Source organism: Myotis yumanensis, unplaced genomic scaffold (genome assembly GCF_028538775.1).
Source record: "Myotis yumanensis isolate MYYU_CA2020_CCGP unplaced genomic scaffold, mMyoYum1.0.hap1 SCAF_5, whole genome shotgun sequence".
Lineage (NCBI taxonomy): Eukaryota > Metazoa > Chordata > Mammalia > Chiroptera > Vespertilionidae > Myotis > Myotis yumanensis.
In genome coordinates this window covers 32,858,244-33,002,422 of record NW_027223756.1, presented here as the reverse complement: position 1 = coordinate 33,002,422, position 144,179 = coordinate 32,858,244, and the positions used below count along the sequence as shown (strand labels likewise).

General features: G+C 46.6%; 1 protein-coding gene across 8 annotated transcripts; it reads right to left on the bottom strand.

The window, feature by feature from the left end:
• Window positions 1-44,845: 44,845 nt before the first annotated feature.
• MACROH2A1 (macroH2A.1 histone) lies at window positions 44,846-120,169 on the bottom strand. 8 transcript variants are annotated; one of them, XM_070414957.1, is made up of 9 exons: window positions 120,054-120,165; window positions 108,225-108,429; window positions 87,933-88,039; window positions 87,327-87,524; window positions 69,195-69,305; window positions 63,171-63,270; window positions 56,748-56,837; window positions 52,915-53,089; window positions 44,846-45,608 (listed from the first exon to the last, which is right to left on the bottom strand). In XM_070414957.1, the coding sequence occupies exons 2-9, from the start codon at window positions 108,394-108,396 to the stop codon at window positions 45,443-45,445; spliced, it is 1,119 nt and encodes a 372-aa protein (XP_070271058.1). In that variant the 5' UTR covers window positions 108,397-108,429; window positions 120,054-120,165; the 3' UTR covers window positions 44,846-45,442. The 8 variants fall into 8 exon arrangements, with proteins under 8 accessions (XP_070271058.1, XP_070271060.1, XP_070271059.1 ...); XM_070414959.1 differs by lacking the exon at window positions 63,171-63,270 and adding an exon at window positions 61,391-61,481; XM_070414958.1 differs by having other exon boundaries at window positions 69,195-69,302; window positions 120,054-120,164.
• Window positions 120,170-144,179: the final 24,010 nt, after the last annotated feature.

Below are 144,179 nucleotides of genomic sequence, written 5' to 3'. Positions count from 1 at the left end.
CTTGATGCCGAGTGGATGCTCACTGGCCAGGTGTTGAGCGGGATAGCATTCATAAGGGGTTGGGCTGGACGAGCCCTCAGTTGTGTGTCCGGGAGACAATGTCTGTCCTTTCCCCACCCCCTGAGGACAGTGGACCAGTATAGGTGGAGCAGGACCAAGTGGGCAGCTCCAGGTGCAGACCAGGAATGGGTGAGGGACATGGTTCTGCGAGGTCACGGGCTACACCACGCGGCTCTGTGTCTCCCTGGATGGGAATGAGGATCTGAGGGTGAGAGAAGGGACTGGCAGGAAGGGATGTGTCTCTCCGAGCCTGCTGTGCTATTCCTGAGCAGTCTAGAAGTGCAAACCTTAGACTTAAAGTGCCACCCCCCCACCCCACCCACCCCTTTTTTTTTTTTTTTTACTAAGGATGTGCTGTGGTTCAATTACCCTTATTTCTTACTCCTCCTTTAGAAATCACATGAAATAGACCAACTATTTATGCCTACAATGGAAATAATGAAAAGAATTTGCAAACTGTGCCCTCCCTTATTCAAATACTCTTAAGAACGGTGGTGTGGTCCCTATTTTCTATTGGCCTCTGGTAACCCTCAGATCCAGCTCTTACCTCCCAGGCCTTGGCAGTGTTGGGGCTCTGCCAGACACCAAGGTGGCCAGTCCTGTGAGCCAGCGTTACGTGGACATTTACGCGCTGAGCACCGCGCGGGCCACGTCCTGTCAAAGAAGCAGGAGCAGACGGATCTGGTCCCTGCCCTGGATCAGCTTAGAGACCAGCTGGGAAGAGAGCGTCTGGCTGCATGCTTCCGCGTGGACCTGGGGTGGGCTGCCGCAGGGTGGGGGTGGCTACAGAACGGACCTGGGCTGGGCCCAACGTGAAAGCTGCTCTGTGCTCTGTGACCCCAGAGGTGAGCCTGCCTTGCAGGCCTGTGCTTCCCGGTGGAGCTCCTGGACATTTGAGAGCCCACTGTGGGCTCCGCCCTCGGGGCAGAGAGCAATCCACCCGTGAGTCATTCCCCAGAGAACCAGACCCTGGATGGGACACTGAAACTGGTCCTTGGCGGAGGCCGTGCGCCGCCTTCTGAGGAGCAGGAGACGCCCCGGCGGAGCTCAGGAAGTGTGGCTGAGCCTCTGCAGTGTGCCAGCCCCTTTCCCAGACCCCGGCCTCTCATTACCAGGCTCAGGCGCAACCAGGAACCTTTGGTCCATGCTGTTCTACCTCTTGTACTTCCCCAAAACTCCATTCATCCAAGTCCTTCCATTCGCAAAGCCTTGGAGGCCTCCACCATGAAGCCCTCCCTGAACACCCCGATTCTGTCCGCCTCTGAACGCCTGTGGAGTTTTCCGTTGTTTTCTGAGGGCTCAAGGTATGTTGTCTCCCCGACTTGGCCGTGACGCTGTGAGTGCAGGGGCACTGCCACTTCCCTGGCCACTCTGTAGCATTAATTAGGAACGCCATACTGTTTACCAAGCATGTCTTGAGGTTCAGCTACCATTTTCTTTTGTCAGTGAACTTTTTCTGGAGTGATAAAAACTTTTCTACTTAGAAATATTACAAAACTAATGTGCGTTGGCTGTAAAAACCCTCACCCAAACAACACAGAGGCGTATGAAGAAAAAGTTAATAGTTTGTGGTCCCCCTTTCAGTCCCATTCCCCTGAGATTATCAGTGTCAGTGGTATAGAGTAATTTCATCTACATCTTTCTCCATGCACAAACTTAAAAATGTATATACATATGTTGGGATTTTACCTTTTCCTCTTATTTAAAAAATGAAAATAAAAATTGGCACATACTGAACCCAGTACTCCACATCTTAACATTGCTTTTCAATTAACACCACATCATGGTATTGCATTCTGCAGTGGATTTGCTGAAAAGGGCCCCTCCCCCTGTCAGCAAGGGGCAAAGGCAAATCCAAACCTTCTAATGTGCGTGGATAACTTTTAAAATGTTAAGCAGCATTAAGGAGAAATAAAGGAAAAGCGACTCATTAATAAAACCATAGATGTTAAAGGAGAACGCATTATGATTTATGAGTAATTAAAAATGAAGAAAAGGGCCTTGTCTGGGTAGCTCAATTGGTTAAAACATCATCCTGATATGCTGGTCAGGGTGCATATAAGAATCACCCAATGAATGCATAAATAAGTGGAATAAATTGATGTTTCTCTCTCTCTCCCTCTCCCCCCCCCCTCTCTCCCTTCTTCTTTCTCTTTAAAAAAAAAATCAAGAAAAATAATTTAAAATGAAAAAAAAAATCTTGTCCTTTTTTCCGTGTTAGTAAATGTAAGTTGTTATTTAGCTGCATAATTTATATTTAATTGTATAGACATAACACAATTGACTCAATGCTTTAACTGGTAGACATTCATTTTGATTTTAATTTTTTGCCCTGACAAACATGGATATAATAAACGTTCTGTAGGTGTGGCCTATAGGACATATTTCTAGAAGTGAGACTGCAGGTATTTTAATTTTAATAGATGCTGCCACACGTCTTTTCTAGAGATCGCCGCAGTTCGTCACGCCCCAGCAATGAATGAGCGCTCCTGTTTCCCCGCACGCTCGCCGGCACTGGGGTCACTGTTTTCATTTTGTCAATCTGGGGTCAGGTTTGTCGTTTCAGTTTGTATTTCCCTGACTACCAGCAAAGTTGCATCATTGTTTGCTGGCAACTTACATTTCTTCCTCTTTAAATTGCCCTTTCATATCCTTAGTGTCTCTCTCTCTCTCTCTCTCTCTGCTGTTTTTTTTTCTTGTTATTAATTTGCAGGAGTCCTTTATTAAGACAGCCTATAAACCCTTTGCCATATGTGTTGCAAATTCTTTCTCCCATCTATTCTTTTAATTTTGTCTATGACAAAATCTGGCTACCTAAAAATTTTAAACTTTGTGTTGCCACATAGTAAAACCTCTCTTTCTTTATAGCTTCTGGTTTTTAGACTTACTTAAGAAGACCTCCCCACGCTGAATTTACATCCCCGTTGTCTTAAATTTTCTTCTAACATTTTTTATAGTTTTTTTTTGTTCATTTAAATCTTTAATCCGCCAGGAAGCCACTATGTACATGATGTGCAGAGGGGTCTAGCTTTTTTAAATAGACGATGTCGGACACGCTCTTTACAGATGAGAAAAACAACAAAACATCCTTCCCCGCTGGCTATTCCTGTGTCATATATGGAGTTACTCTGCCCTGTGATAATATTTGCTCCCCAGGCTTTGCTTTCAAAGCGTTACCTTTGGGATGAAAGACAGCTCCCGTTGTCCACAGCGAACAAGGAGCCAACGTGAGCACTGGTTCGCTGCCCAGATAAATCTCTGCACTTGACATTGAGCTGTCAGCGGGGAAAGGAGAGGGTTTGGATTACACACTCTCAAGCTGAGGCCTATGCAACCTCTCAAAGCAGCAAATATCCTTTCTTTTGGCTTGGAGGAAAAAAAAAAGAACCGAATTTTGAATTATGACAACCCCAGTGGTGTCTTAAATCACCAGGCTTCTTACATGCTGGTGACAACAGGGCCCGGTGTAAGAGGTCCTGGTCAGAGGCACCCTTGTCCTTGGGAGGCTGGGGGGGCGGGGTCCGTCTGGCTTTCTTGTCAGTATCTACTCCCGTGCTGAGATTTTCTTTAGGCCAAGTTTCAGCCTGGAGCAAATTTTTTATGGCTGTGAGCTAATCCCCTAGCAAACCCTGGTTTATATAGAAACGCTGACACAGTGCTAGCTCTGGTGATTCAACTGGGGCGGCTGGGCTATTTACGACTCCCTGATGCCAATCGGGGATAATTCTCATTTAATAGTTTGAGTTTCTGTTGGGATAGGGATCCCACCTTTTCTCCCCAGTGGGGTGGTGGAACTTTCTGCCCCAAGACCTGAGCGATGGGGCGGCTGCCTGTGGGGAGGGCCTCCCTTCGAAGCAGCTCGAGCTGCAGTAAGTTACAACCAAGGGGGGCTTTTCATCCTGGGATTGCAAGAGCCTTCGAAACAAATAAATATTTTCATCTCCTATTTTGTCTCTGGGCAGTGGGCCCAAAAAGCGTCTTGGTTCTTCTCAGTGAAACTTGGGAGAAAAACTGAGGATGACTTAATTCCTTTTTCCTCTTCCCCTTTCTGCACTCATTTCTAACTATGGAGGGTCTGGAGCAAAGGTCCTGAGCAGCCACCGTTCGTGGTGTGAGCCAAGCAGAGTTGGACTCTAGGGCCTCCGGGGGTGAGGCGGTGGGCGTGGCAGGCCCTCCTGGAACCTCTCTGGCCTGTGCCCAGTGTGGGCAGCTCCAGATAGGGGGCTGCTGGGGCCGCGGGATGGATTGGGGGCTGCTGGGAGGTGGCCAGCTCTTGGTGTGGATTTCATGTCCACTATCAACAGGTAAGAATCTTGGGTTTTAGTTTGAGCCCTTGGAAGAGCTAGGAAGCATTTTGTTATTCCTCTCGACTGTTTTCTCTACTTGAGAGTCAGACCAAAAAAATTGTGGTAAACTATTGATAACATGAAATTGATCATTTTAAGCATTTTGAGGTGTACGGTTTGGTGGACATTAAGTAAATTTACGTTGTTGTGCAACCATCCCATTCCAGAACTCTTTTCATCTTCCCAGACTGAAACTCTGGACCATTAAACACTAACCCCCTTTCCCTCTGGCCAGATTCCTGCCACCACAGGATGAGGGCGTTTGGAGCCCGAGTCTTGATGGGTCTGAGGTCGGGGAGTTGGGAATGGAGCCTCCAGAAGCCAGGGAATCTGGTTCCTTTCTTCACTCCTCTGTCCCAGTGCCACTCAAGGCCCCATCAGGAGGGCTCTCAGGGCCCCACGAAGCCACCACCTATGCATAGAAGGGCACGCTCCTCACCATGTCAGGCCGGTCCCAGTGACATGTGGAGGATTAGGCAGGCGCATTTCATTATCCCCACTTGTCAGAAACGACTCTGAGAACATGTTACCAAGTGGTCGAGCTGGGACTTGAACTAGGGCCACTTGGCTCCAGAGCCTGTGCCCTGTCCCAATTCTGCATGTGTATTGATAAGCTCTGGGGCTGCTGGCATGATCCCCACACCAACAGGGTCATCCCAGGAGCACCAAACATTGCTCTTAGCTCAGCAAGGCATTCAGATCAGCCCCACCTAATTCGTGTCTTTGAAGACAGTGATGTCAGAAGTGGGGCAGCCTTGTCTTTTACCAGCTTTTACAGGGCCGTCCTGGATGGAAGCACTTAGAGATGAGGCAGATAAAGGATGGGCTGGGCTGGCCCTGATAAGGTGGCCTGGGATGGGGAGACACTGAAGCCGCCAGAGCTGTGGTTTCTGCATACGAGTAAGTGCGATTTCTGGCAGAGCGGGGAAGCTGTGAAGACAGGCTGGCGGCCATGGGATTTAGTGATTTAGCTTTGTTGAAATCCTCAACTTCAAGGACTTCCCCTGGTGACTGAATTTTGTCAGGCTAATTAAGAGCGAGCTCGGCCTGGTGCTGCAGCCAGCCAAGGAAGAGAGGAAAGAGAGAAAAAAGGGGGTGAAGGCTGCCCAGACGTCTGGGGAGGAAGGGCCTGGTGTCACCCTTAATGGAAGGGCCCACCCGTGGCCAACAAGATAGATGGTGGGGGGAAAGCCTGTTGTGTTTTCACACTTCCTCTTCCGGGGTTCCCCTTCTCACAGGCCCTGCCAGGCCAGGGAGCCCACTTGGGGCTGGGAGGACTCTGGGACTCAAGTCTGGGGGGCTTGGGCATCCTTGGATGGGATTCAGGGTTCATCCATCACCTCACCTCCACAGATGAGCCTGGCTGGAGACTAGAACTTGGGACATGTCTTATGGGGGATTGTGGGCCTGGACTGAGGGGAGGTGCTCCTCAGGCTCTCTGAGGGCCATCTCCGTAACGCAAGCACCTGCCCCGGGGCTGCCTGCAGCACAGGTTTAGGAAATAGGATGTTTATTAACTAGTTTAATTGCCCCAACCCCCTGTGGTAAGAGATGGGTACTATTATTATCCCCAGTTTACAGGTGAAGAAACCTAGGCTCGGAGAGATTGAATAACTTATCCAACGTTACTCAGAATGCATTTGAACCATGTCTGACTCCAGAGCCTAAGCTCTTAAGCACAGATTACAGATTGGGCAGAAATGCCTGCCTGGCCCTCTGTCCTCAGACAGATGGAAAGAGGCCTGAGACCCGGCTCACCTGTGGCCTGATTTCCATTCCTTCAGCATAGGAGGCTATCTGGCCACAAGCTGAGTCCCTCAGCCTGACACATGGCAGGAAAGGTGGCAGGACTTAGAGATGCTCACTGGGCCGTCTGGGGGACAGCTCTCCTCTAGTCTGGAGGGACCTCAAGTAACCAATTTTCACCTTGCCCACCCATGGTGCAGGGTGCTGGGAACAGAACAGAGGAAGCCATTCTCAGAAGCAGGAACCATGTGGGGAATCTGCTCAGACCCTACTTCCTGCCGTGCCAACACCAGGAGCAAAGGCAGGGCCCACTGAGGGGCCAAGGAAGGGAGGGAGAGCTGGGAGCCTTGGCCTGGGGAAGAGGGCAGAAAGCTGGGTCTGGGAAGTTGAGCGCGACTTGGAGGGCAACCTAATTAAAGAACCTTGCTGTTGGACAGAAGAGCCCAGTAGTCTGGTGGGGGTGGGGGTGGGGAGTAAAAATCCTGGCTCTGCTGTTGATGACCTTGAACAACTTAACCTCTCTGTGCCTTTCCTCATCTATGGGCGATGATAATAGTACCTGTGGCATGTGGTTGTTCTGAAGACCAGATGAGTTCATGCAGGTAGAAAGCCAGGACTACACTCAGTAAACTAGGAGGTGACTGCATGGGGCCTGGGCTGCTATTATTCTCCCAGCTGAGAAATATTAGCAGCCACAACCATGGGGCAGAGGTGGAGGAAGAGGGCCAGCTGCTCGGCCTGGGAGTGGGCAGGCCACCCTGGTCTTCCTGGCCTGGCTCCCTCGCCTCCTGCTCTTTCACATGGGTCTTCCTAGTGTGACGTGTCAAGCGCTGTCAAATAGAACATTTCCCAGAATTGCTGGTGTGGCTCCAACTTGACTAATAGTTGAAGCTTGTGGGGAACGTCATCCCAAACAGTGGAGAGTTCATTCAACACATGTTCTTTGATTGGTCTTTGTCCTCCCCGTGGAAGGCACTGAGGTAGGCTCTGGGAGAACAAGCCATGGTCCTTGCCCCCAGGAGCTCACGGTCCAGTGAGGAGATATTCATTCGTGCATTTACTCAGCCACCACTTAGAGTACCTACTTGTGCCAGGGACCTTTAGAGACACCGAGAACCTAGCAGAGAACAGGACAGTCAGCTCCTGTGAGGGTGGTGGCTTGCATTTCCAAGGTGGCATCAAGATGCATTCAGTCTGGAGTGACCAGCTTGATCCTCAGTCAAGGCCCTGGGAATCACATGGTAGATGGTATGGCAGAGCCGGTAATGGCTGGGTCTTTGGGGTCACACAGCCTGGGTCTGTATCTTAGCTCTGCTCTTTACTGGCCGTGAGACCCTAGGCAAGTGACTTTACCTCTCTAAACCTGTTCTTTGTGTGGGGATACTAATGTACCTTCCTCACAGCTGATGGTCGGGACAAAATGAGGTGATGTATGAGCAGCACTCAGAGTCTGGCACACCAGCAGGACTTAGGAAATGTCAACCTGATAGGACCACTGTCGTTACTGCTCTCTCTCTGCTTTTAGGTGCTCACACAAGACCCTGCGGGGGGGGGGGGGGGGCGGGGAGGGGGAGACTCCGACTTGATTTTAGGATTGGCTACTCCAGTACCATTAGAAAAATCAGGTGCCTAATTCTTGTTCAAAGTTAACTAATGTCCTTACTTTATAAGTACCCTTTAAAAATAAATTAGAAAAAGGAAGACAACCCAATGGAAAGATGGGTCAAGACTTGAGCAAGCAGCTCACAGAAAAAAATATGAATAGCTTATGAGCAAATGAAAAGGAGCTCAACCTTACGTGTACAGGCAAACCTCAGAGATACTGTGGGTTTGGTTCCAGTGCATATAAAAGCTGTGTTTGCACTATACTGTAGTCTATTAAGTGTGCAATAGCATTATTTGTAAAAAAAAAAACAAAACAATGTACATACCTTAATCAAAAATACTTTATTGCTAAAATATGCTAACCATCATCTGAGCCTTCAGCAAGTCATAATTCTTTTGCTGGTAGAGAGTCTTGCCTTGATGTTGATGAAAATGCAGTATCATTGAAGAGCAGTAAAACAAAGTATAATAAAACGAGGTTGCCTGTGTTTTAGAAAATGCCTATTAACACAGTAAGATACAATTTTCACCTTGCAGGCTAGTTGAAGGTTTAAAAAAAAATTGCTAATGCCTTTTGTTGGAAAGGGTGTGGGGAAACGGGCACAGTCACACATATGGGGGAGGAGAGTGAATTGGTATATGACTTTTGGAGGAAAATTGGGCAGTTTCTATTACAAATGCACCACCCTTTCAACCTAGCTTTCCACATTAGGGATCTATCATGTGGGTATATTCATAAATGAATGTTCTGATTTGCATTAAGTTCATGTATTACATGCCTGTTTATTTTAGAGAAAAATTGGAAAGAAGCAAATGTCCACAGATAGAGGATAGATTACACAAAAATAACTTGTACAAGTGGCATCCACACAGTCGTTATAAAGAACACAATGGGTTTGTAACATATCTTAGAGGTTGTAGTAGATCACCAAGACATATTAAGTAAGTACAGAAAGAGGAAAGTGCAGATTAATGTGCACAGAGTACTCTCATTTTGATTAAAATAAATAAAAGCTATATGCTGGCATAGATTTTGTATGAATAGAATATACCCCAAGGAATGCATAAGAAATTCTCACAGCGATTTCCTTAGAGGTCCTGGGAACCTGAGTAAGGAAGGAGACTTACTGTTTATTATCCTGCCTTTTTGTATTGCCAGGATTTTTTATTATCTGCATAATAACTGCAAAGAAAAATCAATCCAATTGAAGCTTCTCATATGTAGTTAAAACGTTTATATTTAAAAGAGGAATTCCTTTGAAGGGTCCCAGGTTCGATTCCGGTCAAGGGCATGTACCTTGGTTGCGGGCACATCCCCAGTGGGAGGTGTGCAAGAGGCGGCTGGTCGATGTTTCTCTCTCATCAATGTTTCTAACTCTCTATCCCTCTCCCTTCCTCTCTGTAAAAAATCAATAAAATATATTTTTAAAAGAGGAATTCCCAGTCCAACTTGTGTGTGTGTGTGTGTGTGTGTGTGTGTGTGTGTGTGTATGCGTGTTTGGACTGGTAGTGTTTTTCTTCTGAAATCCTACTAACTATCCAAGAAATGGCCTCCAGACATGGTCACTTGATTATAGTTCAAGTACAAACCAGGGTCTTGTCACCCTTCGATCCAGGCAGAGTGGAAGCCCAGGACTCGGGTCTGAGCTGGTCAAAGGGCCAGGAGCCCTGTCCTCCCTGAGCACTTGAAGAATAGGTGTTCTGGTCCCGTGTTCCTATCACCCCTGTGGAGTCAGGAGACGAAGGCCCACAGGGCGAGGCCTGAGGTTGGCAGTGCACCCTCAGAAGCAACCGCACCCCTGTGCTGGTTCGCAGGTGCTCTCCAGGACAGAGGCCACACAGTCGGGTGGTCCTGGGAGAGGTGTGAGCAAACGAGTCCTCCAAATGGGTGAGTACATCTGCGTATTTCCTAATGGTGAGGGCTGTTAGGACAGCTTTCATGTGTTTGGAATGTGGGGCACTGTCTATCCTTTGTCTGACCCTGAATCCTTGATAGCTTTGGGGGCTCTGTCTAGAAAGAGTTGTTGGTGGGGCGGGCGGGGGGGGGGGGGTTGCTTTGGAACAAGCAGCATGTGCAGCTGACCTGTGGTCGCTCATAATTGGGCCTCAGAAATCAAGGCGGCCATATTTTTTCTCTCTCATTCCCTCTCACCCCTTTCTCTTCTTTTTCTTCTCCTTCTCTTCTTCCTTTTGTTCCCATTTAGAGTTTTTATTGCTTTTTTTGTTTTAAGTTTAATTTTAAAATAAAAGTTATATTTGCACATAGTTTAAAGAGTCAAATAGTTCTAGGAGGCTTGTTGCAAAATCTCTCTCTCTCTCTCTCTCTCTCTCTCTTTCTCTCTCAGACTTTTCCTGTCCTGCCTCATTTTCTGCTTCCCACAGGCAACTACTTTTAGTAATTTAGCTGATTCTTTTTTTATTAACCTGTGTATCTCAAAATAAGCAGCTTATATCTATGCTACTTAAAATTTTCAGTTTTGGAATTGTCTATTGACTTCTTGCTATGGTAGATGAGGATTTAAAAGAGTTAAATCCTCATCTTCCCATCTTTTCAAAATAGTTATACCATAATTTTATTAGATTAATATTCAATGATTACATTGTTTTGATCCTGAAAACACTAGTCATATTGAGTTGTGATGAGTTGTACTTTCCAGCCAATGTTTTCTCTCTTTTGAGTTAAATTTTTTTTGCCCTCTTCCCAGTTTCTTTTTAATATGACACCAATTCAACACCAAGCTCTCCCCCAGTTGAATAAAACTCATCTCAAAGTTGTTTTCACAGTCCTTATTCTATCAATTTGATCTTCTTGAGGCAGTCTCTCCTGGAATCTTCTAAACTGGGTTAGTGTGATTTCTGCAGCTTTTGGGTGATTTCTGCAGCTTTTGTTTGCTGTTTCTTCACTAGCATCTTTGATTCCCTTGGTTTTCTTTTCTGATGCATCTTCTGTCTCCTAGATCCTATATTCGCCTGTTGGGTTTCTTTCTCATTATGGTGGAGCACATCCCCCCACCCCATTAATTTACAAAGAAGTATGCTGGGGGTTTTTTGTGTGCCCTTGAATATCTGAAAATGTATTTATTTTATCCTCATGCTTAATTGATGACTTAGCTGGGTATAGAATTCTAGATTGGAAATGCTTTCCCCCCCCAGAACTTTGGTGATTTAGTGCCGTGGTCTGCAAACTGCGGCTCGAGAGCCACATGCGGCTCTTTGGCCCCTTGAGTGTGGCTCTTCCTAAGCCTCAGGCGTACCCTAATTAAGTTAATAACAATATACCTACCTATATTGTTTACGTTTAAAAAAATTGGCTCTCAAGAGAAATTTCAATCGTTGTACTGTTGATATTTGGCTCTGTTGACTAATGAGTTTGCCGACCACTGACCTAGTATCACTATCGTCAAGCTTCCGGTATTGCTAAGACAGCCATTACATGAAATCCACTTTTCTTTCTCCCTCTCTACAATAGGAGCTTTTCCTTGTCCTTGTTTTAAAAATTCATAATGCAGTTCCTGGGGTGATATATTTTTACTCTCTATGCAAGGCATTCAGTGGATCTTTTACATCTTGAAATGAATGCCCTTTCATTCTGGTTATTACTTGTGAAACTTGTTTCCTTGTTTATTTTCAATCCTTCTCACCCCTCCCTCGGCTTTATGTTCTCCCTCTCTACCTCACGGGAACTCATGTTATTCAGATGTTGGAACTAGTGAACTGTTTCCCCAATATTCATATTTTTCTCTTATTTTTCATCTTTTTGTCTTCTATTTTCTAAGCCATTTCTTTATCTTTGAAGTTTTTTTATACATTGCCACCATTTTTTAAATTTCCAAGAGCTCTTTTTTTTTTTGGTCTTCTAAACATTCCTTTTTAAAATAGCATCTTATTTTTATTTTATAGATGTAATGTCTTTTCTGAGAACATTCTAGTTTGATTAAAGTTTTCTCCCCATCCCCTATTTGTTTTGGTCTCTGTATTTCATATTAGATAATTTCCTCGAGTTCCTGGTGGTTCTTGATTGTCTATTCACATTTAAGAGTACAGGTAACTAAAAACTGACTTGAAAGCTTTACATACTGGGGTGGGGCTGTCTGTTTAAACTATGACCTTCATGAAGCACAATCTAGCTAGACTGTTTTCATGGGGAATCCTCAATGTGGCTATCTTTTGAACTTTTCTTTTGAACTCATCAGATTGCTCAGAGAAATTTGTCTCCAGTCTTCTGCTTGGAGATGAGTTGTCTGGCTACCAGCATCCTGGGAGCTTAAGAGGGTAAAAAAGCTAGCCATCTTCTTATTTAGTAGTATGTGTATTATTCAGTATGTGCTTACTCAAGCTGTCATAACAAAATACCACAGGCTTGGTGGCTTAAACAACAGAAATTAATATTCTCATTGTTGTGGTAGCTAGACATCTAAGATCAAGATACCAGCAGGGCTGGTTCCTGGTGAGGCCTCTCTTTCTGGTTTTCAGAAGGCCACCTTCCTCTGATGACCTCACATGGTCTTTGCTCTGTGTGCACACAAAGGGAGAACACTCTGCTGTCCCCTTGTCTTTTAATGACATCAGTCCTAGTGCATCAGGTCCCCAACTTATGACCTCACTTAACCTTAATTGCCTCCTTAAAGGCTGTGTTTCCAAATATAGTCACAGAGAGAGCTAGGGCTTCACTGTGTGAATTTGAGGGGGGACAATTCAGTTCATAATGGTATGTGAAATATCACTTAATATTTCTGTTTTCATTCTGATACTTTCAACTGTGCTTGGTGATCTTGGGGCTGTTTCCTTCTCTCCAGGAAATAATCTTCGAGTCTTTAGCTCGAGTGGTGAAGAGGCTGTCACCTGACCACCCAGAATGAGGATGGGTATCTGAAAGCTCAGCAGTTTATTAAACAGATTATAAATCAGTCTTCCTCTTTTTAAATGCACATTCGCCCCCAATTCCAGAAGTAATGTTGCTGCCAATTCCTGAGCAGTTGATTTTTGGTTTTTATTACTGTGCACTTAGGACTAGGTTTTCCAGATCTGCTACGCTGGTTACCACTTGTCCAGCTTCCTAAATGTCCTATCTTCTGTTCTCTTTGTCCATGAGGAATATAATATAAAAACATCTTTTTGTTGTTAGTTAAGTGGGGGTGTGGAGGGAGTAGAGGTAAATGTATGTTTGTTTATTTCTCCATCTTTAACTGGATGCTATATGTCTTCTTCCGGTGAAAGCCAATGGAAACCCATCTGCTGAGTTAGCTTTGATTCCACATTTACTTCTCCCCCAAATTTGGTGTTTTCACAAAATGTCTCTATTGCATCCAAATATGTTTGATTTTGATGCATTGATTGATTTTTGAGGGCTAATAGTATGACATCACTTGACCAAAGGACGGGGAGTACATTCTGAGCTTATCACAAGTATGCAAAGCTTTTAAATAAACACAGAAATTGATTTGTGTTTTAAGTTGAACAAAGCCTCCACATTTTCCTGAACAGTTTCCTTACATTTTAAAACGTGATATATTTCCAGGAGAACCTAATCCATATGTTTCTTATTTTTTTGCTTTTAATGCATCATAATATTGCTTCAAAAAGCACTATTTAAGTCAGTATTCTTTATTAGCTTTTTTCTTAAGTAAGCCTTTTTTCCTTAGCTTTTTATTTGGAACCATATTTTTTCAAAACTCCTCAACCACAAAGTTGAATTGAACTCCCAAAGATCTCAGTTTCATTTGAAATTTTGACTTTTGTTGAGTTCTAATTATTGCAAGCTCAGGTTTTCTGTAACCTTGTGGATTCTATGTTTCCCAGTGGAGCATATCTGCATCCAGAACCCACTTCACAAAGCATCTCACTCCATGGTACTTTGGGCCAGAAAGAAGGCACACACCTGCAGCATCCCTCTCGGTGTGGTCTGTGCCATTGGGTAGACAAGAGTAGGATGTATGCCCCTGACCTGGGAGTTCACAGTCTAGTTAGGGAGACTGGGAAGGAAGGAAAGGGTCTATGGTTTCTTCACTACCGACTATGTGCCAGGTGATGAACTAGTCACTTTGCCATTATTGTCCTGTTCACCTAAGGATGAGCATGTATTTTACCTAAATTTAATCCTCATAAAAAGCCTTCAGAATAAATATAATGATATCTTCATTTACACAGTAGGGTATGAGACTTGAAAGGTTACTTAGTTTACCCAAGGTTGCACAACTAGGAAGTGTTTGAGAGGCTGGCTTTGGATGCAGGCAGGGTTCCAAAATATGAAAAGCAGGAAAATGAGTAGGTACCCGGCATGGAGTGAGTATGCAGCGATGACTGGAATTAATGTAACGGGGCCAGCGGTGCGCACTGTGAGGTTGGGAGGAGACGTATGGGAGCTGCCGCCATCAGGAAGATGTCGAGAGGAGGCTGTTCCCCCAAATCTGTCTCAGCCTTCACTGCTGTCACATCAGACCGAATTACTGTCGTCTCTTCCCTGAATACCTGCTAGATCTTGCCAGCCGTGCTCGCCACTTTCCTTCTAGCCCCATCACTGCCCATTCCTCACACAGCAGCTAGCGTACTTTTTTAAAATTCAGGTGGCCCTGGCCAGGTTTGCTCGCTGGCTAGAGCGTTGGCCTGAAGGGTCGCAGGTTCGATTTCAGTCAAGGGCACGTACCTCAGTTGCAGTCTCGATCCCAGTCAGGGCACGTGCAGGAGGCAACTAATCTTTGTGTCTCTCTCACATCGATGTCTCTCTCTCTCTGTCTCTCCCCCTCATTCCACTCTCTCTAAAATTCAATACAAAACCATCCTTGGGTCTTAGGGGCTAGGCTGGCTCTTTGGAACTAGTGTCAGTCCTTTGGGACTAGATTCAGCTCTTAGGCCTTGGTTGGACTGTGGGCTAGGTCCATTAAAATCAAATTGACCCGGTCCTTGGGGAAGCCCCGGTCTCCACAAGATTGGCTTACAGGAAAGGACTCTTAAGTGAGCGTAGTTGGCCTCAGAGCCAGAAGTTAAAAGAGCTGCTGACTCTCAATGGAGAGGTGCCTGTGCAATCCTTCTGACACACTGAGGCGGGCTCCCTTGGGCCTGCGGGAAGAACGGGTATCGCTGAGGGGCTAGGCTGGGCTCTTCAGGGCCAGGCTCCACCCTTCAGGACTAGCTTTGGTTATTGGAGTCTAGGTTGGAGTCTCAGGGGCTAGTCTGGGCTCTTTGGAACTAGTGTCAGCCCTTTGGGACTAGATTCGGCTCTTAGTTCTTGGCTGGTTTATTGGTGCTAGGCTCCACCCTTCAGGACTGGCTTTGGCTGTTCAGGACTAGGTTGGGGTTCAGGGATTAGGCTCGCTCTTCAGAACTAGTGTCAGCCCTTTAGGACTAGATTTGGCTCTTAGTTCTTGGTGGGGCTCTTTGGGGCTAAGTTCCACCCTTCGGGGCTTACTTCAGCTGTTCAGGTCTGGGGGGAAAATCCTTGGGTGAGGATTAAATTTAAAAAATAATAAAATAAATAAATTTCAGAGTAAAATTTACCTTCAGTGAAATGCACAGAACTTGAGTATATAATCTGATGAATTTTACAAATGTATATACTAGTACCTGTATAACCATCACCACAATCAATACATAGAACATTTTCATCACCTCAAAGAGTTCCCTTAAGTCTTCTTATGGTCAGCCCCCACCTCTGATAGGCAATTACTCTTATTATTATAACCATAGATTAATTTTGTATGTTCTTGAGTTTTGTATAAATGAAATCACACAGCGTACGCTCATTTGTGTCTGGTTTCTTTCATTCAGCATGTTTCATGATTGATCCATGCTGTTGTGTGCATTAGTAGTTCACTTTTGAGATTGCTGAATATTATTTCCATTGTATAAAAATACCACAGTTTATTGATTTTCTTGTTGAAAGAGATTGGGTTATTACAGTTTGGGGTTATTTGGAATGAAGCTGATACAAACATTCTTGAGCAAGAGATTTTGTGGACATGTATTTTTATTCTTTTGGGTAAGTAACCAAGAGCGGAGTTGCTGGTCATAAATAGATCTATGTTTAATATTTCAAAAAATGCCAAAATTTTTCCAAAGTTGTTTTTACCATTTTACATGCCCACCATCAATATATGGAGGTTCTTGTTTGTTCCTCTTCCACTAGGTAGTCTAACAGGTAAAAATGAAGAAGTCTGAGAATACCCAGTGTTGCAGGGGCAGAGTAGGTGGAATAATTAGATATGGGAAAAGTAAAGTATAACACTAGTATTCATTTCAAATTAATATGTGCATATGGTGTGAGGTAGGGGTCAATGTTTTTTTTACCCATATCAATATCCAGTTGCTCTAGCATTATTATAACTTTTTGTTATCTAGCACTATGGTTTTTTAAAAATATTTTTCAATTACAGTTGCATCCAACACTATCCTGTATTAGTTTCATATGTACAGTAAAGTGGCCAGAAAATCAGGTCCTTTACACAGTGCCCCCCCCCCCCCACCCCATGCTTCAAATACCTACTTGACCTCATACATAGTTATCACAATATTAATTTACCATATTCCCTATACTGTAATCTACATCTCTGTGACTATTCTGTAACTATCAATTTATACTGTTTAATCTTTTCACCTTTTCCACCCAGCCCCTCTACCCACCTTTCTCCTCTGACACAGCACTGTTTCTTTAAAAAAAAAAAAAAGATGTTTCTTTTCTGGTTGAACTGCCTCGGCTCTTTTGTCAAAAATCACATATGTCAGAGTCTATTTCTAGGTCATTCATTCTATTCCATAGACATATTTGGTGATCTTTATGCCAACACTACCTTAACACTATACTGTCTTAATTATTCTAGCTTTATAACAAGTCTTAAAATCAGATATTGGAGTCTTCCAAATTTGTTCTTTGTAATGATTACTTTGTTTATTCTAGGTTCTTTGAATTTTTAGAATCAGCTTGCCAATATCTATAAAAGAGCTTGGGGGAATTTGTATTGGGATGGTGTTAATTTATAAGATAGTTTGAGGAAAATTCATAGCTTTACTCCATTGAGTCTTCCAATCCATTAACATGCTACTAGTATAGCTTTTCATTTATTTAAGATCTATACCATTTTATTTCTTTAACTTCTCTCCTTTCTGATGTTTTCACTGTAAAGGTCATGCACATCTTTTATTAATTTATTCCTAAGTGGGTTTTTTTTGTTTGTTTTCTGACTCTATTGCAAGTGGTATTGTGTTTTAAGTGCCATTTAAAAAATCTTTATTGTTGAAAGTATTACATATGTCTCCTTTTTTCCCCCATTGACCTCCTCTAGCCGTTCCTGCCCCCTGCCCCAGGCCTTCAACACCCTATTGTCTGTGTCCAATATGCAAACAATTGCTTGGTACCAGGTTATAGCAATGTAATTGGTTTTTGCATTTTTTATTTTACCCTATGGCTTTGCAAAATTTTTGAATGCATTCTAGTAGTATGAGGTTTTCTGGGGGGACATATTCCTTACAGTTTACCATATAAACAATTATATCATCTTCATCTTACTATTGAACCTATTCAGTGATTTTGAAATGTTCATATGTTGTATTTATCAGTTTTAAATTTTCCACTTGGTTCTATTTGTTTGCTGAGCATGTCTATTTTTCCAGTCATTTCAAGAATATTTATTTTTACCTCATCGGGAATGATGACCTAGCTGCTTTAAAGACTGATCATTCTAACATCTGATCCATCTTAGGGCTGACATCTGTTGATTGTCTTGCCCTTGAGATTGGTCAGATTGTCCTGGTTCTTGGTATGTTAAATAATTTTGTATTGTGCCCAGGGCATTCTGAACATTAAATTGTGCGGCTCTGGGTCCTGTTAAAATGTTCTAGAGGACATCGATTTTATTTAGCAGGCCATTACCTGGCTACATTCAAATGACAAGTTCTGTCTCGCCTCCTGTGGGCAGCGTTTCTGTGCTCTGAGTATGTTCTGCACGTGTGCAGCTCGAGGAAGTGCACTTGGGGTTTGTGTTGGTTTATACATGGAATTCCTGATCTCTCTTCCATGGGATTTACCCCACATTTTCCAGCTCTAGGGCTCCCTTTCCTGATCCTCTGGCTAGAAAGCTGGGTTCTGTCAGTGCTTTAGCCACTGGCACTGTTGCAGTTTGGGATGATTTGGCTCAGAGAACAGCGGTCACCAACCTTTCGGACCTCACCGACCACCAGTGGCCCGAGGACCACCAGCTGGCGACCACTGTCATAGAAAATGGCGAAATGGGTTTAGAAAAGAGGAAAAATACTGCTCTTCATACAATAGGACACCCCTTCCCAAAGGGACAGGTTTCTTTCAGGGGTTTAGGTGCCTGTGTTGCCACCACGGGCGTGTGCTGCACTTTTCAGACTGAAGCTGGCCTTGGGGCGGGGCTGGGAGAGAAAAAGGCTGTCAGGGGCCACGTTGGCTCAAAGGAGGACATTTCTTGCAGTGTTTGCTCCTGTAACTACTCTGAAGTTCCCCAATTTGACTCGCCCTTGAGTTAAATCCAGGGCATAAAGTCGAAGTTTTGACTTCCCCAGCAAGTCACCTGCTGTGACTTACTTTTGAGGACCCCAGGCAGCTGCTTCTCTGCATTCTGTCCAGCACTGTTAGGCGTGATCAGTGGGATAGGCTGCCGCAGGCTTCCTCCTTCTGGGGAGGAAATTTGGGGACTTACCTTATGGTTTCTGCACTTCACCGCTCACACGTGGGCCCTCCCACCTGCATGGTTCCTGCAGACCCAGAAAACAGGCTGATGGGAAGGAAGATTCCACTTCTGTACAATAAGCAATGTATTCTTGCCTCCAGATCCCCACAAGCGTGGTCCTCTGTCTCGTAAGCTGCCGGTTGCTTTGGTTCCTGTTTGTGTTAGGGCACTAGAAATTGATCAGCATGGGTCTCGTTGTTTTCTGGGGCAGATAGAGCCAGAAAGAGTAAGTACAAGCTAGTCTCTGGCACTCACTGGCTGTTTGGCATTCAAAGAGCTGCTTGACTTCTCTGAGCCTGAATTTCACATTTATAAAATGTTATATAAAAATGCCTGACTTGAAGGCTGTTAATTCATTTAAGAATTATTTATGTAGTATCTGTCACATGCCAGGCATTATTTTAAGCACCAGCCCTATGGTAATGGAAAAAAAAAAAAAGCAGGCAAAATCTCCTGTCTTCGTGCATCTCATATTCCGATGATGGATGGTGAACGATAAAAAATAGGAGTGTGGGGAATAGGTGTGATTTATTAAAAGCAGGACTGGTCAGTGCTCAGTGTATGTACCTCAGCGGGATGTGAAGCAGTGACGGGCACCCTCCTCAGGTGCCAGTCAGCCTTCCTTGGGGTCAGTCGTAAGAGCTACAATGAGCCCATTTAGATTTGACTTAAAACAAATCCTGGGTTCACTTCTCTGACCATCTAGTATGTGTGTACCTCCTGTTTATGTCCAAAAGGAAGAGATGAGGCTTTGCCTAGAAAGAGGGGCTTGGAATGAAATCAGAGATCACTTGAGTTAAAGCCAGGGCATAAAGTTAAAGTTTTGACTTCCCCAGCAAGTCACCTGCTGTGACTTACTTTTGAGGACCCCTGGCAGCTGCCAGGGGGATAATAGGGTTGTTTTGTTTGTTTGTTTGTTTGTTTGTTTGTTTGTTTGTTTTTATCTCAAGGCTGAAAGGTTCACTCTTGTGGCTACTGTGGTGAAGAATAGGTAACCTGTGTTCACTGACGGCTCAGGGTGGCAAAGTCACAGTAAGCTAATCATTTGCTATGTGTACAGCAGTTTTAAAGCACTTTCCTGTTCATGATCTTGTTTGATGCTCACAATATCCCTGGAAGAAGAAGGAGAGAGGGGAGGAGAGAGAGGAGAAGGAGGGAGAAGATGATGATGATGTGGTGAGACTAACAGCTGGCGTGTACGGGGCACTTGCTATGAACTAAGCACTGTATGTGCACGGCCTCATTTCACAGATGAGCAGGACCAAGATCATTATCTTCATTTTATTGCAAAGGAGACCGAGGCCCGGGCAGTCAGCAGCTGGGATAGGCCTAGATCTCAGACCCAGTCCAGTGCTCTCTCCACTATTCCCTGAGTTTGCCCAGAGGACAGGCAGAGTCAGGGTCCTGTTAGTCCTATGACTTCAACCACCTCCCAGAGCATCCCTAGCCTCCCTCCCACTCTCCCCACCCCCGGGGTAGCCCCCTCGCCCCCATTGCAGGAGCATGGCTGTGGATGGATCAGTGTGTCCGGCATACTGGCTGGTTAGCACCCTGGGAAGTGTTAGGCTGGCATTTTGACATGGCTAATTCAATGGTGCCATTCAGAAGCGTGACATGTTGACTTGGCTGTTTAGATACTGGGACATTTTGACAGTCTAAAGAAAAAACATTTAAAATATGTTAACATTTCAGCTTACAGTGTTTGTTTTATTACCTAACTAGAGGCCCTATGCATGAAATTCATGCAAGAGTAGGTCTTCCCAGCCCTGGCTTCATCCAGAAGGTCATCCAGATGGTCGTTCCACTGTTTGGCTGTTCGGTCGATTTGCATATTATGCTTTTATTATTATAGATGATGCAAACAGTTGATGTCCTTGACTCCACTCCCATTCCCTGAATGTGAGGTTCTAAAATGGGGAGACTCTGGGTTGGGATTAGGGTGGGAGTGAGGAGGAAGTGATTAAAGCAGTATATAGGTGATGTATTATAGAACTGTACACTTGAAACTTATATATTCCTATTAACCACTGTCACCCCAATAAATTTAATAAAATTTTAAAAAGTTATTTCTTGGTGATAGGCAGGTGTTAAGGCTTGGCTGTTGTCTTTTTGGATGTCGCAGCAAAAAGCCTCACATGCTTAGGAGAGGCCATTTTCACTGGGCATCCAAAGGGCAGGCCTGGGGTCCAGGCACCAGAGGGAAGCAAGGCCAGAGTGGTCCCTGATGGCCAGAAAGGAGGGCTCCAGACAGCCACTTGCTTTGTCCTTCTTGCCCCAACCTGTCCTTGTTCCCATCACCCTTGTTCCATGATCTCTGCCACCTCTTCCTCCCAGGGCTTTCCCATAGAGCACTTGGATGTGGTGTGTGGACACAGACACTGCGTTTTGTTGCAACTGCTTCTGTGGTGTCTCAAGGTTTTGCTTGCTCTCTTTGGCTTTCTTGGTGCATGAGCTCCATTAGTGAAAGCAGGAGCTCAAGTTGAAAGGCGTATCAAATCCCACCTTTATTAATGGAAGATGCTGTCTACTGAGAACATGAGCTCTCAAGTCAGGTGAACTAGGGTTTAGCCAGGCCTCTACCCCTTACTTAACTGATCAGGTTAACTTCTCTGAACCTCTGTGCTATGAACTGCATGATGTCCTCCCCCTCCCCCCTCTCCCAATTCATATGGTGAAGCCCTCACCTCCAATTTGATGATATTTGGAGGTGGTGTCTTTGGGCGATAATTAGGTTTAGATGAGATCATGAGGGTGGGGCCCTCATGATGGGATTAGTGCCCTTATAAGAAGAGACACCTGAGAGCTTTCTCTTTTTCTCTTCCCTCCCCACCCACCTCTCTCCCACTCCCATGTGAGCACACAGTGATAAGGCGGCCATCTGAGAGTCAGGAAGGGAGTTCTCACCAGAACCCAACTACAGTATGCTGGCACCCTGATTTTGGACTTTCCTGCCTCTAGAACTATGAGGAAATTAATTTCTATTGTTTAAGCCACCCAGCTTATGATATTTTGTTATGGCAGCTGGAGCAGACTAAGACACTTGGTTTCTTCATCTGTAAAGTGGAGGTTATACTATCTACTTTGTAGACTTTAAAGAATTTAAACTAATTGTGTATGTCATCATTATGATCATTATAAGCAACAATAATTTTAAGGACTGGGATGTTCCACTGAAATAATTATCAAGATAATGCAAGTTTACTTTCTTAGGCAAGAAACTCTAAAAACAGACAAAATAATGAATATCACATCTTTCCTGCTTTTGTATCATGAAGATAATATCTCATAGTGCCTAACAATAGTAGGAGCATGGTTTTATGAAAGCTTTGTTTCATGTATGTATACATAAAACACATGAGTACAGTGAAATGTATGGGAAATGAGGACTTCTCATGACTACTATTTTGACATGAATTTTGTGCCACTCTGGGGACTCTCTTTAATGTGGTTGGTTCCCTGTTCTGAGCGGTGCTTCTGGAACAGGGAATTGCATGTTTAGTTTTAAGTACTCATCTTGTTTCTGCAAAGGCAAGGTTGTCCTTCCGACTCCTGGAAATATGACCAGGGGCTTGCTTTTCATCCAGGGCCACTAAGTCCCTTGTTTATCAGTCCATGTCTATTGCACACACAAGAAACTTGAGGCCATTTAGATAATTTCCATGGGGAAAAATTCCTTGTTTTAATGATCTAGTGAGTGCAGTTTAAAAAAAATTTGTTTTGCTTCATCCAGGTACTTGATCCTCTGGCCCACTTTGGGGGTGAGGGGTGTAGATGTGCTATATTCCGAGGTGGACACTGTTGTTGGGGGGGGGCAGATATTTATGGAGTGCCCATAATGTGCCAGGCACGGGGCTCAGTGCTTCATGGGCATCTTATTTAATTTTACCTTCTCAATGGTCATGTCAGGCAGCTCCCATAATCCCCATCTTTCACCTGTGGCTGAGAGTCAGCTCGGGTAAGCAATGTGGCTTTTATTTACTTTTTATTTTTTTAAATATATTTTTATTGATTTCAGAGAGGAAAGGAGAGGGAGAGAGAGATAGAAATATCAATGATGAGAGAGAATCATTGCAACCGGGGCATGTGCCCTGACTGGGAACCGAACCATGGTCTCCTGGTTCATAGGTCGACGCTCAAACCACTGCACCATGCCAGCCAGGCAGCAATGTGGCTTTTAAATTGTGAAATTGGATTCAAACCTGGGGGCTTTCTGACCCCCAGACACCTGATCTTTCTGCTACATGTCACTATAAAAAATAATTATGCTCCAAAGATGGCCAAGGACACAGTCCCCCTTTGATGAGATCTGAAATGCACTCTTGCCTGCATTTGCCTGCAGCGAACTGGCTGCATTTCCCATGGCACGTGAGTGGCTGAGGACCACAGCTGGAGACAGGCCACTGCCACATCACGATTCTCCAACAGCCAGCAGGACTTGTCTCTGGAGTCCCTAAGAGTCTGGCCTGATCTGGTTCCCCCTAATTTTTCGGAATGTGTGCCTCCCAACCTCTCAGCCCACCGGGAAGATGCTACAAGTTTCTTGTGAAAAGGCCAACCAAAAGTTCCCAGAGCTTGTGTTGCCCCTCCTCTATCAGGCACATTTTACACTGGATAGAATTCCTGCTGTTTAGGCGGAAATTCAGCCCTGTGCACCAGAATAGCACCAGAGGCATGAATATTAAGAGCAAAGTTGTCTTTCATTTTTCCCCCCTGCTGCCCCAGTGACAGTAACAGGCGGCAAAACCAGGCAGGTGTGTAATTCTGCACGGATCACCGTGGGCTCCCCGTGGGCAGGGTGTGCCGGCCTGGGTGGTGCTTGTTGCCGAGCAGAAGAAATGCTTTTGTGTGCGCTTGAGGCTGGGGGAAAGTTCATGGCCAGGTCACCGCTGCAGCATTCTTTTCTGGGCCACGGGCAGAGGCAGCGGGGCCCCAGTGGGAGAAGCCCAGGCGGGCAGGTCTTGGGAGGCAGAGCTGCAGCTGCTGTGTTTGGTTTCCCTTTGGTCCCAGGGATTTAGATAAAAGGGCTGCTTTTATTGATTGGGGAGACTGGAGGAGGAAGGGAGCTCTAGAAGTCAGCCTTTTGCCTTTTTTTTTTCTGAGCAAACATTTATTGAGCAATTACTTTGTTCCAGGCATCGTGCTAAATGCTTTTCATGCATTATTCGGTCCACATGACAGCTATTGACTGAGGAGGAGACTAAGGCTCAGAAAGGTTAAGAAATCTGCCCGAGGCCATACAGCTTATAAATGGTAAAGCGTGTGGGCCTGGAGCCCTCTCTCACTGGACTATGGCAGTAGCCCCCTCCTGCTCCCCTTTCTGTCCTGCACCCTCTAATTCATCAGCTACTCTGCAACCAGAGTGGTCTTTTTAGAACCCAGCCCCACTCTGCCGGTGTCAGTGGCTTCCCTTTTCCCACAGGGCAAAGTTCAAGTTGATCTGAGCTCCACTTATCCTTCCTGCTAGAGTCCCATTGAGCTGGGCCATTTCCACCCTGGGCCCCCCTCCCTCACACCCTCCCTTCCCCCAGGATACCTGAGCCCAGGCCTCCTGCTCATCTCTCAGAGTAGCTCCTCCTGCCAATCACAGGTCCTCTGCCAGCTGCTTCTGGCCCCTGGCATGATCGGATGGGGTTCAGAGGGCAGGGGATGTACCTTGTGTGTCTTCCCACCTTCTGCCTGCACAGGAACTGGCACATAGTGGGTGTTCTGCTAATGCTTGTTATATTGGCTTGTGTGGAAAAACCTACTTTTTGCCTCTTTATCCTTAGTACTCAAGGTGCTTCGTGGTGTCAGGACTCTCCTAGTGGGCATGGGCCTCATCCTGAGAGGGGGCCGGGCTGAGGGCCTTTTCCTCCCTAGAAGTAAAGTCACAGGAAGAAATTGGCGGGTGATTTGTGATGAAGGCACTGCCTCTGGGCCAGTGGTCGGCAAACTGTGGCTCGGCAAACTGCGGCTTGCGAGCCACATGCGGCTCTTTGGCCCCTTGAGTGTGGCTCTTCCACAAAATACCGATTTCTGCGCATGGGCCACGAAGTTTCAATCGCACTGTATGTGCGCGCCCGCACGTGGTATTTTGTGGTATTTTGTGGAAGAACCACACTCAAGGGGCCAAAGAGCCGCATGTGGCTTTTGAGCCGCAGTTTGCCGACCACGGCTCTGGGCCAATGGGCTGGCAGCCTGAAGCAAAAAAAGGAAGACGAACCAAGGGGCCAACTTCCAGTAGGTCCTGGGCTGAGGGTCAGGCTGGCTCTGGACAGACCTGCGAGATGCTGGGGTAACATATGGGGATGGCTAGGCCTGGACACCAGACCCGCACAGGGGCTCAGTGAGAGGACAGGTGAGGGGACCTCTGGGAGCACAGGTGTTACCTGGCCAACAGGAAACCGGAGGGGCAGGGATTATGCAATGCGAGATCACAGAGACAGAAATGCATTGGATGTCATTTGCTAAAATGAATTAGGGCCCAGCTGGGTATTCAGGTTGCAAAAGACCTCAAAGAGGCATTACTGGGGATCAGTGTTACCCACTCTAGTTAATGAGTTGATAATGCTTCCATGGGAACCTTTCACCGGGTCCTAAGAGGAAATCTCTCTGGGCCTCAGTTTCCTCGCCTGTGGCGTGAGGCCCTGGCATCATAGCTTTGCTGCCACACAGGTGGTGGTGCCCAGGGGAGAGAGACTGTTCCTCCCTGTGGGCAGTGATGAAGGGGCTGCCTGAATGTGTATCATTCTTGGATCTGTGGCATCAGCAGTCACTCTCTGGACAGGCTAGAGCGAGACTATGAGATGGTTAATTTTATTACAGGTTATATCAACTCTGAGTGTTAGAGTTTCTGGGGCGGGGGGCGGGGCAAGTTTCTTGCCATGCCTAACCTACATGCGGGGCACAGATGGCTCAGAGCAGGGCAGGGGTGGAGGTTGGCAGTGTCATCTGTAAAATGGAGTCGACGTGGCTCAGACAGGGCAGGTGACTGTCCCAAGGTCACACCAGTGAGTGGCAGAGGGAGGGTGGAAGTCAGGCGTGGCTCACTTAGGCACTCCTGCCCTGGCTGCTGCGCCAGCAGGCCCTGCTCTGACCTCGTGGGACAGAATCAGGAGCCTTATAGGTGTGCATCGTGGGACAATGGGCTGTGGCTCGCCCTTCTGTCCTCTCTCCCAGCCCCTGCCTGATGGCCCCAGGTGTGACCAGGGTGACCGATGGCCTTGGCACGTCACTCTTACTCTGGACGGCCCTTGGTGGAGGCAGCTCAGGGCAGCATTGCTGTATCTACAGTTAGCTCCCCAGCTTGATGGTTCAGTAAAAACAAAAGGGAATGACCCCTTTGGTGAAGACACTGGCTCCTGGGTGTAGGTTGCTGCTTACAGAGGCTACCCACACCCACGGTTACACTGAAGAGCCCATCGGCCTGGCTTCTTCACTGAAGGACAGTGGGAGGTCATCTGGAACAATGACTGGGGCCTGTGGCTTGCTGGCCATGGCTGTGTGAGTGCCACGAGGGGGGACTGGAGTGTGGGCAAGAGCTGAGAGTCCAGCTCTATCGCCTGTGTGAGCCTGAGGAGGGCGTAGGCTCAGTGCCTTCACCTGTGAAACGGAAGATGCTGCTGTGATTGACCCTCAGCGTGGGGCATGTGGCCCTGGCAGGGACTAGGGCATGGAGAGCAGCCCCGAAGGGCTGGGAGTGGTTGTGGGCTACTATTCTGGCCCTGGCAGAAGTGGGTCCTCCCAGCCCCCTCCTCCCGCAGGCTGGGAGGAGGCCCACTGGCCCGCTGACCCCACAGGACAGGTTCCTCCACGAGCCCCTCTGCACGGCAGACACACGGAGATTGTGTTAAGGCCAGGCGTCCATTGTTCAATCAATCAGGCTAATCTGCTTGCACCTCGATAAGGCCAGGGATCGGGTTTCAGGGAGATTTTCCCGGGATTACTTCCAGTAGCCGCTCAGTCTAGACAGACCTCTCAGTTACAGGGGTGCAGACAAAGGCGAGGACCAGGAGCCCAGAGCCCTGCTGACAGCCCCTCCTTTCCCTCCAGCCCCTGCTCTCTTCCTGGGGGCCCAGCGAGGGTCCTGAGCCTCTGCCGTTTGCGCCAGGCAGGGCACTGAGGCACCATCACAAAATGAGTGGTTGACGTCTGTAGAGCATTCACAGGTGTCATGAAGAGCACAGCTCATTTATATCAAGAGGTCGCCACTCTTGTGCCCATTTTAAAGACGAGGACAGTTAGGCACAGGAAGGTGAGGCTGAAAATGGAGCTGGGGCATGAGTCCAGGCCTGTCGTCAGGCTTATTCTGGGAACGTGGGGAGGGACTGGCTGTTGAGAGAAGGGCCATCCCAGTGCCGAGGGGATGGACAGGGAAGTCCACCTACATGCCTCCCTTCTGATTTTCCCAGCCTGGTTTTGCTACTTCTTGCTCTGAGACCTGGGCAGGTCGCTTTTGGACATCAGTTTTCGCATCTGTAATATGGGCATGATATCTACTCTGCCAAATAGGGTGTTCGTGTGAGTCACCCCGGAGAATGTCTGTGAAATGGTTTTGGAAACTGCGAAGTGCTGTGCTAATGCTAGTCACCGGCTCCTAGCATGCTGTCTGCCAGAGGTGGCCATGAATAAACGGATGGATGGATGGATGAATCTGAATAACCCTTTTTCTAAGATAGAATTGGTGAGTCTTGTTTGCTTACCTTCTCCATCTCCTTAATGCCCTCTGCCCCTGGGAAATGTGGGGAGCAGCCCAAGGCCACCAGGGCAGTATTGTGGTTATCCATCCTGTGTGCCGTGTCCCTCAGCTCCGAGTGTGTAATGACCAAGGGAGCACAGTGAGGTGGGAATAGGGGGCTCTCTGGCCAGGGATATGGGGGAGACGTGAGCAGCTCATGGAGTTTTGACTCGGGGACCTGAGTTTGAGCCTGGTCCCACCACCTGCCAGCTGTGTGACTTAGACAAGTCAGTTAACTTCTCTGAGCCTCTGCTCTCTCATCTGTGAAATGCAGGAACGATAGGACTTATGTCATGAGGCCATTGTGCAGGCTTGTCTGAGACGGCGGGCATGAAGGCTGGGTGGGAGGAGAACAGGCTTTCAGAAGGTTCGCCCTTGGGAGGATGGCACGGGGTGTTGTTGGCAGGGCTCTGGCAAGGCCTTCACTGTGGGCTCTGGGGGAGTTCGATGCACCCTGTGAGGTCAGCCTTGGGTACCTCGACTCATTTCCATTTTCACAAATGCATTAATGATGCCACTGGGCTCAGAACAAATGCCAATTTAACTCTGTAATGGAGTTTTGAATCTCCACCAAGCCATGCATGGTGGCTCCCAGCAAGATGAGCAGGATTGTAATGAAATCAGCATGTGTTCATGGATGTTGACTGTGTTACTAGCATCTCTGGATGTGAGAAGCTCTAATCTCTTTCATGGTCCATAAGTGAGCGATATCAGTGAAAGGGAGGTGGGCACATGCCCGCGGCTGGAAACCAGGGACAGGCAGCACAGCAAAGGAAGTGGCAGCAGCTTGCAACCATCTCTCTCAGAGCATCGAGTGAATCCCTTGACAGCTCTGTGCCTCAGTTTCCTTAGTCTGTCACATGTGAGATTCCTAGTCTGTCTATTCACTGGGCTGTTTTGAATACCACATGAAAATATGTACTGAAAAGATGTTCAAATATATAGAATCTTGTATAAATATAGAGTCATTATTGATGGGAGAACTCGGTGGTGTATGGGTAATCACTGGCAACAGGTGACTGGTACATTTTTGTAGCTAAATTTTAGGTTTCTGAGCTCTATCAGTGGCCTGGAAAGTATGCCAAGCAAGTGAGTGTTTACATTACTAGGAACCCACACTCTGTGTTTTTGCAGTTAATTCCACATCCTTCTATCTTCTAAATGGAGCAGAGCAGACAACATTTACTTCTTGTTGGCTTGGCCATTATAAACATTGCCAACAAGGATAGCTCTTAGAGGCCAAGCACCGAACGTGTGCTTTACCTGTGTTATTTTCTTTAACCCTCATTGCAAACCTAGGATGTGCTGTTTTATAGTAAGGGAACTACAGCTCAGAAGAGTGAGCCCACGTGCCCCAAATCATACAGCTGACAAGAAGTGCAGTAGAGTTTCGAGCCCCTAAAATCCATTGTCCTCTATATTACCAATAAGTTGATTAAAATTATTTGACTTTCCTCTCATCTGCCCACTTTCCCTCCTTCCCTTCCCCTTCCCCTTCCCCTCCCCTTTCCCTCCCTCCCTCCCTCCCTCCCTCCCTCCCTCCCTTCCTTCCTTCCTCCCTCCCTCCCTCCCTCCCTCCCTCCCTCCCTTCCTTCCTTCCTTCCTCAGTAACTCAGTCAAAAAGCCACTGGGTGTTGTGTGGTAGAGTGAGAAGCCTGGCAAATCCTCTCCCCAAATAAAACCGGGCAGACTTGTCTAAAACAACCATTTCAGGTCCCTAGAGACTGACCAAAATCATACATTGCTGATAAGAATGTGAAATGGTACAGTCAGTTTGGAGAACAGTTTCTAAAAAGTTAAATATAAACATATTAGCCAACCCAATAGGCACTTGTAGGATCTGCTGTATGTTTCTATCGTCACAGTAACAAACCACCACACACTTAGTGGCTGAGACAGCACCAATGTGCTGTCTTACAGTTTGGGAGGTTAGGGGGCTAACAGGGTCTCTGGGTGCGTTCCTTTTGGAGGAGAATCTCCCCAGCTTCTAGAGGCCGCCCACTACTCCTGGTTCCTGTGTCTTTTCCTCCATCTGCAAAGCCAGCACCAGAGGGTTGAGTTCTCCTCACATCACATCACTTTGACCTCCTCGTCTGCCTCTTCCACTTTTAAGGACCCTCGTGCGTACGCTAGGCCTACTCAGATAATCCAGGATAATCTCGAATTCTTAACATCAGCTGGTTAGCAACTTAATTCCATCTGCAACCTTAATTCCCCTTTGCCACATAGCATAACATATTCATAGGTTCTGGGGAGTAGGCTATGGACATAATGTAGGGGATCCAGGATAATAGTGCTTTCTTAAAGGCGGCTGATTAGCAAGTTGGACATGTTTGGGAGCCATTATTCTGCCTACCACACTATCCAGAATAAATTAAGATGTGTGTCCACAAGGACTTGTACATGAATGTTCATATCAGCATTAAACACAATAGCCCCAAAACCTGCAACAATCCAAATGTGCATCAATTGGTTAACGAAGTATGTTATATCCTTACATGGAATACTATGCAGCAATAAAAAGGAAGGAACTACTGACACATGTTACAAGATGGATGAACTTCTAAAACATCATGCTAAGTGATATAAGTGAGGTACAAAAGATAGGTTATAGAATTCCTTTATATGAAATTTCCAAAAGAGGCAAATCTACAGAGACAGGAGAATGGGGATTGGCTACAGATGGACACTGGAAGTTTGCTGGCCCGATGAAAGTGTTTTAAAACTGAATTGTGGTAATGGTTACACAATTCTATAAATTTACTAAAAAAATCATTGCATTGTACATTTAAAGAGTGGTAATTTTATGTAAGTAATTTACAACTCACTAAAGCTATCTGAAGAAAAAGCATTTATACAATTCCAACATACAATGTTGCCTGAAAGAGGTCGAAGGCCACGTAAGAAAGGTGGTTAAGTATGGTGGCAGCCACATGGGTTTAAGAATTTGGTTATACATGAGGGATTGAGCAGATAAGTACACATATTGAGGATAATGGAGGCCGGTTTTCTCATTATTAGAGGAGGAATTACAGATAAAGAAAGTGTTGTTGGACTGGAATTGGAGATATTGGTGTAAATGCATAGTTTTCCATATAGATGAGTATGGGATTTAGCATATATGTAAATGTGATACACACAAATATTGCTGAGCTCTTTCCATTAGGAAGGCCAAGCAACAGTAACACCTGTATAGCAAATAGCACACCTCGTTGCTCAGGTAACAGTTTCTATTACCATTTTCTGCTAAATGGGACCAAGAGAACATGGAGGGCAGCTTCAAGGGGCTCCCACTGGCTCAATCTGGGACATTTGAGCAGCAAAATATATATTGATAGTAATGGGTTAAAACCCACTAAATAGAGACCCATGAGTCCACACTGATTTGAATAAATAATTGTGGAAGAGGAGAAAGCCTTCATTACAGCAGCATGTCAACTGATCAGGAATGGTAGGGTAGGAGAAATCTCCATTTAGCAGTCATTATGATAATTAATTCACAAGCTAACTCCTTAAAATTGATTCAAATTTAAAAGTTAAAAAAAACACCACTGTAATTGAAAAAATAATTTAAGTTTAAGAAACTATATTTTCATGAGATGATGTGCCAGGCCTTGCTTGTTCTGTGCTACAAATCAGACCCCTCAGATCTATGGCTCTGTTTGTCCCGCCCCTGGTCGCAGGCTACTTTTTAAAAAGTTTTTTTCTTTTTTTATTGGTTTTTGTGGATCTGCATTCTTTCTTGCTGTGTGTCTTGGTTGCTTCTTCAAAAAACAGATGGGCCATAGCTGGTTTGGCTCAGTGTATAGAGCGTCAGTCTGTGGACTGAAGGGTCCCAGGTTCGATTCCGGTCAAGGGCACATACCTGGGTTGTGGGCTCGATCCCCAGTAGGGGGTGTGCAGGAGGCAGCCAATCAATGATTCTCATGATTGATGTTTCTCTCTCTCCCTCTCCATTAACTCGGTAATGAAATCAATAAGAATATATTTTAAAAATACACAAAACAAAACAGATGGGCCTGACTGGTAGCCAGGCCGCGTGTACCCCTGCACAGCTGTGTCTGAGGTTGTGTGTGCCAGCTGATTGTAGGCATCGACGAGTGGAGGCTTCCCTTTTCATGATGGTTGTAGAACAGTGATGGCGAACCTATCATGACATGCGAACTCATTTTTTTGGTTGATTTTTCTTTGTTAAATGGCATTTAAATATATAAAGTAAATATCAAAAATATAAATCTTTGTTTTACTATGGTTGCAAATATCAAAAAATTTCTATATGTGACACGGCACCAGCGTTAAGTTAGCGTTAAGACAGGTTTTCAAAATGCTGACACGCCGAGCTCAAAAGGTTCGCCATCACTGTTGTAGAACATCAAATGGAATAGACAAGTAACTATTAAATGGGGGGCTGTGCACGGTCCCGGAGCTGTGGTGTGGTTGGGGCTGGAAGAGCTGCCATGGCTCCATCTTCTTTAAAGTTGGCATCCAGGGTCTCTGGAAGCTCAAGTGTGGACACTTGGGGTTGAGAAACAGGTGTGTGCGTGGATGGGGACTTGGCCGTGAGACCACGTGCCCGTGTCAGTGGAGACTAGCTGCCGTGACGTTGAGTGGTTCCCAGATGCTCACCAGCCAGGATTCACCTGGCCCAGGGTCCTCAGATATGTTTTTTTTAATTGGCATTCATTCCCAAGGGTCACACGGGTCTGGACTTCATTATTCCCACCCAGTAGTAGTTGTAGTAGAAGTAGTAGTAGTAGTAGTAGTAGAAGAAGTAGTAGTAGAAGTAGTTATTGTTGTTGATGATGCTGATGCTGATGCTGAAGGGACCCCAGAGTCCGTGGTGCTGGTTGCGTTGGCTCTACTCTTGAATGGTGTGTGGTGAGTAGAAAGAGCCCAGTGACCCAGGGTGTCGTGTAGAAACCGAGATGCAGAGATAGGTGAGGTGACATCCCTCCAGCTCTGGGAGAAAGGCGCCTGAAAGGCAGAGGGGAGTAAGCAGGTGGGTGAGGGGGGCGGGTGCTCCCCACAGCTTCCTCAAGCAGCCTGACTTGTATAGAAGCCAAACTGTGATGGGATCCGTGGGCTTTCTTCAGAAATACCTTTGGCTTTGTACTCAGAGAGCAAGCGCTAAGCTAACATCTTCACTGCGTCTACAGGAAGAGAGCGTGTGATTGGCTTTGTTGAGAGGAGCTGTCAGGCTGTGGTGATGGATGAGGGCGGGACGGTGGGGCAGTCAGCTCTGGTGTTTTGCTTGTTTTAAGGCCTGAGGCATCTTCCTTGAACAGGCCAGCCTTCGCTTGTGGTGGGCCTCCTCCCAGAGCCTGCCTGATCTACATTTCCCTGGACCTTTTAACAACTTAGAAAAACAAATCAGCTCTTTATCCAGAGAGGAATCCAGCACAGACAATTGCCATGGGGTTTGGGCATTTCAAGGCTGTTATAAAGGAGGGTGAGGCAAAGGCAGAAAGGCAGACAGACAGAGACAATGACACTTACCTTCCCAGCAGTGACACGAGACCCGTACCTGGCTCTGGAGCAGGCCTTGGTTTCCCTCTCTGCTATCCAGATGTTCTCCACGGGGCATCCACGTCTGACCTGTACCACTGGTTGATTCCAGGCTTGAACCTCACCCAAGGCCTGGTCTTTACATGACTTCACACTAAAGACTTCGTGGTCCATTCAAAACAAGGAGAAACTATTACATGAATGAGTCAAAAAAATTCTCCTAGAGAGTAAGGACTCCACAACGGTGGTTAGCAGACAGGTGTTCTGAATTTGCAAAGAGATATTAATTTTCCAGATAATTCCAGACCAGGATGTGGCTGAAAAATGCCAGTTCCTTGAGGGGGATGCCAGGTGGCCCTTATTCCTGCCTGTAATTCCTCCCTGCCCTGCCCCTCTTTTGTGTGCACAGCCAGAGGACTTCCATTGGCCTGGCCCTCTGTGGACTATGATGCCACCGGACCCAGCACTCAGGAGCCATGATTAGTTACCTGCAGATAATAAATTGGCCACGTGCACTAGCTGACTCCCCAAAGCACTGAAAACATTATAATAGCACCCCCTCTCTGCTATCACCAACTCAAACTAAGAAACAACACAAGAGAGATTCCAAAGTGGTGGTGGAGTAAATGGATGCTACACTGACATGCTCCCAGGACCAAACTGGAATTACAACTAAAATACAGAAAAACCATCCTTAATAATCAACTGAAGACTAGCTGGACAGAACCCTGATAACCAAGGACGAAAAGTGGAGACTGGTAGGAAGTGTGGAGGCATGAAAAAGCTGGCCAGGCTTGCATAGACAGTGGCTGAAGTTCCGGAGGGATATCTCAGCTGTGGGGGGTTCCCACTGAGAACTTGAGGATGTGGAGAAAAGGAAACCCTCGTGCACTGCTGATGGGAATGCAGACTGGTGCAGCCACTGTGGAAGGCAGTATGGAGTTTCCTCAAAAAATTAAATATGGACCTGCCATTTGACCCAGTGATCCCACTTCTAGGACTATATCTTAAGAAACCAGAAACGCCAATCAGAAAGAATATATGCACCCCTATGTTCATAGCAGCACAATTGACAACAGCTAAGACCTGGATATAGCCAAGTGCCCATCAGTAGATGAGTGGATGAAAAAGCTGTGGTACATTTACACCATGGAATACTATGCAGCAGTAAAAAAGAAGGATCTCTTGCCCTTTGAGACAGCATAGAGGAACCTGGAGAGTATTATGCTAAGAGAAATAAGCCAGTCAGAGAAAGATAAGTATCACTCATATGCGGAATCTAATGAACAAAATAAACTATTGAACAAAATAGATGCAGAGCCATAGAAGCATGGAACTGACTGTGGAATCTCAGAGGGAAGGCAGGGGTGGGTGGGTGAGTGGGAAGAGATCAACCAAAGAAGTTGTATTTATATATGCAGAACCCGTGGACACAGACACTACCAGTTAGGGTAGTGGAGGCCTAGGGCATGGGGTGAGGGCAAGCTAGAAGGGGTCAATGGGAGAAAAAAGGAGACATGTAATACGTTCAACAATAAAGATTTTTTTAAAAAGGAACAACACAAAACCATGATGCTGAAATTAAAATAATTCCTTTGGAGATTGGCTGATTGCAAAATTTTAGGTAAGTTCCTTGACATTGAGCTTTTCTCACTGATTTCGGGGCCTGCTTTGCGCCCAAGGTTGGGGTATTTTGCGCAATAGCAGTTATGGCTGTGGGCTTTGGAGTCTGAAAGGACAGGGATTTATACCCAGTTCTCCCTTTCTCTTCCCTGTGACTTTGGATAAGTCGTTTAATCTTCTCCGTTCCCTTGTTTTTAAAAAGGGGAGTTTGGTATCTTTCTCACAGAGGTGCTAGGACTCTAGGCTACCATTTACTCGCTATGTGCCGGGCACATGCGCTGCGTGACTTAACCTTCACAGCAACCTCAAGCTGTGTGAGTGTCGGGGTGGCGAGTATCATTCTTCCTATTTCATGGGAAAGCTACAGCCTCAGAGAGATGAAGTGGCCCAGCTAGTAAGTGCACAGCTGGGACTGGACCCAGATACTGACTCACTCGTCTGCTTTCTTAGCCACAGAGATAGCAGGGCCCAGTCAGCAGGGACTGGTGAGAGCATCCCCGGTCGGTGCTCTGCACATGGCAAGCGCTCAGTGCAGAAGACGGAGCAGAGAGACCTGTGCACACTGTCTACACACTTGGCCCCAAGGAGCAGGTAGCCTCTCAGGCATGGAAGCTGGCTCCCATGACCTTGGCATGAGGGCGGCCGGCACATGGTGCCCTTGGGGCTTGTCCAAGGCGAGGCTGGACAGGAGAGCCCCTCCGGGGCGCCTGAGCAGCCTCCTCCTCTTCTTCCTGGTGGGCGGGCATCTCTGCAATTTGAGCCCAGATCTGGATCCAGGAGGCGGACACAGGGTTGCTTAGATTTAAGGGGCGAGTTCAGAGCAGAAAGGAAGCTCTCTTAAAAATGCAGGGCCGCATGCGTGTTGGGGCCACAGGAGGATGGTTGGGAATTCCTAGTAAAACTTTACAGCTTCCGCCTTTCCCCTCCTCTAAATCTTCCCGTGAAAATCGTGTGGCCGGGGGGTCGTCTCGGCTGAGTGAGGACAGGAGCCACCCATTAGTTCAGCCAGGAGAGAACTCTCCGGCTGCATGCGTGCCTGCCCATTGCCTGGTGGACAGTGACCTGCTAACTGAGGGGCCTGCTCCAGGTCCATAGTGATGGGAAGCGGCCACAGGGGCCCATGGAGCTGGGATGGCACCAATGCTGCCCCTCCCGCCTGCTGGACCACATCTGGGCAGAGGAAGCTCAGCTGTTGTCCCTTTTATGCATATTGACTTAGTGGAGTGTAAACATGTTAAAAGTTCCCTTTCTCCTTTATAAGAGTCTATAAAAAGGCTCTTAAACTGGAGTCCTAGGGCTTCAGCGAGACAAACGTAGCATTGGGTCTGGGGGAGGGCGCAGTCGGTCCCTCTGCCTTCAGCCCGGAGGTGTGAGCCCATTTAAGATGTGGCTTCAGTTTGGAGCCTGGCACCTGGCTTGGCCGGCATGACCGCAGTGGACTCATGCCAGCAGGTGGAGGGCTCCGGATGCAGAGCTGCCCGAGGCCGGCAGGCTGCTTCGGTGAGTCCCTGGTGAAGGCTGGTGGCCTGCATGGCCCTCGGGGCTGTGAGATAAGAGAGTTCCCTTGCCCAGGAACATTCCTTGGGGCCTGTGGAGGCGAATGAGATCCCAGGATCTCTGAACAAGCAGGTACCAGTGAGAGGACGTGTTCTGGGTCCCCAGTATGTGGCTAAGTGAGCTCAGCAATCCTCCCTGGTGGTGTGGGTTCTGGGGTGGCCTGTGGGGGAGAGGAAGACACTTCCAGGCCCTTGATGGAGAGGAGGGCACTCTGGTGTTCTTGTCTGGCCTTTTGAGCCACAGAGGCCACAGTGTGCCTTGTCCGTGTAAAATGCTCCTTTTAAAGAGTGAGTTGGTGAGCAGGTGCTGAGCCCTGTGGGCAAGCCCCTGGAGGCATGACTAGCTTTGGGAAACGGCATTTGCTTTACAAGCCTCAGTTTCCCCATCTGTTAAGCAGGGGGGCTGTCCCTGCCCTGCCTGCCAGTCTCTTGAGGTTGTCACAAAGGGTTAAGAGCACCAGATGGGGAAGGGCTGCCGACCACGCCAGTGCCCTTAGCCACTACAACAGAGGCTGTGTTGGAATGACTCACAGTACCGACAACCTCTTGGCCGGGTCTCCTTGAACTTGGCCTGCGTGGAGATGAGCTGGCTACTCTCAAACTCTGACCATAGCCCTATTTTAATTATGGCAGGTCCATGGCTTCTAACCTTCATGGGAATCAGAGCAATGGAAAGGAATGGCTCACATTTATTAAGCATCTGTCCCCGATGCTGTGCTCCCAACTCTATTTTGCAGACGAGGAGATACCTTCAAGAGGTGGGGTGACTTGCCTAGCTCTTCATTTCCTACCAATCCCTCAGACCCCCCAATAAAGGACCAGCTGGATTCCATACTGATGGAATGCCAGAGGACAGAGGCTCAAGGGCACAGGCTGCAGAGCATGGCTTTTTCAGCCCGAGCCCCTCTCTCTGTCTGGCCACCTCCACAGTGCTTCCCCGATTATGAGACACCCGCCTCTGTCCTATCATTTGTTTCTGACAATGAGTGGCCAGGGCAGGGGTTGCAGCTGTGGGAATGAAGGCTCCGAGGGGTCAGGGGACCTTGGTCAGTCCTCCACCCATGTCCTCCCTGGGGCTTCCTGGGGCCACTCTCTGCGAGGACAGGCCACGCTCGTAGGGCACACCCACGTGGGCTGGAGGCTGGGCAGGGCCCGAGTGGGGTGGTCCTGCCTCAGCAGGGCGGGGTGCATTGGGGGGGCTGACAGCTGACAGCCTTAATAGGCACATTGTCCCCTCGCTGCCGAGAGTGCCGCCCGGCCACTTCCTCACACGCCGCGTGCTGGATGAGCTCATGTCTGAGGCACGGGGCGGCCGGGCCTGCTGTGGGGAGGCGGCCGGCCGCCGAGGCCCAGGCGGGCTGGGCCTGGCGGAGTCGTGAAGCGGAACGTTGTAATGAGCGACGCCGGCTGGATTTATGGGGCTGCGCACGTGGGCCTGGCCTTCCTGCGAGGGCCTCCACATGGGAACACAAACAAGTCCTGGCCCAAGAATGGCGCGACTGGGTCTTAACAAGAGCCCACTAATTGCTGGAAGGCCCGGGCCAGGTCCCCAGCCTGTGTCTGTTTTGGCTTCTCTGGATTCCTGTCTCCTCCGGGGAAGCCCAGGAGGAAGCCCTGTGTGCCTTCCCAGCTCTGTGGCCTTGCATATGGGCCAGGCCTCTCCCCACGGTTCCTCATCTGTAAAATGGGAGGATGCACCTTTGGCGGCTGGCCTTTGGGACGCAGAATACCAGAATGCACGGGCTGACTTAGTTACCCATTCCTGGCATTGAAGCCTGGTTCTGCCAGGTTCTTGCTGTGTGGCCCGGGCAAGTGGCTTCACCTCTCTGATCCACGCTCCCTCACAAAGAGAGCAGGGATACTAACGTTCACTTTGCGGGTCGTTAAGCGGATTTGCTGAGAGAATGTGAGCAGACTCAGTCTGCCGAGTGCTCACACCACTGTCGTTGTCAGTGCTCGGTCACGGATCTGTCACGGTTACTGTCATTTTCCACCCGAGCACGGAGGTGGCAGATGGCGTCTCAAAGGCCCTGCACCACTGTGACTCCGCTCCTGTGCTCTGGGGGTTGGACATATCCCATCAGGGGCATGTTGGAGATTCACAAGGGCCACCTGCTTGTCCTTGTACCCACAGGCCTCTTTCTGCTGGTGTAGGAGCCTGACGGAACCGGACCAGGCCTTGAACTGCGCTGGCAGCAAAACCTGGTCCTCTGAGCTGGGCTGGGGCTGCAAGGAGAAGTTTTCTGACTCAAGCTTGTTGCATCACCCCCAAGGACACCTACCCTGTGGCCAGTGCCTTGCCTGTAAAATTTGTGCACCAAGCTTAAGGGCTCGCCAGCTGCCCTAACCCACAGGTCTCTCTTGCAAACATTTCCCACTGTTTTCCTTGTTTATTGATACTATGGATTTAGCTCCTAGCCATGTCCCATGTCCACACCCTTTTCCAATCATGAGCCAGGGAGAGCCAAAACACCAGATGCCATGAGAGCCAGGCTGTGGTTAGCAGTGTGGCAAGAGGGTGCCGAGGAGGGACCTTGGGCCAACAGCAGACTCACGCTGAAGCCTCCATGTGCCCACATGAAGCAAGTGATCCAGCGGATATCACCCCTGGCTGACTTCTCCAGGGCTGGTGTTAGGAATGACCATGTTCTCCCTAATTTTCCTGTCGCCTTCTCTGAGTCAGGCACTCTGCCTGGTGGCTGGTCTCTAAGGACCTGGCAGGCTCGACTTGACTAGGGATTCATGCAGCCACTGAGAGCGCGCTCCTCTCCTGCCCAGGGCCCTCTGGATGGGGCGCCGAGGGTGCCACAGAGTGCAAGAGCTGTGGCTCCTGGCCTAGGGGAGGGCAGGGTCTCCTTTGCTTGCCCACGGCTATATGCCCAGAGCCTAGGACAAGGCCTAGCCCAGAGGGCTCAGGGAATATGTACGAATGAATGACATTCACTGTCTGGATGGGTGGACAGCCATGTCAGCACACAGCAGTGTCCAGGAGGCACAGTACTATGACAGTACTATGCAGGGTGCACCAATAGAGGGCACATAGTCTGGACAGCAGGCTCATCAAGGAAGGCTTCCTGGAGGAGGAGACCTGAGGAGATGAGCAAGATTGCAAATAAGTGGTGGCAGCATCATGTTCCAGGCTGAAGAAGAGGTATATGTAAAGGCCTGAAAGCAAGGCAAGAGAGGCCCCAAACAGAGGTTGGAAAGATGGGCAGAGGGGACGATGAGGCTGGAGAAAATGACCAGCCTTCCTCGAATCCCAGGCCTAAGAAGACCTCAGAAGACAGCTCTGAACTTCCATGGGCCCTGTTTTTTATCCATTTTATAAATGGAGACACAAAGTGTCGTGCCAGGGCATTGTGAGGATTGAACTGGCAGCATGCATGTGTGTATCTTACACACTGTACAGGGCTGAGTGGGATGTGGTGATGGTTTTGGGGTGCTGCCCCTGAGAAGCCCTGGGGTGACTGGAGACCTGTGAGGCACAAAGATTCAGGCAAGGGCTCCCTGGAAAGTAAGGTCCCTTGGGTATCATCTTAAAGGAAGTCATTGATATCCTTCTAATTGTTTGGATTTGCCCATAATGAAGCCCTGGAGGGGCTGTCAGTGGCTATTGACAAATATATCATAAGCACCTTGGTTAAGTGGAAGTTCCTCAAAGCTGGCCCAGCCTGGCCCAAGGTGGCACTTCCCTTCATAGGATGCGCCACCAGGCCCAGTGCATTCTCCGCTGGGGCTCGGAGGCCCCTCAGGTGGGAATCTGTAGCCAGAACTATGTGGGCCTAATGAGGAGCTGCCAGGGCTCAATTATGCGCCCAGCCTGGGCTCTGTGCCGTTTGACTGACAGCTCATTACCCCGCTGCCATTTGGGGGCAGTGGAATTTAATCTCTCAGATGGGAAGCAAATCAATTTGCCCATCTGCCACAGCTGTGCCTACGTGGACTCCGCTCTAATTTATTCTCTTAAGCTTAGGAAGCCGCGTCATTTTTAGGTACAGAAATATCAGGTTTCCCAACCAGCCTGGCCAGGGCCTGCTCAGGTAGACATATCGATAAGGTCGAGTTATGATGGTCAGCAGGGAGGTGCCATCGGCCTGGCTCAGAGGAAGCTGGGTTCTTGCCCAGGAGGCTGGGCTCATTGATGGGAAGGTCGTATGTGGGAGTAGGGGGACCTCTGCCAGCCAGGCACATATGGCCTGCCTACATGCATCCAGGGCTGCGTTATTCTGTGCTATGGTCATGGCTCTGGTTTCTGGGCTTGCTCATCTCCTCAGGTCTCCTCTTCCAGGAAGCCTTCCTTGATGAGCCCGTGGTCCAGACCATGTGCCCTCTATTGGTGCACCCTGCATAGTTTCTGGACACAAGTGGACCTAGAGGATGCTGTTCTGAGACTCAGTTTTCTGCCCTCTGTGAAGTGTGGTCATCACCCACAGCCAAGACAGTGACCTTGAACTTGTGACATTGGGATAGTTTGCAGGGGCAATCTGAGGCCTCTTTCTTAGTGGTCACATTAACTGTGGCATGTGTTCTAGGGAACATCAGCGGTGCTCCCATCCCCACTGTGGGGGTGAGACCCCTGCAGACTCCAGAAGGTGGTCTGGGCTTCCCCTCTAAGCATTTCAAGGGGGCTGTTAGCAGATCCACATTCACAGGGTGAAACAGGCTAACGAGGGCATTTCCCAGGAGAAAGGTCAGTTGTTTGGTAGATGAGCTCAGGCTGACTCTGCTCAAGTTGGAAGGATGTTTCTTTGCATGCCCCTCAATTCTGCACTCAGACACAGTGGGCTTTGAGTCTCTTTAGGTGTACATGAATGTGTGTGTATGTGTGGGTGTGTGTGCACATGAGTATGAGTGAGCATGAGTGTGTGAGAATATGGGTATGCATAGGTTTGCAAAGGTGTGGGAGGGTGTGTATGTGTGAATGGATATGTGTGTGCATGGGGTGTGCATGGGTGTGTGTGCATGGGGTGTGCATGGATGTGTGTGCATGGGGTGTGCATGGGTGTGTGTGCATGGGGTATGCATGGGTGTGTGTGCATGGGGTGTGCATGGATGTGTGTGCATGGGGTGTGCATGGATGTGCTGGTGCATGGGTGTAGGAGGGGATACGTGTGCATGAGCATGGGTGTGTATGTGCATGGGGGTGGGAGGGTGTGTGCATGAGCATGTGTGTGTGTGCATGGGCGTGTGTGGGGGGTGTGGGAGTCACTTTGTGGGGAGGAGTGAGGAGGAAAGTGCCTTCTGTGGAGGGTTGCTGAGACTCTCCTCAGAGTTGACAAAGCAGCCCCGGCTGCGTTAGTTTTTAGGGGTCAGGGAAAGGCCAATCTATTTACACACCTTTGCTGAGGAGCATGGAGGGGTGGTGATGGGGGCTGGGATTAATGAGTAGTTTTATTGCCTCGCTTGTCAGGAGGGTCATGTGATATTATTTTGATATGGGGGCCTCAAAAGCAAACACAACAGGCCAGGTTATACATAGAAGAAAAGGGGGCCTCACCCCAGCCATTAGGCATTTCCCTTTCTTCTCAGTCCAGGTGGGGGGGGGGGGGGCGGTGTGAGGGGCAGGACCCTCCTCCCACTGCCAGTGCCTGCAGGCCGATCATGCCAAGCGGCACCAAGGCCAGCTCCCAAGATAACATTTGCCTGTGGCGCCTGGCAGTGAAAATTTAACATCGCAGTTGCTAATGAATAAATTGGCCAGGCCACCTCCCATCCACTGCTGCCTCTGAGGAGGGGGAGAGCGGGACAGCTCAGGGTGACTGTGCAGCCCCAGTGACAAACCGGGGAACAGAGGAGTGCCTGTGCCAGCACTGACTGGCTGAGTGGGGCTTCCACCCTCCTCTCAACCCTTCTCTCCACCCTCCTCTCCACCCTCCTCCAAAGGCCTGTGCGAGCACAGAGCAGTCCTGGGACCGGGCGGGGGCGGATGAGAGAGGGAAATTACTGCCCATCTCTGGTTTCTTTTCTTTTTTTGCCTTCTTTTCCCTGTTGGGGCTAACTGTAGCTGTGACCAGCCACCTGACCCTGAACAGGAGGGAAGAATTCTGCCAGATAAACAAATCCACGTACGGACAGCTCCACACACTTGCCAGAGACAGGGCTGGGGAGCAGAGGGCAGGGCAGTGGGCTGGCCTGGCTGCAAGTGGTGAGACCTGGGTTCCAGGGGAAGCTCCCCAAGCTGGGGCTGAGATGCCTGGTGCCATCTTGCCACTTATCTCCTGTCACCTTGCTCTCTTAGCCTAGAACATTCCAACTTTTCCTGCAAATTCCAGCGCTTGCTCTGCTCCAAGAAGCCCTCCCTGAGCACTCGAACTGGTGAGCACACTCCCTCCTCTGAATGCATATTCAGCAGGCACTACTCAGGGTCCCCACTCTGCTAGGCAGGGGCTGTATCTCACCTGCCTATGTAAGAGGCCCTGATCTGAGGCTGCATTCATAGGAAGACCCAATAAATCCTTGTTGGCCACCAGGTTGCTTTAAATACACTTTCTGTTCGCCTCTCGTCCAATAGGTTCTGTTTATGCTGCCAGGGCTGACCACACAGGACACCTATCAGTGAATAGACAAGAGGCCCTGCCTAACTGGAGCAAAGTTTAGGGCTGCATACCAAAGGAGAATCCAGCCCTTGGGTGGGGGAGTGGGAGAGCGGTTTGTAGTCAGACAGCTAGGTTCAAATCTCAGCTCCACTGCCGATAGCTGTGTGACCTTGAAGAATATGCTTTACCTCTGTGTTGAAGTTTTCAATCTGTAAAATAGGGATCATGTAATCGATCTCATATTGCTGCCAGGAGAAGCCGATGAGATGATGGGTGTAGAGAACTGGTGTGTGCGCCTGCATACACACAGTTATTACTGTCAGTTTACTCTAGTTCGAGCCTTGGTGCAGTGTCAGATCTCAGATGTCATTTAGAGTCTCCTGGAGGAGCAGTGCAGAGATTGTCTGTATTATTCAGGGCGGAGCTCTGCTGCCCAGGGCAGGGTTGCTTTTCAGAAACAAGTGTGGGGTGCGGGTGGGGGGACGCTGTCTGCCTTGTGCTACAGTGAGATCACGGGATGCCTCACCCACGGTCGGGTTCGGGGACAGCACACTGGCAGTGGGACTCACTGACACAACTTACAGCAGAGGGAAGGGTGGGGACAACCAGCATGCAGGCCTCCCACTCAAAGAATCATTTCGTTGTTGGTAAATGTATATTTTGAAGAGAGAGGCATGTGGCCTTTTGAGCGGTTCCTTGCAGCTACCCCAGTTTTCAAAGTAATGAGCTGTTTTCTTTTTCCCGTAAACATGAGGCTGACATCAGAGAACAATTTTTGATCCCAGTTTTAAAACGAACTGGGTGGTTTGGAGTTGATGGGAATCCCAGGCAGCCGGTTGGCTCTCTTTCCCTCAGTTTCATTGAAAAGAATATCTTCAAGGAGCCCACAGCTCAGGGGCACGATGCACTCTGGATTATTGAAAGTTTAGAAACATTTAGGTGATTATGGTAAATAATTCACGCAGACCCTGACCAATGCAATTTATTCTTTTGTGCCAGCACAGGGGGAAAGCAGAAACCAGCCGTTCCTCTTTTACTTCCCAGTCCTATTAGCGCCATCTAGTGGAGATATGCACTAGGCACAGGATTTGCTTCTCTGGTGTCCCTTCTCCAAACTAGGGAAATGCCACTCGCCTAGAAGCCTTTTAAACCCCAGTGCCATCTGTGTTTCTGCCTCTGAGTTAGAAATACCACCAAGGGCAAGTGACTCTCTGGTTGCTGATTAGTGTGCCCAGGGGCCCTGCGTGACGGTGGTCAGCGTCTCCGAGTTTGAACCTGGTGTTCACTGATTAGCAATGTTACTTCTGACACAGGCAAGTAACTTCAGTTCTCCTGGCCTCTGTGTTCCCAGCTGTGAAATGGCTCTAATAACAGAACCTGTCCTATGGGGCAACCACAAGGACAAAATGAAGTGATGCCCATAGGGGACTCAACACAGTGCCTGGCACTCAGTAAAATACCAGATTTCTAGTCAAGAAGTAAAAATAAGTAACCTAAACCCAGTAAAGATCTTAGGGAAACAATTTTACGTCTTAATAACACCTTACATTTAGGAGGAACTTGGGAAGATTCTCTTTCAGGTTTGAGTTAGAAGTAGTTAACTTTTCAATGAAGAGGCTAGTTGTGCGATGGCTTAGGACTTCTCCTTTCGATTTCCATAGTCACAGTTTGGAAATCAGAAAGGATCCTTTACATTCACCCATGATACGCAGTGCGCTGCATGTCTCCTGGCTAAAATGTGCTTTAGAAGCAGGCACTTCTTTCTAAACAGACAGAAGCAGTCTGCATTTTAGGCAAATTTAGATGACAGCAAAAGTACATTTGAAGCAAACAGTGTCTGTGTTTTGCTGAGTTTAGGTAATAAGAGTTTAGCTACTCTGGTCCAGCTGGGATCTTTCTAAATAATCCACATCCCTAAACACCCACAGCTCGGGGGAGGCATGTAAACACTGGCAGCACATCTTGGGGACCTTGGTGGTGGCACGTTGCCCTCAGAAAGCTCCTGGTACCAGGGACCCCATCCTGTAGGAACAATAGGCCCAGCATAGCCTTGGCAGAGGTCTCAAGGCTTCTGCAGCTCCATCTGGTAAGTGGCCAGGGGCACGGGGTCCAGCCATGAGCCCGAGAGACCAAGAGTGGATAAGTAGCAAGAGAGAACTGAGCTCAGAGTCCCAACACCTGGGCTCTGGTACCAGCCTGCCACTTGCCACCTGCTTTCAGTATAGTATCTGCTTCCGTATCTATGAACTGGGATAACACCCTTGCCCAAGTGTCACCAGGATGAAAGAAGAGACTTTCTATAAACTCCACCAGCCATTAGGGCCTGAAAATGCCCCCACCTGCCTATCCCGTTGCAGCGACCACTGTGATGTTTCCTGGGGGTGGGCTGCCGCACCCAAGACCCCCATCCTGTGACGAGAGAAGCTGACTTTGGACTCAGGGCACAATAACTTCAAACACACTAAGCAACAGTTTAACATTTTACTAAATCAATTCACACAAATTCCAAATTGCAAATATAATTAAGGGCAACAGATTCTGTTCTGCCTTTTAAATCTTCCATTTTCAAATCCATCATTAAGACAAAAAAGTAAACAAAAATTAAGTCTGCGGTATATTCATGATTTTTCTTCTTGAGGAAAAAAGGAACATTATAGTAAAAAGAACGCCACTGGGTGTACAATAAAGCACCACGACACACGGTTACAAAGCGGGCTTCCTGGGTTCTGCCACCCGTGGTGGACGCTGCTCTCCCGGCTGCTCTGCGGCAAGCAGGGCTTCATTAAAATAAAACAATAAAATCTCCTAGGTCACACTCAAGTCAGACACAGTCTGGAACACAGTGCTTAACAACAGTAATGCCAACTATCAGTGCTAACGTGAAAACATTTTAGGTCGAAACAATTAAACTGGAAACCAAAACCTTATTTTCCCTAGATGAGCAAAATTGAAAACAAAAGGGTTCCCACCTCCCAATAGGAGTGAAGGGGTTTTTTTTGTTTTTGTTTTTTTCTTTCTTTCAAATTGGAGGCAGGGGGCACGGTGCGGTTCGTAGTTCCTCAGCCTAGTTGGCGTCCAGCTTGGCCATTTCCTGCACGTAGATGCCTATACTCTCGCTGTCAAAAAGCACGAAATACACTGTTTTGATGGAAGAGGACATTGTTGACACGAAGTAATTGGAGATGGCCTTCAGAATCAGCTGAGCTGCTGTCTGCTTTGGAAAACCGTTCCTGCAAGACAGAGGACAGGGCTCAGCAACTAGGGAGGCAAGGGCACTGGCACCGCCCTGCCCCCACCCCCCAGGAGGCTCTCAAGGCCACGTGTGTCAGTTTCCACGAGCGGTGTTGGGTCCTGTGGCTGCTGATAGACAGGCATGAGGAAGCCCAGTGCCCACCAGACAAGGGAAGGACGAGTGGGCAGAGGACTGACCGCAAGAGACTGTCCTGTGTGCAGAGGAGGAAGCATGCCAGAAGTCTCTGAAAGACAATGGGCAAGCAGACAGATGTGTTCTGTGGCACGTGGTGTGCATTAAAGTTCCCCCAGACAGCGCGAGCTCCCATGTTTGTTTTTCCAGCATCACTGTCACCAGCAAGGGGCCTGGGACAGAGTCCAGGCTCTCAAAGGCTCCCTGTGGATCTCGGTCCCAGAGGACAGCTGGAGGCTGGTGCTTCTCCAAGAAGCTCTCGTCTCCATCCACACAAGACGGGAGGTCACGCCCTTCACATGGGTCCTTAGGTTCATGGGTGCTGGGCTGCTGGCCAGGAACCCACTCCAAGCATTCAGCAGCCTGTAGCACCCCAGGGCCAGGGCATCAGGGAGCTGTGGGTGCTGAGGAACAGTGCTGGGCCAAGTGGCTCTTCATCTCAAGGGACAGTATCCAAGTCTCCAAGCCAGACTGGTGTGAATTCACATGCATTTCCATTTAGAGTAAATGTCACATGGCAACTTGGGGGGTGGGGCCTCAGAACTTAAGCAAGAATCTGAAATCAGGACTCCATGCAAGTCCCAGGCTATCATTATCATGGTCAATGCTGCACATGCAGGACCCCGGTGACCCTGGGGGCCAGTAACATAGCAACTTGCCGAGTCTAGTGGAAAACACTGTGGGCTTCGGAGCCATTGGTCTTACCTAGATTCAAACCCCTACCCCGGTGTGCACTTCAGGGTACTGAGAGGTAGTTTTCATGAGGATTTCTTTGTTCATCAGCAGATCTACAGTTGTCAATCTGCTCTGAGCCTGTGGATCCACTGGTACCCAAAGTGCCTGACCAGCCTGCCAGTTTCAGCTGGACTCTCCATCAGACTGGGGACCTACCGCCAGGTGAGATGCCTTAGAGCACTCCAGCCCCACTCATTGGTAGCCGGGGTTCTGGCCACCTTAGCTGTTGGAGAGTTGCACTCATTCTGTTGTCAGTGCTTGGAGCACTTCTGATGCACAGGAGAAAACCATTCCTGTGACTTGCTTTTGACCAAACAGGGCTTTACCCAGCTTGGCGATGGACCCCTGGTAACTTCTGGATGCGTTAGAAGTGAAGCCTATTCTTACAAGACAGGGGTGTCACCCAGGGTATGTTTCCAGCTTGTACAGGGAAGTCCACTGGTGACAGTGGGGTGCCACCCAGAGTCAGAGCCTCAGTCACAGGCGCTCCTGCAGGCAGCCAGTACACACACGACTGGGTGAGGACAGTGGGTCAGAGGCTGAGTGAACAGATTCAGAGTTGTTACAGCCTGAACAATGTCAGATAGGCACAGCTTCCTCCTGAGGAGACCCCGGGGACTCTACTACCAGAGTGGGGGTGGGGGGGGACAGTGCAGGGAGAAGGGCTTTGCAGGGAGAAGAGATGGGAACCCCACGTGGTAGGTCGTTCCCCCCGCACTCTTCCCCACTCTGGGCTTGGCAAGCTCCGTCCGGGAAGAAGCTGTTCTCAGCACATCTGGCTCAGGTGCCCTGACTACTCACAGGCATTGAGCACAGAGCACGGTTATCTGGAAAGTGCTGGAGGAAGCCAACCCGACCTTCTGTCTCAGGGGGCATCTCTCTGGTGAGCATGTCCTCAGGGGCATGCGTGCAGATGAGTGTCATGGGGGCCCAACTCGCTCCTGTAAGGGCAGCCCCACTCCTGAGAGGGACCAGCCAGCTCTGGGGAGCGGAGTGCAGGCACAGGTCACTGCATCCTTGGACTAAGGGCCCATTTTAATTGTCTCACAAACAGCAAATGTTTATTCTCCTGCTGTTCACACAGCTACCACCTGAAGGATGGTCAGATGATAATGATCCCATTAGCTTCATCTTGGTGGGGAAAGGCAGCCTGAGGAGGAGGCAGCCTAGGGACTGGCTCCTCACTGGGAGCAACTGTGCTCGCCCCCAGGAGCTCCAGGGCTTTGGACCAGGCAGAGCCCTGTCTATGGACGTGACCTGCCTGGGTGGGGCTGAGCAGAGCTGGGAGCCCAAGATCATGCTCCACAAGCTACAAGCTCCCCTAGTGAGGGTGCCCTCCTGCCCGTCTCAGCCTCACACCTGCACACGTGAGCTGGGCTGAGGTGAGGGCCTGTGGAACTTCTTGAGGATCACTGTTGTGTGGCATGATGGTCCAGGGTGTTTGCTGAAAGGGTCTCCCTGGGGCACCAGACCCTGCCTGTTATTCCCACAACTTTCCATTCCTCTACCTGGGACCCTTGAAAAGGGCTGTGTGATCTCAGCAAGGGGACATTTTCAATGTTAGCCAGGGCTGAGGAGGGCCTGTGGAAACGCAGGCTGCTGGGCTCCACGCAGGGAGCTGACTCAGCAGGTGTGGGACTGCCCTTTGGAGCCACTGTTCTTTGTGGAGCCAGCAGGACTTTATCATCTGAGCTTGCAGGGTGGGCTCACAGGTGAAGAGCCTGCAAGTGGGGACACAGGTAGGGATCAAAGGGTTTAAAGGTGCAGTGTCCACACCTGCATGCCCTCCTATTGATGGAGTGCGGGCGGATCTGGCCTTGTCCTTCAGGGTGGCTGTGGGTGAATGTGAATCTGATCTGTTTCCAGGAAAACGTCTTGCTGTTGAACCCGTCCCTCTGCGCTGGACAGCCACAGCCACAGGAGGTGGCCACACTGGACCACCAAGCTGCCAGGAGTGGAGGTAACAGCTTTCCTAATGTTTTCAGGTGAGGTCCCCGTGTTTCCTAGTAGCCACAGTTAGAGAATATGTGATGAAATGGAACATACAAGTAGATGTTCTCACAGGAGTGCTTTACACAGAGCCCTGCGCCCTTGAGAAGGACAGCTGTGGCACACGCGGCGACCTGGAGCCACACAGGATTTGACTTTGGGCTCTGTCTCTGTGCCTTGTTTCCCCGTCTGGTGCAATGGGGTCGGTAATCAAAGTACCTGTTACCTGAGGAGGCTGTGGGGACAAGCAAGATGCTGCACCGAGTCCTCCTCCAATGGTATATCTGTAAAGCGGGTGGTCTCAAAGGTCTTTCTAAAGGCTCACCCAGTGGAAAATCGTCTCCCCACTCCAGACCCTGTGATAGCTGATGGGTGACAGCTACTGTCGTTGTAATTACCCTGTGCTAATAATGTGGCATCAGGCCCCAGTCCTCTTGGAGGGCTGTTGGCCATGGCTGTTGGTATGACGAAGCATGGCAGGGGCACAGGTAGGGGTTCCTTGGTGTGGTGCTGCCCAGGTTCTGGAGAGCTGCTTGCCTAAGGTGTCTCCCTCGACTTTCGAGGAGTTCCCCCTGTTGGTTGCATAGGCACAGCCCCTCTGCACACCATCGCTGCTTGACCATGTCGTTCGCCTTCTTCCCCCATCTCAGGCCTACTGCCTCTGTTACCATCACTGTCCTACGCTGCACCGTGCCTGCTTTCTGGCGAGACCAGATGCACCTCCTCTGACACACAAGCCAGCTTGAATCTGACTTGGATGGGCGTTTACCTCCCTAGGCAATAGTGTCCTCCACTGGAAAATAGGTGCCTCAAGGATACACATGGTGATGACCACGATGGTGGTGATGTGGACGCTGCTGCCCAAGAAAGTGAAGGCGCCCCTCATATTCCCACTGGGCCTGACCCAGTGGCTGTGGTTATGGCATGTGTCTTGAGTTTCTCTGTGGCTAAGTGCTCACACCCTGCAGGGTTTATCTGAAACTTTGAGCTTTTTTTTTTCTTGATCTTGCCTTGAGCAGACAAAGGACAGATGTCTGAGCTTCCCATGAAGTCACTCCAGTTATGTCTGGGATGGCCTTTCCTAAATGTCTTGGGCCTCAGTTTCCCTAGACTGGTGCAAAGGGACCCTGGGGACTGTCTGTCTGGTGCCCTCTTGGATTAGCCTGCTCAGTGATGGCTAGGGACCGGATGGCAGAAATGTGGGTTTGTAGGGCCACTTCACAGAAGAGCCCGCTCCTTGCGTGGGGCATCAGCAAGCATCCCTGTTCCTGGAGAGCTGTCCTCCAGTGCTGGGTAGGGCAGGCCCAGAGCTGTGCTGAGGAGGCCGATCAGGCACCTAGTGGGAGAGGCTGTGCTTGGGGTGGGGAAGTCCAGGTGGGTTTTCTGGAGGAGACGGACTGGGAGCTTGCCCTTGAGGGCTGTGTGGCGGTGACGTGGATTTTAGATGGAGTCTGATTTTCTTGCTGGGCCCGTCTACCTGTCTAGTTGGCTTTGCTGCTTGGGAGATGGGCAGGGCTGGATATCTTGGAAGCTTGGGGGATGTGAACACTCATCTGCTAGGATTAGGCCTCCCTCACACTGTGATCCTGGGCCCCTCCATTTTTCCATGTTCTGTCTGGCTTTGAGTAACTGTCTATCTGAAGTCGCCCAGTGAGAGGCCACTCCACCCTGAGATAAAGACCAGGTGCTACAAATTGGAGAAGCCAAAATTCAGGTGGGGATGATGATGGGCCTCTATCCCCCAAGGCTAGAGAGGGGCCGGGGTTCACATGTGGTGGGTTGATAAGTAATTCTCCCTAATTCAGTTGGTTTCTGTCCTTTATATTTCTCGTCTACGGTTCATGTGTAGGGGCTAGGGAAGCTGAAGCCTGTGCCTGGGCAGACCAGGGAAGTCCAAGTGGTGGTTCCAAGGTTCCTAAGACCCACTCACAGAGTGTGCAGGCAGTGGGCGAGCCTGGTGGCATATGAGGAGGCAGGTTCCATGTGCCTAACACCACGAGCACTGAAACCAAGGGCCTTCACTCAAATTCTGGCCCTACCAGTTGCAAGCTGTGTGACCGCAGGTGAGGGACTCAACCCCGCTACCTTCCATTTCCTTCCCCTTGAGTGGAATGAATACCAGCATGCACCTCTGGGGTTGCTGTGAGAGAATGCAGAGAAGGCTTTAGCACAATGCCTGGGGCTCAACGAATACCATAAATGGTAGCTTGAAAAAGACGAACTGGCTTTCCGTTTAAGCTCATAAACCTAAGGAGAGTTTAATCAAAGCCCCAAACTAGCTATTCCCTATGGACTGCCCCTCCGGAAAGGGGTCACTCCCTAATGTCAACCAGAGCTGAGGGGGTGGAGGAGTCCATAAATATTGTGACCGAGTGCCCAAGGGCAGGATGTCCAGATGCCAGAGGTGGCTTCCCGAGGCTGGGTTACAACCCCAGCTCTCATTTATACCCAGTGGCTTTGAGATTGGTCTGGGGGACAATGGGTTGGAGGAAGGGAGTGTAGGGTCATGGTCATCCTCCATCTGCAGGGGACGCTGGGCCTCGGCTCAGAGAAAGTGAGCCCACTTTACCAACATGTTTGCATTGATACCGCTTTAGTTCCAACATGACTTTTATGCCAGGGACACTGGATGCCACAAACAAGCTGTTTTATTTCCCCTCCTAAACCCACTGTGATTTACTGGCCAGCTCTGGTGTAATCCCATTCTTTACTCATGAAAGAGAGGGTGGTGTTTACACGGTGCTGTGGGGCAAGGTCTGCCTGGCAGATGTGGGCGGCTGTGCACATGTGCTTACCTTAGGAATTCCACCCTTAAAAGCTTTCAATTGATTATTTCTTAAAACTTTTTACTCCATGAAAAATGTAAATGAGTTTGTAATAACAGATGCTCTTTTATGAGAATTACTTTTATGCTTCAATTAGAAATTCCCCAATAGCCATATGAAAGAGCATGAAATTATTACCTCCAATAATGGCTCCTATTGCTTCTCTCTTCGGAAGCACCTTTCATCAGAGTAGATCAAAGTGCCTCCAAAGCACTAATTAACTGAACCTCAGAACTGCCTATAAGGAAGGGCAGCCCCCAGACAGAGAGGGTGATTCATTTACCAAAGGTCACACAGCAGTGCAGTGTCAAAGAACAGACCTTCTGTGGAAGGTTGGAGAAGCTGGCTATTTATGCTCTGATACAAAAGCATTTTGTAAAATTTTTTAAAAGTCTTGAATTGACTCTGGAACTGCCGCTGGCACCTTATGAAGCCGGCTGCCTCTGCAGAGCCCCGACTTCCTTGGGTACTGAGAGGGGCTGGTGGCAGAAACCCAAGCAGGCTCATGATCTCGATGGGAAGCCCAGGTGCAGCCACCTGCTGACACAGAGCCCTGGACTATGGCCTCTCTTGGGCCCAAGATGCCAACAGCTGCAGCCCTGAAGGCCATCTCCCTTCGCTCAGGGCCCAATCCAGACCATGAGCCTTTGCAGGGAGGACCCTGGTGATGTGAGGGCCGTGGAACCTCTGGGGTAGCATGGCTCCTACAGGCCCTCACGGCTTCATCAGGGTTCTCACAGTCCTCTCCTTCATTTCCAGAGCAGGCCTAGGATGCTGCATGAGGGATTGCTATGCCTGTTTTACAGAGTAGGGATTTGGGCTCAGAATGGGGGTCAAATTATGTGCCAGGACTCAACCCCAGGCCTGTCCCCAACCCAGAGCACAGGGAGGTGGGGTGGTCGCCACCCTGGCTGCCCCATCAGCTTTTCAAGGATGACCGCATCCATGCTGGCTCTCTGGGTAGTGTGTCTGTTGAGGGGCAGCTGTGCTGCTCCTCACAGCCTCGGTGCGCTCACTTGGGGATAATTCAGGGCTGAGGTGGGGTAGGTTCAGCCCCATTTCACTCTCACCTAACTGCCCACTCAGTTCCAGCAGGTTCCACGTCATTAGCAGGGTGATGAGGCAGAGCAAGCAGGTCTGGGAGGTGAAGGTCGCTTGGGAACACATGGGTAAGAGACAGAGGGCTTTACCCTAGGATGGTTCTGGGAGGGGTCCTCCTTCAGTTAGATTCCTGCACCCATGCCTCCCCTGTCCTCCATGCCCTCTCTGAGCCATCGTCTGACAGTCCCAGGACACTCTGAAGTTACCCTCTGTGACTTGCTGTCGCAATACAAGTTCTATACTGTCCCAGGCTTCCTGTCTCACTCTACCTCTTCCACTGTCCCTCACCACTGCTTAATGTGTGCATTCTTCCCGATTTTTTGCCTCTCTTCCCCTAGAATAAGGCCAGTGCTTGAAAGCAGCCTCGGGTGACTTTGTACACAGTCAGAGCTCCATAATTATGGGCTAAATATGCAGGGAAATACACCCATGGTTGCCATAGTAACAGGCTGGTGCCCTTACCTGCCACTGCCGATGGATGGAAACGCGATGGACTTCAGCTTCTTATCATCTGCCAGGGCCAAGCAGTTTTTCACTGTCTTTTCCAGCAGCTCCTCACATTTGTCTGCACCCCAGACCGGGCTGTTACAGTGGATCACAAACTTGGCGGGCAGGCCATGTCCTGCACTGACAGCAGCTGGAGGGGACGAGATAGGAACAGTGTTTGTCCCTCAGCAAAGAGCAAGGCATTAGATGCCAAACACAGACCCATTCTCCAGCCACGGTACTACTGCCTGCTGAGTTGAGATTCCTATGTAATCGTGAGCTGGAAACTGCTCCTCAGTTAGTCCTCTCACTCTGGGAGGCCAAGCCAAGACCCAGCCTTGGAAAGTTGGCATTGGCTGCATCACCACAAGGAATTTTAGCCAAGATTGTAGAAAGTTCTTCCTCTACTTTCTCAGAAGGCAAAGCCTTAACCATCTAACTTGACTGTGTCAGAATGTTTGCAGCCTCCAATTAATTGCCTTTTGGGGTCTCTAACCCCCTTTTCTCAAGTGCATTCATGTGCTTACATAATTATGATGTATCTACAGGTCTCCCAGACACAGTTCAGGACAAACTTATGAGGGAAGCAACTCGACTAGCATGTTTACTGCCCTGTTCTTCTCCCTAACTATTTAGTTTTGACAGAATTACCAGGTGTACCGGTTAATAATGCGGATTTTGTATTCAAAGAAAACATGTAATTTCAAGAGAAACATCAAAAGTGCTTTATTCAAAGTAATGTCCATCGCTAGCTACACATTTCCCCCATCTTTCAGGTAATTTGTGGATACCGTCACAATAGAACTTTTCTTGTTTTGAGGCAAACCATTCAGAGACCCAATTTCCCACTTCTTCGTACGTTCTGAAGTGCTGCTCAGAAAGTGCGTGTGCCATCGATCGGAACAAGTGGTAATCTGAAGGAGCAAGGTCTGGTGAATATGGCGGGTGGGTTAATACTTCCCAGGCAAGATCTTTTAACGTGTCTTTAACTCGTTTTGAAGTGTGTGATGGTGCGTTATCATGAAGCAAAATTACTTCGCCGTATCTTCTGGCCCATTCTGGTTGTTTTATGATCAAAGCGTGGTTCAAATTGATTATCTGTTGTCGGTAGTGATCAGTATTAACGGTTTCACCTGGTTTTAAAAGCTCATAATACACTACCACCTTCCTGAACGCAGAGCATTGTCTTCTTTCCGAAGCGATTTGGCCTTGCAGACGATGTTGATAGTTGACCTGGATCAACCCATGATTTTGTGCATTTGGGATTCTCAAAATAAATCCACTTTTCATCACCAGTCACAATTCGATGCAAAAAAGACTTTCTTTCATGCTGTTGAAGCAACATTTTACTGATAACTTTTCAGTTTTCCATTTGTCTTTTGTTCAGTTGATGTGGCACCCATTTTCCTTCCTTTAAAATCTTTCCCATTGCTTGTAAAGGATCGGAAATTGTCTGCTGAGCAACGTTTCATCTTTCTGTAAGTTGTTTTGGAGTTTGACACGCATCTGCATCCAACAATGCTTGTAATTGTTGGTCTTCAAACTTTTTCGGTTGGCGTGGGCGTTCTTTGTCTTTCACATCGAAATCATCACTTTTAAAGCATTTAAACCAGTGTTCACAAGTATCTTGAGATGGAGCATGTTCACCATAAGCTTCCTGAAGTATACAATAACTTTCAGCAGCACTTTTCTTTAAAATAAAGTAATGAATTAAAACTTCCTGCAAATGCTCTTTTTTTGGCACGAAATTCAACATTTTTAAGCATAAAAATATCTATGATATTAACACCTTCAGAAAATTTGACATGTGATGTTTTTAAGTTTGCTGTCAATACAACAAAATAGCATACATATCAAAATACGTGTAACTCCATCTATTGAAAAAATCCGTATTATCAACCGGTACACCTGGTAGACTGTTTCTAGGATGAAACTATTTTCTTTTGCCAGAAAGGAGCCTTTCTCCAGCTACACATAGCAGACCTGCTCCATCTCTGTCTGGCCCTCCCCCACCAATTAAATGGAACCAGCCAGCCTGGTATCTCCTAGAGCACGTTTCAGGATTCCTGTGCCCAAAGATGTGATGCAAAGGAGGTGGCTCTAAGTCCCAGGGTTGGTGAGTGCTGCCTGCATCCTTCTATCCTGGAGCACCTGGACATCCCCACAACACTGCGACAGGAAGACACCCAAACTTTTTGGTTGAACATGTCATTAGTAAGTGATTTGTGGGTATTGTCTCATGGTACAGTAGAAATAGCTCTGGACCAAGATTCACGAGTGTGACTGTGCATCTTGACGAGGCTTACTGACTGGTTTGAGAAGTCTGAGCTGAAGTGTTGACCTATTAAAACCTAAGACTGGGTTTAGTTCATTGGTCTGTCCATGTGAGACATCACTGCTCAACTATGCATGGAAAAGAGAGAAACATGTTAACAGTGATTATCTTTTTAAAACTTTTTCTAAAATCTTAAAATCAAGAACAAAGTGTGTTTTTGTTATTAAAACAAGCGAATAGATCTTTAGCCATACTAAATCTAATGGGTTTGCTGAGTTTGGTGCATGGCAGCACCAGGGCCACCAAATAGGCTCAAACTGAACACCAATGGGAGGACACTGGGCAGGGGCTGAAGAAAGGCCAGGAACCCTGGCCAGGTAGGTTATGCTGTGCGTGTCTTCCCTTGTTCGGTGGAACTGGCTGGGAGAATAGGATAATTGTGCCCCTAAGCAATGCCATGTCCCTTGTAGGCAAACAACTGGCAAAACAGAGGTCAAAGGCACAGAGACCCATGACTAGCCTAGGCTAGCAAGCCATATGTACTCCCTGGGGGAAAAAGGGTTATGATGGATGGACCCTCTGAGAAGGGATTCTGTGGACACACAGTAATTATTGATGCCTGTATTTAATTAAGATTCATTTTAAAAGCAGGATCTGAAGACAGAATGGGCACTAGGGACCATCTAGTACAGCTGTGGGCAAACTACGGCCCACGGGCCGGATTCGGCCCGTTTGAAATGAATAAAACTAAAAAAAAAAAAAAAAAAAGACCGTACCCTTTTATGTAATGATGTTTACTTTGAATTTATATTAGTTCACACAAACACTCCATCCATGCTTTTGTTCCAGCCCTCCGGTCCAGTTTAAGAACCCATTGTGGCCCTCAAGTCAAAAAGTTTGCCCACTCCTGATCTGGTAAGAAGGGAAATCAGAGCCTATCCTTGCACAGCTGTGGGCTGACCAGGCCACACCCCTGTGGACTCCAGGCCCTCAGGAGGCCTCTGCCCACCTGAAATTCCAACATCCAGGCCAGCAGCAGTAACCAGTACTCTGCCTCTCCAGACCTTAGCACCATTCCTCCCACATCAGATTTCCCCTGTATCAGGAACGGTGTAATTGGCAAGTGAGAAATGTGTCTTTATATTTTCCCATTAAAAGCACAGATGGCTGAATAAAAGTGATTAATTTGCATCTCTCACCAGCAGTTTTGCAGATAGATCAGTAGCACTGTCTCTAATTCTCAGAGCTTAAATTTGCCAAACTCGACTTCTGTAATTCCTTAAAATTTGACATCGAACATCTAGAAGCTATTTTAAGCAATAAAGAAAAAAATTGGAAAGGCGATTTCCACAACCCTTAAGCTCCCCTGACAATCTGCATGTAACAAAAGTCTAAGTTGTAAAGCCAACAGGTTCCCCCTCCATCTCAAAGATGCATCTGTACTGCCACCTCTGAATCCCAAGCTGTCTCCTAACTGCTTTCCCTAACCCCCTGCATCGCCACAGCCAAGCATGCCCGTGCTTCCTGCCCTTACCTCCAGCCACTTCCAAGGGCCCATTCTTTTTCCGGAGCTCCAGGACAGCTTCCACAAACTCCTTGCCTCCTTTCTTCTCCAGCGTGTTTCCTAGACAAGGACAGGACAAGCTCAGGTTGCCACTCCAGTGTCTCGGGGCACACACAGACACTTAGCATGTCAGGTGACTACATACTTTATATGATCTGACCAGCTAACTTCCCATATGGCTGCAAAACAGGAGCTAAGCCTCGGCTGAGTCATAAGAGTGAGATGCAGAAGGGCTTCGCCAGCGGCCAGATACCACTCTGGCACTGCAGACCCTTATTTGGGGGTGACTCAGGGTTATCCGGGATGAGCCAGAGATTCGAGAGATGGGAGATGCCTGTTCTTTGTGAGCAACCTGCCCTACGTGCTTTTTGTTGGCATGAGAAACCAGATGGCTTCCAAGGCTGATACCTCCCCTGGATTTTCTTCTCTGTCTCTAGGGGAGAACCCCCAAATAAGGAGGTTTTAGAAGAAGCATACCATGCTCCCATCAGGCAGCTAGCTCCCCTCCTGGCAGCAGGCCCAGAAGAAAGCATGCAGATTTGGTCATTTCTGGACCAATGTTATTACCATGCTTAGTTCTTATTTTGCAGCTTGGACATATGTGAATACAAAAAAAAAAGGCCTCAGACAGAAATTCCTTAATTACACTTATGATTCAGAATCATTTCAGGTAAAGGAGAGCAACATCAGAAGCAGAGCTTAGAGATGAACTTGTATTATATAAAAGCTGGGGAAGGAGGATGACATCGCTGTTCAGGAGTAGGAAGCACTTTTCCTTGTGCATTAGGGTATTTAAAAATTAATCAGTATCTGCTATGAAAGCCAAGCTCTCAAACAAGATCCCAACACCGACAAGGTCTGTGGGTTAAATGTCTCATGTGGGACAGCAAGCAGTAACCAAAATGAGAGATGACACCACCCTTTAAAGTTTGGCCAGAATGGGGTCTCGGTCTTCCTTAAGCTCTGATTCTTCAGTTTTGCACATTTTAAAGTACTTTTCCTCACGAGAGGACAAAATACTCCCCTTAAGATTCACCATTTGTCTTGGAAAAGTCAAGAATGGGTCAGTCAGGTGCATCAGAACGCACCAGCCCAAATTCTCTCGGGATTTGCCCTGCAATGACTGGGGCTGGTTTTCTTAGAGAAATCTGCCTCATTTGAATGCTTGTTCTGGAGGGGCAAACTGACCCCAGGAAGTATCTAGAAGGAAAATCAGAGGGCCTGGGCACTGTCACCAACAAGGCAGCCCCAGGGTTAATGAAAAGTACTGACCTGTGAGCCATCTGACTATAGAAGTCTGGGGTGCATGAATGAACGTGATGCAGGCCGTCACCCACAGGCACGCTCAGCTGACTAGGAGGAGGCCTGGCTTTCAGAGAGATTAACTTGGGATCCTTGAGGAGGGAATCCAGCATCCCTCCTCATTAACTCAGACTGCCCCCATGCCTTCCTCTGTCTTGGAAAGCAGTGAAGTAGGCATTTAAGTGGCAACTTCTACGTGTTTCTGACAAAGTTCAGCATCAGAGACAGTGGCTGAATGGGCTCAAGGGGGCAGGTTCAGGCATCCTGGCTCAGAGACCCCACCCACCAGGAAGTGGAGGCTCTAAGGCTACAACCCAGGTGAGTGAGGCTCACTTACAGGTTCACCTGAAATATCTGTGCCACTGAGAAAAATGAGTCTGCTGGATCCCAAAAAATGAATCTGCCCAGCTGCACCCGGTCTAGCCTTCCCCCAATCCCAGTCTCCAGCTTGAAGGAGAGAGACAAATATGCTCTAGGCAGGACTAGTTCAGGTCCTCATTCTCCATCCTATTTACTCTTTGGGACAGCTGGGAAATTTGGAAGGGAAAATAAAATCAGTACTATATTAATACTACCAACTCCTTTCTAAAACACAAAATATTTAAGAAAATGGGGTGACTTACAATTAAAGGTGTTCTATCTTAGGAAGAGCGTTTACTTTAAAATTTTTATAATTAAATCTTGCTTTAATTAGAAGTGAAATTTCCAAGTTGAAATACTTAATGCCCAAACTTAAAAACTGAATCCTAGATAGCAGGCAATCCACCCAATCAGGACTTGACTCCTACACACACATATGTATGCACATGTTCATGTAGACACACAGGTACTTTTTAACAAGAAACAGGCCCATTTCAACTGTATTGTCAACACTCAATGTCAGACTCTTGCTTTTTAGGCTTAACTTCAGGGTTAATCATAAAGCAATTGGCTTATTTGCCCCCAAGCATAAACATGTGTTACTCCCATGAGAACAAGAACATTATTTTCATGCTTAGAAAGCAGGCATTAAGTATCAGTGTTCAAAACAGCCTAAGCGAAAATTTAGGCTTGGACAAATGTCAGGCTAAGCCTGTGGTCTATTTCACTGTTAGAAAGAACGTCTGATGGGTAAAGTTAATCACTGGGGCTAAGCATTCCTGCACTCGCATTCCTTCTTCCAGCGGTCTCGGGACTCAGGAATTCACACCAAATATGAGAAATGGAGTGATTGCGTCCTAGCTTCCTTGTTTCCCCTCTCACACATCAAAAGAGGAGCTGGAACCAATTGAGAGTACGTGTGAATCTGGTTGATCATTGGTTTGGAATTAGAAAAGAATCTGGGCTCAGTACTAGTTTGAACTGGTTCGCCAAGAAAAAGCACTGAGGTGGGCTTTTGAAGACCTGGGTTCGGATTCCTCCTCAGTCTGTCAGGCAGTCCAGACCTGCAGTTCTTTCCCAGCTGTGACAGTGTGAGTGAGCGATGTGACCTTGGGCAAGCTCTTGAACCCAAGTTACTTACATGTCTCTGAGGCTATATGTTTACTCTGTGCATACCAGTGGGCTGAGGACAAGCAGGCCAGGGGGAAAAGGATCGGCACTATCATTATTCAGGAAGGACTGGGTTCCTGAGGGGGCTCAGTTGACTGCGTGTGACCCTCTCAAAGCCTCTAGTTCTACCAACGCGCCCCCCACCACCACCTGTGACTGATCCTGCTGCACACAGGCCTTCCACTGCCAGCAGCTCAGGAACTCTCCTCTCCCTAAGCCCAGGAAGTATCATAATTTCCATTTCACTAAAATTCCTAGGTGGCAGCTGGTTGTTTATTTACTTTCCTCCAAATCAGTATTTTCCTCCCACCAAGTTTTCATTTGGTTAAGAAGGGAAGTATCTCTCTCTTAAGCTGCCTGACTTAGGAGCTCTTAAACTCCTCTAAAATCTTGTCAAAGGGAAGTTTATTTTAATTACCTACAGCCTGGTTTGATTTTGACCTGGCAGCCTTGGCAAATCCTGACTTTCCATCGGTTTGTCTTTCCATTCATGTCCGAAATTCAAAATGCCCAGGACAGCAATTAGCCCAAATCACAGAGGCTAGAGCAGACTGAACAGCAGGCTTTGCTAGTGACACGAAACAGAGCTGGGCCACCAGACTACTAACTGCGGTGCCTCCAGTATCCAGGACACTCACGAAAATCCTGAGAGCCTCATCCTTTACGATGACCTCACCTTTGCCCTAGTTAGAGATGTCTCCATTCTCTCTGGAAGCTGGTGTTTGAATCTACACTCAGAATGCTGCTCTCAGGACCAGCACATCTACTGTAAAAATCACACACACGGGAGCGAGCACCAATAAGTCAGCACCAATCATGAGCCAGGCACAACACATGGTGCTTTGCTTATTAGTTATTGAACATAATTCTCATTATTAGCACTATTTTTAAGATAGGGAAACCGAGGCATCAGGGAGTTAACTGACTTGCCCAGGCCCCATAACCAGTAAATGGTGAGATTAAGATTCAAGCCCCTGTACTTAGCTCCAATTCTGTTTTTTGCCATCGATGCCTCATCACATAAATGCCTCAGAACATTTTTAAAGCAGGACACTGCCTGGCCCACTGCGGCAACAAGTTGGCAGCCACAGGCTCAGCACCCCCAGTGCTCTCTACCTCAGCCCATTCTCAGCTATTTAGCACAGAACCAACCGATGACTTGTGTCAGCTGCTGGGGAGAGAAGGGGCTTTCTGGGTCTAGGAGAGTGTTTCTCAAGACACATCAGGATGAGGTGATTTTGTTCCTGGAAAGTCTGAGAACCCCTGAGTATGGGAGAGTGTTCTGAAACTGCCCTGGTGGGCACCTGAGCTTTAAGACCATTTTCAGGAAGGAGTGTGCTTCTGATGTAGAGAGAGATGTGGGGGGTGGGGGTGGGGCACGGAGACCTGAGCACAGCTTCTCTGTGTGTCTGGTGCACAGAGGGCACAGGAGAGGTCTTGGATGCACCTCAGCCGATCTGGTTGCATTGCCCTGGCAGCTGAAGTCATGTGTGAACCCAGTCTCCATCAAAGCTGTGCCTCATGAAGCAAATGAAGAAATGAGGTTCATGAACCAGTTTCTAAACCAGAAGCGTGCCCATTGGTGAGCTGCAAGATACACCTAGCTGACAGCTAGCTGTATTTTTCATGTTCACAACCCGGGGATGGGAGACCTTGGGAAGGTCAGGACAGCTGGAAGTGTGAAATGAATGCAGCCCTGCATAGCTGTCAAAGATCAAGCTGTCTGCGGCGGCCGACTGACCATGCACACACACACTCGGCAGCACCCAGCTAGGCATTACCTACTTCACCACCGGTGTAGAAGTCATTGTTTGTCGGGTGAACGACAGCATCACTGTCGATCGAGGCAATGTCAGCCTGTACAACTTGCAACTATAACAGGTAAACAAATGTATATCAACTGTGTTGGACCGAGACCCACGCACAGGCACATTCACTAACGCCCCATGGCAGGGCTGGCCTACCTGGTCGATTCCAACATAGGAGCCCAGGGGGCACAGTCCACGAAGTGTGCGCACACGTGGATGGGGGTGAGGAGGAGGAATATCAAATGTGACATGTTGAAATTAAACATTTGAATGACAAGTCCCAAAAAAAGAGAAACACACAGATGAGATCATTTCAAAGGTTAAAAGAAATAAAACAACGAATGCCCCATTTCACTTCGCAAAGCCTGTGTAACTGGAACCCCACTGAAAATGCTACTAAAACATGGCATCTGTTTAAAAAAAGAAGTGGTGGACTATCAGGCCAACCAAAACAATCAGTTTCTCCATTTTGTCAGCAGCAGTTAACTTTCCAGGTTTGATATTCATTCTTGTGACATTCATCAGTTGATCTACCTTCTTGAAAACCGAGAAAACAGTATAGGTATACATAGAGGACTGTCTTTATTTTCTCGCTTCAAAGAGTAAGAATATTTTTCCAGGCCTACCTCTTATTCTAGGTAATCTTATTTCTATGTATTAGTACATAAAATAGGATAGAATCCTTGCTTTTTCTAGCTTGGAGCCTTTGTTGTTTTTAGAGACGGTATCTGGTAAAGGCAGCTGGAAAACAAGGTCAAGCAGGGCATTCTTGAGTCCCAGTCCCATGTCCTCAGCCCACTACTGCACCGAGGTTGTGTGGGTTGGGCCTGCACTCTGGAACAAGTCTCCCTCCCAGCCAGGAAATCTGCCTAATGTGGGAGCTAAGGCACACAAAACACATGCAAGTCAGCATCAGGCAAGAGGATGCCTTGGTGTGGACATGTGCTAGTCCACTGTCCTTGGCAAGGCTCACAGCTAAGAGGACAGGAGCCTTTTGGGGCCCCTGAGCTGACAGCTCCTCTATGCAAAGATGAAGCCACAGATGGATGCCTGAGGGTCACTCTCAGATGGCTCTGAACCCGCTATCCTCCTGAGCAGGGAGACCCTGTGGCTAGGGGGCAGAGCCTTCCTCTGTAGGAACTCACTTGGGAAGAAATATTGTCCCTCTGTTTGATATCATCTTTTAGCCAAATAATTCATGACGGTGGCACTTAGCCATATACTGTTTTCAGTTGCAAAAAAAAGTTGAACAAGTGACAATAGGCAGTAAATTTGGGGGAAACCAATTTGCTGGTGGATTAAAGACAGCTTAATTGTATACTGATTCAGCTCGTCTCCCTTTTCAGGTGCTTTGAAGCTTTGAGTTGTCATTTCTAATTAAGGCTTAAATGGAGAAACTATCATTTTGTAGTTACCTGAGATTTTTCCGTTCTAAAAAAACCAATTACATTTTTTTTTTAAAAATCCCCCCCAAGTAACCAGCAGTCAGTGTGATCATTATGGAAGAGAATTTAGATGGCAATATATTTATTATCAAGGATAAGAAAGCAGCCAATTGCACTTAACGAAACACCATCAGATCATTTCCATTTGGAATGGCTCTAAGTAGACATTCAATGTCTACTACGAAAAATTCATCTTGTATTGGGGAATTTGGGTGGACTATCTTAAGTTTGAGAAGATGAAGAGCCTAAATTCTGGGTTCCATAACTTCCTCTGACAGCTGGCAACGCCAAACCCCATCCCCAATTACCTAGGTCATCTTTAAGGTCAATGTCAGCATTGGTAGGATTGATTATGGCCTCCACCTCAAAGCCGGCTAAATTACTGATTTCACTGTGAATAAGGTTCAGCTGAAAAGAAAAGCATGAGGTGGGAAATAACAGGACAGCCGGGAAGTCACAGAGAAGTGAGCCTTGGGACACAGATGAGGGCAGTGAACACTTCAAGGGCACTGGGCACAAAGGGGAACAGGGAGTAACTGGCTAAAACAAATCCATTTCTAACAAAAGACCCAAATGTCACTCAGGATGCTTAAAGGAAGCAAGCTAGCTTGAGGGTCCAGAACCTGTTGGGTGATGCTTAGGGCAAAAGGAAGGCATGAGCCATATTGGGCTGGTGGATCCACTTCCTTTTAAAAGAACTTGTGATCTGTGAGCCAAAGAAAAGCAGCTATCAGGACCCAGAATCAGAGGGCTCATTGCTGGGTGGGGACTCCATGTGACTATCTTCTTCTTTGAGCAGTGTAGTGGTGTGGAAGCCCCAGCTAGTCTGGGCAAACCCCTAGTAGCTCTGCCATTCTCCAAGTGGCCATGGGCTTTAAGGCTGTCCCCATCACCATGACTCCTGTTGGCTGGCTCTCTGCCCTGTTCAGGGGTGGCAAGGAGGAGAATGTTTGTTGCTCAGTAACATCTAATTTGACATGTCCATTAGTCATGTAATGCTGAAGGTCTGATGAAGCCCAGGAAGAAAACAGCAGTTCTCCAGCGAGACAATGTGTCTTTTAAATGTTTTTCGCCTTGTTGGTGAGGTTACTCTGAGGCCCCATGGGTCGAGCATTTTCCTTGAGTTTTATGAGCACCCAACCAACTGGCTCTTTCTATAGAGTCACTGAATGTCCCCCTCCCCACTATTATTCTGTTGTCATAGCAATCTTCAGTATGAGAGGACTCCCAAGTTCTAGATTCAGCTGTGAAAGCAGCAAAGGGAATTAAATTAGGTGGTTCAGGACTACATCCTGTTTATATTCTTCCCCTTCCTGTTCTTAGGTACAATTGTCTGCAGCAAAGCCAGCTCCAGCTCACACTCCCTCTCTGCCTCTCTGTCTCTCTCTCTCTCTCTAAGATGCTCATTCTCCAGTGACATAAATTCCTAACGCTGAAGCAAAGAGCAATGCCTGAGAGCCCCCAGAGTAGTTAGCGCCCCAGACCTGCTGACTGCAGCCTGCAGGGCCCGGCAGGCCAGAGCATTTGCGCAGGCAGAGGCAGAGCCAACCTGGCCGTCTGGAAGAGAGCTTGGTGCCCACTACTTAGGGCACATCAGGCCTGACTTGGATAGGGAAGGAGCTGGTGGCTTGGAGCTACTGGATAGACACCCAGGATGCTTGACATACCTACTTGGCTCTAGGAAATAGTAATATCCTATCTTTTTTTTTTACATAATATGATCAGAAATTCAATCTTAAGAAATCAAAAGTGATTGTTAAAGATACGAGTGACATGTTTAGTCTAGACCAGCCGTGGGCAAACTACGGCCCACGGGCTGGATCCGGCCCATTTGAAATGAATAAAACTAAAAAAAAAAAAGACCGTACCCTTTTATGTAATGATGTTTACTTTGAATTTATATTAGTTCACACAAACACTCCATCCATGCTTTTGTTCCGGCCCTCCAGTCCAGTTTAAGAACCCATTGTGGCCGTCGAGTCAAAAAGTTTGCCCACCCCTGGTCTAGACTGTAATTGTCAATTTTTGGTGTCTCTCATTCCCTCGAAATGGAAAAGGAAGGAGAAGACTGGCTGGTCTTACTTCCCTGTGCCAGTCACATGAAATGCAATTCTTTTTCTGTCCCCAAAGTCTGCTTAAACTAAGGAGGATGGAAAGAGCAATGTCTTCCATAGAACTGCTTCTAAATTCCTCATGGAGAACCATGTTTTCTCTGTGGCCCACTCTCCTGCCCTTGCCTGTGGGATGAAAGGACTACTTCATCTCTACTATGCTGTCCACTTTGCATGCAACCTGGCCTGAATTTCCCCAGAAGCCTCACGTCTAGTGGTGGCATCTGGTATGTTTCAGGCTAGAATGTGTCACACAAAGATCAGGACACATGTGGGCACTGCTGGAGGCCCAGGAGCTGAATGCCCACTCTTCATGGATTTGTCAGTTTCCACTCATCCTGGATTCTCAGAAGCCAATCATTAGCCACAGCCGTTACCCCTTTCCTCCTCGTTGCTGCTTCAAGAGCTCCTTATCTCCTTACAGTTTTCCAGCCCCAGGAATAGGGTGTCTGGGCCTGGGGGAGCAAACCCTTGGGTCCCCCTGCCCTTAGTGGCCTCTAGTGCTTCATCTGCCATGCTGGTAGTTAGGGAGGCTGAAGACTCACTCATACCCCCTTACACTGCCTTCCCAACTGCTTCAGATAACACTGACCCCACCAGGAAGCCTAAATCATTACTACCACTGACACGGATTTATAGAAATACATACTGCAGTATTTTTTAAAAAATCAGGTTTTTATCTCTCTAAAAAGGGGCTGCAAATCTCCATTGAACCGCAGAAGAAAAGACTTTTAGCTCATTCAGATTCCCAGCACTGTGTTCTCTTTGAAAACAGTTCAACAATGTGTGTGAATAGTAGGTAAAATCACAGAGTAGTAAGAGCGATGACTCTTAAAACTTCAGTTTGTGAAATTCCTTGTCAGCAACAATTAGATCCCAGCCTCCTAAAACCAGGTGGCTTCTCCTGTGAGTAGCTTAGCAACCGTGCCTTATACAGTTGCAGGGAGCACAGTATCACTTTTCTCCACTCTAGCTTGCTTGCAATATTCAAGCCTTAGTTTAACTGCCACAGATAGAAAAATAAAGACTTGTAGGATATGAAGTACCATATAGTCATCATTCTCAAGTACCCTTTTTGAAACACTTCCTAAAATCCAAGTCAAAATTAATGTCTGTTATAACATTTTAACATGCTTTTGTGTAAAATGCTATTGTGCTTTGTGTAAAAATTTGTGTCAGTTTTGCGACTCTTGCCTTGTTTGCATTATATCCCATGACTTTCACCTGACAGTAATAGCCAATAAAGGGCCAAAGTACTGCTTCAAAATAGTGCTCCGAACTATAAACTGTCCATCTCCTGCTACAGGGAGGGCGACAGGGTGCCAGAAAGAGCTGCTAGCTCATTAGTTGCCAGCACTGGTGCCCATGCTGACTTGAAGTGCCACTTTATTCTGTGATGCCACGTTTGAGGGGGACAGTTTACTCTGCTAAAGGGCATCTGCAGTGATGGAGTTGGGGGTCCCTCATCCTGGATGTGGAAGTCTTGGGTCATTAAGCACATTTAACACAAAGGGAAGTCTATGGTTTTGTTCTCACCACTAACACGTAACTATGTACTAGAGAGAGAAGCGGGTGGTCCGTCTGGGCCTGCACTCAGCCCCTTCTCCTACAGCTGACTATTCTACACTGAGTTCCAGCTCAACCTTCTTTTCAGTCTCCCTCCAAAGGTCAAGCTATCAAACAGGCAAATTAGTTCCATTTGTCAAACCTACTTCTTTTTTCCTCTATGTCTTAAATAACACCAGATGACATGTCTATAAATGATTAGAGATTATCAATACTTTATAGCTTTTGGACTCCCCCTCTCTGACTCTGAGTGGAGTGTAGTCAGTATTAGCTGGATTTCTGGTACTTTTGTGCCTGTGGCTCCTGGTCCTGAGGCCTGAGACCAGGTGTGCCCAAATGGAGGAGAGGGTGGTCACAGAGGAGCCAGCTAGGTGTCTATAGCCCTTGTTGCCTCCCTTCCAGGGTTCACATGCAGTGGAGCCCAGACAAGATCCAGATCCCAAGACCAAGAAAGGCATCTCCATTTGTAGGGCTGAGTGCTGCAATTTTGGAAATATTTGCAATCATCCAGCAAAGGGTGTGACGAGTTCTGATCTGAGGTTGACTCTGGGGTAGTTGACAGGAGCTAACAGCCCAAGTGCCCATCACTAGATGAATGGATAAAACAGCTATGGTACATTTACACAACAGACTACTCGGACGTAAAAAGAAAGAAAAATTTTGCCCTTTGTGACAGCATGGATGTACCTGGAGAACATTATGCTAAGTGAAATAAGCCAGTCAGAGAAAGACAAGTACCGTATGATTTCACTCATATGTGGATTTTAATGAACTGAACTAATAAGCAAAATAGAGACTCATAGAGGACAGGCAGACAGCTCTGGTGGAGGGGTGGGGGTGGATGGGAAGGAGGGATTGATGAAAAAAAAACAACATAACTCATGGACCTGGACAACAGGGCAGTGATTGCAGGGGGGAGGCACTGGGAGGAGATAGAAGATGGTATAGGGAAGATAAATGGAGATGGGGGGTGGGGGGGAACAACAACATTGGAAAGGGAAAGGCCAGGGTCAGGGCACCCGAGGGTGGGGTGGGTAGGGGAAGGAGTGAGGGAGAGGGTGACTCCAGGGGCTAAACTATCCTACCTGCTTAATAGGCTTCCCAGTCCTGGCTAATTGTCTGCATAAGGCAGTGGTTCTCAACCTTCCTAATGCTGCAACCCTTTAATACAGTTCCTCATGTTGTGGTGACCCCCAACCATAAAATTATTTTCGTTGCTACTTCATAACTGTAATTTTGCTACTGTTATGAATCATAATGTAAATATCTGATATGCAGGATGTATTTTCATTGTTACAAATTGAATATAATTAAAGCATAGTGATTAATCACAAAAACAATATGTAATTATATGTGTTTTCCGATGGTCTTAGGCGACCCCTGTGAAAGGGTCGTTCGACCCCCAAAGGGGTTGTGACCCACAGGTTGGCGACCCACAGGTTGAGAACCGCTGACATAAGGGATCTTAAGTACACATGAGCTGGTCCTAACTTACAGGGGTTTTCACACTTTCATTCAAACCTATGCAATTTGGATGACAGGTCACATTAACTTTCAAAATATCACCCAAAGGATGTGTTCAAGGTTGTGCATGAAGACCCAGGTGGTTGCCTTCACTGCTGAGTTGAAAATTTTTAAATACATAAAAAATATTTTAAACAAAAACTTTCAAAGCCCCAGACCTTAAGATGACAACTAGTGCTGCTTATTTTTTCCTTTGAAAAATGCATACAAAATACAGACAATGGTTATAAAATGTAAGCTGAAATGGTTATTTGCTGGAACACAGAGTCCACCACAGGAACTGCACCATGAGAGCCTGAGTGCACTGAGTGACAGGAAGGGGGAGGGGAAGGAGCACTTGCAATGAATGACGTGAGCAGGAAGACTGTGTCACTGAGATGCAAAAGAAAATCGACAGTGAGGTTTTAAAAATGATGCAGCTTCAGAACCAAGTTGTTAACCGCATTCAAACTACACACAATTTACACAAAAGACCAAATTTGAACTTTTAACTTTTTAAAATGTAGGAGTTAAAAAATTAAGAAAAGTTTAATTTCCTCTCTATCCACCCCCTTTGTTTAGTGTTAATAGAGAAAGATTAATTAACTCTCATTCTCCGGTCTTAAAAGCCTATGCATCATTTTTATTTTCAACAAAAGTGAATCATCTTTTACAAAACCATGGCATCCTGGCAAAGTTGCATCACTGGGGCGGCTGAAAATATATTGCCCATGGTTAACAAAACCAAACAATTGTCTTGAGGAGTCCTCAGGTGGCTCCGTGCCCCCCTTACATACTTCCAGGACCCAGTTTTAACTTCCGGCTGTTTTTCTGGCCAGAGCTACATGAGGACCAGGTTATTCCACATAAGCAGCTCCTTCTGAAGACTAACCGGGTGCTTTGACCACCCCCACAGAAGCCTTTCCCTTTTCTTTACCACCTCCTCTTCCCGCCTACCAGTCTCCTCCCAGCACTCCCGCCATGCCCTCCTGGAGGCCACTCCAAAAGACCCACCACCCCCACTCCACTCTCTCCACCCACACCCACGAAACCAGGAATGGCCTCTGGGAATCCCCAGGCTGCCTTCCGGTGGAGGTGGCCTGTACCCCTTTCCCAGGGCCTGAGAGCCGATCAAGCCACACAGTTGCCTACCTTCTGGCCGAGGAAGAGGCTCTTGGTGGAGAGAACTGTGAAGCCATCAGCGGGCGTGCCTTCGGTCGTGCTGTCGGCACTGGCTGCCTTGCTGACTTCTCCCTGCTTCTTCTTACACAAATAGAAGAGTCAGTATGTGGACTGCACAGGCAAAGATGGCAAAAATCTGGGTTTTTCTAACAAAAAGGCAGCTCACAGGCATTGCCCAAAATACTATGAGAAAACAGGAAACTAAACCCCCAGCACATCTCAGCTTTTCTCAAAATGGGGGCCACAGGCTTATTTTGAAGTACAAGAATTTTATGAAAAATGTTAAATTGTATTTTCAGCACCTTATACTCAAAATTAGCTATTCAAAGGCAGAACTTTACTGTGGTAATTTAGAACAGAACCATTTTCATAGATTTAGACCAAGTAAATGTCTCTTGAGGGTCTTCAGTTGCTAGATGTCTGTACACTATTGAAGTCTTAGGGGCAAAACAAATTATTCTAGGTCATTAGTTCTCAAAGGGCCAAAAAGCAGACCAAGGACCATAATCTTCCAACCCTCCCCAGCCCAGGAGGTAAGACTCTCCAACTCTCCTTTCATTAAAACCAGCCTTGGAGAGGATCCATATGGTGCCTATTGGTGAACCCTGGAGACGCCACTCCCACGCCCTATAGCAGCCGTGGGCAAACTACGGCCCACGGGCCGGATCCAGCCCGTTTGAAATGAATAAAACTAAAAAAAAAAAAGACTGTACCCTTTTATGTAATGATGTTTACTTTGAATTTATATTAGTTCACACAAACACTCCATCCATGCTTTTGTTCCGGCCCTCCGGTCCAGTTTAAGAACCCATTGTGGCCGTCGAGTCAAAAAGTTTGCCCACCCCTGCCCTATAGTGTGCACGATCTTGGCATGCTCAGCATCATTCCATCTGAAATATGTGTACTCTGGGGTTCCCAAGAGCCTTTCAAGGGGTACATTACATGGAGAGATTTAAATCCATTTCCAGATCTTCAACTTTCTAATGCACTTTTCCAAAAAGAGAGGTCTATGCCTAAGAGAAATCTACGCCTGTGGTCAAGGTTTCTTGCTGGGTCTCCTTGTACAACCATCCTTCTCCCACTTCCCAGATTCAATATTAGCTCGGCACACCCCTGGAGGAGGAATGCATGTCTTTCCAAGTGTTTTATATATTTTGGTTAAGGACAAGAATTGTATTTAAAAAATTGATATTCTGAGTCAGTTGAGGACTTTTTGCATTCAGATATATTACAGAGTGAGGACAGTAGAAACAATGGCAAATTTTGTTTAGACACTAAACCGTTTCCCTTCCCCTAATTATTATCAAAAAGTATATCACTCCTGAGGGAGGGTCCAGTGGGAGCAAATCAAAAAAGTAGAACTTCTCTGCTGTAGTCACCTTCAGTCCTCACAGTCTGTCAGATTGAGGGTCAATCCAACCCACTGATGTGCCAACAGCAATTACGGCTCAACTGCATCAGGAGGGTACAAAAAACCCACACAAGGCCACCTGGCTCACATGACCAGGGAGAGAGTGCCACTGGGCCCCACAGGATAGCTACTACGTAAGGCCATTCTGCCAAGACTGGAAGATACAGCATATCTACATAGACACAAATGAGAAGGAAGACAATATAAGAAGACAAAGAAATATGTCCCAAATGGTCAAAAGAACAGGCAAAAGCTACAGAAAAAGAGCTAGATGAAATGGAGGCAAGCAATCTACCAGATACAGAGTTTAAAACACTGGTTATAAGGATGTTTAATGAACTTAGGAGAAAAATAGGTTAACTCTGTGAAAACTTACACAAAGAGATAGAAACTGTAAAAAAAGAACCAGTTAGAAATGAGGAATATCATAACTGAAATGAAGTTTCATTAGGTGGACTTAACAGCAGATCAGATGAAGCAGAGGATCAAATCAGCAATCTGGAAGACAAGGTAGCAGAAAACTCCCAATTAGAACAATAAAAAGAATAAAATATAATAAGGATAGTTTAAGGGACCTCTTGACAACATCAAGCATACCAAAATTTGCATCACAGGAGTACCTGAAAGAGAAGAGAGCAAGAAATTGAAAATCCTATGTGAAAAAATAATGACTGAAAACTTCCCTAACCTGGTGAAGGAAACAGATATATAAAGCCAGAAATGCAGAGTCCCAAACAAGGTGAACCGCACACCAAGACATATCATCATTAAAATGCCAAAGGTTAAAGACAAAGAGAAAATCTTAAAAGCAGCAAGAGAAAAGCAGTTAGTGACATACAGGGATCTCCCATAAAATTGTTACCTCATTTCTCAACAGAAATTTTGCAGGCCAGAGGGACTGGGACAAATTATACAAAGGGATGAAAAGCAAGGACATACAATCAAGATGACTCTATCTAACAAAGCTATCATTTAGAATTGAGAGTAAAGAGTTTTCCAGACAAGAAAAAACTAATAGTTCATCACCACTAAATGAATATTACAAGAAATGTTAAAGGGATTTTTTTTAGAAGATCGAAAATATGAATAAGAAAATACAGGAAAGAAAAATTTTCACAAAGGCAAACACATAATAAAAGCAGTGGATCAACCAACTATAAAGCTAGTAAAAAGGTTAAAAGGCAAAAGTAGGAAGATCATGTGTAATTACAACAATAAATTAAGTGATAAACATACACACACAGAAACATGAAGTAAAAGAGACAAAAACATAAACATGGAAGGGGGTAAAAATTGTGGTGCTTATAGATCATGTTTAAATTTAAGCAACCAACAATTTAAAATAGACTGCTATAAACATATCTTTTTATATAGGAAACACATAGTAACCACAAACCAAAAATTCACAAGAGATGTAAAAATATAGATAGGAATCCACACACTAAAGAAATTCATTAACATACAACAGAATATGGCAAGAGAATAAGAAAGGAAGAGAAAAACTACAAAAACAATTTTTAAAAAGCTAACAAAATGGCAAGAACTACATACCTATCAATAATTACTTTAAATATCAATGGACATCAAAAGACATAAGATGACTAAATGGATAAAAAGACAAGACCCATGCATATGCTGGTTACAAGAGACCCACTTCGGATCAAAAGACACACACACACTGAAAATAAAGGGATGAGACAAGGTATTTTATGCAAATGCAAATAAAAAAAAAGTGGGGTAGCAATACTTCTATCAGACAAAACAAGGGCTATAACAAGAGACAAAGGACATTTCATAATGATGAAGAGATCAACCCAAAAAGTGGACATAACTCTCATAACATCTAAGCACTCAACCTAGGAGCACCTATATATATAAAGCAAATATGAACGAACATAAAGGGAGAGACTGATAGTAATATAGTCAGAGTAGGGGACTTTAGTACCCTCTTGACATCAATGGATAATATAGTCAGTAATATTGTAATAACTATGTCAGATAGCTCCTAGACTTATTCGGGTGATCATTTCATAAGTTATATAAATGTCTAATCACTATATTGTACACCTGAAACTAATGTAATATTGTATGTCAACTATAATTGAAAAATTTTTTTAAAAAGAAAGTAGGGGGAAAGAAATATTACAGATGGCCATGCCTTCCTGCAGGATGAGTCTGGACAGTAAACTCAAGGCAAGACCTATACCCTATCCATTTGCCCACTTAGTATTCAAAATCATTAACACATTAATATTATTTTTTTACATTAAAAAATAGATTTGCCTGGCCGGAGTGACTCAGTGGTTAAGTGTCGACCTATGAACCAGGAGGTCACAGTTAGATTCCTGGTCAGGGCACATGCCCTGGTTGCAGGTTCGGTCCCCAGTGTGGGGCAAGCAGGAGGCAGCCAATCAATAATTGTCTCTTATCATTGATGTTTCTTTCTCTCTCTCTCCCTCTCCCTTCCTCTCTGAAATCAATAAAAATATATTTTTAAAAAATAGGTTTCATTTTGCTGCATTCTTTTTTTTTGTAATCCTCACCAGAGGATATATCTTCCATTGTTTTTTAGAGAGAGTGTAAGGGAGTGGGGGAGAGAGAAACATCAATGTGAGAGCGGGGCAAGGATTAAGCCTGCAACTGAGGCATGTGCCCTTGACTGGAATCAAACCTGCGACCCTTCAGTACATGGACCGACTCTCTAACCATTGAGAAAACCATCTAGGACTAATTTTACTGAACTCTTTAACAGTAAAGGCTGCTTTGGCATGTAGATTATGTGGCTAACCTGAAATATTTTCCGTAAGTTAAATGAGACAAATCTGAAGCTCCAAAGTTGTAATATAAGACACAAAGCATTTTATCAAGAAATATGGTAACAGCAAAGATATATTAAAGTTATTACTATTTTGGTTTTCCTAATACTTCAAGAGTATCAGATTTGACACGTAAAAGAGAAACAGGTATAATCAACAATTACATGTAAGTCTTGGTAAAGCTTTTTTTATACACTTCCCAGGAGACAAGAAAGGGAAAGGCTGTATGACAAATCCTTTTGCAAGTCAGATGTTTCTAATTCTGTGCTTTCAACAAAACAGAAGAAATATCAAACTGAGTTAACAGCTGATAGATCATTAAAAAACAGATTGATGGAGTTTAGTTAATAGTAATGGACCAATGCTAGTTTCTTAGTTGTGACTAATGTGCCAGGGTTATGTAAGATGTTAACAAGGAAATTGGGTGAGGGACATTTAGAAACTCTCTGTACAGTCTTTGTAACTTTTTTGTAATTTAAAACGACTCTAAAATAAAACATTTATTAAAACAAATTGATGACAGATTACTATGTGATCGTTGGCATATAACTCAGAAAGAGTTCAGAGGACTGGGTGGTGTTGCTATTACAAAATCTTTTCCATTCCTACTAATTATTTTTGTGAACAAGCTTTTCCAGGCACTTATACCTCTAAATATAAAAATATAGGATGCTAAACCCTGTCTCATTTTAGCAATAAGTAACATTCATCTTAGAATACTTGAGTTAATTGAAAAACTATCTCCATCTATCCCATGCTGTTCCAAGAAAATTTTACTTTTTTCTTAAGTTACTAAAATTTGTGACGTATCTGTCGTTTTGATCAATTATGTATTATTAATAAAGTAGAGGCCCGATGCACAAAATTTGTGCAAGAGTAAGCCTTCACAGCAGCAGCAGCTGCCTCGATCTCTAGCTGTGTGTGTGTGTGGGGCGGGGGGGGGGGGGGGTCGGGGGAGGGTACTGCCTGGATCCTTCCCTTGCCAGCTTGTTCTGGAAGGATGTCAGAAGGACGTCCAGAAGGATGTCTGGTCTAATTAGCATATTATGCTTTTATTATTATAGATGTGATAATTATCCAAGCCTGAATTATAAAATCCATAACATTTAGTGTTTCTATGAAATATTTTCAAAATAAATTTATGTACATTATTACTGTTGCGAAGATCAATAAAATACTAGAAGCATTAAAATGTGTAACATTAGGATAAAATTTTGGGGGAAAGGAAAGGGAAATAATGGTTTAAGGAGAAAAGTAAGGTCAAATTTCCAAATGTAAAAAAAAAAAAAAAAAAAAAAGCCTGTTTGTGTATTTTTTAAAATGATGGTAGCTCAAACCATCACAGCTATTTAGCTTTCTTTGGATACACTTAACTGAGTGATGAAACAGTTTTCTTTTTAAATGTCAATTTTATTATATATCTAAAATTATACCCTTTGCAGATATTTATTATGAAAAGTTTAGCTGTCAATTTTGAATGTGTGAGATACAATGATTTTCAAAACTATTTATGGAGGTATGCAACCAAAACATTTGAAAATCACTTGTATTCACTTGTTCTACCAAGTGAATACCAGACATACAGAAAGTGCTCAGTAAACACTGAGGAGTGGGATGCACTGTGTCCTGATAGAAGTCAGCAGCTGCCTATGCAGGAAGATTATAAGGATTAATCTGTGATAACACTGATGATTTTCAGCACTATATACAGGAATAGGCAAAAGTAGGTTTACAATTGTTCATATTGAAAGATATGCAGGTTATGATTATCACAGTAGTTTTATTATCTTAAAAGAAATGTCACAATGGCAAGGGAAAAACTCTACTTTTGCCCACCCCAGTGTGTGTGTGTGTGTGTGTGTGTGTGTGTGTGTGTGTGTGTGTGTGTGTGTGTACGCATAAAAAAGAAGAGAATCCTGCCAGAAGCCCAGAGAATTGCAAATAAAATAAAGCAAAAAAAACCCTCACACAGACACACGTCATTATTAAGATGGGAAAAGTGAAATACAAGGAGAGAATCTTAAAAACAGCAAGAGAAAAACTTTTTACATATAAGGGAATCCCTATAAGAGGATAAGCAGATTTTTAAGCAGAAACAGCAGGCCTGAAGAGTGGCATGATATACTCAAAGTGCTGAAAGTAAAAAACAAAAATAAAAACAAAACACTTCCGACCATGAATACTCTACCACCCAACAAAGTTGTCCTTCAAAACTGAAGGGGACATAAAGGAGTTCACCACTAAATCAGCCTTACAAGAAATGTTAACGGGGCTTCTTTAAGCTGAAAAGAAAGGGTGCTAATGTGGATGAAAGGGGCCACATGTTAACCTGACAAGGTCAGAGAAGGCCTGCATGTCTTGAAAACTCAAAGACCTAAAGTAACCACAAAGAATGGTCTGAAATTAAACTTCAATTAAAAGCAGTTATGATGGGTAGTTACATCCTAGGCCAGTATCTTCACTGACAAGGTCAACCTTACCTTAACTGAGCATATCTGACTTTTTGCATCTATAATAACATACCTTGAAATGTCTGGGTAACTTGTAACTTCCTTTTTTCGGGACCCCTTGGGGCACAACCTAAGGTGCCTTGGCGCCAGGACAGATATCACAAATTCCTTCATTGTTATCATGTTAATTGTTGCTGTACCAACCTAAGTATGTATCTATCACTTTACTTTTTATCCAATCCCAGGGGTTTCCCCGATTTGCTTTCTCCCGCCTCTCTAATCTATCACCCATGGATTTCATATAACCCACCTACGTCCCTTCCTTTGATTGCAATGTATAAAAATAGATGAGAAACCACCATTCTCTGGAGCACTATCCCAATCTGTTGAGATAAACTCACAAAAATTCTTTACGGTAAGAATGTGGTTATTTTTTAACACATTAACACTAATCACTAACACAAAAAGATAAGAAAGTATAAATCTTACTGGTAAAGGTAAAAGTGGTGGATTAACACTTATAAAGCAAAAGCCATAGTAGATACAGGAAGGAGAAAGAAAAAAGTATCGAATCATACCACTAAAAATACCAGATCACAAAGAGAGCAAGAGAATAAGAAAGGAACAAAAGAACTACAAAAAGCCAAAAAACAACAAAATGGCAATGAGTACATACCTATCAATAACTACTTTTAATGTAAATCAATTAAATTCTCCAAACAAAAGACAGAGAGTGGCTGATTGAATAAAAATACAAGACCCATCTACATGAGACTCACTTGAGATTCAAGGACACAGACAGGTTCAAAGTGAAGGGATAGAAAAAGATTTTCCAGGCAAATGGAAACCAAAACACAAAGATTGCAGTAACAGACAATGAAGGGCATTACATTATGATAAGGAGTTGATCCAACAAGAAGATATAATATTTGTAAATATTTATGCAGCCAATACAGGAACACATCAATATATAAAGCAAATATTAACAAGTCTAAAAGGAAATAATCTAAATAGAAAATAATATAATAACAGGAGACATTAACACCCACTTTCATCAATGGATAGATCATCCAGACAGAAAATTAATTAGGATTAAGAAACATCAACCTTAAACAACATGTTATGCCAGAGAGAATTAACAGATATGTACAAAACATTCCATCTAAAAGCAACAGAATATACATTCCTCTCAAATAGACATGAAACATTCTCCAGGACAGACCATATGTTAGGTCACCAAACAAGTCTTAATAAATTAAGAGACTGAAATCATATCAAGCTTCTTTTCTGACCACAATGGTATGAAACCAGTAATTAATTACAAGAATACTGGAAAATTAAAAAATATATGGAGATTAAACAGCATGCTGGTAAACCAATGGGTCAAAGAATAAATCAAAAGGGAAATAAAAAATACCTTGAGAAAATTAAAATGGAAATACAACATGCTAAAACTTATAACGTGAAAGCAGTTCTAAGAGGGAACTTTTAATGATAAATTCCTACATCAAAAACCAAGAAAAATCTCAAACAACTAAACTTTACAACACTTCAAGGAACCAGAAAAAGAACAGAGTCCAAAGTTAGCAGAAGGAAGGAAATAAAGATCAGAGAGAAATAAATGAAAGAGACTAAAGATCAATGAAACTAAGAGCTGGTATTTGAAAAAGAAACAAAACTGACAAACCTTTAACTAGATTCATCAAGAAATAAAGAACCCAGCTGGTGTTGCTCAGTGGTTGAGCACTGACCTATGAGCCAGGAGGTCACAGTTTGATTCCCTGTCAGGGCACATAACCAGGTGGCAGGCTCTATCCCCCGTGTGGGGCTTGCAGGAGGCAGCCAATCAATGATTCTCTCTCATCATTGATGTTTCTATTTCTCTCTCCCTCTTCCTTTCTCTCTGAAATCAATAAAAATATATTTAAAAAAATAAAAACAAATAAACAAAAAACTAAGCTCATAGGTACAGAGAACAGATAGGTAGTTGCCAAGGGGGATAGATGAATTGGCTGAAGCAGGTCAAAAGATACCAACTTCCAGTTATCAAGTCAGTCAGTCATAGGGATATAATGTACAGCATGGGGACTATAGTTAGTAACAATGTATTGCATATTTTAAAGTCGCTAAGAGATCAGATCTTAAACGTTCTCATCATAATAAAAAATGTATTGCTGTGTATGGTGATGGATAACTAGACTTGTGATTATTTCACAACAGAGTAAGTCCTCAGTTAACACCATCAGTAGGGTTTTGGAACTTTGGCAAAATGACATATAATAAGAACAATTTTATGGTAGACTAAATCTATATATAAGCAAGAGTTAAGTTCCAAGGCATCTCTCAATGCTACAACAAAACATTATTCAAGTATGTGCTGTATATACAAATATCAAATCATTATGTTTTATACCTAAAACAAGTATCTTTTGTCAATTACATCACAATAAAAAAGAACGTATCCATAATGTAAAAAGAACCTTAAGTCATTAAAATGGACAGATAACTCAATTTTTAAAAAATGCATAAAACACTTGCACAAAAGAAAATATCCAAAGGGCCAAAATTCATTTTAAAATATGCTAAAGCTAATTGGTCATCAGGGCAATACACACCTGCCAGAATGGCTAAAATTTAAGTCTCAAAGTACCCTGCTTTGGCAACATGTAGAAATAGAACTCCCATACACTAAATTTGGACTGTAGACTTTTACCTCCACTAGGGAAAACTACTTGGCACTATCTACTAAAGTTGAGCATATGAATACCCAAGATACCACAATTCCACTCACAGGTATACTCCCAACACAATGCAACATGTATGCACCAACAGCATGTACTTTTGCAGCAGCAATATTGGTAGGAGTCTCAAATTGGAAACAACTAATATCTCTCAACAGTAGTTAGCACATTGTGTCAAATTCAAACAATGAAATGCACAGACTTGGTGCTGTCTGCTACAAACAACACCTAGATCAATCTCTCAAACACAATGTTAAGTGATAGAGCAAGACAAAAAAAAAAAAAAAAAGGAAATATTAACACCCTTACAGAATTGAATTTACTATGAAGGTAATTTTAATAAGTTGTGCAGATTACACCTAAGGCCCTATATCTATTTTATATTAATAATTTTGTATTTTATTTAAATGGGGTCCTCAAAATTGTTAAAGCTTCAGACCCCCATATTCTCCTCTTTCCTCATGCTGTACATAAAAATAAAGTTGTGATATATATATATGTATGTATATATATACATATATACATATATACACACACACACACACACACACACACACACACACAAATATTATCTATATACTAGAGGCCCGGTACATGGATTTGTGCACCAGTGGGGTCCCTCGGCCTGGCCTGCAGGGATAGGGCCGAAACTGGCCCTCCGACATCCCCCAAGGGGTCCCAGATTGCAAGAGGGTGGTTCTTGGGTGATGCACCCTGGAATCGGGCTTCCTCCTCTCTGATTCCAGGTGCATCACTCGAGAACCGCAGCTGCCAAGTCACCACAGCTCAGCAGCTCCTGCATTGAGCTTCTGCCCCCTGGTGATCAGTGCGTGTCATAGCTACCGGTCAGAGTGTCTGACCCCTGGTGGTCACTGTGTGTCATAGCTATCGGTCGGATGGTCGCTTAGGCTTATCCTATATAATAAAGAGCTTATATGCAAATGGTCATCATGCCCTCATGCCCTTGCGCCGGAGCCAGGGGACCTGAGGCCGCACCCTCAGCTGGTGCCAGGCCGGGGGACCTGAGGCTGTGCCCCTGCCCTGCGGGGCTTGACGGGGGTGGGGTCAGCTGGGTCTGGGTCTCACGTGATTTCAAGGTGCACGCAGGTGGGCGGGGACTTGACTCTGGGTCCCGCAGCACACCCCAGACTGTGAGAGAATTTCATATACATTTTACTAATTATCTTTCATCTCTGGCACTTCTGTTATAGAGAAAGGGCAAATAGCAGTATTAAAATATTTCCTCTAATTAATTCCCTTTTAATGTGCACGAATTTCGTGCACTGGGCCACTAGTATATAGATATAAAAGGCTAATATGGCCCTAGCCGGTTTTGCATAGTAGATAGGAGCATTGGCCTGTGGACTAAAGGGTCCCAGGTTCAATTCTGGTCAAGGGCATATGCCTGGGTTGTGGGCTCGATCCTCAGTGAAGGTCGTGTAGGAGGCAGCCAATCAATGATTCTTTCTCATCAGTGACATTTCTACTTCTCTCTCCCTCTCCCTTCCTCTCTGAAATCAATAAAAAATGTATTTTTTTGAAAAAAAGGGTAATATGCTAAGTGTCTAACCATCTGACTTGTTGCTATGACGCTCACTGACCACCAGGGGGCAGACACTCAATGCAGGAACTGCTGTGACGCGCACAGAGATGGCACCACAGACCTGGCACCCACAAAGCAACACTCAGCTTCCCCCAAGTGAGACACAGGCCCTACCACCACCCCGGAGCCACAACCCACCAAATTGCTGCTGAGACACCATGGCGCAAAATGCGGCCCACAGCTCAGCCTGGAAATGATGGCTGTGGGCGCCAGGTAATGATGTCACGTAGCAATGCCCAGCTTTCTCTCCCTAGTGACGACTAGCCTCCTTGCAGTTTCTCCAGCCAAGGAACACTACTTGCTTTATAGCCAGGTGCAAACATTTCACACTTTAACCAAATGTCTCTAAAGCATTTTCCCATGCCTCATCTCATTTGATCCTCACAGAAGTCTGGAGTAGGTAGATAGGCAACTCGGTAGAATCCTATTTTCTTTTCATTAGCTGGAAAACGGAGATTTAGAAACTTGACCCAACTGAAAAGAAGAAATGGTGGAACTTGAAAATGACTTCAGGTTTTCTCACTGTGCAGAATATAGTCAAACACTGCTGCAGTTAAATATTTTACCCTTTGTTCTCCCTGCATGATCTGCAGAATAATAATCTGCTTTGTGTTGATATTTACTGCTGTGTTGCTGACAATTACCTGAAAGAGAAGTTGGGGTGCTTCACTGGGCTGGAAAAAGTTTAGCTATATCAGAAAGAAGGTCTAATTAAGCAAGTTTATTATATATATATATATACACATATATATATATATATATATATATATATATATACACATATATATATATATATATATATATATACACATATATATATATATATATATACACATATGGCTAAGTTGACTGGCGCATGTGCTATACATATACAGCTCTCGCTGGTGCCAATCACACACGTGTGTTTTGATCTGTCATTGTTGATCACGAATTTGGCTGACACCTCTATTATAGAGAAAGGGCAAAAAGTGTTATTAAAATATTTCTTCTAATTAATTTCCTTTCAATGTGCATAAATTCGTGCACTGGGCCTCTAGTTCAGCCATAAAAATGAAGGAAGTCCTGCCATTTGTGACAACATAGATAGCTCTTGAGGGCATTATGCTAAGTGAAATAAGTCAGACAGAGAAAAACAAATAGTGTATGGTCTCACTTATATGTGGAATCTTAAAAAAAACAAACCAAACATATAAAAATAGAAATCAGATTTATGGTTACCAGAGGTGAAGAGTTAGGAGAAGAATTGCATGAAGTTGGTCAAAAGGTACAATCTCCTGGTTATAAAATAACTAGGGATATAATGTAGAACATGATGACTATAGTTACCAAGTGTACCAGTTAATAATGGCAGATTTGTAATCAAAGAAAACACAATAATTTCAAGAGAAACATCAAAAGTGCTTTATTCAAAGTAATGTCCATCCCTAGCTACACATTTCCCCCATCTTTCTGGTAATTTGTGGGTACCATTCCAATAGAACTTTTTTTGTATTGAGACAAACCATTCAGAGACCCAATTTTCTACTTCTTCATATGTTTTGAAGTGCTGCTCAGAAAGTGCGTGTGCCATCGATCAGAACAAGTGGTAATCTGAAGGTGCAAGGTCTGGTGAATACAGCGGGTGGGTTAATACTTCCCAGGCAAGATCTTTTAATGTGTCTTTAACTGGTTTTGAAGTATGTGATGGTGCATTATCATGAAGCAAAATTACTTTGTGGTATCTTCTGGCCCATTCTGGTCATTTCATGTTCAAAGCATGGTTCAAATTGATTATTTGTTGTTGATAGCAATCAGTATTAGCGATCAGTTTCACCTGGTTTTAGAAGCTCATAATACATACAGTACACCTTCCTAATCCCACCAAACACAGAGCATTGTCTTCAAAATAATGAATTAAAACTTCCTGCAAATGCTCTTTTTTTGGCATGAAATTCAAAATTTTTAAGCGTAAAAATATCTATAATATTAATACCTTCAGAAAATTTGACATATGAAGTTCTGAAGCTTGCTGTCAATACAACAAAATAGCATACATATCAAATCGCATATATATCAACATATGTGTAACTCCATCTATTGAAAAAAAATCCACATTATTAACTGGTACACCTAGTAACATTGGTGTATGATATATTTGAAAGCAGTTAAGACAGTAGATCCTAAGAGTTCTTCTCATCACAAGGAAAAACACATTTTTTCTTTTTTAAATGATTTCCTTTGAATCTTTGGTATTTTATGCATCTGAGGCTTCTCTGACTGCAAAAGACATCCATTATAGACGTGTCAGGGACCCCACATGCAGATTCTGTCAAGTTCTCTCTGGGAAGAGCAGGCACGCTCCTACTCAGGGCCCACTTGCTGTTCCTCTGCTAGGAGATTTCCCCCCAGTCACTTGAATGCCCGATACCTTACTCTGTCAGGTCTCCATTCAAGTGTCACCTTACCACAGAGGGCTCACCTGACCACCTATGTAAAATTACACTGCCCATGTCATCGCTCCACTTTATTTTTGTCCTTGCACCTGCTCTGTCCCCTCCAACCTCTTATAATGATTCTGCCCCTCTCATTAGACCAAAGCTCACTGAACATGGAGGGAGGGCAAGTGCCTTTCATTCACTGCTACTGAGAACAGTAACAAGCACATGCAGACTTGATCAATATCAATCACATTCATACATCTTCTTTAACAGCCAGTGTTAAAAGTTGAAAGAATGAAACAGCTTTTGAGATTTCTTAATGGGGTAAAATGCTCTATATATGAGCAATTGCCACTGAAGTTAAAAAAAATACAATCTGCCTCAGCAAGTTCACCTTGAGGACATTACCCTATAGATACTTTTGCACTTGAGCACAGAGACCCACATACAGTGATGATCACTGTGCTGTGTGTCAGAATGAATGCTAGAAACCAAAAGAAAGTCCATTCATAGAGATATGGGTATACACTGGTCTTGTGTAATATATAAGTAACTAGAATCATACATGAAACACTAAAGCAGTTCTATATGCACCAATATGAAAGCACTGCCAAATTAATAACAACAGTGGCTAACATCTGTGCCACAATGCTATAGCACTTACATGAGTTCTCTTTTAAACCTCCCAACCATCCATTTTACAGATGAGGGAACTGATACCAGAGAGGTCAAATCACTTGCCAAGATCACACAGCCAGAAAATGACAGAACTAGAATATACAGCCAGGTGAGCTGGCACCCTTAACCACTAAGTAACACTGCCAAAACAGTGGGTAACAAGATTATATGTATATAGTTATTGTTATATTTAAAGGTAGGTAGGATGGGGAAGGCTTTATATATCTACTAGAGGCCCAGTGCATGAATTCGTGCATGGGAGGGGGAGAATGGGGCCACAGGAGGTTGGCTGACCGGGGGAGGGACCGCAGAGGGAGACTGGCCAGCCAGGTGGGAGGGACCACAGTAGGTTGGCTGGAAGCAGGGAAGAATAGGGGGAGGGACTGCGGGAGGTTGGCCGCTGGCCCTGAGAAGGGAACTGACCCTCAGCCCCCCTGGGAAAGGGGCTGTGTCCGCTGCCACCCAACCCCGGTTCCCTGTCCCAGCCCAGGCCCAAAGGCCCCGGCGGGATCGGGAGAGGAGGCAACAGTTGCCGGGCGCAGAAGGAACGGATGCTGGATGCCAATGCCACCCTTGGCATCCCACCACTGCGAATTTCCCCACCTCCCCCCTCCTACTTCCCTCACCACTGCACCACCACTGCGGGGGGGGGGGGGGGCGGTGGAGGCCCCTGAGGAAGGGAGAGGACGGGAGCAAGACAAACCCTTGTGTCAAGGGCTGACTTACAATAGATCACAGCGAGGGAGCTGCTCTGCTATGTATGAAACCTTGACCCAGAAGCAGGTCTCTACAAATGGCTTAGCACCAGGGGCAGATGGGGGCCGGCTCGCTGGGGGAAGGGGCCGTGGGAGCACACTGACCACCAGGGGGCAGCTCCTGCGTTGAGCATCTGCTCTCTGGTGGTCAGTGCGCGTCACAGTGACTGGCTGACAGGTAGTTCCCAGTCATTCCATCATAACGGTGCTTAGGCCTTTATATATATATATATATATATATATATATATATATATATATATATATATATAAATAAAGATATGCTCTTATGTGCATAGACTTTGTGAAAAGATACATAAAGACTGATTACAGAGACCCATCTGGGGGCATGTGGGGGGACTGGTGGGATTGAGATTCTATTACTGCATACTTTTGCAAAATCCTAATTCTTACACATATTACCTAGTCAAAAATACATTATGCAAGTATTCATTGAGTCACTAAATTCTAAGTCTGGGATGGACCCCATCATTTTATTGGAGGGGGTGTAAACTGAGTCACAGACTTGCCTGAGGCCACCCAAGTAGGAAGGAGAAGCCCTAAGGCACTTCCAAGGCTCCAGACTCCTAGCCCTGGTGTGTTCTGTTGCCGTCTCTACTCTCTATTTCCACCATAGCTGACTCAGCTGTCACAACTGGAGATTTTAAAAAACGTCCAATTATACAGAATTGGGGAGAAAATTATGATTTGGAATTCAAGTGTTGACATTTGAAAAATACCAACTCCCTTTCACTGCAAATACTTTAGCATGTTACTAAGGCTCTCTCTGCCTGTCTCTGGAAAGGTTATTTTCAGAACATTCCACTTAAACCTGGAGTTGCAGGGTTCTCCGCTGTTTCTGGGAGCTGACACCACAATTTACATTAAACAAATGTTTTGAAAATTAGCTGTTCACGGTTCCAATTTCAGCTTCCCCCAGGGTTTAATGTTAGCCAAATATTCGTACAGTAAGCAGACAATGTGTTTTATTGTATGGAAGAAAAACAGACCACCATAACAGATTTCCTGCTTTTGTAATCAAGGGAAAAGTGGAGTGTTCGAGTGATTATTGGCATATGGTTATTAGAAACACTGAGTTCCAAATATAGCTACTAGGAGCTAAAGACACACACACAGACACACACACACACTGCTATATTTCCAAAAAGATAGAAAAAACCTTAGTGTTTGGTCAATTGGAAATTCAGGAAGTCATTGGCAAAACTACCAGGAGGAATCAGGGTGACAGATAGCAAGGTTCAGCCCACTGTTCCCAGACACACTGGAGTCAGAGAGGCCCAAACATCAATGAGCAGCAGGCCTGCAGGAACAAGGGCCTGGGCACAGCCTGAGGACAGCTAGGCCAAAGATTGCAGTTCTGCCCTGCTGGTCCCCGACTCTCTGGGGCCCATTATCAAGATATGATGGATTTGGCACCTTCATCTTCTTTTTTAACATTTAAAAAGGGTTGCACAGCCCTCGACAGTGTGGCTCAGTTGATTGGAACATCGTCCCATAAATCAAAAGGTTGCGGATTTCATTCCCAGTAAGGGCACATTCCTAGGTTGTGGGTTCGATCCCCGGTTGGGGCACATACAGAAGGCAACCAATCAATGTTCTCTCTCACATCCATGTTTCTCTCTCTCTCTCTCTCTCTCTCTTCCGTCTCTCTAAAATCAATAAGCATATCCTCGGGTGAGGATTTAAAAAATAATTAATTAGTTAGTTAATAATTAATTAAAAAGGATTGCACAGGTGCTTTTCTCCTCTCTTTCCCCATCTTGCTCTACACGCCGCCCCCCATGCCCCTGTCCAGCTGCAAATGTGAAAGGGGGGAAAGAAACTGTTCAACCTGCTAAATTTACAGTTAGCAGGAATGAGAATGAAGCATTGTGTGAATTCCCCGATTCCAAGCCTCCTCCAGGACTTGTGAGCTAGGTGGAATGCAAGCGTCTGGAAATAAACTTACAGGATGCTCTTCAATACCGGATTTCTCTCTCAAAGAGCTGGGAGCAATTCAGAGCCAGGTGGGTGAGATGGGGGGAATGGGGTGGGTGGTCTGTTGGAAAGAGGAATTTAGATTCTGATGTCTTCAGGAAAGCATTTGTTTACACCCAGAAGGAGGTACTAAAAACATAGCCTCTTCCACCTCAACTAAATAAAGAGTGTGGATGGGAGGTTAGAGGTCAGAAAGGTGCCCCCTTGTGGTGAAAGCCAGTCTGTCTGTGGCACAGACAGGCCAGGGACCTGATCTTTGGACAGGTCAGAGGAGGGGATATGCAGGATGTGACTCTGGGTCAGGGCCCCTGGAGCCCATCTGGGAGGTGACCTCACCATCTCACTCTGGTGAGAGGCGTGGGCTCTGGTAGGAAAAACGTCCTTACACTGCATCAGAACCCAAGAGTTATTTCCAAGAGTTCTTATTGAGGGTCTTACAAAACAGGTAGGTCACCTTCTGCCAGAAGTAATTTCCTCCAGTATGGCTGGAGAAGGATGACTCCTGAGGGGGCGCCGCAGGGTAGCACAGCCTTAAAATTCCATCTATAAAGACAGAGCTTTAACTGCACTGCACCTCTGTTTGTTGGGCCTCAAAGCAACTGTGACAACTGCTGAGAGGCAGGGCCCAGTGACGAAGGAACACACTAATGAGAGGAATTTGTTCACCACAAAATGATCAGCACCCAGGACCTAGTCTCAGTCCAAGTTGGGTCTAGCAGGAGGGCCTGAATAATGTGTCTGTTTTACTCCTTAACAAGGCAATCATTCTAAAAAGCAAACTGTTTGGACTGTCCCTGCTGGAACATGCTCAGAGTAGGACAAGCAGCCATGGCAATGCAACATCAGTTCTGAGAGTATCAGGAGCAAGTGAGCAGCTGGCACCTCTGGGCAGGACTCAATGGTAGCTGTCCAAGCACCAGGAAGATCCTGTACACACAGGTCACTTCCCACAGGCATGGGCATCTCCCTGAAAGGCCAGGCATGAGGTCCTTCCATCCTGATCTTCCTGGCACCCACCTCACATACTCCTTGCCTGCAGGAATCCAGTCCCCCAAATGTGTCCAGACTCTGGCCACTTGAGTAGGACTAGCCCCTCTGTAATCAGATCCCACATGTTCCTCTGTAGTGCTGCACCCCATCGGTGGGATGAGCACTCAGCAGGAAGGGGACTCTCCTGACAACCACCTATCTGCACTGCCCTGCCCTACCCCACACGCCCCTGCCAAATCACATACCTTGGATTTCCGGGCCCCTTTCTTGCCTCCAGCTTTCTTTGACACTGGCTTCTTCTGGGATGGAGACTTGGCCTTTTTGGCTGGGGGTGGCGTGATGATGGCTTCCAACTTCCCTTTGGATCCTCGTTTCTTTGCTAGCAACTCTGGGTGGATGTTTGGTAACACCCCACCACTGGCTATGGTGACTCCTTTTAGTAGCTTGCAGGAAAACCAAAGTAGCAGATGGTGAGCTAGACCAGCCTGCCCTTGACCTTCAAGAAGTCAGCCCTGCCCATCCATGCTTTCGATTTTGGTTGGTAGAGTTCCTCCCTCCATGGCATCTACAAGGATGCTGACGGGACTCAGCTCACTACACAGGGAACAAGTCCTCAGAGTTCCTCACTAGGGGGGAGGGGTGGTTCATTTGGGAGCCAAATACCTTGTTTCATTCCTGGCCCCCACCCCCAATAAAGCCTTCAGGAAAAACTTCCAAGGGGGGCAGGGAAGCTGCTAACAGTCCAAAATGCAGTCCACACCTTTGAAAGCCAGCAACTTGCCAACCTCCCTCTGCACAGACAGCTCTGTCTCTCAGGTGTCTGGGGTAGGTTGGCTAGGAGAGCCTCGTACCTGATTTAGCTCCTCATCATTGGCCACGGCCAGCAGGATATGCCGAGGTGTGACCCGTCCCTTCTTGTTGTCCCTGGCCGCGTTGCCAGCCAGCTCCAAAATCTCCGCTGTAGGGAACAGAGGGGAAGAGCACATGATTGCATTAGAGCATCAGAGGCTCACATGCATCCTCCTGACCCCACTCATGGAGCTGGGAATGGACACAGGTATCAGTTCACGAAGCAGCTTCCTGAGGTGGGAAGATGCAGGCAGTCTGCCTGGCACACTTTGAGCTAAGTCACAGAAGTACTGAATCAACCCCTGGTCCAACCCTGTTTTGGAGGTGAAGACAGAGGCTTACAGAGGAGAAGTGACTGGTCAAAGGTCCCTCAGTAAGAAGTGGTAGAGCTGAGATCTGAACTTACTTGTCAGAACAGGGCTGCCTGTAGTCGGCATTCAGATGTCACCAAGACCAACCCTGATAAGCCAATGGTGTGGTCCCTAAGAGTGAACCCTGCCTGCATGGAACTGAGCAATGGGTCATGCATGGGTTTTGGGGCCTCAGGGGGCGGTGGAATTTTACAGGTGCTTAGGAAGTCTCTGTCGATGAAGTTGATGTTGACCGCCTGCACACTCAGACTCAAAACTGGAAGGAGATGACTAGACTCTTTACAAAGTCAATGTCATAAAAATACTGTCAAACCTCGGTTCTCAAATGTCTCCCATCTTGAATGATTCAGTTCTTGACCAAGTTGTTCACAGAAAAAAATGTCTCTGTTGTCAAAACAAACTTCAGTTTTCTACCTGATCACCCTTTCATGCTGATACCTCAGCATGACAAAAAGTGTTTCTCAGGCAACAAAGGAGAGAATGTTTTTATTGCTGGTGAAATCAATGATCAGCACAACTTTAAAACAGAAAGAGGCCATCAAGAGTGCTAACGCCCAGCCCTAGCTGGTTTGGCTCAGTGTATAGAGCATCGGCCTGCGGACTGAAGGGTCCCGGGTTTGATTCTGGTCAAGGGCACATGCCTGGGTTGTGGGCTCGATTCCCAGTAAGGGGCGTGCAGGAGGCAACCAATCAATAATTTTCTCTCATCACTGATGTTTCTATCTCTCTCTCCCTCTCCTTTCCTCTCTGAAATCAATAAAAATATATTTTTTAAAAAAAGAGTGCTGATGCCCAGTGCAGATGGACCTATCTCTTGCTAAGTGGAGAAGGGTGCTTGGGAAGCCTAAATGACCTTAGGCCTCTCAGGTGCCTGGCCAGCCCAGCCTGCCCTTCGTTCTCCCGTGTTCATGGAGCAGGTGGCACGTCTGTAGTGCTAATGTCCTGACTACTGCCTGGGAGGGAGCAAAAGCAGGAGTCTGACCTGAGCACAGACCCTGAGAGTAAGGGCACGGGAAGGAGAGCTGGTCACAGCTGTTGCTGGGCTGGAGCCCGTGCAGCAGGAGGGCTGGAGAGGGGCAGCTGCAGCATGGAGCTGTAGCCCACTTGGCTGGCTTCCTGGCCTCCACCATTCCTTCCCCTCCCCAGCCTGCCCCCACTTTCTGAGGCCACAGGGAAGGCCATCAGTGTCTGCAGAGCCAGAATATACAGGAGGCAGGTGGATTACAACCTTTTCCCCATAATGTGCTAAGAAGTCTTCACCTGGCCTCAGAGAGAGAAAGAAGCACTCACAGTGGTGCCCTAAGCCCATCCCTTTGGCAAGAAGATCGTTTGAAATTGCGGTTTCTCAGAAAAAGTGGAGGGGGCCTGGTTCCTCTTCCTGCCTGGAGTGTTAGTGGAAGGGTTTCCCCAAGAGAAGGCACAGAGGCCGTTGGGGGTGGCGGGGGGGGATGTGGTCTTTTTATTTTTAGCAGTGCTGCTCTACTGGTGCAGGAAAGATGGAGGTGATGAATGCAAAGCCCTGAGGGTGGGGAAGGGCCTGATTTGGGTAGGGGACAGGCAGTATATAACACAGAGAAATAAAGCAATGGAGTGACTTATAAGTAGCACCCATGGCTGAGAAATCTGAAGATCAATTCTCCGAAATTCCCTTTGACTTCCATGAGCTTTTTTCCCCCATGAACCCTCACACTGTGGATGAAACTTCCAATGGCCTGAGCTTCTATACTTGGGAAATTGCAAGGTCTGGGCTCACTTACTGCTAATTAAGCGGTGGATTCTGTGATGCCAGACTAGATCCACCTGAGAGTGACAATGAGGTGGTGTGGAGGGCCTGGGGGAGATGTGTGCAGTGGAATGAAGTATGATTTGGCTCCTTGGGAAGAGCTGGGCAGGAGTGTCATTCTGTTGCCTTCTTCTCCAAAGAACCAGAAATTCCAAGACTCTATCCTTTTTTGCAAAACTTTAGCTCACCTTTGAACTCAGCCCTGTGGAGTGGGAGGAAAGCTATATCAAGTGGGGACAAAAAAGAGGGGCAGAGAACCATACTCCAGCTAGAATTGAGCAAAAGCCTTGTCTTCCATTTATTCCTGCCTGTTTGCCAGAGGAACAGTTACCATAGTAACCCCTTCATCAAGGGACACAAAAGACAGAGCACCTGGGAGACACACCTTTTATGAGAAGTGGGTGCCCTGCCCCACCCTACACTGCAGCACGCAGAGGGCTGGGCATTTTACAACAGCCAAGGAAGATAGGGGAGAAATCTGACTGATAACAAAAGCAGGAATCCAGGGCACAAACTCCCCTGGCCAAGTTTTCATTAAAACCCACCCTTTGTCCTCAGTCTCACTGTAAAAGCCCAGTCGCAAAAGGCTTTCCTGGCTAAGAGAGGGCTGCCTGCTGCAGGGGAGGGGAGGTGCAAAACGACAGCAACTGGACAAGATGGAACAGGTCCCATCTGCCCTCCAGGGCATGTTCGGGAAGGAGAGGGTGCCCACTGCTGAGGATTGGGGCAGGGTGTGAACCACCAGGAGATTTCCTGATTAGGTTTCCTTCCTAGTAAATGATCTGGGCTTTGCAAGTGATAGAAAGGCTAAATCAGGGGTCCTCAAACTACGGCCCGCGGGCCACATGCAAATACAAATATTGTATTTGTTCCCGTTTTGTTTTTTTACTTCAAAATAAGATATGTGCAGTGTGCATAGGAATTTGTTCATAGTTTTTTTTTAAAACTATAGTCGGGCCCTCCAATGGTCTGAGGGACAGTGAACTGGCCCCCTGTTTAAAAAGTTTGAGGACCCCTGGGCTAAATCATGAAAGCCCAGCTCAGCTAGACATGGATTCCTGCCACTGCACCCCAAGCCCACCGGGATGCCCCCACACACACATACACTGGCTGCCTCCTGGGCTAGGGCAGAGTCAGCATCACCTGAATGGACCCCACACCTCACCTCGGGGGAAGGTGTCTTGCCCTTGATGCAGCTCCTGGTTTGGAGGGTTCTGGGCAATTCTAAAAAAAATTGTAACTTCTGCTGGTTCAAAAGAAAAGGAATTCTGAGAAAGAGAACCAGGAAAACACCAGATCTACAGATGCAAATCCTTTTCTCCAGTTTCCAGAGCTCAAAGCTTGCATCCTCTCTTGGAGGGAGTTTTCAGAAGCCACAGCCCTGGGGGCTGTAACCACAACAAATGGAATCTATAAGAAACCACAGGAGGAAACTGGAAAGAGCAGTTAGGAGAAGAAACAGTCCCCTTACCAGGTTCTCCACCCCTCAAGCCAAGTCTTCCTAGCCAGTGACAGTTTCATTTTGTTACCACTGACCAACTCTAGTTTGGGACCTAAAGCACTTGGGGTCAACTCTGGAGATAACCCTAAGTGTGGTAAGGCTCCCTAATTATAAACACTACAAAGGGGACTTACTGAATGAACACCACCAGCCAGCTCATGTGCTATTTTTTAAAGATCTTTTGTTTGTTTATTTGTTTGAAGATCTAATTTTCGAGACACCCAAGCAGCTTGGCTCCCACTCTACAGCCTTTGTGCTGGCCTGGACCTTATTCTCTCCTCAGATCAGCAAGCAATGCAGAGGCACCTTTGGGCCCAACTTTCCCCAGCCTCACTGAGCAAGATCATTTTAAGGCCACTTGACAAAATTCTCACAGCCTTGAATAACAGCATTATCTGGCAGCCTTTTCAGCTACAGACCAGCTGTCTGAACATGAATACCTTTGACAGGTCTACTTTCCAAGTTCACCCAGAGACCAAAGGCTTAGAGTCTTTTTTTTTTTTCCCCCTCCAAACATCTTGAACTGAACCATATCTGCTGGATTGAAGCATTCTGTCTATCTTTCTTTAGGGAGATGAAGTCATGGTTTGCAGAATTAGACTCCTAACAGCTAACAGGTGATGTGTGGAGGCTGCGCCAAACTCTAAACACAAGCCTTGCAAAGCAGAGAGTTGGGGGCTTCTACAGAGCAGTTTGAAGCATCTCCTCTAACAAAAGAAATACTGAGAACAACCACCAGAAATCAAAGAAAAGCCAATGTTCACGTAATCCCAAGGAGAAAACAGATATTTGCTACAAAGCCAACAACATGACAAGGAATCTGTTTATTGTCATTTCTTCCCAGTCACCAGGCTTCCATCAGCAGTTTGCTGAGTTCAGAACTGTTTTACTCCATCCCTGAAGGCCTTAACTCATCAACCCCAATCGGAGACTGCTGCTTAGGGTTTCCTGCACCCTGACTGCACCAGTTTCCTCCAATTCCCTCCATGGCCCAGTCCATTGGCTTACATCCCACCTTTTCAGGAGATGAATGGCAGAGTCTGAAGCCTGCTGAGCCATCGACCCAGAGTTCCAGGGCCTCACTTGTGGCCACAGCAAAGCTCTCCAGATCTGCCTGTCCCAGGAGCCTCAAAAGGAACCAGGGATTCCACAGAGAAAATAAAACCTACAGCAGTAATTGAAGGTGGTGTTTTCTGTGCAGAGTATAAGGTGTTTTATAAGAATGAGTCATTTTGTTGCTTTTCTGTAGATGTTCCAAATCTGACACAAACTTGTCCTGCTGTTAAGCCCACATCACAGGCCCCTCATAAGGGCCAGGAGTTTAAGGGTCCCCGTGGCAGCCTCTGTCCAGTCTATCACCTTCCCCACAAATTCTCCCAATAAGACAGAAACACAGCTTCATTGGGGAGTTTCTAAAGTCAGCTAATTGTTTTTCATATTTCAAAGTAAAAAAAAATTGCATTATACACATTAACAAAGAGATATTATGATTCTTGGCAAACATTACCCTCATCTAACCCACCAACACAGCCCCGTGCATGAATATCTTCCCCTTCCGGAAAGCCTTCCTCTACCTCCCCAAATCTCAAGAGCCTCTGTGTCAGCCACCTCCTCGGTCTGTCTTTGGTGGAGGGCAGGAGCCACCAGCACACCGTGGTTAGAGCGGGGGTCTTCTGGGTATACATCCCAGCTCCTGCACTGAACTGTAAGACGCGTCAAGAATTACCTGAGCCTCGGTTTCCCATTCTACAGAAGGGGGGATGATAACTGAGGTTATCTCTAGGTTTGTGAGGATTACTGAGTTGCCAAGTTACTTGCTGAGAACAATGGGTACATGTAAGCTACTATAATTGAGGATACTAGGACACTTGATATTTTAAAAAGTACAGCAGGCTTGATTTCTAGGGGAAGAAAACTAGATTTCCCCCAATTTCCTTTATCAAAATAAATGGCCAGCTGACTGGCTGGCCCAAGCCAGTGGCTCAGTTGGTTGGAGCATTGTCTCATGCACCAAAAAAGGTTTTGGGTTTGATTCCCAGTTGGGGCACATACCTGAGTTGCAGGTTTGATCCCAGAACAGGGGCCTGGGGGAGGCAGCCAATCAATCAATCAATCACTCGCTCTCTCTCTTTCCCTCCCTCCCTCCATTTCACTCTCTCTAAAAATCAATGGGGGAAAAAATCCTTGGGTGAAGATTAAAAAAAATAAATGGCTGGATGGATCGATAGATAGATGGACGTGCATGACAGCCAAGCAGAGGAAAAAGCAACATAGAAAACCTGGTGTTTCCTCCCCGAATAGTTTACTCTGTGGTTACACTTAACAGTTTACATGTGTTTGAAAAATGCACTTGAACCTGATTAACCTCAGTGCTGCCAGACTTGCCTTGATAGAATGCAGCACCCAGGGTGGCCCCATGGGCAGCCTCTGCTGTGGGATGGGGTCTAGGCTTTTGTCTAACCCAGCAGGGTGTGCTATGGCAGGGGCAGGACCAAAGCCAGCCGCTGAGGCAACACCAGTCAAGGCCCCAGGAAGGAAGGTGGGAGGAGGAGATGCCTGGGTTGCAGAAACCTGTTCCAATCTAGGGCCTGGCTGACAGCTGGGCAGGGCCCTCTGGCCCATGAGTCACTTGCTCTCAAGGTCTCTAAATTAAAATACAAGGAAATGGTTAATAAGAATGTTTGTTTTGATATGGAAAATCATAGGCATTTGTTCTTCATTCATCTCAGGAAGGGGTGAACAATCAGAGATGTCTGTTGAAATGAAATGATCTGAAGAGTGTAATGTAAAGAGGAACTCACTTAAAGAGCCCTGACAAGGTGCCATTACCCAGATGGATGTTTAAGGGGGAAACAAGTTAAAGAACAGAGGCTTCCGTGGGGGGCTGCCATGGTGTAGGGAGCAGAGGCAATGCCTGTCATGCACACTTACACACACATTCATCCGGATGTGCAATGCTTAGCCTCCTGGAAGTGGATCGGGGACTAAATCAGAGGGGACATTTTGCTCTACCCTCTTGTGTGCTATCTGAGTTTATCTTGTGCAGTTTATTTCTTCCAAATGTAAAATGAAAACACAGTGTAAATGAGAAGAGGCAGCTATGCTACATTCCACCTCACTGGCCTTCTCAACTCCAAGTCACAAGCACCCTCCTGCCCTGACACCTGTCCCAGCTTACATAATCCTGCAGCACTTCCAATACTGATGAGACCACCTCTTCCCTACAGCCAGCACACGTCACTCTAACAGCCATCACCCCTCCTATGCTCATACCCATCTCATTCCTGTTAGTCCTTGACTTTCCTCCTTTCTGTCAGAAACTATTTGTCCTTCCAGGCCCATCCCTGCAGGACAGAGGCCCCTGTCCTCTTGGCCCATGCCAGGCCACAGATTGTCTCCAGCCTTTACAGATCATACCCTGTGCCCTTTGGTGATCCTCTGGGACCCTCAGGGCCTGCACTCTCAGGAATATATGGCCTCCTCAGCCAGGCTGCAGCTCCATCATGAACAGGAGACAGGCTTGGAGACTAGACATATGCCATCCTCTTGAGAGGTCCACTGAAGACAAGGGAGATGCAAAGTGGGCTGAGTGAACCTGAGTCCTAGTTCTCTCCTTCTAACTGCTAAGGTTTCAGCTCCAGTAGAAAGCCTGCAGGAAATGCTCTTTGAGAGATGGGTTACTGTGCTGAATGACCCTGGAGATGTTCTTTAAACTCTCATAACCTCAATTTCTCTCATAACTTTCCTAAGCAAAATAGGTGGCTTGAGGGTTCAGTGAGTTACCAGAAGTAAAGCACTTGGCCAGTGCTTGGCACAGGGAAGTGCTCAACAGATGGCAGACCTTTTGTTAAACTGCTCTGCTTTGCCTTGCCCTCAAAGCACTGTCACAATTAAAAGCCACAACCTGAATCTGGAATAGAGACTGTCAGGACATGGGGTGGAGGTGGGAAGCTAATAACCCCCACAATGCTGCTCAAGTTAAGTACCCTCATTTTCTGAATGAACAGCAGATACTGACTTTCAGCAGTCAATATCTAGTTTTACAGAGGCAGCAGATAAAAGTTAACCAAAGGCTACCTCAGTTACCAGTTACCACAGGGAGCATCTATTAGGATTATCGATGGCCAGGGAAGCCGACGGATTAGCCTTTCCCAGAGGCCCTGGATTTCCAAATGGTTCCTCCAAGCAAGAAATGTGAGCTCTGGCAGAGAATGAGTGTCCTTCTAGAAAGAGGACATTTACGGATGTCTTCTATAGAGGCCATTCGGCAAATGTCTCCATCTAGACAAATGGGAGTGTTGTCAATCCCAGGAAAGGACCCCTCAGTGTCAGGTGTCATTGCCAGCCTCTGAAGTGCCAGGAAACACACGGTTTCTGGCCACTAAATGGAAGGCACTTGCTTAAAAATGAGGAAGGTGGGGTGGGAAATGAAGGAAGAAAGGGAGGGAGGGGGGAAAGGTGGGCGTGGAGTCTGAGCTATAGGCTAGCTGAGCAGCCTGGCAAATCTGAGGAGAGTTTTTGTCATCTTCTTGGCCAACAGAACCAGAAGAGGCGGTGGGTAGAGACAGGGAGGTGGAGGGAGGCTAGCTGTCATTAATACCCTTTGGGTTTGTGGCTTTTTACTTTCATATTTTATTATGGGTTGACTAGACAGACATAGAAGCCCTTTCGGGCAGGGAAAGAAAGCTAGAGAACTATAAATGTTGTATTAGTTGCTGATATTTTATCCAGAAAAAATATTAGGAGAGAAGATATTTGTAGAATTCTGACCCATTTCCTTCTCCTCTCAGTAAGTTAGTTCTTTTAAAGCCATTCTTGATGGCCATCACAGAGGGACTCTGGGGTATTGTTATTTTAATCAGGTGGGCAGCTTCTGGCCTCTGCTTTCCAAGGTATAGTTGAGACATGCTCAGCGGCTCTTGTGGCACTTCCAACACCATCCTGTTTGCCACCAATGCTGCCCTTCCACTTGCCTCTCCTCAGGCAGGTCTGGCCCACTCTGCCCTGGTGTTAATCCTAATTACACTTCATTAAAAAATCCGGGGTCTGGTTCAGCCCTCACTCTCATCAATTTCCTAACAATAGCAATACTCCTCCACCTGAAACTCATCCTCCTCTAACATATATATGGCCAGGGGCCCTCACATCCAAAACAACCGAACGGATGACCGAACAGGCTGAGTGGGGTGACAAGGCTGGCAGAGGGGGTTAGTGAGGGACAACCAAACAACTGAACAGCAGGCTGCATGGGGCAACCAGTCCAGCAGAGGGGGGCAGTTGGGGGTGACCAGGCTGGCAGGGGGGGCAGTTAGGGGTGATCAGGTCAGCAGGCAGAGGTGGTTAGGGGTGATCAGGCTGACAGGGGGCTTGTTAGGGGTGGGCAGGCAGGCAGGTGAACAGTTGGGAGTCAGCGGTCCTGGATTGTGAGAGGGATGTCCGACTGTCGGACGTCCCCCGAGGGGTCCCGGATTGGAGAGGGTACAAGCTGGGCTAAGGGGGAACCCCCACCCCCATGCATGAATTTCGTGCACTAGGCCTCTAGTTCTTCAATAAAAGATTCACTGAGCAGCTGTGGAAGGTCAGTCCTCATGCAGGAGCTTAGTACAGAGTGGTGAGGGAGGGGTGGAGAAAGTGCAGCCCCAGCCTGGGGTCATTCATATGGCTCTGATATGTCTGGCCCACCACAGATACTGAATACAAATCTGTTGAAATCAACAATGATTCTTTCGACTCCCAACATCGGCTTGGCACCTTGTACATGGTCAGAGCTTGGTAACTCTTTCACAAATAGGTCATTCACAAGAATCTCTAAACAAGTGAACCAGACATCACAGCATTCAGGCAGTAATGAAGGAGGGAAGTGCAGGAAGATCCTCTGAGGCACTGGCCTGGTTTCATGTATTAGAACACTCAGGACCATGGCAGGTAGTGTCATCCCAGGCAAAAGCAGCCCCATGATGGCCCAGAATCCAGGTAAGCTTGACCTCAGTCTCAAGTTGACAGAGGAAACTGGGTGCTGGGAGAGGTTAGGGGCAGATCAATGATTCTCAGATTCTCCAAACTAAGGTTTTGGTCAAATATAAATGTCAGTCTCTGCATATTACATGTACCCATTATCCTGATTTATTATTTTTTAAGATTACATTTTCTAGATTTATTTGGAAATTAAAAGGGGAAAAAAAGATTATCTTTAGAAAGATATATAACATATACAGCACAGGAAAAATAGTAAATAATATTTTAATAACTATGTATGGTGTCTGATGGGTGTGAGATTTATTGGAATGATCACTTAGTAAATTATATAATGTCTAATCACTGGGGTGTACACGTGAAACTAACGTAACACTGTATGTCAACTATAATTGAAAAATAAAAAATGATTACAAAAAAGTAATTATCCAGAAAGAAGACCAGAGAAATAAAAAATATGAATGAGATGAACAGATAAGGAAGATAGGCTCAAACACTAACATATGTTTATGTTCCATATGGACACAGAGATTATAATACAGACACTGGAGAAATAACAGCTTAAAACTTTAGGGATGAGATAAAGACATGTTCAAAACCAGACCCTGAGAAAGTTTATCACTAAAAGACCTCACTAAATGAAATTCTAAATGATGTACTTCAGTCAGAAGTAAAGTGACCCCAGATGGAAGGTCAGAGATAAAAGAGGCATACTTAATTGTGGTCACATCTTTTCCTTTTCCTAAACTCAGAAACAGATCTTATAGTGCTGTGTACTTTTCTATTGGAGCAAGCAAGAACAGAACCCTCGATACGGCACTTGTTTATACATGTGCAGACCCTGATGGCAGAAAGTTGCATCTTATCCTTCAAAGGGAAATTGTGAAGCAACAGAGAGACTCCTTGACCACTGAGGATTCCTGGGAAACACAGTTTTGTGTGTGTGTGTGTGTTTTTTTTAATATATATTTTATTGATTTTTTACAGAGAGGAAGGGAGAGGGATAGAGAGTTAGAACATCGATGAGAGAGAAACATCGATCAACTGCCTCCTGCACACCCCCCACTGGGGATGTGCCCACAACCAAGGTACATGCCCTTGACTGGAATCGAACCTGGGGCCCTTCAGTCCGCAGACTTACGCTCTATCCACTGAGCCAAACCGGCTAGGGCCAACACAGTTTATCTTTAAGAAAGAAGAAAGGTTTTCAACATATGCTGCTGGAACAACTGGACATCCACATGCAAAAAAAGTGGATCTAGGCACATGTAAATGTAAAATGCAAAACTATAAAACTTCTAGGAGATGACAGAGGAGAAAATCTGCATGACCTTCAGTTTGGTAATGACTTTTTAGATACAACACTAAAGGCTCAATACATGAAAGAAAGAATTGATAAGTTGGACTTCATTAAAATTAAAAACTTCTGCTCTGTGAAAGACAGTATTAAGAGAATAAGATGACAAGTCACAAACTAGGAGAAAATATTTGCCAAAGAAAGCACTGAGGCCTTCCTTTTCTCTGATCCCAGTGATACAGGGCAACCCTGGCCCTGGGAGAGCAGGGAGAAGGGGTCGTTGTTTCACGAAGTGGGCCCAGGTCATATGTATGCTGTACTGGACAACCACATGGATTTTTCAGAAGGACTGGGTAAAAACTCGGTTTTTCAGCTCTACAGCAGATTCATGTGCCCCTGGGAGAAGTGCCCCACAAGCTGTGCTGCCACCTCCACATCTCTGGTGGGGTGACGAGGTACTAGGGAAGTCACCCTTTGGTGGTTTCTACACTCTGGCCTCAAACCCTGAGGTCTGACTCTTCTGAGTCTGCTAACTGGTTGGCCATCTGACACCACACCATCAGGGAAATGTCAAAAGCATATAAAATGCTAAACCGCTGCTTTTTCAAGCATTTCTTGAAGTCATCACCACGGAGTCATCTATTCCTCCTGGGAGACTAAAGGAGGGTAGACTATGTAACATACGTGGATAGCATCTCCTTAATTATGTCACGATTTACTTTGACAGTGATAATTTTCTGTGATTGACTATCAATGAATATCAACAATAGCAGATATTAGTAAAACAAATAATTATATTAAAATCTAATTCTCTTTCATGCATGTATATATACACACAAAAGACATTTGGTGCCAGCTGTTGTATCTCTGGGCAGTGGAATTATAGTGAGTTTTAGCTTTAAATTTTCAAAGACAAATTACTCATATAACCACAAAAGGAAATATGCATTTAAATACAGTGTGCACATACTCAGTACCCAGCATACTGGAGTTTTAACTTCAGTGTTTCCAACTTTTTTCTGGTTACAACCCTCTGGTTCATTAAAATCCTTAGTGGTTTTTATTTCCTGTGGTTTTTATTTTTAAAAGAAAATGAAGCTGGTGAAGGGCTTTCCAGAACAATGAGCACTATGGGGGTCCTGAGAGCCCCAGGGGAGCATGAATGCTCAAGAAGGTGCTAGCAAGAGTCGGCTGGATTCTGACCTGAAGTGTTAGTCTAACATAGAGGTGGTCATATAAACTAGCAAGAGATGAAGGGATTCAGAGGGCCTCGAAGCATCAAGGAAGCAGCCTGACTGTCCTCCTCTTCCTGCCCTAAATTTAGCTGTGAGTACAGGACACACTTGAGTGTCCTGGATAGGAAACTGGTAAAGAGGCCGGGTAAGTGACAGAGCCAAATGCAGGCTCTGCTGCACTTACAGATGGGGGCAGGATGGAGTGTGGCCCAGTGACTAACACCAAAGGTATATGCAACATCCGACCTGAGTTACAGATCAGAAATCAAACAAGCTGAAACTTGGGATGAGGATGATCCTTTTATTAGCCAAAACCAGGTGTATTTTTAACACCCACCCTTTTCTTTGGGGTTTTACTGCAGGATACAGTCAGGTGTAAGGGCTGGGCCTCATCCAGTCTGTAAAGGTCATGGAGGGGTCCCAGCTTGTTCCCCAGGTCAGGAGCTGGCCCTGTGAACTTCACCAATTAGTGAAATACACACAGGCAGCTTCAGACAGAACTGCCTGCTGTGACAGGATGCCAAGGGCCTGCTAGAAGAATGTAGAGATGCTAGTCACAGACAAGGGACAGGAGAGAGAAGACCAAGGTTTGAAATAAAGGGGATGGGCAGGGGGAGGACTCGGGAAAATGGAAAAGGAGTAGGGGGTTAAGAATGCACAAATCCCAATGTCATCATCATTTGTGGATTAGATCTAAAGAAGATAGAAGAAAAAACTCTAGCCACAGGCTTAGCTTGTGAGAGGTAGAAATGCACTAACTACTGTGACACTAGGTTTTCAAACAGACCAGAGCTTAGGTAACCAAATCAGCAGACCTCTTGCAGTGGTCACCATGTTTATTACAAGATGTCAGACATTCAGCCTTGAGAGCTGGTAGCCAGAGCATCTTTCTAAGGTTGAGAAATCCTCTGAGAGAGGATTTGATTTTTGCAAGCAGGCTTAAGTCCTAGGAGGTAAGTTATAGAATAAGATGTGTGATCAGGCTATGTAACAGGGTTTCTGGACCCCAAAAGAAGGAAAAGATATAATCACATATATTTTTGGATCTGATGAATGGCAACCAGGCCTGTTCTCTCAGGAGTTGAGTAAAATGGCTCCAAAGGCACTTCCTCCCAAGGTAAGCTCCTTGGGCAAGGACTCCTGTCATGTATCTCAGTGTCCAGCACAGGCCTGGAGGATGGTAGGCCCTCCCTGAGTCAGTGCCTGAGCAACTCAGCTTAGCAGGAAAGATGCACAGCTTCCCCAAGTCTCTACCTCCCCTAGCAAATATTCAAGTGCCTTCTGTGTCGAGAACCGTGGATGGAGGAGGAAGACTGAGGTTCCTTATCTGAGTCAAGCTTTGTGCCTCTGCCACAAGAAGCCAGATCAAAATTCATTCTGTATAGTGGCTCTCGCTTTTATTTCTTCAGTAGCATTGCTCATAGTGCCATTCCTCATGAGCTTAACCCACAACAGTGTCCCCTACACTGTACTGTATATGGTGTTTAAAGGTATTTCTTAAAAGGCTTTTGTGATACAAGTTTGGGAACTACAACATATCACATTTCCTTTCCTTGGAGATTCACAATGACACCAGTCTGTTAAAGGCCCTGAAAAGTCCTACAGTAAGAAAAGCTGTTTCTTGGTGAATCCCAAACTTAAAAAAGTACCTTTACTGAGGAACTCATCAAAGTCATTCATATATCTATCTCAAAAGAGGGAATGACGGTCTCGCTGTCTCCTCACTTCAGCCAGAGAGCCCTATTTTTTGGTGCACTACCTCTTCAATTTCACCAAACACCATAGTTCTGCTGAATATAATTTGAGCAATACTGACTCAGAATGCCTTGGACCCGTGACTTGAGAGCATCAGATCACAAATGTGCTTCCTCTCTCCTCTTCCACACAATTCTCACTTACCCCTCCACTCCCCTACAGCCCCACTCTGGGACTCAAGTACTCTTAACTTATCGTTTAGATCTGCTTATTCCCTTGCTGTTCTGTGGGAATGTATGTCCCCCATCATCAATGGAAATTTCACTGGGGCAAAAGCCATGTCACATGTTTCTTAGTTCACAAATCCTACACTTTCCAGCACTATGCAGTGCTGTGCTAGGCGCAAGGGAGACTCCAAAGAGGCCTGAACTAAGTCAAGTTCCCTTTAAACATCTAGGGTTACACCTAGGTGTTAAGAGAGAAGTGCCACAGTACTATGAAGGCAAAGATGATGCCTCAAAGAAACTGCCTCAGTTTCCCCAGGACACTTGTTTTTAGCTATCATTTATTGAGGTTTACTATGATTGCTGGCTAAATTTATGTGGTGCAATATTAATCTGCACAGCAACCCCAAAAGGTGGGACTATTATAACCCCTTAGGCTAGAAGGTCAAAGGTCAAAGGGGTAGAGAATGGCATGAAGCCCACACAATCCTAGGCCTGAAAAGACAGCAGACAATATCACATTCCTCAGGAAGAGCTCTGGGCAGAGTCCAGCAGCGCTGCAGAGCCAGGCACACAGAGATTTTGGGAAGGAGCTGTCTGGTCACCAGACTCAACCTTGTTCCAAATGTTGACTTTTCCTTTTAAGTTCAATAGATGACTGGGTTCTGGACCCAAGAGGAGAAAAAGACACCAGCTTCAAGTTTCAGAGCTAGAAGCAAGCCCTTCCATCACCATCTCTAAGGGAAGTGGGCAGCCCCCCATGCCTTCTCCCTGCATCCACCCCAGCCTTGATCAGACCCTAAGGAGGAGCGCTTCCATCCCCGCCCTGAACACATGCTCTGCACAGGGAAGCGTGTAACTGGTGGCCCCAGGCATGCAGGGCTGCTCCCTGTTCAGACATTCTCATGCTAGTCTGGCTTCCGCTCTGCCCTAACACAGGCCCAGGGCTGAGTATTCGGTTCTAGCTAACTGGAAAATCCTTCCAGGTTTCCATGAGTATGTCAGGAGCTCAAGTCAGAAGTGGACCTTGACACCAGACAGAAGAGTTTGGTAACAGGGCATCCTGGTGGTGAGTGTGACACAGGTTTTAGGAAGATGTGTCAAGAGGCAGCTTGAGCAAACCAGAAGGAGTAGGCCTAAAGCTGCCAAGATATTCTGTAGGTGCTGGTGAGGCCCAGTGGGTTCTGACCAACTAAAAAGGACAACACACATGAGTGGACAGTGACAGCTTCCATCACCATCCTTAATGGAAGTGGGCAACCCCTAGTCACCTCAGCAGCCAGAGCAGGATGACTGGGGACTCCTTCCTCTCTTTGATTTAACCCTAATGTAATAGCATGTGGGCATGTACACTGTGCCGGCAAAGCAAAGCTACTCACACGCACCCTCTCATTTCAGCCTCATAATAACCCTATGAGTTGTTGTTATCCTCAGTTGACAGACAATAAAACCACAGCTCAGAGATGTGATTTGCCTAAAGCCACAATTAAGAAATGGCAGCACTGACACCAAGGTCCACACTCTGAACTGCTGAGCTCCACTGCCTCTGCCTGATTTCCACTGAACATCATGGCACCCCAAAGGTTCCCCAGGGCTGGCCACCTGCTCCAGAGCCACCGAGGCCTAGGTGGGCCCTGCAGTTCAGCAGTCCTATTGGAAACCCCTGAGCATCCAGACCCCCACTCATCTCTTCACGGGGGCCTTCTGAAGGGAGGAGGCTTGGCCCAGCCATTCCAAAAGAGCCTTGTGTTGCATACCCCCATCACCATTCCTGCAATTGTCTGCTAGCTGTAAGGGTCTGTGCCTCGCAGACAGGAAAACAATCCCTCCATAGTACCATTTGGGTGAAAACTAGACAAGCAGGGCAATCTGGTTAACTGATTAATACACATCCTCCAGGAAACGTTTCTTGACTCCTTCTCATGGCACAGGTGGTCCTGCATCATCACCAAGTTTCTCTTGCCTGTACCTATCCCTGGACAGACACCTCTTTGGGGTGGGGATAGGTCTTGTTCTGGCTTACTAGTATATTCCAGTGCCAAATACATCACAACTCTCAGTGAGGACCTGCTAAATGCAGGCACTTCCCTCATATACCTTGTATCTGGCCATGATCTTGACTAGGCCCTGAGCTACTTAGAGGCTGGTACCCTGGCTTCCCCCTCTTTTGATACCTTCCCCAAGCTCTCAGAAGAGGCTGGCTGGCACCCAGTAGGTGTATCCAGTACAGATGAGCAGAGGGCAGAGCCCCTCTCCCACCTCTCACAGGGCAGGTTGCCCTTCTCTGCACTTACCAAAGTCGGTAACCATCTGGGTTGGTTGGTTCTTTCTCCCAACTAAACTGTGAACTCCAGGAAGCAGAGACCATTTCTGCCCCCATCATTCCTAAGCTCTCATACAGAGTCTAGCATGGTGCCTAGCACACAATAAGTGCTCAATAAATTTGTGGAATGAATGGGAAAGGGTCTTCAACAGAACAAAAGCAAATAGCAGAATAGAGAGCTTGGCCACCTATCCTTTTTACTTAAGGACCAAAACCGAAGTTCTGAGTGGGCAGATGCCCAGGACTTCCAAATATCCACATGCTCTCATGTTCTAGCCAAAGGGGCTCAGGGTAGGTCACCTTCTGAGAACGGTGAGTGTGGGTGTGCAGCACTGTTCTAAGGAGCAGAATGGAGCAGTGTTTTTACTGGGCGTGGCCCCAGAACTCAGCTCCTATCCCATCATCAGGACATAGGATACAAGTGACCACAGCAGTGACCGGTCACAGAACTGCTGGCTCAGGATGTCTCTCAAGGTGCCAGTCATGCAGGCTCGGCACCATGTTGGGGAACTGGCATTAGGCAATGGTCATGCCAGTGACTCACCACTGTGTGCAGACAGAGAAAATTGTTCAGATTCAGCTAACTAGAGCTTTGTGGAAGGTCTTGCAAAAACTTAAATATGTACAACAGGGGTTAACTTGACTAGTATGAGAGTAAGGATTTGCCATAAGCCACTTTTCCAGCTCTAGTAAGAGGTTGCCCTGGCTGTTCCCACTCCCCTTTGTGACCACTACCATATACCTATGGTAGCTGGGTGTGGGTGCAAACAGGATCAAGGTCTCTGGCTGCCATGAGAACGGACCCGCTGATTGTGACCTCATCATCTCTGTGCTCAGTTTCAGAGCCAGCCAGGCACAGACAAGGAAAATGTACAGGTTTGCTGTGTGGATACTAGTTTTCTCAGAGATGATGTAGCAGTGGTATCCCCCATCCCACACCCTGAAAACTAAAAAGAGAAAGCTTGGTGGAAGAAATGAAACTGATGTTGTACTTGACCTAATGACAGTGTCTATGAAAACTCCAGTGATAGGGGCACCATGGCATTTGGAAACCAAAAAACATAGGCTGTCTGGTTTGCACATCATGTCAGCTTTCCCCTTATGGTCAAAGCCCCTTTGGCTCTCACAGCAGCCTGGAATTGGTGGAGCAGGACTTTTGTGTCCATATGAGTTGTAAGGAAACAGGTCCAGGAGGTTATGTGACTCACTCTAGGTCAGTGGTCGGCAAACTCATTAGTCAACAGAGCCAAATATCAACAGTACAACGATTGAAATTTCTTTTGAGAGCCAAATTTTTTAAACTTAAACTATGTATGTAGGTACACTGTTATTAACTTAATTAGGGTACTCCTAAGCTGGCCTTTGCTAAAAACGTCCTCAATCTGATTGAGGTACATTCGCTGAGGTCGACCCCTTCCAACTCTCCCATCCACACTAGTCTTGTATAGTTGTTTCGTCTATCTCCTTTTGTTCATCCTCTCTATATGTCCAAACCATCTCAACATACCTAAAAAAAAGTTTCATTTTATAATAATAAAGCCACCATCACAAAATAATTACAATTCTTAAATTGATGACAAAAATACCTGTAGGATTTGCAGCTGGTTGGAAAAATACAGGTAACTTTACGCTTCGAGTAGGTACTTTTGTCACCCGCGCGCGATTTGCGGACGCGACTAGCACTAACCACTGCACATGAGACTGCTGACTGACTGACTCACTCAACTCGTGTATGAATCGTGTGCGCCTCCCCCACGCTGCATATCCCGCGGCCCGCCTGCGCCGCCCAACCAACCTCCCCCCCCCCCCCCCCCCCGGTCTTCTAAGGTCACTTCTTCAAAATAGACTCACCCAGGCCGAAAACCAACTTCTGCGCATGGGCCACGAAGTTTGAATCGCACTGTACATGCGCGCCCGCACGTGGTATTTTGTGGAAGAGCCACACTCAAGGGGCCAAAGAGCCGCATATGGCTCGCGAGCCACGGTTTGCCGACCACTGCTCTAGGTCACACAGCATGTAAAGTGCCAAGCCAAAACTAGAAAATGTCCTCTGATACCTATCTAGTGACTTTTGTGGTCTCCCTGGATGGCTGCCAGCATGTGTCACATAAATGCTGGGCCTCTGTTTCTTTATCTCGATAGTGAGAAGAATCATGCCTAGCTCATGCTACCAGGCATGTCACCTGTAAGAGTCTCCGACATGCACAGAGTCAAAAGTCCCAGAATATGTGCAAAACCTCACAACTATTAACACACCCATTATGACGGTGCTTTCCATAGGGAAACCCTTGGTGTTATTGAGACCTGAGAGGAAGAAGTGATGCAGCTCTTCTGCTGCCTGACTATAAACTTTGGAAGAAGTACCTTCTCTTGCTAAGAATCAAGGTGCCTCTTCCTACCACCTACCCTGATAGTGTATGGAACAATAAGTAATAGCATGACAACAGGACGGCAGGATATGGGACCCTCCTCGAGTACTTACTGATTATATGCCACCCCTGGCAAGTCCTTTCATGTTTTGAGGCTGGTTTTCTTATCACTAAAAAATGGGGGTGGTTTCCCTTCTAGCTAGCCTCCCACAATTGCTATGGAGCCACCAATAAGACTAATAAGATTTTATCTATGAAAAGGTCCAAAGAGAGATGGCTGATTCCAAGACTGGGGCAGACAAAGTCCCGGGTGAGACCAGAATACTCATGATGTCAGAAAGCAAAGAAATCTATAGAAACTGATGGAGACATGGCAAATGGACACAGGAACCAGCTTGAGAGTCGAAATTTGAGCATCATAATGAGTAATGACATGATAGTGCATGAACCCCTAAATTAAAAAATCCATAAACCAACATTGATAGTACAAAAAATAAAAAGAAGGGAAGGGTAAAAGGGAAGCTCTTGTTTACAGATGAATGTCAAATAGTAAAAGCAGAAGAAATAACAGAAATGGAAAAATCACCATTTTTTAACCACTATGGAAATAACAGATTCAGGTAAGATCATCAGGAAATGCTAAAGCTACTGGGTAAAAGATTGTGATCCAGGATGGGCTGAAATCTGCAGACACCACCTTAATCAAATGACCAAACTGAACACCACCAATGACAGGACAAAGCCACATCAGGTGCCTCCTGACGTGACACCAGAGAAGGACTCAACATCTTTTACACAATTGTCCTACTAAAACATGTGATCTGAATCCAAGCATGAGACCAACCTGATTGAAGGACATTCTGCAAAACAACTGGCCTGGATTCTTCAAAAAGGTCAGTGTCATGAAAAAGTTTTTTTAAAAGCTGAGGAACTGTTTAAGATTATATGAGACTAAAGAAACCAGACAGCCAAATAGAATGTATGATCCTGAAATGGATCCTGGATCAGGAAAGAAAGCCAAATAAATTTATAAAGGATATTAGGACAATTAAGGGAATTTCAAAATAAACCATATAATATATAACAGTCAAAAATAAATGTATAACCCAGCTGGCATGGCTCAGTGGTTGAGCATTGACCTAAGAACTAGGAGTTCACAGTTCAATTCCTGGTCAGGGCACATGCCCAGTTTCAGGCTCAATCCCCAATAGGTGGCATGCAGGAGGCGGCCGATTGATGATTCTCTCTCATCATTGATGTTTCTATCTCTTTCTCCCTCTCCCTTCTTCTCTGAAATCAATAAAAATATATATTTTTTAAAAATGTATACATATGCGTGCATACACACACACACACACACACACACAGTTGGGAGGACAAAATGTTAACAACTGGTGGATCTAGAGAAAAATGTTCATTGTACTATTCTTACAACTTTACTATAGGTTTGAAAAGTTTTAAAAGAAATGAACAAAAAAGCCATCAGAACTGCCAGTGGTGTCACAGTTGAATTGGGTACTCACCTGTCAGGTACTCCAGGACAGCAGCCATGTACACGGGCGCCCCCACTCCAATCCTGTACTTGGGGTGGCCTTTCTTGATGTACCGCAGCATCCGCCCCACAGGGAAGATGACTCCTGCCTTGGCAGACCTGGAGGTTTTGGTGGACTTCTTCTTCCCGCCCCTGCTTGACATGGCGATGGCCCTGGAGCTGGATCAGTAAATACACTGGGGAGGCAAGAGGCACACCATCAGGATCATTGGACAGCGCCATTTCCCTTTCCCCTTATACTCTGGCCCCTGGGAGAAATAGGTACTGCCCGCAGCAGCCCTCCGAGCCCTACTAATACTCTATGCTGAGGTGCTGTGGCCCCTAAAGAGAGAATGGCTTAGCTTTTTACATTTTATACCATGACATCAATTTTATCAGCCCTTTCCATTTAAAGGTTACTTTGGCAGTGACTGTTCTTAAGTGTCTTGCTTTTATGCCACATGATGTAAAAGAAAATGGGAATTCTTGGCTATGTTTTATACACTTAATAATTGCATTCTCATATACTGGAGACCTGAACTATTAAATTTGCTGAAGTCTTCATAAAAGAAAATAAAAACGATGTCACCCGTCCTAGAATGAAGCTTTAAAGCCTGATACCTATGTTCTTTGATGAAAGCAGCATCTGTACCTTACAATCCTTCATCTGTGAGAGGCAGGAACAGCTCACAGGAGCTCAGTGGGTGGCCACATTGGAATAAGAGGCCCCTGGACACTTCTGGTCTGTTGAACAGGCCTACCCTTAGAGAAGTGTTTTTGCTTCCCTGCTCCTCCCATTTCCATCCAAAATGCCACTCAGTCCAGAGGATGTCCCCTCTTTAACATCTCTGTGGGGTCCTCTCCTCTCCACCCCAACTATGACTAGATCCAGGTCATCACTATCTTAACTGAATGATCACAAATGTCTCCTGAAAAGGTCTCCCACCACTGGCCCCCTTTCCTGTAATCCACCTCCCGATATCATTAAACACACAAATCTGAATATATCATAGCTCTGGTCTTAAAATGTTCCCTGGCTGCCAAATCGCAAGATAAAATCGGGACCCTTGGCCTGTCCAGCAGCCCTAAAATCTAGGCCTGGCACACCCATCCAGCTTTATTTTATGCTTCTGGTGGTTGTGTGTAGTCCCCCCAAATGCCTTCCTCTGCAGTGGTGGTGCTTTGGCTAGGACCTCCTCCATCCTTCACACTTGCTTTCTGCCCTCTGCCAACCCTTCCCTGAGTACTCGAATACAGATGCCCCACCCTCTAGGCTCCCATGTGCTTCATGCATGATAGGCACATACCCCCATCTCTCCCATCAGACTCCAAGTTCTTGAGTCTGCCCATGACTGTGCTCCGAGTGTAGCACCACACAGTAAAGTCTAAAATGCTAACAGCATTTAAGTCACCATGCATTCTCTGCAGGAACTATGCTGGGGAATGGAAATAGCAGTGCACAACACAGTGTGGTCCCTGTTCTCACAGAGCAGGTGGGGAAGAGAGACAAAAACCCTACAGTTGTTTAAATGGTAGTGGTGAAAGGCCAGTGCAGGGTGCTAGAAGAGAGGCTGTGATGAGGCCTCTACCCATTTTGGGGCACCAGGCAAGCTTTTCCTAGAGGACAATTACTAGTATGCTCTGACCATTGAACCAAATGGGCAGGTCTCCCATTTACTGGTAAACTGAGGTTAGGCTCCATGGGTCCCTCAAACTCCAACAGTCCATGACTCTATGACTGTGGAGGCCACAGAGTTAAAAGTCCTTATTACTCTGATGGCCAAACCTATATTTGGGACATGCCATGATGTGTACCTAACATCAGTGTGACCAACCCTCAAGATCATCTCAAATTGGCTGCCTGACAGAGATGGCTGAAACAGCAGAGAGCAGCATTCCTGGAGGCAGCTGTGCTTAACAGGCACAACAGAATTAAGGGGCTCAAGCCGTGATTCTAGAAGATGTTGGAGGGGGCTGAAGACCCTGGGAAGAGAACCCTATATTTCACCCTATCAAAGGGCACTAAATCTTAATTGATCACTGAGTGCTAAAGAGTCCTATAAGGGTCTGAGTTATTCTAAAACATTTACTTGGCTCCATTTCTTGCTGTAATGAGCCCCACTTTAAAAGATTCCCTGCAGCCGAAACCGGTTTGGCTCAGTGGATAGAGCGTCGGCCTGCGGACTGAAAGGTCCCAGGTTCGATTCCGGTCAAGGGCATGTACCTGGGTTGCAGGCACATCCCCAGTGGGAGATGTGCAGGAGGCAGCTGATCGATGTCTCTCTCATCGATGTTTCTAACTCTCTATCTCTCTTCCTTCCTCTCTGTAAAAATCAATAAAATATATTTAAAAAAAATTAAAAATAAAAAATAAAAGATTCCCTGCAAATAGGTGCCTGTGCTCACTCAGAGCAGGAAATGGTATGTGTATACATGTGTGCACATGTATGTTTGCAGGGAAAGCTGTCCCTGAGTTTCCTAGCAGTCTTTTGCTTTACTACAAATGTGTTTCACAGACCACTTTACAGATCAACTCTATACTTTTGGACTAAGCACTTTTCAGATTTGAATGTTTCCCTTCTTTCAGGAGAGGCCTGTGGTCAGTGATGATTAATGCAACTCAGCCCCATTCTTATTGGAGCACAGACTTCAGCTCTTGTCTCCAGGGGGCCCCTGTCCTGCCCCAGAGGAGCCATTAGCACTCAGAAACCTGATGGGTTCTAAACACACTTATTCCTTAAAAGTGATGCTCCTGGTGCTTCCCTCTGAATGTAGCTAAGAGTGGGTACATCGCTCTGGCAAGTATGGCTCAGTTGTTAGAGCACTGGCCCTCAGACCAAAGGGTTTCAGGTTCAATTCCCAGTCAAGGGGCACGTACAATGGTTGTGGGCTTGATCCCAGGCCCTGGTAGGGGTTCGTGCAGGAGGAAACCAGTCAATGTGTCTCTTGCACATCGATATTTCTCTCTCCCCCACCCCCTTTCCCTCCACTTTACTCTCTCTATGGAAAGAATATCCTCAGGTGAGGATTTTTAAAAAGAGTCATTACATCATCCACATGTTGGAAACTCACAGGCCTCCAGCCCAGTGCATATCTGGCTGTTGAGTCGCAGAGCTCTGTTCTGATTGCCTATGGCAAGGGCCCACTTGGAAGTCTCGAAGGTGCCTTAAACTGTTCTGGATTTCTCAGCTCCATCATTGGCAACATCATGCATCAAGTTACCAAGAGAGAGTCAACCTGGACCCACTTCTCTGCTCACCTCCTAGCACCCAATCATTAGCCAAACTCTGCTGAGCCCACCTCCATAACTTTTCAAGCCTCTTCTCTTCACCCCACCCCCACCTTGGTTCAGCTCTATTACTTACCTACTTCCCCAGCACCAGTCTGGTTCCATAGACACTAGAGGATTTTTGCCCACTTTGCTAGTTCCTCATCGCCTTAGCCAGCCACAAACAGCATCCTTCAACTGCTTCCGCAGCACTGCTTCCTGCCACCCTGCCTGGGCTCAGATGCCCCAGGCTGCCCCTGACTTCCTGACCTGTGATGCTGTGCCCAGAATGCCTTTATACATGCTTTTCTTCTGCCTGTCCTCCTGCCAATCTGAACTGTGCTCACACGAACCCTCTTCTCGAACCTGGCCATGGACTGGAATTGCTATCTGCTTTGTGTTCCCATAGCACATATCCTGTCACATATCTGTGTGCCTCCCTCCCCAACTTGACTGAATTGCAAGCTACTTGATGCCAGGCATTGTAGTTAATTCATCTCTGGTTCTCTGGGTCCCAGGAAAGATCTAAAAATTCATGGACCCTCAAGTGCCACTCTGCTCAATGAAGATCTTCATGTCTCATTTGAGTCCAGTTCTCTGAAAAAGCAGATCTAAGTCTTTATCCCTTCCCCAAGGGAGGCTATCCTGCAAGATTCTGTTGCTCATCCCTCCCCATGTTTTTTTCTGCAATTCTAACTACAGATCCCCAAGCTACTGCCACTGCTATGAGAATTCTGACCAAGCCATGCAGCCTCATGACATCAAGTAATGTGTGGGAATATCAACTTGTAGCACAGTCTCCAGATAAACCCATGAATGTGCAAGTCCATCCCGGTCTTCAGCGGGCAAGGAGATATGGGCAGCTATGGCCAGGCTCCAATGTGGGGATAGTGGCTGTGACAGAGTGGCTGTTGAGCGCTGAGGTTAGTAACTCAAATTCCAAAGTCAGACTGATCTGGTTCAAGTCATGGTTCTGCCCCTTACAGCCTATGTGTCCCTGGACACATGATATAGCCCCTCTGAGTCTATTTCCTCATCAGTCAAGTGGAAATGATGATAGAATAGACCTCAAAGAGTTGAATAAAAGCATGCATATCCTATATAATAAAAGGGTAATATGCAAATTGACCCTAACAGCAGAACGACCACTCAACCAGTCACTATGAGGCACACTGAGCGCCTCTTGGTCCCTTTCCCTGGCAGGCAGGCTCTGATTGCCTGATGGTGAACGGGGAACCAGGGACTGGGTGGCGGCAGGGGGTGGGGCCGGCTGCGGGTAGCTGGGGAAGATGGCCCTGATTGCAGGCCAGGCCTAGGGTCTGTACCCGCGCATGAATTTCATGCGCTGGTCCTCTAGTAAGAATAGAATTAAATACAAGCATGCAGGTAAAGGCCTGACACCCACTGAGTGCTCAGTAAAGTTAATAAAAATGACGACAATGTGCATAAGATGAAAAAAGGCCACCATCTTGAAGAACTGGCATTGGATGTTTGTATTGATGAGGGCAGCCCTAGTTGCTATAATAAGCCCCTACAGCTTTTTTCTCACTCATGAAAAGTCCCAAGTGGGTTTCTATGACTGACCAATGCTTCTCCACAGGATGATTCATGGATCCACACTCCCATTAATCACAATTCCATCACAATTCCATGGTTACCATGGAAGGAAAAAGGCCATGGAGGAAAACACATGGAGGTTTTCAGGGCCCAAACCTGGAAGAGAGGCATACTACTTCTAACCATGATCCATCACCTAGTACTTGATCACATGGCCAACTACAAAAGAAGTTGAGAAATGTCCTCTACATATTTGCTCAGAAGAAAACAGGAAACAGTCAGCCTATCACATGACAAACCAACTTGAAAGCTGACCCTGAAACCATGTCTAGATGACCAAAGCCTGCTGAGCCCTGTTTGACCCATGTCCTGCACCTAGCCTCTTCTGAGAAACAGATAGTTCTCATCATAGAAAAAGTAACTTCTGATGCACTCAGCTTCTCTTCAGGGGACAGATGTTGCTCACAGGAGAAACACCTACACTCTCTTGTCAACAAAGTTGTGTCCTTCCTTCCTGGACTCATCATCCAGGAGGATTCCTCACTCAGTAAAATAGAAGCCCTTACCCCTGTAAAGGGCCCCCACATACTCTGAAGGTAATAATAGGTATTCAGGCAACCTTAGCATCCGTACATCACATTACGTTCATATGCATTAGCTTGGCTACCTCTGTTACTGTTATCAGGTCAGGAAATGAAGCTTCTGCGGTTGCTCCTGAAGGGATCTCTGTGGTATTTATCTCTACAACTCCTCTAACTATAAATCAATCACAATAGACAGGAACCTTGCTTGCAGAAACCCAAAGTTTACTCAGAGACACACTGTTGGAGAGGGGCTATACAGAGCAATGAGCCAGGCTTGAGGGAGATGCAAGTCTCTGGTCAACATGATCTTTCTTCATAGCACAGACTAATTAGAAGCCTGGCTGTGAGGATCCATGAGTAAGATGGACATGAAAACCCCAAGCCCTCTACTATTGGAAGGGACACAGAGGTGAGGAGGGCAAAGGGCCATCCTACCTACCACTCCACTCTACTCTACTCCTCCCTAACAAGACACCCTAACAGGCTTCTCACTGCATAGCAAACCACCTTCACTCCCACCTACAGTATTTGGTACATGCTCAGGCTGGAACGTTCTCTTCAGCCTTCTGCCTGGGACTATCATACTTAGTGGTCCCCAAACCTTCTCTGCTAATGCAGACCTATCAAGGATCTTTCTCTTCTGCATTCCTGCCTTATCCCCCAATCACAGTCCGCTTTGGGGGAGCCCATACCCAGCTCCAGCCTTGCATACAAGGCCCTGCTTACCTCCTTCCCTATTTCTAGCAACCAGGGCTCCACCAGGCTGGGTTGCTCCCAGTTTTCTCAGTGGACATTCCTGCTGTAGTCCCTGAACCCAGCTAAAAATCCCTTATAATGTCCCTAAGCCTGCCACCATCCTTTAATATGTTCTCAATCTTATATAAAGTGCTCTGCAAATATAGTCCCAGGCCTTCCTTCCAACTTAATTGCCCCTCTAGATCCAATTTATATAAACACTAGAGGCCTGGTGCACAAAATTTGTGCACTCAGGTTGGGGGTGGGGGGGCCTCAGACCAGCCTGCGCCCTCTCGCAGTCCGGGAGCCCTCTGGGGATGTCTGACTGACAGCGTAGACCTGCTCGGGAGTAGGCCTAAGCCATCAGTCAGACATCCTTAGCACTGCCGTGGAGGTGGGAGAGGCTCCTGCCATCACCGCTGTGCTCGCCAGCCATGAGCCTGGCTCAGGGCTTTTGGCTGAGCAGAGCTCCCCCTGTGAGAGTGGACTGCCCACCAGGGGGCAGCTCCTGCATTGAGCGTCTTCCCCCATGGTCAGTGCACGTCATAGCAACCCATCGTTCCACCGTTATGGTCTATTTGCATATTACCCTTTCATTATATAGATTTCTAAAACCAACTACCTCACCCTCAACACTTATTACCCTGTCTCATCACTGCCTATTTCCTTATCTTTTGTCAGCTCTGCCCACCACTATATCTCTGCCTGCTACCTGGGAGGCTCTCAAATACTGGCTGGATGTTTGCTGATTAGTTGGCATTTACTGTGGAGGAGAGTCTCTTGGCAAAGATGAGAGTAGTATTTCCAAAGGTATAGGACTCAAAGATATGGAAGTGGGACACCACTTGGGGACCTTCACTAGGACCGTCATGTACACATACCTGGCTAATCCCTGTGGGAGCCGAGGCTCTGGAAATCCAGGGATCTTGTGGAGTTACTTTGGGGATTCCCAGGAAAGGAACACAATTGCCCTGATACCTGAGGTGGGAGCCATGCAGAAGCCTTCCAACTCCCTGACAATTCTATGGCTCCAATGACCTCTCTTCTTACCACTGGACCAGCTCATTAACACAGATTAGAGGATAATACTTACCTTCCTCACATCTATAAGAGACTGACCTCCGTTAGAGATGCAGCAGAAAAAAAGTTCTTAAATAAATAGGGCACTCACAAAACCACTGAAATAGTCAGTTGTGAAGTCTTTTATTATCTAAGCAATGAATTCATGCATATTGATCCTGAATGAATATTATAACTGCTGGGGAGTTGCTAGTCAGACATCCCTAACTTCAGCACCTGAGGATAAAGGAATCTGAGCTATCAGTGCTCAAGTCACTGTGGCTGAGGAAAGATTGCCCCATCCTTTCCATGCAGCTGGAGAAATGCCCATGTGTCCACATGCATTTATCACCTTCCCATCAACTCCAATCACAAAGGTGAACCTGAGATACTTAATTCTGAAGCATAGGACATTAATCCTATTTACAGCATTCTCTTCCGTTTACTCCTATCATATCGAATGGTTAACAATGTTGCTGCTGTCATGTTCCCAGAGGCCTGTGGATATACTACACAAGCATCATTCACAGGGGCTGGGTTCACTAGCTGTGCTCTGATTGGTTCAGAACAGGGACCTGCTCTTGTACTCTAGCCAATCAGAAAAAACATCTCTCTCCATTCATAAAACACTACATCATAAAGATGATTAAAGAATTTAGTCTACCCTGGGGGAACCAAGGAACTGCAAACAGGGAGTAAAGAATAAATAAGATAGTAAATAAATCCTAAACCGCACATTTTGCTCCAGCAGACGTATCTCCCTCACATGTTAGATTTTTAGTGGTGGGGGGGAAAAACAAACCCAAACACGAGTGTTATTCACCATAAGCAGGAAACAGTTTGCAGGAAACTAGTCTGGGATTAAGATTTCACCTCTACAAACCCTCACCAAGTCCAACTCCACGCACAAGGGGCCCAACTGTCTCCTCCTCATGGTCTGCTTCCCCAGCTGCACGAAAACAATCACTACTTGCCCTAGCCGGTTTGGCTCAGTGGATAGAGTGTCGGCCTGTAGACTGAAGAAGGGTCCCGGGTTCGATTCTGGTCAGGGCACATTCCCAGGTTGCCGGCTTGATCCCCAGTAGGGAGCATGCAGGAGGCAGCTGATCAATGATTCTCTCTCATCACTGATGTTTCTATCTCTCTCCCTTTCCCTTCCTCTCTGAAATCAATAGAAATACATTTTTTTAAAAAAGAATCACCACTATACAAGGTATGGCAAAAGTAGGTTTACAGTTGTTTGTATGGCAAATACAATTAATAATAAACTTTTGCATACTCACAACTGTAAACCTGCTTATGCCTCATCCTGTATTTCCATTAGCAAGGCACTGTCTGCCTCCTTTACCACGAAACTTTGCTTCACACCTCCTCTCCCTTTTAAAGGCTACGTCAAACTAAGATGACCACTCCAATGGAAGACTATCAAAGGTCAAGTTAAAAGGTGAACTTCAACAGGGCAGAACCCTGGTCAGATGTGGCATCTAGAAACCATTCAATTTTGTTGAAGAGGGGAAGAGTTCCCAATAAGAATAAAGAACTTCTGACCACATCTCTCTCCTGCTCAGAGCCACTGCTGTTAGGATGAAGTCTAAATCCCTCAGCATATTTCTGATCAGGATTCTCTGTGATTTGGCCCTTTTGGCCCTCTAGCTTCACCCGACTCTCCTCCTGGATCCAGCCATCCTGAATCTCGGGCAGCTCCCCCACATGACCTTTTTCTCATTACTCTAAGATTCTGCACAGGTGATTCCCCAGGCCTCAAACACTTATCCCGACCTGCCCTCCTTTGCCCAGCCAATTGTTACTTGGCCTTTCTGTGGTGCCTGGTAAATGCTTGCTCCGGTTAGGTTACCGTCCTGGGGGCCACTGTGGGAGCAATTGTGGCCTCCTGCACTGACCTCACAACAGCCGCTTGCGTGTCTTTTCAACATGTCAGCTTCCCAAGGAAAAGGATTGGGGTTTCTTGATCATGGTACTGTCCTCAGTGCCTGACCCAGAGTTAATTCCCAGGAAATATTTATTGAAGGACACTGACCTGGTAGGTTTAATCCAAGCAAACAACCTATACAACTCTTTGGTATGAAGAGCTAACCACTCAGGCTCACTCATAAGAGCTGAGGTGAGGCCCAATGTACTTTTAAAGCTACAGAAAGTGAGGAGAACCCACAGGACCAGTACACACCCCACTACCCCTGCCCCTTCCCAGCCCATGTGCCAAGAATGGAGCTCTGAAAAACCCAACACAAATCCAAAGGCATGCCCAAACAAGAACTAGAGGCTGCTGCAATTCTGATGACCACCACATACAGATTTTTAGGTTTTCAGTGTGTTCTTTTATTTAAATAAATCTCCTTTAAATGACTTGGGGCAGTATTAGCTCTGCAATATTAGAGGCTGTGGAGAGCGGCTACAGTGTTTGGACAGGTTATGGTCCAAACCTGTGGTCCCTCGTGGCTAAGTGATATAAGCTGCGGGAGGTGCAGCAAGTAAACAAAGCTTGATCAGGTGCATGTAATTGAGTAGATTTGAAACCCACTAGAACGAGAACGTTGTAACCACGCCCATACTTTGCCTCGTGGAATCTGGCTATAAATTAAAGACTCAGCTTACAGGCCATGGCACTGCCTCTCCATGAGAGAGGGCAGTGTCCCACCCAGGCCCAGCTTTCTTCTCTTGTGTCTTTTCTTAATCCTTCACCGCTACCTCTCAGCTCACCTAACCTGGCCGTGCTGGCGTGGCACAAGAGGCACGTCCCAGAATACACGTATTTCAAGCCTCTCTCTGGGAAAGGAATGAGGGCCCTCCCCAAGTTCTGCCATCTCCAGGACCAGAAGTGGCAGATTAAGATGCACCACTCCCTGGCCATTTGCTATAGACCAAGCCAGTGACTTACAGTTGTGCATGTGATGTTCTAGACCAGCGGTCGCCAATCTTTCGGGCCTCACAGACCACCCGTGGTCCGCAGACCACCGGCTGGCGACCGCTGTTCTAGACAACTCTCGAAGTTTAATAAAATGTGAACTATCCCTTCCTCATTTTGAAGGCCCTGCCTCAAACTACTTTCTGTCCTTTTTAATACCTTTATCACTATACAATGGGGACAGGTTTAAAAAAATGACAGATTGGAGAGATTTCCCACTCTACTAAAACTTTTTTGAGAGAAAATTTAAAGTCTTGGTGGTGCTTGTTTAAAGAAAAAATAGGTTTACAGATATATATATATATAGTAGTTTCTTGTGCAAGATTGAGATGCCACTGCCCAACTTTGGTTAGTTGTGTACAGGGGTATTAATTCCAGTTGCAGCATAAGGTGTCCATTTCGAAGCTAACAACTCCTCTGACGACAGAGAGTACTCTCAAGGTGGCTTGCAGTAGCTGGATCCCACCTAACTTAGAATTGGAGCCTCCCACGCAAACCTAAAGCTGTTCAGAATTCCCCCGGGGCCCTGGAGCAGAGAGCCCTGGAACAAAGCACGGCCCCACTCCCCCCTTTAACGGTAAAACCTCAAACCACAAAGGTGGAAGAAAAAGAGAAGCTAGCAGGGGTGCCCCTCTAATTGCCTATTCTTATTGGCTGTTCATCAAATCATTAAAATCTTACAGGGCCTTCACGGTCCTTGTGATTACTGAATTCAAGGTTGCCTCAGCTGGTTCTACAGAAAGCCTTTTCACTTTCAAACTCGGGAATATTTCCCCCAACATCTTGTCTAAAAGAACCTTCCAAGCAAGCTATTCACACGATCCGGGAGTGATCTGTGGCCGCTGCAGGAGTGGAGGTGGGGCGCACCAGCCACACACCTGTTGTCAGGTGACCCGGCAGCAGCATCCTTAGAGCTCACCTCGAACTCCACCCCACCCCACCCGCCGCGCGTCTCTGCCCTCCGGGCCTCCTCCGCCAGGGGAGTCTGCAGCCTTCCGGAGTTACCTTTAAAACTCCCAACCGAACGCAAACAAAGGCCCGGTGCCTGGCGAGAACAGCGGGGGTTCCGTGGCCCCTCCTCAGGCCAGTCTCTGGACACCCCTCTCCCTGTCCGGCCCGGCTCCAGTCCCGCGAGCGTCCTCCAACCGCCCCCACCCCGCCCTCCCTCCCAGCAGAGAGAGCCCGGCGCCTACACCGCGGCTACCCGGTTCTCGGCCCGACTTATTGTGCTGGTGCCGGCAACTCGCGGGCCGGCGGGGCCTCCCCGCGTCCAACTCCGCGCACCACCGCCCCTGGGCGCCCAGGCCCCGGCCGGCCAGCCGGCGCCGCGGGGCCTCCCCCGGCCTCGGGCCGAGCCGTCTGCCCGCCAGCCCAGGGGAGGGTCGCTGGGAAAGGGGCCCCACTGTCTCCTCCGCACAAAAGCGCCCGCGCGCGGGCAGGACGACGCGGTGGTGAGGAGTTGGCTTCCGGGTTTGCTTTCTGAACAAAACCAAAGGGAATCCCGCGCGGCCCCGGCACGGCCCGGGAAGGCGCCGTGCGCGCGAGGCCCCGGCGTGGGCCCGGTGGCTCGAGCCGGACCGGCGCCACCGGGTGCGCGCCAGGCCGGGCCGCTCCCAGGCACCCGCGGCCGGAAGAGCGCGAGCGGACCGGGCAGCCGGGACCGGGCGCGCGGCGAGGGCTCCGCGCGGCACTTACGGGCGGCTCGGCGGCGGCGGCAGCAAGGTGTTCGGTCTGTGCCCTCGGGGCCGCTCGCGCCTTTTTCTCTCCGCGCTCCGCACTGGCTGGCCCGCCCGCCCCCTCGCTTCCCGCCCGCACACCCCGCGCTCGCCCCCTCCGCCCGGCTCCGCTGCTGAGTGAACTGGAACCAGTCGCGGCGGCCCCAGGATTCCCACAATGCACAGCGCGCCGCTCGTCACATCCCATCCCGTCCGCGCGCGTCCGGCCACCCCGCCCGCGCCGCCCCGGCCTTGACCCCAGCCCCGCCGCCCCGCGCGCGGCGGCTCTCCTCGCTCGGCACCGGCACCGGCACCGGCACCGGCACCGAGGGCCTGGCGTCCCGCCCTCTGCGCTCAGGCACCGCGCGCCGAGGCTGGACGCCGGACGCCGGACGCAGGTCTGCCCGAGCAGAGATGCCCTGGCAGAAGCGCTTCTCCAGCGCACGTCCCGGCCCGTGCGTCGCCCGTGGCACTTATTGAGCGCCTACTGTGTTCCTGGCCCTCGGCATGGGACTTTCGCTGCCTCATCTCTGGAATCCTTCGCATTCACCCAGAGAAGGAGGCGCAATTGCTGTTACCGCTTTTCCCTTCCCGCGCCCCTCAGAGCCCCCTCCTCCCCGCCGCTGTTTTGAGATAAAATCCCCCCGAGTGTTCTGTCCTGTGACCAACTATCCTGCTTCCTCACGGCCCCCAGAAGTTTGGACCTGCTTTGCACACGGGAGCCATTAGCTACTTCTTCCCTTGAGCGAACGTTCACAATCGAGCCCAGTTGGGATTCACTAATGTAAACAGTGGGTCTTTAGCACCGCGCACTGTTTTAAAACTGCAGACGAGCAGACAGAGGAGGGGCCCCCTGTGAATCTGTAAATTGGGTTTCCCTCCCGAAGGCGGTAGTGCCCTATCCTGGGTAAATAGGGCCCTACCCCTACTCCACCTGCCCGAGTGTGGAGGGGGAAGCCACCTGAGCACCTGAGCACCAAATTTAAATAACAATTACACCCAGCAGGGTTGATGTGCTGTTTACGGTACCGCCCCTCCCATCAAATCCCTCCGGCCCTCGGGCTGACTTCTAGCGCAGGGGCGCTAACCTCTTCCCCTCACCAGGGTGCTTTGCACTGGACTTCGCGAAGCAGTGTCCAATCCATGCCACTCGTGCATTCACTGGTTCAATTAGGTACGGAAGTCATCCTTTGGGCCACCCACCAATGTGGGTGATTAAGATAAAGCAGTGAACAGAACAGGCAACCTTCCCTGCCCTCCTGGAGGTTGCAGTCTAGGAGGGAAAGAAACACAATCAGCAAAAGAGATGATGTGGTAGATGGTATAAATGCTGTGGAGAAAAACAAGGCAGGGATGGAGGATAGGGAGTGTGAAGTGAGATGGAGTTTCAAATGTTAGAGAAGACCTCCCTGACAAGGTGACATTTAAGCAAAGACCTGAAGGAATTAAGGGAGCAAGCCATGCGGATATCTGGGGGAGGAGTGTTCCAAGCATGAGGAACAACAGCAAGTGCAAAGGTCCTGGGGCATAGGAATAGTGTGTTCTCACCACAAAAAAATAGGTGTTAATTATGTGACATGATAGCAGTGTTAACTAAAAGGGAAAATGATAAACATATTGCAATACATAACTGTGTCAAGTCAACACGTTGTACACCTTAAGCTTACAGTGTTATGTCAGTAATATTTTGATTTTTAAGAAAGGAATAATGAGTGTGGGGTTGTTGGAATGGAATGAGTGAAGGGGAGAGTTATAGGAGGTGAAACTGGGGAAATGATGATTCTTTATGTCCCAAAATAAAGCATTAAGGATGTGCGAGGACCACCCCACCCCCCACCCCCAGGGAAGTTGCAGAAGGATGTCAGAGGAAGGTGCAGAGACCACTGCCTTATTGCTATGTCCTTCCTTGGGTCCTTGAGCAGGCCCCTCAGTTCTGCAGGGGCCAGCCGCCAGGTGAGGTTTCTGTGGGCCACAGCAAATCAGGAGGATGCTAGACTTCATTTATTCACTCAACTGATACTTGCTGAGCACCTGCTGTGCGCCAGGCTCCTTCCCAGGGAGAGCAACATTCTAGGTGTGTTGTCAGGCCAGGCCTGTGTGGAGAGGGGAAGATGCCTGCAGCCTTCTGGTGCCTCGGTGGTGAACAGACCTGAGGCTTCTTCCCCAGGTCCTCAGTACTGGCCAAGGCCAGGCACAAAGGATGATTGTCCAATAAATGCCAGTCTCAACCCCGGGGAGCCACGAAGGAACTCACTCACCTCCTCCCCGCACTGGTTTCTGATGTTGACTTAGAAGTAGGTAATGTCCAAAAGGCTGATTTTGCTCTCCATCTTACTGTACACTCACCATGTACCGGGTCACATACATCCCATCATTTCTCCCTCTCAACAGCCTCAAGCAGGCAGGCGATTTCTGACACATTTCTATCCTCACTTTACAGATGAAGACACTACAGATTCGTAAAACCAAGAAATATACCTGACATCACAGAGAGGGCAGGCTGGTGCTAGGATTCAAACCCAGGTTCATCTGGTTCCTGAACTCTCATGGTTCAGAACTGAAGAGAGCCTTTCCAGGGGCCTGGCTTCCTCTGCACCCAGCATCCACCCCACCCCCCACTCACCCCCTACTCAGTCAGGCATCACTGCTCTTGGGTTAGAGTCCACACTCCCCCAAGAGCTGATCTTGATGCCCTGCCCACCCCCTCATGCCCCTCCTAGTGTGCCATTCTCATAGAACTCTCTAGGAATATTGTCCCCTGGAGCTGTTCAATGCAGAGGCCCTTCTCCAGAAGGCTCCACCCTCCCATCCCCAACTCCCACCCCTCACCACCCGTGGGCCTTAGGTATTTTTGCCTTCATGGGACCCATCCTCCATTAAAAAACAACAACACAACAAACAAAAAACCTGCACTGGTACTAAGGCAGGATAGTGAGAAGCTAGAAAAATTTCTTGGCAAGTAGAATGGGGAAATTGAGACGGAGAGCTGAACAAACCGGCAGAGCAATTTGCAGCAGACACAGAAGGTCACCTCCCTAAAGTTAACATCTAGGCCTACATTCCATTTCAGCTCCAGGCCTAGAAAAGCAGCAAAACCAGATGGATGACACCACGACCAGCTGCAATGACTAATTAACCCCTGCCCTAACATTGACCAATAAGTAGCAACCACGACCCTGAAAGAGCACACCTAGAAAACTGATGAATATTCTGCCGAAACACTCCCCTGAGACCTCCCTTAAGATTTCCACCCGCAAGAGAGAGAAAAAAACCCTCCAGACAAAGGACCCAGTGCCTGTTCTTCCCTCTGGGGAAGCACACCATGCCCTCCCCTCCCCGCTTGCTTACCCCACAGGCACACATCGCCTAAGCTCTAAGGGACCCCAGGAGACTGGAACTAGGGGAGCAGTGGGTAACAGCAGCTTGTCCCAGACTAACCCCCTGAACCTGTCTCCAAGGCCCCCTTTCTCTGACTTCCCAGGGAGCAAAGGCAGCCCAGCTAGGCTCTCCTGTTGCTTCTTCTGTGCTAAGCCCTTCCTTGTTTCACTGTTCCCAGCTTTAATAAACGTTCCCACAGAGTCACATGTTGTGAAATATCTCCTACATTAAGTCAACAACACACACACCACCAGCTGGCCCTAGGCAGGCCTGCTCACGGCAAGGTTCTCTGTCTGGTAACCCTTTTAGATAAAATAAAATAATTTAATTTAATTAATATATTTGTCTTTATACCAATGCAGTCACTGTTAGGTTAGGCGGCTCAGGAGGCGGCGTAGGAAATAAAGAGAGTCCAGTTAATCAGAAAAGAAAGAAAGGAAAGGCTTTATTCTGCGAACCACGGGCCCCAAAGACAGGGCACGTGGATCCGCACCAACAGGGAGGGGGGCGCTTTTTTTATACAGCTGTTCAGTGAGGGCAGGGGAGCATGAGCTATGGGAGTTCCCGCCGCGGGGGTCGTCACGGTTTCCAGGTGTCGTCATCTGCCTGGTAGCTGACCTGTTAGGAATTCCAGGGCAGGACTGGTATCTGCGTCACCATTTACCTGGTGCACTGGCCTGTTACGGATTTTGGAAGGGCCCAGTATCTACGTCACCATCTGCCTGGCGGAGGCATGCATCAGCTCCTGGACCCTCTTTTGACCTAACAGTCACAAAATGTAATTTTTATGTCATGTTATAGAGGAAAGGGCTCACAAAGGTACAAGTTCTAGGGCCCACAAAAGTGTTAACGTAGCCTTGCCATTTCAAGTGAAAATGATGTTGGTGACAAAAGTAGGACCTTTAGCCCACAATGCAATCACAACAAATGCTTTTCCTCAGGGCAGCCATCCTACTTGTTACATAGCAGAAGTACTCCATGCATACTTCCCATGTGGTCACATAGAATATTTAAAACTGTGTCCAAGATTAATAAAATTAATTCTTTCTACTGCTTTATCCAAGACATTCTTGAGGGAAACTGTTGGATTTTTTTCTTCTGCAAGTGCTTGACAATAAAGACTAAAATGATTATTAGTACACTTTGGTGCCAGTGCTGATCTGTGCCAATTCACCAGCAGGTTTTTTTCCACTTTTGTTTTTGCACCACTGCTGCAAAGATACAGACCATGAAAAAGCTAAGTAATGTCTTAGCATTATTGTGAACATTTTGGACCATGTGGATCCCGGAAAGGGTTTCAGTGACCTTGGAGGGTCCTTGGACCCCATTTTGGGAACCACTTTTCCAAACATGGGGCTGTACCATCGTTTATTCAACCAGTTCCTTGTCGTTGTTTTTCTTTCTGGCTATTTTCAGTTCTATTATAAAGACCTGATGAATATTCTTAGAGTTACATATTTGTGGATATCTGATGTTGACTGTTGAGCATAAGTTCTTAGAAGTAGAACTGCTGGATCAAAGTTTAAGAGCTTTAACACGACCCCCCACCCTCACCCCCGCCTGAGAAGTCAGGGCAAGACAAGGCCAGTGGGCAGGGCAGGCCCCTGTATTCCTGCATTTCTCCAGCACCTCTTTGCCCCACCCTGAGTGATGTTCGAGACCTTTGATGATCTGAGAGCCAAACAGTGAGGTGTCACCATGTCCCTTGGTTTAGCTTGAACTTGTTTGTGGAAGGGCAGGGGATGGGTCTCCAGTTAGTTCCTAAGCTTTGATCAACACACATCAAGCCAAGAGGAATGAGTCTGTGTGAGGGAGTTGGGGGATTCCAGGGAAGAACGCCCCTGGTAAACCTTTCCCTACCATCCCTGCCTCACAAATCAACAGATGTGTTGTTTCCATGGACAGACGCTTGGGTCATCTCAACAGGTGCAGCCTTTCTTCCAGACTTGATTACTTCAGAGATAAGTTCTTTCTCTTTGACATACAATTGGCTGAAACATCTGACATCTGACACCTCCTCCTTCTCAACAACCCCCAACTTCTCCCTTCTTTGTTAAGCAGTTAATGCCCTTCTCTGGAGAAGAGCAGGTGAATGTTTACCCTGGATGAGGAAGAACAAAGGAACCAAGGAAACCAATCCTAGGGAGTATGTAGGAAGAAGGAGGGTCTGCATTACAATTTTTAGGCCTAGAGGCACCTCTAGATTGAAATTTTTTTCCCCCTAAAGTTAGAGCTGAACTGCAAATGCAGTTTAAAGGACTTAGGCTACCTGTAGAGCAGAGGTACTTTGGCTGTGAGGTCCTTGAGAACCTCATGAGGCCTGTGGGCCTGAACTATGTTCATCATCATAATACTAAGATTGTATTTGCCTTTTTCACTGTGTTGACATTTGCATTGGTGGATAAAACTGTAACACACACACACACACACACACAGCTCGTTTCAGTTAAGAATTTTTCAATGTCCTTAATGAAGCAGATTTTAAATTTTTGAAAGCTTGTATTTGCAACCATGAGCTTGACAGCTTCCCAATACTTAAAAGCTTTCCTGATGAGATTGGTGGTAGTTTTAACTAAAATGATTTTTTGATGTTGTGTAATAAAACCTGTCAACATTTGGAAAGATCTTACATCTCTTAGTGATATATAGACACACAGGGTAATTGACCATACCTTCGCTACGCTTCCCATTGGCTACACAGCAAGATATGCAAATTAACTGCCAACAAAGATGGCGGTTAATTTGCATATGTAGGCGGGAAGCGGTGGAGCGAAGACTGAAGGCGGCTCCGGTCGGAGCAGCAAAGGCTTTGAAGGCGGCTCTGGCCAGAGCAAAGGCCTGAGTCCCCGGTGCTGAAGGAAAACCAGTGCAGGCAGCCAGGGGAAGGGAAGGCCTAGTGCACAAATCTTTATATAGAAGAAGCTACAAAACTGTTATTCTTCAGAGCATTTGTGATCTTGTTCCCCAATATATGTCATCAGTTTGGCTCAAATAAACTGTTAAAAAAATTCTCTACAGATTTGGATATTTCTTACTTCTATTGTGTAGAATCAGAGAACAATGACTACAGTTATCTTCGACGGTTATTGTAATGTTCCTACCTTGACTACATTAAAAACAAAACAAAACTTTTGACGAAGAAAAAAACACCATAAAGAAGTTAAATGAAGATTAACCAAAGAACTTATATGTATATATGCATTACCTATGGATACAGACAATAGGGTGGTGAGGGCCTGTGGTGTGGTGGGAATTGGTGGAGAGGGGTAATGGGTGTGGGAAGGGGGACATCTGTAATACTCTCAACAAAGATTTTTTTAAAAAAAGAAAGTCAAATTACAAACTGGAAGAAAATATAAGCAAAATATCACACAGATAAAAGTTAATATCCCTGACTTAAACTGCTTCTGCTGCCATAACAAAATACCATAGACAGGTGACTTAAATAATAGAATTTTCCCACAGTTCTAGAGACTGAAAAGTCCAAGATCAAGGTTCTGGTACAGTTCAGTGTCTACTGAAAGCTCTCTCCCAGAGCACATGGCCAGTTATCTTTACAGAACCTTTCCTCTGTGCCTGTGTGTGTATGTAGAGAAAGAGAAAGAGGGAGCAAGCAAGCACTCTCCCATGTGTCTTCTTATAAGGACACTAATCTTATTGGATTAGGGCCCCATCCTTATGACCTCACTGATGGTTAGGGCTTCAATATGAACTTGGGGGACATAATTCAGTCCATAGCAGATATGTATATTTTCAGAATATATATATTTTTCTGAACATATATATTTTTCTGAATATATATATATATATATATATATATATACATATATATATTTGAACATATATAACCCTGAAAATTGAGGGGGACGGATTAAAAGTCCTTTTTTAAAAATGCACTAAAGATATGAATATTTAACAAAAATATCTAAAAATGGCGCTTAAAATGTGAACAGATGTTTAACTTCAGTCATAAGGAAAGTACAAAAAAAACTATACCAAAATATCATTTCTAACTTATCAGACTGGCATAAGTGCAGAAGCTTGAAACTACACTCTGTTGGCAAAGCTGTAAGAAACAGGCTCTCACATAACTGGTAGGAGTACAAACTGGCACAGCTCTATGGAGAGGAATTTCACAATATTTAATAAAACTCTCTGCACTTACCTGTAACCAAGCAATTCTGCTTTTAGAATTTACCCTAAAATGCACCCCAATAATATGAAAATACATGCCTTGCAAGATTATTCATTGCTTTATTATTTGTAATTACAAAATATTGGCAAATGCTTAAATGTTTCAGCAAAGGAGATTGGTTGAATAAACTATGATACATATGCACAATAAGTACTATACGCTGTAAAAATGAATGATGATCTCTATGAATCAATTAAGGAGTGATTTCCAGGAGCTATTATGTGAAAAAAGCAAAGTGAAAATGAGCATAGTTTGTTACATTTTGTGTAAGAAAGAAGGAAAAATAACATACCATACACACATCTCTACAAATAGAAAATAATGAAGATAGTTACCTATAAGGAGTGAGGGAAAGAAAGAAAGGGAGACAGTGACATTTCTTTGAGTATATATATTTTGCACACTTTTGGCTATTGAAAGCATGTTAATGTTCCACATATTCAAAAATTGAAATTGCATCTATAAGAATGGGCAAGAAGAAAATTCCTAAAACTGAACTCAAACTGAAACCAATGACCCCAACTGTATTTCAAATGAATACCATAATAAAGGCAACAAAGAGGTAACCCACTTTATTTATAAACTCAGTATTTCATACTTTCAGTCTATGCTGAGGAAGGAAATCAGGGAAGAATTACAAACAAATCCTGAACCATTTTTATTGAATTTGTTTTTTGTAGTGGTACAGGAAAGTCTATTCTAAAACAATTTTGGATTTATTATAGGTTTTATCAAATAAGTAAAGTGTTGATGTTATTGGAAGCCAGCATTCTGACTGTGGGAAGAAGGGAGATATAATATGGAATGGAGGAAGGCAAGAAAGAACCCTATGGGAGTGAACTGGGATTGAAGGTATTGGTGTGAACTCATTTCTAAAATATGTGTGTGTGTGTGTGTGTGTGTGTGTGTGTATCTCAGCTCTATTTGCTGAAAGGGCCAAGAAGAAAAGGCACCCCTGTAGCAATAAGCACATCTAGCACCCAGATGTCGGTTTCTAATACCATTTTCTATTCAAAGGAGCCAGAATTCCTTTGTTCTGGGGCAGAAAGTATACAAGATGAACCCGGGTATCTTGTTATGCCAAAAGGTAGGGGAATACACACACACACACACACACACACACACACACACACACAGCCTCCTGCTCTAACTCACTCCCCTTTCTTCCTTACTCCAATTTACCTGACACTGTGTTTCCTAGGAAAGTGTCAGCATGCAAGCTTTTGTCCCTGGACCTGCCTTCTAGGAAGTCTGGGCAAAAGCTCTCTTATTCTAGACCAGTGATGGCGAACCTATGACATGCGTGTCAGAGGTGACACGCGAACTCATTTTTTTGGTTGATTTTTCTTTGTTAAATGGCATTTAAATATATAAAATAAATATCAAAAATATAAATCTTTGTTTTACTATGGTTGCAAATATCAAAAAATTCCTATATGTGACACGGCACCAGAGTTAAGTTAGGGTTTTTCAAAATGCTGACACGACGAGCTCAAAAGGTTCGCCATCACTGTTCTAGGTTATAGATCTTTGACATCCAACTGGAAACCTGAGATGCTCATCATAACCTTTCCTGATTGGCAGGCCTCAGACTCCAATTTTTATTTCTGCAGCCTGGTGAGAAGTTGTCACAAGCTCTGCTCAGCTTCTCAGTTGCCACTTTCTGATGAGCTACTCCACTAAACAGTCTGAATTGGCAAATATCTCAAGGAGAAAAGAGATGCCAAAGATTGGGCTCAGATTTCTGGGTTCTCCTTCTCTCTGAGATCTTGCATCTAGAAATCCTTGGTTGCTCTTTAATGTCAACTGAAAGATATACAGTTGTCTTCTTTTTTAGTTATTTTCACCTACAAGGTGGGTCTGGAAAAAAGCTAGCTCCCCATTTGAGGAAACTGAACTCACCACCCTGGGTTTTAATAGGAAACCACAGGGTATTGCTAGAGAAACTGCTGTTTTCCTATAGATTCTTGCAGGCCCCCAGCTCTACAGAGAACAAAATGGGCTCTGTCCTCTCACCACCTCTCTTTATTTCTGTGTTTTTCATTGTCTTCCTTTTGTAACAGCTCTACACATTTTGAATGTTTTTGTGAATGTAAATTTCAGCTCAATTTTTCCTTACCTCCTGTAGCTGGATCTTACAGTTGGACACTTTAAAAAAAATCCTCACTCAAGGATATGTTTTTATTGATGAGAGAGAGTGAGAGAGAGAGAGAGATGAGAAACAGCAATCGGTTGCTTCCCACATTCACCCTGACCGGGGGTCAAACCTGCATTCTTTCGGTGCATGAACGACACTCTAACCAACTGAGCCATTGGGCCTGGGCTCAGTTGAAGACGTTTTATACATGTAGGAAAAATACAAAATACAGGCTGACTTAGCCATTGGAACAATTGCAAGGGAGATGGAGGTGGGGCATGCATCTCATAGATGCTTTCCTCACTGTCCTCCATCCCATCACCCAGGGACCTTTCCACAATCCTGGTGTCTGCCTCCCGCCCCTTTCCACAAATGCTGACTCCATTTCTCCCTTTCATGAGGATTCAAAATTATGTGCATCAGCTACTATATCGTATTGCCCTCTGGTGGTACAGAACTGTTAGCCCCTGTATTAAATGGGCCCAGAATGCTGCTGTTTTGAGCTCTTTGTCAACAAAGGAGGGGACAGAACAATTTTTTTTTTAAAAAAGGCCTGCCAACTCACACATCTTATAACAATGAGTCTGTCTCCCTGATCTTTTGCCCTATCTCACCTGGGAAATGTGAATCATACCTGCTACAACATAATTAAGAGTTAATAGGTAACAGGCAAGGGATTACTTTGGCTTCTTGGATTTTTGTTGTTGTTAATATTCACTTGAGAATATTTTTTCCATTGATTTTTAGAGAGAGTGGAAGGGAAGAGGGGAGAGACAGAAAGAGAGAAACATCAATGTGAGAGAGACACATTAATTGGTTATCTCCTACATGAACCGCACCAAGGCCTGGGATCAAGCCTGCAACCAAGGTACATGCCCTTGACTGAAATCCAACCCCGTGACCCTTCAGTCTGAATGTTGACACTCCAACAAATGAGCCAAACTGGCTACGGCGGCTTCTTAGATTTAAAAAAAAAAAAAAATGCTAACTAAGGGGGCTGGCTCTAGGTTGAGAAGGTAGGGTTGATTTAGAGACCAGGATTTGCCTAATTTCAAAATGCAATAAACTCTCAATTTTGTGGACCTCAATTTAACAGACTTTAGATTTAATGGACAAAATTTCTGGTCCCTATATCATATGTGAAAATTAACACCCTGTTAATTTTAAAATGCTTTTAACCAAGATTTGCTTATAATTAAATTAACAGGTTATTTTTTTTGTTATTAAGTCACTGTTGTTTTTAGCAAATTTTAGCGAATAGGCCATATGTTGGAAAAAACACTGTAGTAATTTCGCTGACATAAATATTTCATAGCTACAACTATAGTCTACATATTTAAATCCAAGAGTCAATGCTCATAAACAATGTTTGGTGAAAGATTAGCATGTGATCACACCACATTGTGGGCAGTAATTGGTTCTGTTGTCAGGTGGCTTGACTTTCTGCAGCAGTTTTAATGCGTGAGGGCCTATGTTCTGATCACAAGCCATGCCCCACCCGTGTGCATTTGTTAACTCATGGTGACTGGTGAATGCACGCATTTACTAGACCTATTCAACATCAATTTAAAATTACTGTAATAACATAGAAAACTTTTCTGTGAAATTAAACTTTTCATACATATTTAATTTTAATTACAAGAACGTGTTTATATAAGTAAAAACAGATAAGCTAATTAATTTGGCCTGGCCTGCACCCTCTCACAATCCGGGACCCCTTGGGGGATGTTGGACTGCCAGTTTCAGCCCGATCCCCGCAGGCCAGGCTGAAGGACCCCACCTGCACCGGGCCTCTAGTCTATATATATAAAAGCCTAATATGCAAAGTGTCCCCTTGGGAGTTTGACCGACCAGGAGTTCCATCGCTCACTATGACATGTGCTGAACACCAGGGGGCAGCATGGAACAAAGGAAGGCCCCAGCCGGAAGCTGGGGAAGGGAGGCCCCACCGGCGGCCGGCAGCTGCAAGGGACCCTACCTGTGCACGGATTTCATGCGCTGGACCTCTAGTATACATATAAGATCTTTGGTTAATCTTTTCCCACCCTCCCCCCCACTTCTCTTCCCTCTGAGATTCATCAGTCTGTTCCATGTTTCCATGCCTGTGCATTGAGCATCTGCCCCCTGGTTGTCAGTGCGCATGATAGCTACCAGTCAAATGGTTGAACGGTCGAACAGTCACTTAGACTTTTATATATATAGATGGACTTTTGGCTTTAGCAGACACCCCCTTGCCCCAATTAATCCATTACATTGAGATTTTACTGTGGCTCTATTCAAGGTAGGCTAACTTTTGAAACAAATGAGCTTTGCACAATAAAGTCTATTTCCTTCTTGTGCAATGTCCCATCATAGGTTTTCCTGGTTGGGTGACTCTTCTACTTGGTTCTCGTCATGTGATGTCCCAGGGACCTAGGCTCCTTCTTTCTTATGGCTCCTCCCTCTGCTAGGCTCTCAGCGAACTCCCCAATTAACCAGTAGAAAGCAAAATCTAATCAAAGGTTGCACATGCGAGGGTTGATGGACCAGACTTGAAATTTGTGTCCATAACTTCTACCTACTTTGGGCATTCCATTGGCCAGAATCCAGTCATATGGCTGCACCTGCCTGCAAGGGAGACTGGGTAGTGTAGCCTAATGGTTGCCTATAATTAATACATAAATAGTTTGTGAACAGCTACAAGTTTCTGCCTCACGTCTCATGTGTGTGTGTTTCTACCTTCTGAAGGAAGTAAAAGGAATGTCTTGGTTTTTGCTAGAGAGTCCTCAGATCTTCGTGGCTATTTTATTCCATAGTTTTCTCAAATCCTGAGTTAACAGCAGCATTAGATATACTGTTTCAGTCTCTTACCTTCCATTAAAACGTGGAATATTCTCCTGGTCCCGGAGGAGGTCTAATTAGCCAACATTATTGTTAATAAGCTTTTTTTGAAGTTTGACATAATGTAAAGAAATGCAAAAAAACCCCAACAACCCCAAAAACCACAACTGATCCACTTAATGAATTTTCACAGGGTCAATATAGGTATGTGACTACTACACAACTCAAGAGACAAAACATTACACTATCTCAGAAGTCAACAAGCAAGGGTGTGTGGGGGGTTCTTGGTGATGAGGAAGGGTATTCTCAGGACACTGAGTTGCTGGCACATCCTTTGGCCTATGGTGCCTTTTCCTTTAAACATTAAAGATCTAATAATAACCATCAATGTTGTAACTAATAAGAAAGCTTAGAATATGTAGAGTGATTTTTCTCCTTTGGTCCCCTGAAAGTAGTGGGTAAGAACAGGCTTCCGGGTCCTGCATACTTGGGCTCAAGTAATGGCTCCAATGCACTAGCTGTGTGACCTAGTGCAAGTGACTTAACCTCTCTGAACTCAACTGAAAAGTAGGGATGTGAGGGCACTCATATTCTCAATTTTACCCTCTTTCCTTGGGGAGCCTGAAAAGCTCTGCAGACTCTTTTGCAGCTAAATTCTGGATGGGAAAAAACTCCCACTGGTTGGTGGTTTCATGGGAGTTTGGCAGGTGGAGCTCCTCCTACTGAGGCAAGCTTAGTTGTAGTGAGTCAATAGGCAGCCAAGAAAGGTGGTCACCAGCTTCAGAGTGGGAGAGGTGGTTGTGGCAGTAGCTATAGTGGCAGCGATAGCAGTTTCCTGATGGCTCAGCTATGTAATGGATCCTTTTATTCAACTAGAGGCCCAATGCACAAAATTTGTGCAAGGGGCTCGGCCCACGCAGCCATGGCTTTGTCCAGAAGGTCATCTGGGAGGATGTCCGGAGGTCGTTTGTCTGTCTGGTCTAATTAGCATATTACGCTTTTATTATTATAGACTAGGGGCCTAGGGCACGAAGATTCGTGCACGGGGGGCGGGGAGGTGTCCCTCAGCCCTATCTGCACCCTCTCCAATCTGGGAGCCCTCAGGGAAGCCCTCTCCAATCCTGGAGTTTCTGTCTGTCCTTGCAATCATATGAACAAATTGTCTGAGACCTCCAACCCAGTTTGGTTTGTTGCTCACAGAATAATAGAGGCATTTTCTTTTCTTTACTTCATTGGTGGAGATTTCCTGGAAGTTTTAGGATATCTTCCCTTTAATTTTTCCTAGACACTCTGATTTTACTTATGTCTCTCATCTTTGCTTTCCCTCCATCCCCCACCGCAACAGTAACTTGCTTCAGGCTCACTTTGCTCTAGTGCACTGATTCTCAACCTTCTTAATTCTGTGACCCTTTAATACAGTTCCTCATGTTGTGGTGACCCCCAACCATAAAATTATTTTCGTTGCTACTTCATAACTGTAATTTTGCTACTGTTATGAATCGTAATGTAAATATCTGATATGCAGGATGTATTTTCAATGTTACAAATTGAACATAATTAAAGCATAGTGATTAATCACAAAAACAATATGTAATTATATATGTGTTTTCCGATGGTCCTGTGAAAGGGTCGTTTGACCCCCAAAGGGGTCGTGACCCACAGGTTGAGAACCGCTGCTCTAGTGTCTAGGAGATCCATCTGCCACCAGAACTACGATTCCCAGCATTCCTGGTGCTCCCCGTGCTCTGGGCTTCCGCATCCGGTCCTGTGGCTGCCATCAGAACTACTATTCCCAGAATTCCTGGTGCTCCCCACGCTGGGAGCGACCAAGGGAGCCACGGCCCCCCAAGCCTCCGGCTCTCCTGCTCTGCTCTCCACCCAACCGAGGGAGCCACGTCCCCCCAAGCTACCGGCTCTCCCACTTCTCCTCTCCACCCGGCACCTGTGTATGCAAATTAACCCACCATCTTTATTGGGTTAATTTGCATATTCACCCTGATTGGCTGATGAGCATAGTAAAGGGATGGTCAATTTACACGTTGCTCTTTTATTATATAGGATAGCTCATTTTCACCCCTTGTTTGTGCTCCTCCAGCCCCTACCATAACCTTGTAAGTATTTGGTTCCCTCTACAACAATCCCCTTTTGCTCAAAATACCTAGAATAACTTCTGTTTCTTGCACCAAAACTGGCACAGGATGATGATACTGCTAATTTTGGGGGATCATGGTATTAGGCAAGTTATGATTCCTGTCACAGAAGAAGCGCTCAGTCCATGGTAGTCACTAATGATCACCATAAGACTAACTGCTGGCTGTTAAAATTTGGGGAAAACCAGTTCTGTTAAACTACATCTTGCTGCCCACCGGTGTTAGCAGGATTTTTTTCCCACTTTGCTTTTTTCCAAGGAGTCAGCAGGCATCTATAACAAGAGGGAAAAAATGATCCTTGCCTAATGTTGCTTTCCCCTTATGTTCTCGCCAACAATTCATGTTGCCTTAAGAGATTAGGCCTTTTTATTGCTCGCCTCATTGCCCTGCTGTCTGCACCAAAGTTACGTCGTGGCTGGCTGGGCATGTCCTTCTGATGGAGTCCAGGCCTGTTGCACAGAGAGCAAAGGGGTTATTTGATCTCTTGACTATGGCTCCTACAAGTCCCACTGAGAGTGTGCTTACCCACAGAGCTCTGCTAGGCTAATTGGCTCGGTGTAGCCAGAGAAGCAAAATTCCACCTAAAGCAACGAGTGTTACTTCTGGCAGGATTTGGCATTGGGGAGAGGGCAGCCTCTATGGAGGCTCAGGGGTCAGCTCTGGGTCCCACCCACCCCTTTTCAGACACCCAACCCTTTCAGAACCCCCACAGCTAGTGAGCAGCAGCTTCTTGATCTGGGTGACGGAAGGTCATGAAGGGCATCCCCTGCCTCTAGAGAGATTTTCACTCAGCCTGGACTGAGATCCTGGAACACAAGCAAACCCCTCTGATTGGATGTCTGTCAAGATAGATGCAAAGCCAGATACCTAGCCCACTGAGTGCTGTTCCACAGACACTACTGGTGGGAAGGCAGAGAAGTTACTCTCTCCACCCCTGACTCACATGCTTTTGTGGGTTTTTTATTTTTTATTAAAAAGTTGGATGGAACTTTTCCCACTGTGCATTCTCATTATAGCTCTTCCTGAAAGGCAAAGTTATCCTGTGAAGCCAGCTCGTTAAAATCATTAGACCCTGGAGAGAAGTTTGGACTTAATCCTTCCATTGGCAAAAGCTTCATGAGAGTGGAGCTCCAGACTGTAGGCTTCCACAGCATCATTATCACCAACCCTGGGCCTCGGCCCCCACCTCTGTCACACTCATCTGCCCAGTCTTCTGATCTCAGCCCAGCCCTGCTACTCCCAAACTCTTCAAATTCACTCCAGAACTATACAGTCCTCATGACGGACTACTGAACTCAGCACCAAGAACCAGTGCTTGAGAGGAGGAGGAGGAGGGGGAGGAGGAGGAGGAGGAGGAGGGGGAGGAGGAGGGGGAGGAGGAGGAGGAGGAGGAGGAGGAGGAGGAGGAGGAGGAGGAGGAGGAGGGGGAGGAGGAGGAGGAGGAGGAGGAGGAGGAGGAGGAGGAGGAGGGGGAGGAGGAGGAGGAGGAGGAAGAGGAGGAGGAGGAGGAGGAGGAGGAGGAGGAGGAGGAGGAGGAGGAGATTTACTTTTTGAAAAATAACCAAAAACAAAAAAAACAAACCTCTTTCCTTTACTCTGAGTCCCTGTCTCTCTCTGTTGAATGTTCTTTCTCCTTTACGCCCTGCAGAGTTCTCCAGCGTTAATGTGCCTGAGAATTAGCTGAAGAAACCACAATGAGACTCCACTTCTCATCTGTCAGGGTGTTTATAATAAAAAACATGGAGCAAGAGGAAGTGTTGCCCTATCAGGGCCAGTTCAGGAGGCAACCAACCAATGTGTCTCTCTTTCTCTCTCTCTCCCCACTCCTCCCTCCCTCCCACTCTCTCTAAAAATCACTGGGGAAAATATCCCCAGGTGAGGGTTAAAAAAACGAAGCGAACCTCTATGAATCCAAGATTAAATTAAATAATTATTAATGTTTTTTCAAGTTTGCTTAATGTATTTCTTTCTATCTAAAATATTTTAAGGCAAATCTAGATATCCTAACCATTCCCCTCTAGAAACTTCAGGCTACATGCTTTACAAACAAGGATTCTTTTTTTTTTTTTTTTTTTTTTTTTTTACACAACTATACTACCATTTATTACCAGATCTCACATAATTAACAGTAATTTCTTAGCCTCTATCACCAAGTTCATATTCAAATTTCCCTGGTCATCCCCCAAATGCATTTGTTTCAAGATTGATGTGTATGAATCAGGATTCAAATCAAGTCTACGTACTGAATTTGTGATTTTTGTTTTAGGAAGAGCACCCAGAGAAGGTGAACTTAGGAAGGCTCATCGCCTGGCTTGGGAGATAGGCCAAGTTGCATTGTTTTAGTTGGAAACGCAGGTCTGGAATTCAGGAAAGCATGCTGGGCTCAAATCATATCTGCCTTCCTGGGTGAGAAAAGGATGGGGTCTGACCCTGAGGTGGCAATCCCTGAGGGGGGTGGGGGGGACACAGAGGTCCTTGGCAGCCTTCTGAGAGATGGGCGCTTGCCTGTGGCAGATGTGGCTGAGGGCAGGTCGAGCAGTGACAAACAACCTTGAAGTTTTATAGGGTGCTCTGTAGCAGCTCTGAGGTTGTGTCAGTGGAGTGGTGGGAGTCCTGCTGTGCCCAGGGCAATGGCGGATGGGGGGAGAGGGATGCACAGCTCTTCAGGAAGCTCCACTGAGGAGGAGACAGAGAGAGTCCAGGTAAAAAAGAGTGTCTTCAGAGATGGGAGGTCCTTGAGCCTCTAAAAGGCTGAGGGGCCAGAGCCCATCACTAGAGAAGGAGGGGGAAGGACTGGGGGTGGAGGGTAAACAGAGACCACTTTTTTGGAAGATAGTCTAGCTGTGTGTAAAAAGCTTTAAAGTGGCCTTAACATTGAACTTGCCTGCAGAAACCGATGCTAAGGAGAGAATTGAAGATTCACAGAATGCTTTATCTAGGAGGTTTGTTGCTGCCTTATTAATAATAGGAAAAGCTGAAAGTAGCTTGCATGTATAACAATAAGGATATGATTATATATACGGACTAAGGGCCCAGTGCACAAATTTGTGCACCTTGAAATGAACTGTGGGCCGCAAGGCTGCAGTGGGCACAGGGGTGGGTCTCGGCCCATCCTCCATGCTCCTGCCTGGCCCCTCCTGCTGAGGCCCCGGGTCCCCTTTCTGCCAGCAACCCCGTTCCCGCTGCCACTGCTCCCACACACTGATGGTGCTGGCCCAACTCGCAGCCACTCACTGCGTGGAGCCATTGGGGCCAGTGCCAGCAGCGGGTGTGAGCGGTGGCTGCTGCCCCAATCACCCCTCAAGAGCAGGGGGAGGTGAAGAAGCCCTCAGGAGCGATTGGAGCCAGCAGCCGCCGCTCGCACCCACTGACAATGCCGAGCGATCGGGACCTGTGGGTGCGAATGGGGCCGGTGCCGGCAGCAGGTACGAGTGCCAGGCAGACCAAAGTAACCACCAGAGGCTCACCATGATGACAGCGACCAGCGCCCCGCCTTGGGCTGGTGCTCCCACTTACCTGCTCCACCATCCTGCCACGGCTGATGCCACCATGTTCCGCGCTCTGCCACCTGCTGCTGATGCCCACCATGTTCCACACGCTCTCCCTGGTGGTCAGTGCATGTCATAGCGACCGGTTGTTCGGTTGTTCCACTGTTTGGTCTATTTGCATATTAGGGTTTTATATATATATATAGATTCTTAGCCTCAACACCTTTGAAATTGGGGTAGGATAATTCTTTGTTGTGGAGTCTGTCCAGGCATTGTGGAATGTTTAGCACCCTGGCCTCTATCCACTAGATGCTAGTAGTCACCACTCCCCCAAACTATGACAACCAAAAATGTCTCCAGATATTGCAAAATGCCCCGAGGGGGGAGCAAAACCAACTCTGGTTGTGAAGCACTAGTTGTTAAAGCATTATATCCATATGGGGGCAGATTGAAGTCATGGGACAGTTTTCTAGAATTATTAAGGATGTGTGCACAAATTTTATTTGTTTTTACATACAGTGTTACTGTGGATTCAAAAATTTACTTTAAGAAAATTTATTTATTAATATAATATACACGCAGAAAAGTACACATGTTTTAAGTGTACAGCTCAGTGGATTTTCACTAAGTGGCCATACCTGTGTAACCACATGCAGATCAAGAAACAGGACATCAGCCCTAGCTGGTTTGGTTCAGTGGATAGAGCGTTGGCCTGTGAACTGAAGGGTCCCGGGTTTGATTCTGGTCAAGGGCACTTGCCTTGGTTGCTGGCTCCATCCCCATTAGAGAGCATACGGGAGGCAGCCAATCAATGATTCTCCCATCATTGATGTTTCTATATCTCTCTCTCTCCCTCTCCCTTCCTCTCTGAAATCAATAAAAATATATTAAAAAAAAAAAGAAACAAGACATTACTAGCCCTCCTAGAAGTTTCCCTTGTGTCCACTTATAGTCACCCCCTCCCTCCAAGGATGATCCATTTCCAGAGATTCCATTTAAAAACTTTACATAAATGGAATCATGCCACGTGAACTCTTTTGTGTCTGGCTTCTTTTGCTCAGCGTTGTCGGTGAGATTCCTCTATGTTATGGTGTGGAGTTGTAGTATATCATAATGAGCATATATTACTTTTAAAATCATAAAGCTATTTTTAAAAGATGGCAGATGGCATCTATCAAAAACCGGGATGCTTTCCATTTCCTTATGAGTGCGCTCCAGTCCTGCTGGGGGGCTGGTCCTGGCCTCCAGCCAGGTTGCCTGGCCTCTCCCAGTTGCCTCTCCAGGATGAGGAAGGATCTGCACTGATCCCACCAACCCCTGGCTCACCCATGATGGGTATTTGTGGTTGAGCCCCTTGCTGAGGAGACCAATAGACAGGAGGGGGGGAGGGGATGTGTGCATCTTGCACAAGGCTGACCAGGAAGTGGGGCTGTGTCCAGGGTGGGGTCAGGTCCTCCTAAAGCCAAGGTCTTCACCTCTTGACCCTCTGAAAGGGAGGATGTTCCCATAGTGACGGTTGCTGACATGCCCCTGGCAGAGAAACAGAAGTTTCCCCCACAAAGGTTGCCTCATCTGGTCTGGTTGTCACATTCCTTAATATAATGTCCTTGTTTATTCTTCATAACAACCTTATAAAGGAGGGGCTTCCATGGGCTCCCATTTTAGGCACCATGAGACTGAGACTGAGAGAAGTTAATTTGCAAAAGGGCACAAGCTGGGCTTTAAGCCCTGATCTCTGTGACCCCCAGTTTCGCCTCTCAAGGCCACCTCCCTGCCCCTCCCATCGCTGGCTGAGATGGGGGATGGGGAGCTGGGCGTCATGACTGAGTTTCCAGTGATGGACTCAGCCAGCTGTGTGGTCAAGCAAGTCATTATCTCAGACAATGCCTTAGTTGGTTTGACCAGAAAAGGGACAATTCAGTATTTTTCTTCTTTTGGCTGTAGGTCCCACCTCCTCTAACCAGCAGGAATCTCTGGGAAAATGTTCTGGAAAAAACGGAGGCACTTTTACGACTCTCTCCTCACCTAGATGTGCTGGGCCAGGACAGAGCGCAGACCCTGGGGCTCTGACCGTTCTCTACGCTTTGGACCCCGGGTGCCCCAGGCTTTGATGTTGTCTTGGTAAATGTCCCCGAGTCACCGGTGGGCTCTGATCTCTCCAGCACCTAATAATTCAAACAGCCTGGGGTAGTGAGCAGCTAATCAGCTGGGCAGCCCTTGCAGCTGCACAATGAGGTTGAGGGGAAAGGGGTCCCTTTTATTCTTGGGTCTCATTCCACAATCTGATGGCCAAGGCAGACACCACCGTCTGTCCGCTGGCCCAGTGGGGAGGTTAATTCCTGCAAGAACCGGGGCGGGATCTGCCTGGCCACGGCGGCCGGTTGCACATTTTGAATCATGGCTGTCCAGGCCCGGCCATCGGGTGGGAATTAAAATTTAATTTAGAAAGTCCTGTCTCTGCGGCCCTGGTGGCCGTCGTCTGGGTGATTGACTGGCTGGTTTCTTTCACCTTCACACGCCTTGGGTTTTTACTGGCGGAGGAAATGAAGGCTGAACTGGGGCAGGAAATTCCATGTACACAGGTGTTTCTGGTTAGCCCCATGCACTTCGCCCAGGGGCACAACTGGGGGCCAGGGATGCCTGTGTGAGCTCGGGGCCTCTCTGGCCCGGCAGCTGCCACAGCTTTGCATCTAGAGAATGCTGGGCAGGGCACTCAGGCTATGGCGGGACACACAGTGGTACCAACAAATGGCCCCCTGCCTGGCCCCGGGAGCCCAGTGAGCATCTGCCACTGACACAAGATTATACAGGCCACTGGGTGAGGCCACCCCAGCCTCCGTGCCTGCAGTGGGCAGCTGGTGGCGCCAGGGCCTGACCTGGGAGATTAGCAGCGCCCTGAGGTGGTGTTTACACGTTGTAGCTGGCACTTCATGTGGCTGACCTGCCCCCATTTTCACATCTTCTGAAGGGCTTAGAGATCCAAAAAGCATGCCCTTCCTGCTTAAAGGGTCTCTAGAGAGGTTATGGAAGACAGCCTTAGGCTTGGTCTGAGATGGCTATCTGCAGGGCTTGTTTCAGAGGCTAAAGAAGCAGCTTCCTCATCCCATAATATCCCGGTGCTGCCATCGGGGCATTGCTACCATTCGTTATTCACTGCCCTGGGCTCCTGTTAAACCCATGATGTACCCAGAGGGAGGGGGCATGCTGAGAAATGGCACAGGGAACCATATAGGTGGGCTCTGGGCAAATGTCCATCCCCACCCCCACCCACCTCAATTTTCTCATCTGTAAAATGGGAATCATAGTAATGAACATTACTGGGTTGGCTCAGGAAAGTGGGATACCATCTCTAAAACAATGGGCCCACACAGAGAATCTTCACATAGCTCTCAACTGGGCATCCAGCTCCTGGCAACATCCCCAAGGGAACTGCTCAAAAGAAAAATTATTTTATGAATAGTTTAGGGTATAAATTGAAACACAGCAAAAAAAAAAATGGTAACCAAATGAAAATGCCAATCAATTAGTTATAGACTGAGGTGTGTCCTTGATGTCACAGTGAATAACTAATAAAATCAACATGACAAGTTTAAAGCCATGTAAAATGCCCAGGAAATACCTGAAAAATCTATGCACCCTGATCACAACTATGGGAAAATGCATATCCTGATGAAGGGAGATGTAAGTAATTATTTCTTTAAATCATTTGATATTTAAATGCATAATTAAAAATGAAAATTTGATAATAGAGATAGATATGAATATGTCAAAGTTATGAGATTCCTACTAGAATGAGAGAGAATCTGTGTCATCGGTCTAAGACAAGATTTATGTGATCCCAGGGGCTGGAGAAAAACCTGTGACTGGGACCCTGCCCCTGGGGGGACATAGAAGCAGGGTCATCAGAGTAAGGGTGCCAACCCAGTGAGGTTCCAGGGTATTGTAGGATATCCTGGGAATCCTGGGGGGAAATGGGGCTGAGCCCTGGTCATAGCCCATGATCCCACATCCTCCCTCTGTCCAGCATACTCCCTCTGGACCGAGCCCCTGAGGAGGGGTGTCTAGCTGTAGAGTGAGAGAAAAGTGTTTTCATTGTTGTTAGGAGTTCACAGGCCGAGCACCTGAACAGCGCTATAGAAAGGACCTCTTGCTCTTCTCAAGCACGATTGAATGGCGGCTGGGTGTGGCTGTGTAGGTTGGGAGGTGGGGGGGGGGGGGGGGTCTAAATTGAGACTACTGAGAGCAGGCTGACTTGTCCTGAGACCCCTGCCTGAGGCAACAAGGCATATAGGGTGGGCGCCTCTCCCTCAACAGACTTCCCATCATTCAAGGCACAGCTTCGTCCTCCTCCTGCCAGAACCCTCTTCTGACCAGCCCAGCCCTTGTTGCTCTGAGCTCAGAGCCCCTCTAGAATCTAGATGTAGTCCTAAGTCCCTGGAGAATAGGGACAGGGCCTCACCCCTTCTCTGCTGCACCTCCCCCTCCACCAGGCTTTCAATTCCTCTTCTAAAACCACTTGCAGATATTTCTGTTGCATTTCTCCCCACGCCCCCCTGAGAGGAATTGTGAGGCAGTAACTCACATCCCTCCTGCTGCATCTCCTGTTCCTCATGTGGTTTTCAGTGTGGTTACTTCCAAGGGTAAGCCTGGCTCTTACCCAACTCCTAGCTCCCCCGGCCCCACAGCACATCAGATAGGGGGCTTGTCATCCTGGAGGGAAGGGCAAAGGAAGGGAACCTCCAAACATTGAGCCCTTGCTGTAGGTCATCTGTGCTAAGTACTGCACATGCATCATCACATTTCATCCTCCCAAACACCCTAGAGACAGGCAATATCCCTGCTTTACAGATAGGAGAAACCAGGCTGGGAGAGGTTGGTCTCTCGCCCCAGGTCACCGAGCTAGTAAGTGGTAGAGCTGGGATCCAGACTTCAACTGTCTGACTCCAAAGTCTTGTCTTTTCGTTGCTCTAAATCCCTCCACTCAGCCTTCGCTTTTGTCTTCGGAATTCTAGGAAGTGTTAGTTCTGTTTCTCATCAGCCGGGCCTCGTGCTCCCCATGGAGCAGGGTCTCTGGGCATTTGCACATCATCTCTAGAGGCAAAGCTCGAGTGTATAGAGCCTCATCTCAGGGTCCAGAGTGTCCAGAACCAGTTGGAATCAGAGGCATTCTGGCCTCTTTCCCTGTCACATGGAAATGTCATTTGTAGTCAGTCGGCTGTAGTTGGAGGGCTGCCTTTTAGGTTCAGTGAGTCGAAGGACCACATGGAAACACTTTAGCCTGAGCCAGCACTGGAGGAGCCCTGGCTCATCGCCATGAATGGCAGCAGGTCCAATAACGCTGAGCTCCAGGCATGCGTATTGCCAAGAAGCCAGAGGGGTATGGAGGCTGACCAGCTCCCCCAGCCACGCAAAGGCCCTGCACGGTGCTGGGCGTGTGAGAGAAGGGCCTCAGTTGTCCAGGCTGTCTGGGTGATGAAATGCTCTGTGCTATGGCTATCTTGTGGAGGGAAGGAGGGACATGTGCTTCTGAGGTTGTATGCAAGTTTATGCATGTTCCTGTGTCCAAAGAGGAGCCATTGCTTTCTCTGCATTTTTAGGTGTCCAAGACTCACAAAAGGCAAAAGACCCTACTACCCAAGAGCCTGCAGCAGGAACCAGGGGATTAGGGCATTCAGCATGTCCAAACATTCGAGATCACCCCTAGGACTGCTGGCTGGGGGAGATGTGCCAGGCCGTACACATATGTGAGGGCGAGGAATGGGGATGCAGGTCAGGCTGGCTCTTGAGACAGAATGGAGCTCCTCTTGACGATTCCCCTCCCACCCTGACCACACAGGCTGCAGAGAGCAGTCCCCCCAGGCCTTCGGGGAAGATGGCTCCCCCAACCATCATCTGTGAACCTCATCTCCAAGTTTAGAGCTTCCTCCCCAGGTGGGGG

Coding starts and splice junctions, on each gene's coding strand:
- MACROH2A1 (XM_070414957.1), bottom strand. CDS start 108,396: ATGTCAAGCAGGGGCGGGAAGAAGAAGTCCACCAAAACCTCCAGGTCT. Junction 63,271..69,194: donor GCCTCTTCCTCGGCCAGAAG/GTAGGCAACTGT, acceptor TTTTCTTTTCAG/CTGAACCTTATTCACAGTGA. Junction 56,838..63,170: donor TGACCTTAAAGATGACCTAG/GTAATTGGGGAT, acceptor GTCCTTGTCTAG/GAAACACGCTGGAGAAGAAA.